We start from the raw sequence: 144179 nt of genomic DNA on the forward strand, positions 1-144179 counted from the left end.
CTGCTTCATCTGCATCATCCTCTTAATGCAGCATAATGTCCTCTCTCTCTCTCTCTCTCTCTCTCTCTCTCTCTCTCTCTATATATATATATATATATATATATATATATATATATATATATATATATATATATAATCACCTGCGTATATAAAAGCAGTTGAAGATTTAAAATATAAAAGCAGTTGAAGATTTAAAATATAAAAGCAGTTGAAGATTTGTAAAAACACCAGGTGACTTTTTTTGCAGTCTTCAACTCTCCAGTTTCACTGACTTTGTGCCCACTGTAGCTTCAGATTACTGTTCTTGGCTGACCTCAGTGTTGGATGTTTTATGCTTTCTGAGCAGCTTTTCTGCTCACCATGGTTGTTAAAGAGTGGTTATTTGAGTGACCATATCCTTCCTGTCAGCTCAAACCAGTCTGGCTGTTCACTGTCTGACCTCTCTAACTGACAAGGCATTTCTGCCCACAGAACTGCCACTCCATGTATGTATTTTGGTTTTTGCACTATTCTGTGTACACTCTTTGAAAATACCAGGAGATCAGCAGTTTCGGATATAGTCAAACCAGCTCGTGTGGCACCAACAACCATACCATGGTCAGAGTCAGCGAGATCACAATTTTTCTTTTTTTTCTAATGTTTGATGTAAACTTTAACTGACGCTCTTGACCTATATATGCATGATCTTATGCATTGCACTGCTGCCACATGATTGAATGTTTGGGTAATTGTGCAGGTGTACAGGTGTTCCAAATAAAGTGGTCGTTGAGAGTAATGCTATCTATCTTCTCTTTTCCTCATTCTCTCTCTCTCTCTCTCTCTCTGACAGGCATCACTCCTGCCTCCCCAGTGTCTCATTAGTGTAGCTAGTGGTATCCACATGTGTGTGGCAGGGAACCTACACAAATGCTATGTCCAGAGGCAAAGTTTGCCCACCATGGCAGTCTGCCCGAGGGCACAAACACAGTCGAGTGAAACAGACACCAAGCACTAGGTGAAATAATGAAATGCTATGTTTGCAGTGCAAACTGGGTAAAATTACACAGTTGTTATTAACAGCATCTGTGAAATGTGGGTGTATTCCAGTCAGAAATGTGCAATCTCTGATCTCATCTGATAAACAGTACATTTCAGTAAAATACTTTGCATCCAGCTGTACCTGCACAGTTTATGGAAATGCATTTGACTTTCTCCTCTTCAAGAAGTTTAGTGTCAGTGATGAAAATATAGTCCTTGGGAAAGAGCTGACAATGCAAACAAGATGCACGATGGAGAAAAAGATCAGAAGACTATTTTCTGTTTAGCCCTGAGGCAAGTGCAGCAGTGTGTTCACCTTCAGAGATTGATTATCTGCAGCTAGATACAGTAGCTCCACACAGAAACCCACCACCACAACAACAACAACAACACCAACGACATTTAAAACTAGGGTATGCTTATTGTCTTGTTTTCAAGCTTTTTAAAAGTAATGATAAGTCATAGGCATCAGGTAAGGTGAAGTGTTGTGTTTTCCTGGAAGCACTATCTCTTGGTCTGACGAGGAGACAGCAGCAGAATTAAACGACAAGCTGCCTTGACCTCCATAGGGGGTGTCTTAATGATGGAGAGACAGCGAAGCAGGATGACAATCTGTTAGCACCCTCACAGTCAAGATGAATAGCCCAATTTGTGCTGGCCAGCATCTTCAACATCAGCTCCACTGTCTCCCTGCAGCAGCTGCACCAATTTCTTGCCTATTTTGGGGCTTTGCCAAAAAATGACAGCATCACAATGGAAATCTGTGGTATTGTTTAACACATTCAAAATCAATACTTTTATTGTGTACCGTGGGACAAAATATTCTGCCTTCAGGAACATAGTGCAAAATATAAGACAAAACAGGGTTACACAGGGTGCAAATTAGTGTAAGACAAGAGCAATATACAAACCTACAGTTTGAGTACAAAATTAAAGGCACCCATATCAAGGAGGTTTTGTACCAATATAGAATATTGTTCTCTCTCCTTTCTCTGAGTGCTCTTGTGTAGGTTCATAGCTCACTTGTTTGATATGTAATTATATTTATGTATATAAAATATGCATAATCTGCTTCATATTTAAATCCTGACTTGCGACTGGGTTCTTCTTCTGGGAGGAGCGGAGGGATGAGGGACTTTCTGTGTGTGGGAGACAGAGCCTGGGGGTGTGGGTGCAATATCTTACTCATTTGATTAGCTGTGGGAGCTGGAAACAAAACGAAATAACATCCAGCAGATCTACCCATAGGGCAGCTTCTGCAGTGTGTGTCTGACAGTTGGATGCATGGGTGATGCAGCACACAAATTTGAGCATATTAATTATTTTCATCAAGAATTTCTATCATCACACTTTGTTTGTAGATGGCAGTTATGAAGTAGAACACAACTGGCACACAACTGGCACTAACATATTCCCTGTCTCTGATTTCCTCTGTAGTGCTAATATCACTATACCTCCTGACAGTTATGCTAGGATCGCTCTTTGGAAACATCATTAAGTCATTTAAGTAATTTTCTTGTCCCCGTTCTTTTCATGTAACACCTGAGAAAGCCTCCAGTATTACATTCTTTTCTCTTCGTGACTTCCCTTAAGTGACTATGTGTCCTTGCATTATATTCTCACGAGCCATAGGGCTGTTCCAATATACCATCCTGTGAGATGCTACCAAAATAGAAATAGCTTCAGGAGACCCATTTATGATATCAATCATGATATGGGGAAGTAAATCCAAGCAACATGTCTGTATCTCTTCAGTCACACTAGGGAACTATATGGTATAACTGATTTTTGATCCGACGTAATCCAAACTAATACTAGTATCCTGATAGCGATACTGATCATTTAATTGTATATAATCAGGTGTACATAAAAATATGAGGTCCATGTAATTTCTGACTCAGAACTGGTAAATATGGGCATCACAAATTATATTTAAGGACATTTCATTAGCATAGAATTAATTCAGATCTGCAGGCTTTTCAGGATCTGCTCCTGCTCCTACAGTGCTTCCTGCTTTCTGTTTAAATTCAAATTCAAATAACGTAATATTATTTCTACTGGTACCTGGATAATGCCTGCCTCTCTGAAAGACTTCTCTCAGGGAGTTCTGTGTTCAGTCTTACCGTCTCTGCCGTAACTCATAATCTTCTACGTGTCTGAGTTTCATATGTTCTAGCAGGTTTGTTATTGCCACAATATTGAGCTAACATTTTTTTTTTTTTTGCTCTTTTTTGTTGTGTGACTGTGAGCGAGAGTCTGTGACTGCACTGTTTCCTTGTGTTCTTGTGCATGAAAAAAAGGCTACACATTCAATCTAAGAAAGAAATAAAGACACAGCATTTATATTTTAATATCACGATCGATTCTTGAGAGGAAATATCAGGAAAGGAAGTATCAATATTTCACTATCAAGTCACCCATGCCTAGATGACAGTGAAAGTCAATACGATGCTGATGCTATAATCTACTGAAATACCTTTTTGACCTTGATCTTATACTTTCAAGTATACTCTGATCAAGGTTACTGCATTTTTGAGAGCTGTACTATGCTCATGCATATAATTAGCATCAGCACATACCAGCAGGAGCAGGAACAGGAAGATCGAGATCTGACCACATTGAACACTAGTCTCTGCAGGTGACTCATAATTATTGTGCCCATTTCAGAGATGCATGGGGTGTCCTTCATCTCTTTTAATTAAAAACTACCCCAGACATGAACAATAATGAGAGTAGCTTTAGCTGTCTGCTGGGTGTCGTCATACACATAAGGTAATGATTATTCCTTATTCCTCTCCATGAGTGAAGCATGCTATTAGATGTCTTGAGGTTGGTAATTCATGCTGTACCTCAGCTTGAATTACTTCAGCATGTGTTAAATGCTGCTGATCTCTCCTATCTGATTAATCTTCTAATTTCTCAGGAGAGACTTTCTGTTCATCTGCCCTGAACATCTCGTCAGTAGCTTTAACACACTATACCAACCGTTCATTAGCACTGAACATACTGCTTTAGCTTTTCATCAGCTCTTCGGCATTATAATAGCTGTTCAGCACATGGAATATTAGCTATTTATCAGCTAACATATTGAACTAGCGTTTCAGCAGCTCTAACACACTATATGTGCCATTCATGAGTCTTGAACATTATTATATTATAGTATTAACACTTCATCAGCTCTAACACACTAGTAGTTCATTAGCCTTGAACAGACTTCACTAGCTTTTCATCTTCTCCCAATACACTATACTAGCCATTCATTAGCCATGAATATACTGCTTTGGCTTTTCATCATCTCTAAATCAATACACTAGCTAATACTCGCTGTCAATTAGCCCAGACCATACTGCACTAGTACTTCATCAACTCTAATACACTGTACTAGCTGTTCATTATTCTTGAACACACTGCACTAATTCTTCATCGGTTCTAAAATGCTATAATATTTGACTTTTAGCTCTGAGCATACTGCAATAGCACTTCATCACCTCTACCACTGTATACTAGCTGTTTATTAGCCCTGAACATACTACACTAGCTTTTCATTAGCTATAATGCACTATACTAGCTGTTCATTATTCTTGAACATACTGCACTAGCACTAGGAAGTTAAAAGGTCACTGTTTAACTGTCAGTAAATGTTTAAAGTATCCAACAATATAACCAAATTCATTCTGTGACAGTAAAGGTCTTTGGATAGGACAGAAAGGAAGAGTCTTACTAATACAATTAAAAAAACGGCTCTAATCACATTACCCTCTTAGAAAAGGCTTCTTCAGTGGTTCTTTGATAGATAAGAGCTATTTTTTTCTAATGCATACACTTTCACTTAGATCTTGTGGTATCCTTGCACTACAGTGTATACTTGTTTATGCTGGTAATGCATAACCACAAATTCTTCCTTCTTAAAAAAGTAGCCCCGTCTACTTTTGAAAAGACAAATGATGCATATTTAAAATTTAATTTAATACGTCTATGACTGAAGAATTCATGAAAGGCTTTTACAAAAAAAATTTTATCATGTGTATGTTTACTGACCAAATTCTTGTCTGTGGTAATCTTATATATGCAGCGGATGTGTTAAGTAGAGTTTCTGTGTTAAAAAAAAATCTGACATATGAGGACAGGTGCTAGAAAAGCCCTGCACCTCTTATAAAACCTATACTGCATGACTAATTTAACACTTTTACTAATAGCATCAGTAAAACCAGTTTTTTCTTAAACCCAGTCAGTGAACTTGGCTTGAATATGGTGTTGGTTAGCATTTGTTGAAAGTCCCGCCTTTCTCTTTCATTCACTCTGTTCTAACCCTATGGCCTCTCAAAATCTCTCCATTTCCTGCATCATCTAATTAGGTAGTTCACCTGCTGTCTGTGGAATGGGGTTTCTCTCAGGTCTTTATATTTAAAGCACTAATGTCTGCACACAGAGCTGTGGTAAAGACTAAAATAGAAGATGGTGTACTAGGGGAGATGGATAGGGCAGGATGTTAGTTCGCATTTATGATGAGCTTAATAGTGAGATATTTTTCTGTTGCATTATTTGTTTATTTTCTCCCATTATTTTCACTATCCTCCTAGTTAAAGTGTATTTATATCCCTCAGCAAGCAGCAGATAGAATGTCCTGATGCGCTTGGAAGTACTTTGGCTTCAAGTCGTTATAGTTTAAGTTTTAACTTTGGGTATTTATAGTGTGTGGTTTTTTGAAACTGAGCTGTACTTTTTTGTTCAGGTTCCAGAGTGAGTGTGCAAAATTGTATCCATCTGTTAACAAAAAATCCTCATATGCAAACCTGTCAAAATAAAAATACTTGCATATCCCAATCATCTTTCTCACCCCAGTGGGTAAGCACAAATTCCACTATACACACTAAGCCTAAAACTAATTACCTCCACTAAGTCTAAAGCTCAGAGACGTGCGATGTTGCATCAAGCTCTTAAACTTACCTGAAAAAGCTAGTGGTAATTGAAGTGATTTTCCAAAAGCGATTAATCCTTTAGTTTAATTTAGGAATTGTCTTTTATCAGGAGTCACAGCTAATTGGATCACTGGCCCATAAAAGAGAGTCGTGTGAACATGACTCACAATTTAGCCAGTTCACCCCACATTCTGACCTTCTAAAGCCCTTAGCTGTGAAAAGACATGGAGGCTTATGGAACGGGTGACTCACCACACATATAAATGGCTTTTATCAGAATAATCTCCACTGTTCTGAGCGACAGCGTAATCAGAGAAGGCGTAGTAATTTTGTGCGTCGGCTGGATGATGGTAATTGTTCCACTTCAGCACCATGCATCTGATATCTGGACTTCCTTCTTAGGTTACCACAGCACTTTACCAATATTACATTTCATAGGACAGCACAGGCCTAAATATGCCCCTACTGGGTTACATTATTCTGAAGGTTTAACCTCTAGACTGGTTCCTGAACTTCCAATATAAGTCATCTCAGGACGTATGGGGAGTGAAAAATGACAAACATGTAGTAAACAGGGGGCTCAGCCACTTGACTGTAGGGGGTTGTGATTGGAACCTGAGAGTTTCCAAGGTTCCCTTGTTGAGCCTTTCTACAAAATATGGATTACATCACAAAGATGTTGAACATGAGCATGTCTTTCAATAATTTCTCAAACAGCTGATCTTGACACTACAGTGCTTTTTGATATCAAGCCCTAGTAACACACGTACTGCTAGTGCTAGTTATTTTCTGAAGTTTGCTGTAAGAAATACCATGACATAAGGAATACATCATGACAGACATGCTGCTATAAAAAATACTCAACAACAAGTTGGCATTTTGCATGACCTGTGTTTTATTCCTCTTATGACAATTCTTATTTATTAAAGAAAGACACTTCATACTTTTTATCAGTTTATGATATTTACATTTAATGTTTTTGAATGACCATTAATCAAGTTAGTTCCTGTTATCACATATTAACTGTTGTTCCCTCACCAGCCTGTCTTTTCTCTCTCTCTCTCTCTCTCTCTCTCTCTCTCTCTCTCTCTCTCTCGTAGTTAATGAGACAAAAAAAATGCAGATTGTTATTCATTTTGTCTGAAAACTTAAAAAAACAGCTTTGCATGTTTTTTTTTTATTTATCTGGAACCTGTGAAAAAGGTGTTACTATATAATACTATAATACTATAACTAATATGAAATTATAACATATTAGAATAAGTGCATTAATATAAACTTGTCTTGCAGCCAGCACTATTGCCAGAGCTACTGTTGTAGAAAATTAATCAACACCTTCTGACCAGTCAGAATGAAAGAGTTCAGTAGTGTGTAGTGGTATAAATTAAATTAACACGCATAACCAGGGCAGTGATAAGACAATGGGCTACCAGGGCTATAGCCCAGAGCCACCTCCCTGAGGAGACCACTACATAACTAACTAACATAAGCCATGATGTTAATGTCTTCCTAATAATAATGGATTAAGGAATACACAATTATCTGTACACGAAATATCTGTACACAAAATGGCAAAAAAAAAATTAGGTTCATTATATTGTAGTTATTAACGTTTGATGTGTTCCAAATGTCAGGAAGGAGGTTTGAGAGTGGGGCACAATCGAATCTGGATGATGCAACAGCCATTCACTGCCGGGAGCCAAGGGAGCAAAATTGGCCGTGTTCTCTGGTCGGAAGTGATGGCATACATTCTCTCCCCTGTCGATCACAGTGACACAAGCCAATCATGCGCATCTGTGAGTTCATGTATGCGGATGATGGCAGATAGCGTTTTCACAGTATGAGCAGCAGTTTGAACAGATGTGATTGGCTGGCTTCATATGTCTGAGGGAGTGCTAGCCTTCACCCTCCCTAGTTGGTAGCTGTCATAAGATAAGGGAGAACTGGATGGTAAGTGGGAATTGGCTGGTGACGAAATTAGGGAGAAACGTGGGGAGAATCGCCATCCAAAAAAAACATCTAACGTCACTGGCATATGATTTACTGAGAAGTATGCATTTCTGTTATCTGATTGGGGAGCTACAAGTAGTAACAAAATCCCCCGCCCCCGTCCTGCCATGTTTTAGCCTGCCCGTGTGGATTGACTGTGGTTGGTGTGTGTATACAGATAACATTCTCTTTTGATACTCTGATGTTTTGGTTGATGAGTAAGGTTCTTCTTTATAAATTTTGTCATCACACCCTAAATCTGAGCAATATGTTGGATGTTTAAATACTCACTGCATCAGTTTCACATAGTACTGTGATGTAGGATGTACTGTAGGCAGGATGTAGGCACAACACACTACTGCAGAGCAACTTCACTCTGGAATGCAAGTGTTAAAAATGGGCTTGAAATAGGAGTAGACCTCTTCTCTAATAACACATGATGTCATTACTCAGGTGCAAAGTAATTACAGAGTCCTGTTTGTAATTTGCTCTTATAAAATGAAGTTATTAGTTATGCAAGAGGTGGGGCACAAATTACTTGGCTCATTACATTTTGTTATTCCACATTAACAGGCGGTGCCCCCTAAAAGCATCCTAACTAGATTATTACATTTACCAGCTTGGTGCATCATTTAAATCATCGTCTAGATAACTGTGATGCATATTAGCAAGCCTTGTTGACGTGCCTGCTCTGTATTCCATTTGTAAACTCATTTATATTCCTCTGTGGCATACACAGAGTGGATATTCTTGTTTGTACTCCAATTAATTTTTCCTTATTTCATATTGCGTTTTAATAATAATAATAATCAGTTGACAATCTAGTTCTTAACACAGCCAGCATAGCACAATACCGAAGGCACATAAATAATTCTGTAAAGCATAAGTAAAGCAGTTCCCAAAGGGCCGTAATGCACGTGGTGTTCCCATCCCTGAGGGAGCTCAGTCACACTGCCGCTTCAAGGTTCACTGCTCATTTTAAAATGAAGTAAATACACATCTTAAAATAAGATTTCTTAGATCTGGCCGTGTGTGTGTGTGTGTGTGTATACACTTGCAAGTGCAACATAGACAAAGTGTTTATCATTGCTTCGTCATTCAGCATTAATTAGCATAATTAATCACCAAATTGTTATAAGACTTTAATCCTGATTGGTTGTTTAGTAAGTGTCCATAAAGTGGGTTTATGCTTTTGGTATGATTGATTCCTTCATGCTGCAAAGAAGTGTAAATTTACACAATACATTTCAGTTGGTGATCAAAATTTCCACTGAAATAATTGCAGTTATACTTTAGGAAGGATGGCACAGTAGTGCAGAGAATAGCACTACTGCCTTACAGCTCCAGGGTCCTGTGTATGATCCAACACTTGGGTTGCTGTCTTTGCAGAGTTCTCCCCATTTCACATATGGGTTTTCTTCGGGTTATCCGGATTTCTCCCAGTGCCCAAAAACATGCAGGTAGGCAGATTGACCCTAGGTGGGAATGAGTGTGTGAATGTGTATGTGAAATATGCCCTGAAATGGACTGGTGTCTCATCCAGGGTGAATTCTTCCACCTTGTGCATAGTGTTGCCACGATAGGCTCTGGATCCAACACGACCCTCACCAGGATAAAGTGGTTACTGATGAATGAATGAATGGATGGATGGATGGATGGATGGATGGATGGATGGATGAATGGATGGATGGCATTTTAGAAAGCTGTTTGTATTAGAATATGTTTTATTATGTATTTATTGAGTGTTTTTGTGTTGTCTTTAATCACAACTTAGTTATTTGTCCTGTGAAGGTACCTGGTCACTGAGCTTCTGACACTCAAAAGGAATTAAACTCAAAATTTTTATTTTGTTCATACCTTTTTGAACATTGGTGCAGATGGATTTGTAAGATGGCAGTAGAAATAACAATGATAATAGACTGAATTTCATATAATGCATTAGATATAATTGTAATTCTATTGTAACTAGTGATAATCATCTCCATGTTCTTCTTCTTGTTGTTGTTATTCCCTTTCCTCTTCTTCTTCTTCTTCTTCTTCTTCTTCTTATTATTAGTAGTAGTAGTAGCAGTAGTAGAAGTAGTAAACATGATAGTATGGTAAGTAATCCATTAAATTAGTCATGGTATTAGATGGATCATAAGTTGAGAGGAAATATATTTTTATATTTAAAAAAAAGTTCAGATGGTACTCACTGTTGGCACGTTTAGAAATGGAAGCATTCACTGTGCAAATTTATCTGTCGCTTCAGCTGTTGGCAGTGTGTTAGCACAAGGTGGATGGGTCATGATGATCTCAAACCAATCACCTTCACGCCTCACTAACTATTTGAGTTGGATCAAGCTGAATATTAACACTGAGTTTACTTTGAATGCCAGCTAAGCGTGTCTGCCAAGCTGGGGACAGCAGACATTAGCATCACAAAATATTTTCCCATCGCCTTTGCATGGGAAGTGTATTTGTGCAGTTTTTCACTTTTTCATAGAAGTCACTGTAATATCTTTAAGATAATGAGGCATGAAATTGACTCCCATTTTTGCATGACCTGTGTCTCCAGCTTCAATCCTTCATGTCCATAATGAATAACAGCAAAACAAAAAGCAGGCTACACTACACGAAATGGAAAAAAGCAGAGAATTCAAAAATGAAAAAAGTCGATGTATACTATAGCAGAGCACTTTAGCAGTAATCTAAATAGCCATGCATGTTATTTGGGAGCTTTAAGCAATAAGCTAAATGTCCAAAAGATGTGCCCGTATGTTACCTCATATAATCATATCAAACCCCTGAAATGAATCTCCCAGCACAGGCCTGGTCAAGATCAACTTCTCTCTTAATCCATTTATTATCTCAGCCACCAGATTCACAGGGATGAATGTACAGTCTTTTTTCCATGAGCTCATGGTCACTGTGAGGATAGGGACATAGACTGACCGGTAAACAGAGAGCTTTGCCCTCAAACTGAGCTCCTGCTTCAACACCACAGACTGGTACGGTGACTGTAACACTGCTGTCGCTGAGCTGATCCATTTGTCAATCTGATGGTCTCTTTTTCCATCACTTGTGAATAATCCCAAGATACTTAAACTCCTCTACCAGGGGCATGGACTGAATGAAGAGGTGAGAGGACTTTCAGTAGGTAGAGGAGTTTTTACTGGTCATGAGCAATCGGTAGTGACTGAAAGAATAAGGTCGCGAGTACAGGTGTTGGAAATGAGGTTCCTCAGCAGGGTTGCTGGGCTTATTCTCTGTAAAGAGCTCAACAATTCAGAGTAGAGCTGCTGCTCATCCTTATTGAGAAGAGCCAGTTCAGGTTGTTTGGACATCTTAAAAGAATGCTACCATGTCAGTTCCCACTAGAGCTATATTATCTGAATCCCACTAGACAGAGACCTCTCTGAAGAGATTCTATCTCACAGTTGGCTTGGGAATGTCTGGGGATACACCAGAAAGAGCTGGAATATGCATATGAAGTCTGGGCTGACCTTCTCTGCCTGTTGCAACCATGACCCCCTACCAGGAAAAGTGGAAAGAGAATGAATGAATGAATGAATGAATGAATGAATTGTGGACAATGTGATGGTCCAGATCAGCAGTCACAACACTGTATCTTTATTGGACAACTAAGAAGGAGCTTAAGGCCAAGTGTCTGTTAGATGATGAGCAAATGGAACAGAGACACTGTGTTATGGTTACCAGCCTTGTCAATCTTGACAAGACTGACTTAAAGCACACAGGCTATTTGTCTTGGTGCTATCAGTTAGCACTTATCACACAATGGAAGTCAAGCTGTAAAGGAAAGTTGATCTATGTCTCACCCTAAGTAGGCAGTGAACTTTTTCCAGTCACCTCTAACAGTGTACTGAGGGATCTCATTGACACTGCCACTAGCATTATAATGTGCACCAAAATACAACAGAACCTTAAAGTTTTTGATCCTGAACAAAGGATCAATAACTTTGTAGCACTCAGTTAGAAAGTGAGGTAGTAGTTTGTAACAAGATACTCGGAATGGGGAAGAAGGCTAAGCTAAGAAATGACACCTGGTGTTATAGAAGTACATTAGGATATATCTTACATTTTAGGTGTCTTAAAATGACATTTATCTGTATAAATGAGGCACACTGCTCATTATCACAGCAAGAACTTTTCACATTTCCTGCTTGTTTTATCCCAGTGGAGGCTGGGAAAGTTTTCCCAGCTGAAGTGGCACTGATGTCATCTCAAATCTGTCTTCATTTCTTAGGATGCTTGTTTAATAAAGCTCAGTGGGGTAGAAAGAAACAGCACACTAATATGTCGTATCATAAATCCAAATTAGGTAAAATGAGGCTCTCCCACTGAGAGAGCCACAATACAGATACACACGCAAGGTTGAGACATGTTGTAGGGTAGGGTCTGCCTTGTATAAGTGACATTAATCCGGCCAGTAATTTTTATTTGTTTGTTTAAAAGAGCTGCTCTTTTCATATAAATATTAGACTCCTATCACTTAGACCCCGTCCTTTTATGGGAATCATTCTAGCTGTCTTGTTTAAAGGTTATTCTTCTTATGTCCTTGGCCGTTTTGCCCAGAGTTTTCATAGCCTTGCAGAGGGGGAGAGTAATGAAAATCACTGGTAACCTAATAACAAGCCTCAATCCCTTGCACCAGAAAAGGGTTAGATTTTTTACATGGTTTCAAAACCATAACCAAGACAAGATTGGTAAATGAACATGAACGATACCAATTAAGCCTCAAATAACTTTATCTCATGATCTATTTCACTCATTAACCTTCCAGTTGGATGAGAGGGGACGTGAATGAAATAAGTGAATAAAAATAAGTGAACAAAACATCTTTATAACAAAATGATTCCCTCTCTCTCACACACACACACACACAATATGCAAAAAAAACAGCTTCCCCTCGAGAAAATAACAGCACTGTTCCTCTTCCTGTACATATTTAGCAAGTTTGGGCACTTGTCAATGGATCTTGGACCACTCCTTGTAGAACATTTCAAGCTCTTTTATATTCTCAGGTTTGAACATGTGGACTTCCTACTTCAGTTTATATTTAAGGTTTAAATCCAAAGACTGAGGTGGTCATTGCAAAACACTGATTTTGTGTTCCTACAACCATCTCTGTGTTGATTTGGCTGTATTTTTTGTGGTCATTAGCTTGATGAAATATTAATCTATTGCCAAGTTTTAACGGTGAATTTTTTATACAGTGAATATGGAAGCTTTTCCTTGTTTGCAGCCCTCATGTCCATGTCCATAGTGTGTATGGCCAAAAAGTTTATGTGTACCCATCGATAACACGCAAAGAAGCAACTAAACTATGCAGTTCTGAAACTGTGATCTTGGGTTCTTCTTTCCCTCCCTCAGCCTCTTCATCACAGTGCGGGAACAGTATGCTCACGCTCCCTCTTCTTGGCAAATATTCAACTTTTGAAACTTTTTTTTATAGCTCTGGTTGTGCTTGATTGTTTTTTATATCCACTGTGCAGGTGCATCTTGTGTAACTACCAATGGGAAAAGGTAAAAATAGGGTTCCTGTAGGCTGACGATAATAAATCAAGAAAAACAACTTTTAAAACAAATGGAAAAACAAATTTTAAAACAATTTCTTTGCATTTTAGATTTTACACCATATGTTTGTGAGAGAAATTTTATTATTATTATTATTATTATTATTACTAAGTTCTCATGAGAATAATTCTGGTTTGAGGTGAGTCATTTCAAAAGAGAATCAAGAGTCAAAATTGTGAATCAGCAAATTTTTTGAGGCACTGAAAGTGAAATGTCTATCATTATTGTATCCTTCCTGTGTGAAATTACCTTTGCTTTGGGCTACTGTCAGTCCTAAATTATTTTTGTACAAATTAATACACTCGTACATAATGTATGGCATTTTTAGACAACATGCAGTGTGTACATACCTCAGCCACCATCAATATTGAAGCTATTGAAAGCATTTAAAAATATATATATATGTACATTTATTAAAACTGACAGAACATCTGAAAGATTATTTAGTCTATTTGGAATTTTAATAGGCACTATAAGGAGACTGAGGTCTCTAGTGTCTTCCACAGCACTTCTAACTCTCCCACACAATGCTTTATTGTTCACCCTCTAATTACACCTGCTCAGGCAGGCATGGCCGAGTTAGGCTGTTCCAACTTGTTAATAAAAGTCTACCGTTTGTCTCTTGCCACACAGCTAGTGCAGCAGGGTCGAAATGGTTGCGGTAGAAACAGAAGATAGTGAGCACCTGTAAGGCCCCTAGAGAGGGAAGCCCAGGTTCTCTTCTCTGGGGAAGGAGTGAGACATCCTCGAGGGGTCATCAACCGCCCTGTTACGCTCAGCACAATGAGCTACTGTTTAATGCAAACACCAGCCTCTACTAATCAACCTGGCTTTACTCTCACTTAGCAAATCAAACAACAAAATAACAGATCAATATTGCAGAAGGAGAGTATGAGTGGACAAAGAATATGTTGTAAAATAAAGGTTTTTCAATAATAAGTCAATTAAAGCGCTATTATTCAGGTTTGTAGTAAAAGAAAGTTTTGATAAGTATTAAGACATGTAAAAGTACTCAAAAAAAAGCTGAAGGATCTACAGTCAGCTTGTACATGTGCTGTATATGACCTGACTTGACTTTTTCACAGGGAACTTGAATAATTATCAGAAATGTAATGTGAATATTTGGATATCAATTCCACTGAAAAATAATTATAAATAAATAAATTACAAAAGACCATCACCATATTTTTAGGACAGAACGAAGAGTCAAGCTTTAACAAGCTTTAGGACATTCTTCAAAGAATTAGCTGAAGGGCCTACTGTCAGCTTATACAGATGACCTTATTTGCCAGTTGTTAGTGAATGTGGCTCCAGGGACAAGCTTCAAAACAGCATTTCTATAAGCCATGAATGTCACTCATTTTTGGCATATGAAAGGAGGCAGTGATCCACAACAATGTAACACTATGGACAGAGCAGATTGTGTTACTCCTACAGTTTCACCAGCTTTGCAGGAGATTTGAGAGACTCCTGGCAACCAGTAAGAACACAAAACATGCAATAAAGAGGTCTGACTCACAGCATGAATAACCATAGATGTTTTTTTTCCCCAAGGCCAAAGTAATGCCAGAACTTCAGATCAGTCATTACATTTAAACTTGACATATGGTCCCAATCTACAACGTCCAAACAATCCAGCAGACAAAGAAGAACTCATCAAGTATTAATCATCACTAAGCACTGACAAAGAATGAATTGTTATCTTTAGTTAAAAGCGTCACATAAACATTTCAGTGCGCCACTAATGAGCATGGAGTAGGAGCAATTCAGGACCAAGATGTTTGTGTGTGTTCACCCCGTTATGTTTTCTGTACTATTCCTGACATACCTCCTTTGAGAACACTCTTTATGTAAATACATTATGCTTTGCTCCGTTTGTCTGAGTTTATCCTGGAGATTTTATTAAGTTGTAGTACACTTTTTTAAAACTTATTTGGTACAATTCACCTCCATACTACTGTAGCTCCTGTAAAGTATTCAGGCGGTCACCATTGTTACCTCTATACACTTATGAGATGACATAACTGGCCAAATATACTTCACCTAGAGGCTACATATAAGAAATTGCGAACTGAGCTGAAAATAAATTGTTATTTAAAGAGCACCCACCATATCCCTTCTTGATCGCAGCAAAATGTATTTCATTTTATTTAATTACAGATCCTTTACTGCTACGTTTTACTGTTCAGACATGTAGCCCAAATGTTCTATTTGTGTTATTTACTACTACAGGATTTGCATACACAATCTCAGTTTTTACAGACTATTAGGAGCATATAAATTGTGAATCTTCTTTTGGAATGGTGTGGTGTGGTTTAAATAAAATTACTGGCAGGACTGCAAATTTAAAATGCAAATTTTAAAGGTAAAATTAAAATCAGGGAAACTCCAGTCCAATAAATAATGTATAACTTATCCAATAAGCTTTACTTTTGTATGAGTATTTCAATTTAAAAAAAAAAAAAGTGGTGCATGTTTATAAAAATATATTCTGTGTCTGGATAGTGGCTGAAATATGAGCCGTGCATCAGCATGCATTACTAACACATCCACTTCAAGGGCTTAAACAAAAATGTGGAAATAAGATGAAAATTTCCTGCTTCCCCTTCAGTGATCAGTCAAACCCCTCAAGGACTGTTTTTCAAACACATTTTCTCTTACCCTGATGCCTAAACAAAAGCTGTTACAGAGATGCTGAAAATATATATAGGAACTGTAAATAAAACAGCAGTAAATGCTGGCTATTAAGTCTATTTCAGGAAGCAGCTCCAGTTCCATGGTGTCTACCTGCTCTGGTAACGGCCAAATGTTACTCAGGTACCACGTATTATAAAATGATATGTCTGTAGTTACATCACAGGCCTTCTATCTATAGACATTATTAATAATATACAGGGTACAATGCAGAATGAACCAATTACAAATACTACATAAAATGATAGCTATTTATAATATAACAACACATGATGGTGAATTAGAAGTGATGTTCATGTATGTGTACATATGTATCTGTTTCCGTGTGCATGTGTGTGTGTGTGTGTGTGTGTGTGTGTGTGTGAGAATATGCCTAATCCCCGTTCCTGTTCCAGCAGCTTTGGATTCCTCTCTGGAGTTCAAAGCACCGGAGGGGAGATGAGGGATCAACGCAAGACCTTTTTATTCAGCAGAACATATTCATAAGAAAAGTTAAGCCATGTCAATGGAACAAATGTGAATATAAAAATGGACAGCTGTGATAAGTATATGTGAGTATTATGATATTATAACCACTGGAAAAAGTACATAAACACATGCAAACATGGTAACTTATTATTCAAGGGAAAAAAGTCAAGCATTAATGAGATTTAAGACATGTATAATTCTTCATTTCAGTCATTTTGCAAGCAAGATAATATGCACAACTTGCATCCATTAGAGAGATCCTTGCATCATACTTCACACTGTCCCAAAGTATCATATGTAGATTTCTTTTAGAAGAAAGAAGCACTTATGTACCTTTATGAGTTCTTGATTCATGCAAGCGTTGAACAACATCTAAACAAGACACACCATAACATAGCATGCGGCGTGTACCGCAGCAGACGCCAATTAATCTATCTGGCATGGCAAACTGCATATTACAGTATAAGCTTGTGAAAACTATGCAAACGTAGAGCTGAGTCACTGTGCGTAATTGTGGGAAACTCTTTTCCCCATCTCCAGCCAAGCACCACACCTCCTTACACATCCGAGTTAAGACTGAGGTTGGCCAGGCGTGGATCCGAGTTGATCTCATACCTGTAATGGTAGCCCTCCATGTGGTCCCTGCATGCATCACGGATATTATACATCCATCTCTTGATGCCTTTTCTGTTCAGGTAAAGGACTAGCAGGAATATGACCCCAATGAGGGCCAGCACCATACCCAGAAAGACATACGAGGTCTCCAGGGTAACCTCCATGTTTCCAGAGTCGGTGCACTGCAGCTCTGAATGCTTCAACTGCAAGAGCTGACTGGTTCTCAGTTTTTCCGGCTGAGTGCAGGTCATGTGCTGCTTGTCCACAACAACATCTGAGCTCTGTAACCACATCACCATGTCCTCAATGTTGCAGTCACAAACCCACTGGTTTCCCAGCAGGTACAGCTGAAGCCCAGGTATCTGGTTGAACTCCTTTAACGTCCCATTAGACAGCTCTTTCAGAGCATTGTTCCGCAGGTCCAAACTAATAAGCGCGTTGTTTCGGAAAGTCACGTTCTTAATTGAAACTATTGAATTGTTTCTCAGGTCCAGGGTGGTGAGGTCCGACAAGCTGGTGAACATGTCGTCTGGAAGGACGACAAGGTCATTGTTTGCCAAGCTGAGATTGGAAAGTTTAGGAACAGCGTGCTTTAAAAGGTTACAAAAAACATCAGTATAGGAGAAATTATACAATGATCCGCTCAGGTTTAAGACCTGGAGCATATTGTGCTCTGGAAAAGCATCAGGGCTAAAATTCCAGATTTTGTTGTTGCTCAGGTCAAGCAGACGGAGCCTTGGCAAGCTGTCAAACACCCCAGGGGCCACTTGCTCTATTCGGTTTTCAGGCAGATAAAGCTCTGCCAGATAGTCCAGGCGAACAGGGAAGGACTCCTCGGTTAGATGGGATATATCGTTTCCAGTGAGGAGAAGGGTCGTTGTGTTGGCTGGAATTGGCTGTGGGATGGATGTTAAGTTCTGGCGATTGCACTCTACTGTTGTGCCTGTGCACACGCATTGGTGAGGGCATTCCAGAGACGCAGCAGCAGTGCCAAAGCACGTCAGGAAAAGCACCACGCACGGAGTGGAGACGCGCCGCCTGGCCTGCTTCTCCTTCAGTAGCAGCGCCCGCAGCGAGCCTGCTGCACGCATCTCTGCCCGCCTTTCCGCCGCCGTCGGGAAAAGTAGCGCTGCACTGCAACTGTACCGCGCGCACAAATTCACCCAAGTCTGAAACCTACACCTTCTGCGTTTACTCGGAATTCCGCTGAACTCTTTCTTTCATTCCTTCCACTTCTTCTCGGCACACTTTTGTCTTACGTAGTTGCAAACAGAAGCCAAAAAAAAAAAAAAAACCATGCAAATAGCACAGAGAGCTGTCCACACGGCTCTGAGGTTCACATAGCCGCCGGGAATCGTCTTCTGCGTGCGGCTCCAGCACTGACGCCGCTCATTCCTGCGTTCAGGCAAAAAAAAGTTCAATCTCACTCTCACTCTCACCTCCGCACATCTGTCGCCAATTCACCTCCAGGACGGAAGACGGCCAGGTTTCACACGCTCGGGAGCGGGGACGTGTATCCAGAAACTTTGGAGTTTTTCATTTCCTTGATGAATTCTGGGCTCTTTTCGGATTTTCATGTCAGCGCCTTGGACACATCGCAGACTCCTGTCGAGTTCAGATTCCAGCTCCGCTCCCGAGAGCCGCGTCCAAACCACTCAGTGGACTGTACCATTACAGCGCGGCGGGGGACGACGAGCACGCCGGCAACGCCACAAGAGCCATAAACAATGCAAAGCAGCTAGTGTGCAGGTGATGTGTCAGCGTACAGTATGTGGTTTCAGAGGTTAGCACCCTGTTCACCTTTTCATCTCTTCATTATTTACTTTTCCTTCCAAGTTAATGTTCCCAAAGAAAATCGTTTAACCCGTCTCTGTTGGCACAAATTATCGGAAAACATACGTCACTGCTCTGGACATGGGCCTCCCTGCTTTTCATTTTGGTGTGTATTTAGTTATATTGAATAATCTCCACTGCATTAACATTTCTCCAGCTTTTCTATATCACATAGGATGAATTCAGGTAAATTGGGACAGTTAAACTTCATTCATTTACTGATCAGGATAAGTGAAAGTCAAAACTTGAGCCCTTGCAGTGGAGCTGCTTCATAAATAAGAGTAACATGCTTTATGGATTCATGTATCATCATCATCATCATCATCATCATCATCATCATATAAGAGGGTGTAGTCAGCATCAAACAGAAAGTTTACTCCAGACATCCTCAGGGAGGTAAAATGACATATTTTCTTTGGTTAGTTTTTGTTCATTAGGTTATAAAGTAAGTTGTCGGGGTGGATTTAGTGATTTGGGGGCCCTAGGCAAAATAAAAGAATGGGGCCCTATTCAGTGTTTTAACATCAATATTTATACTTTTAGCATACGTTATTTAACAGTAATAATTAAAAATATAATATTTGCATATTTATGGGGCCCTTGGCTTCTGCGGGGCCCAAGGCATTTGCCTACCTTTGCCTAGTGCTAAGTCCGCCACTGACAGTTGTTATGACTAATATACAGTACTGTGCAAAAGTCTTAGGTACATGCAAAGACATTCTGTAAGGCAAAGATGCCTTCAAAAAATTATAACTGGTTACTATACACTATACAGTGAAGTAACCAGTAATAAATTAAACAAAATCAATATTTCATGTGATGACCAGTCTCAGGTACAGTTTCTGCAGTTTTATAAGGAAATGAGCTGTAAGTGTTACTGAGCATCTTGCAGAAGCAGCCACAGTTCTTCTGGAGACTTTGACTGTCACACTTGCTTCTTATTTGCATGCAAAACCCAGCAGCCTTCATTATGTTTTTTGCATGAAATGTGGTCTGTTACATAATATGTTGATTTCTTTACTGACATACAAACATTTTTCTGTAACATTTAAGTTTTTTGTTGGAAATACAAAATGTTCTTGTACTGACTCAATAATGCAGAAGTCACAAAATAAACATCTATAACAAACTTGTACTTTTTCATAGTACTGGATTACACATACTTATGATGCCTACTGTATATACATAAAATGTATACTGTAACAAAATAAGTTAGTTCAAATCATGTACATATGTTTATAATTTAATTATTTCCGAGATTATGGCAGACTTCAGGTTAATTTGGACAGTCTTATAATTGGAGAGAGGAAATTTGAAGGGATATAACTGATCAATGAATGGATGCACAAAACACCCTACAACTATAGTTGTCTGATGCACTGATGGATTTGATGTGCATTAAATTTTGTTTCTATGAAGCATCTTAATAAGTAGGTGAATAAGCTAGACTGGAAAATACAGACTGTTACTTAGGCCTACAGTGTGTTTTTTTTTTAAATCCTGCGTTATGTTACTGCTGCAAGAATTAATTAATAAAATTGTACTTATATTTTAGTGGAGATTTTTATATAATGTGTTCATACAGAATTTTAGGAAAGATGGTTATGAATGTGGATTATACTGAAGATTTTCTAACCGTGTTATTGTTGTTATTGCTGTAACAATAATCCATAGGCCAGCATCATAACATATGTATGTAGTCACTTTGACTTAGTGTGTGTTAGACTGTGTTCATACAATGTTAGTATACTGTAGGTTGATGGTGAATTTGCTACTGAAATTTGATTTATTGATCCCATGAATAAGCATGTTACAAATAAATAATATTTTACATGTGTCACTGAGGATGAAAAGTAACAGCCTAAACCAATGACATTGTGTGTCCCAAATTACCATTAACATGTCATTATATTGGTTTTCAGTCAGTGTTGACAAAAGGGTAAAAGATGCTTCTTCAGAATAGGATATAAACATTTTTCCATCAACACCCTGAGATTTAAAAAAATCAAGTGTTGGATGTTTTGTTTTATTAATGACCAGAAAGCTTAAAAAATGTGGAAATTCAAAAACTATCCCAATATATCTGAATTCACGTTACTGTGTAATTGTGTAACGTAAGCGAACATTTCAAAAACTGCAGAAACTTCATTAGCTGTGCAAGCGAAGTGCTGCAGGAGCTCACACCAGCTGATATTCAAAACTAGCAGAAGTTCTTATATCACCAATAGGATAGTATATATTTTAGCTACATTAATTATTAGTTACCTTTGCATGTAAAAATTACCCAGGAAATGCCCTTGTGCCATCATGCATTTCTCCTACATGCCTAACTAGAAGATGGATCTATGATAGCAAATATCTGCTGATTCTTTTCAGTTCCTGATCATATGCATCCAGGGGTTATGCAGTTTCAGTAGCAGGTAAATTAAGATTCTGAAGATTCATAAATTAAACATATTAAACACATTCTTGCTTCATTCATTAAATGATTAGACAAGCAAGCTCATAGTTTTTCCAAATGCAGTTGAGGGTTTTTTTTTTTTAACATGAGCGATTTAAACAGTTGATTTACTGCTATTACTCCCACACTCCTATTACATCCGGCATTCTGACTCATACTCATTTCTAACTCTGGCTCACTTACCCTGAGTGCCAGACTAATGTCAGTAGATCAGGGCTGGTATATATAAAGACGCTCAAAGTAAAAGTATGGTCCTAAGATTCAAAAAATTCTTAGACATCATTTTTAGAAATGTACTCAAATATTTAAGCCTAAGAAGAATAGAGTTTCAGAGGGATCTCAAACTGTTGTGAAGAGTAGTGAAATGTTGTAGCACTGAGACAGCAAGCTCGAAACATGTATGTATTGCAATTGATGCAGAGCTCATTACGACATTATGCTTTTTTAAATTATAGTATTCAGTACTCAGATATCTCCAGCAACACTTTAAGAAAAAAATGCAATAATGTCTGAGACACAGGGGACAATCAGGGAAGCTGTCCTGGGCTGTGGGGAGGGTGAGGTGCCCAGGAGGGTTTAGTAGTCCAATTTAATTCAGGATAGGACTTCTGAAATATGTCTGTTTGATAAAACAGTGACTGTCAAAGTCTAGTATATATCGTTTGCAACTCATCAGGTAAGTTTCTGTTTCCTTTATTTTGTAAAATGGTTCAGTCTGTTGAGTTGTCGAGTTGTCGAGCTTCCACACTCACTGAAACTTTTGTGGCTCATTACAGACATTTCTTCATATGGGGATCTCTGGCCGTCAGTCAGTCTACTTTAGTTTGTGCAAGTTTGCTAAGATATCTCATAAGTCAAGTGCACAAAAAAAGAAAAGAAAAAAGTGTTAATATATGTGTACACATAGAATATCACATTATATTAGAGTTACAGTTCAGTTACAGAGGGCCTTCTTAAATGGTTTGTCCTGTGCCAGGCAATATGCATGGCAGGCCTGGCACAACCATTAAGGACATTCATTAAGAAAGCATGATGAAATATTATTCAAGCTTCTTCACTAACCGCTTTATCTTGGTCAGGGTTGCGGTGGATCCAGAGCCTATCCTGGGAAATGCTCTGCTAGAGTGATTGATCACTTAAAGGACCATTTCAGCCAGCGAGTCCAACCCCATCTGTGGCAAAACCAATATTGATATAAGTTTTATGTATTTGTTTTAATACAGTCAATTGTTACACATGGAAATAACTGTCTGGGGCTTCTTTTTGATTTTTTAAATGCTGTGATCTACATCTAGGACACTGATAGGTCTTCTGGATACAAGGAAAAATGGTCAAATCCACCCTGTATGCTGGCCAACTAAGCTTTAGGTCCAACTGAGGTTTTTTTTAACATGAGAAATAATGTGTCTGAATTTTGTTTTGAAAATACTGGTGAACTTCATAAAAATATAGGGAAGCTGTAACTGGAAGAGGGTTTGTTATAGGTCTATTTGACTTATGAAATATCATAAGCATGATGTATAAGCATAAGCTTTGCATGTAGCCGACATCTTGTGCACTTCTAATGAAACATACTACAGAAGCTGGGCTCGGTTACCCGATTGACAGCTGTGCAACTGGCGTATTTCATGCCTGTGATGTACTCCTATGATTAACTCCTTCTCCTCACTACGTGTTTCTCAGAAATTTTTTTCACATTTTCACTCCCAGCGCTTACCTAGAATTTTTTTTTTTACTTTTATACATATTGGCTCCGTTCTTGCTTTACTGCTCAACAATTGTGTAGCCCTGTAACTGCTGTACATCTCTGTCAACACTCCTGTAGGTGGGCTCAATTTACACCCAGCTTGAGCCATGAATGATGTAAGTGCCAAGGCCACCCCAAGCCGTGCATATGGTATGAGGGACAAAAAAACAGCCATATTTTTAACCCCTTTTATATTATTGAAGTTTATATATTGCACATAATATTTTTTATATGATTGTGCTAATTTCTTTCAGCGTCACTCCAAAGGCACCTACTGAGAGAATAAATATTGACTGGAAAAAAATAGAAAAAAGTTGACTGGAAAAAAAAACAAATGTTTTAAATTGACTAACTACAGGCCACACTGAAAATACTCTTCAGACTGTGTAAGTGTGATGTGTAAGATGATATGGTTAAGGTTAAGCTTTGGTAAGTTTGCATAATCTGCAGCTTATGTTCAAGATGCAAAAGCTTTTTTTTTTTTTTTTTTAATCTGTGCAGCATTCTCCGCAATATTCTTCTTTTTTGAAATAGTAGTATTCGCTTGTGTTCATAGCCAACATATGTTATATTACCAGTGTTGTCTATGTCAGGGGTTCTCAAACGTTTTGCAGTCAGGGACCCCTTTAACTGTAAAAGAAATTCCACTGACCCCTGCAGCACAGATTTATTTTACAAACCTAATCCAACTTTTTAAACATCAGTCTCATTTTTAATTTAAATTTGTACAGTAGTATACTGCCTATTTATTGGTACCATAGGATTTTTTCATTCCTTTCCACTCAGAGAACACATTAGACCCAAGCTGACATGATTTGTATTTGAGATTATTGAGTTATTGAAACAAATTTCATTCAAGTGTCCAGTCAAACAGTCTAATACCTATAATAACTAATCCTATAGCAGCTTTGATAATGAGAGGTTGTGATTTCCACCACTGTGGAACACAAAAACAGCTGGCTCCCCAGACCCCACTTTGGGAACCACTGGTCTCTGTCCTTGTGTGCATTATCTTATTGTAATGTGTAATATCGATAAGCACAGCAAAAGAATCAAATTCCTTGTATACTCCAGTGCACTTGGGCCATAAAGCACCATTCTGACCCTGAAAGCAGAAGGGCTCCCCGTGCGCTCTGGCCTTCAAGTGATGACGTATGGGGGGCACCGGCGCGCGCTATCAGTGAGACACACATGGAAGGAGAGATTAGAGAGAGACTTTCTGTGCGTATCAACCTCCTGCAGGGCGTAGGTGTTACCTGGGAGCTGGAAATGTCCATATTCAATTCATCTAATCAGCGCGATAGAATATATTCCCCATACTAGGGCTAGGAGCTATTAAACAGCTCATAGCCATATGGCGAGCTGTCAAAGTGGAACCGACCAATAGGAATTGACGATACATGATTCCGGGAGCCAATCAGCGTTCGCCGTCTTCCCGGGTCGTACCTGGCTAGCTCGCCCTGGCTGAGTCTCTGCAGAATATCAGTAAAAGCAGGACAATTTCATTGAAGATGTGCCTCCAGGGTTTTCATGCCGAGTCCAGCTCAAACACTGCTTCCTGTTTCATCTAGCGGCAGGTGAGAAAAAGAAACAGAAACAGAAACAGCAGTCAGGTTTGTCTGTGTGAGGAGTTTGGTGACATCTTGTAAGCTAAGCTGGGTTTAGCTCGCTAGCTAACTACTCTGCACAAGTTTTATTTCAGCACTTCGGAGTTGCTACCTGGATTCATTAAAAAAAGAAGGAAAAAACATGAGCATGAAATACAAAATGTATAAGTCACACACTCATGGTCAGTTCCAGATTAGCAAAACCTGCTTGTCAACAAACTAGTGAGCTAATGTTGCTAATAATCAAGTGAACAAGCTGGTTAGCTTAAAATATGCTATTACTCTGATAGGTTGCAAGCCAAACTGTTAATGTTTGCTAACAACAATGCTGGTTGATATTAATAAGTAAGAATGTACAGCTAAAATTTGACACCTAAAAGTAGGTTTGCTAGCAAGATGCATGTAATTTGTAGTTTCTGAAGGTGTGTTGCTTTCTGGTGTGTGTTTTTTTGGCTCATAGCAGCTGACTTATTTGCTAAATATTATCAAACTCAGAAGTTCCCATAGAGAGAGAGAGAGAGAGAGAGAGAGAGAGAGAGAGAGAGAGGGGCATTTAGATATTGCAAAACTTCTGGCTGGCAAGTCTACAATAGAAAATAACTTGTGTCTAGTAGTCTGTATTTCATGTGTTCCTTATTCTCTGTGGAATATATTGAGTTATGTGTGGTCAGAAGGTTTAAACCATTATGTCTACACCTTCTATTGCTTACATGTTAGTTCATTTCACCTCATGGGATATAACTTCTTACACAATCATATCCTGAAACACAATGTCAGATGCTTTAACTTGAGGAAAGAAGTGTGGTGGGTTTATGAAATAGATAAACTTCATGAAGTTATGTGAGTTGTTTTAACACCACCAGAATGAAAATGATTCAACTCTTTCAGCTTCAGTTAAAACTGAAACTGCTCTTGGGTGTTGCTGTCTGAAATTTTCATGGTGCGATAACCTAAAGGAATGAAATGTTAAGGAAGGAATAAAGCACAATGTGCCATGCTGTTCTAGAAAAATAATCAACAGAGTGGTATGATGCTTCCTGACATGAAGAGAAAGTTGATTATTCTCCTATAACAGCATGTTCCAAAGTGCTTTTATTCCTCTTTACACCACTGCAGTTTGCCAATGATTTTTTTATTATTATTTTTTTTAATTTTATAAAAATTATAATTTTTTATAAATTTATCTGCTTAGTTACATTTAATGTTGTGGAATGTCTGTGGAAAAACTTAGTTCCTGTTATTACTTACATTATATCAGCTTTAAAAATTCGTTCCTTTTAGAAGTGAATAAGACAAAAATAAAAAGCATGGTGTGAGAACTTAGTCAAAAAATGTCATGAGTATTAATGTCACAGTTTTAACATGGACAAAATCTTTGGACAAAATCTTTTGTTGCACTTCTTTGTATATGTATAAAATAAACACAAAAAAGTAGTGCCTGAACGGAGTGCCTTCACGATGTACATATAGTTATCACAATAAAAATTTGATGTGTACAAACTGATTCCTTTGACCTTTATTATAAGTGCTCATTGTAGAGGGAGCGCCTGCGCAAGTTGCACTTGATCATTAGTAGGCCACATGACTATAAACCGTTGGTAAACCAAACCCGTGCTAAGATCATAATAACTTACCTAAAACACCCCGGAAGCATCGTTTAAAAGGACAAGCGCTTTTAAATAGTGTCTCAGCCTATATTTTATTGTTCTGCATTTCTAACTCGCTCAGTACTTGGTTTCAGAAGGAGAATATCGTAAAGAGTGCTTCAGGGAATGTCATTATACTGAAGAAAAAGGATTAAAAAACATTTCCGCAAAGGATATAACCGAATCGTTAGCACCATGTCAGTTCAGATGGGATGGATATTACCTGGGGTTATTTCTAACGGCCATTTTATAGAAGGTCCTGTACAGATGTTCCAGATGCGTGAACAGATAGTCTGTAAAGAAAAAAAATTACATGACGAATTCAGACAGGACTAAAATCCCAGACATACATCAGTAATAATTACACTCTCCAGCTCTCCATGTCAGACTAATCCAATCCGAGGAAAAAGATATTGAGAGCAACATTTCCAAAAAATCACTTGCATTCTCATTAATCATCATGTTGTCATTAGAAGGAAAAGAGAGTGGATGTGACGAAAGGAGACGCTGAGGCAAAAAAAAAAAAGAAGTGAAGTTTGTCATTTCAACCATATACAAGTACATAGTGAAACGAAACAACGTTTCAAGGTGCTACATAAAACAAACACAGAACAACACAGAACTACAAGGGACTACATAATTTATACATAAAGTGCACAAGTGCAAACATGTGCAGACAGTACAAGACAGTACAAGACAGTACAATGACTACTGGGACAGACAATGGGCGCAGTAAGTCCCAGTGCAGCGCCGGCCAGTGACAATAGTGACAATAGTGCAAAGAGTACAATACAAGTAGCTGAAATAGTGTAAACATAAGTGTAAACATAAGAGTAGCAGCCTATGTACAGTATAATATAATAAGTATTGTAGCAGCATAAGCATGTGCAAAAACTTGCAAAAAAATTGCAAAGAGGATGGAGGATGCTCAGTTGTGTGTGTCATATGTATGTGTGTGTGTTCAGTCCAGTTTCTGAGTATTGGGGAAAAAAAAAAAAGGTACAGAATGCATTTTAATAAATATTTTAAACAGTCAGCGTTAGAGTAACTGTTCGATGAGATACAGTTACTAACTGTAACTACTCTACTCTGCAAAGGAGTATTAGTAACGCCACGATCATCAACCTGGTGATGTAATGTTACGTGAGACGTTGATTTTTATTTTTTTCTTTATCGAGCGACTCTCTAATTAGAGAGCTAAATATACAGATAACACGCCCATGTTTATTAACCAGTTAATTTAAACTTAAACATAAAATCACATAAGCTGGAGAAGATAACAGTACCAACATCAGAGTGTGGACTAGCACTGAAGATAGCAAGATAACGTTGAAGAGCCTCTTGTTTGAAATTGATTATTTATAAAGTGACAAGTGTGACATTCAGACACTTTAAATGTTGGTAAAACTGAGAATTTTTTAAAAATTGCACTTGTGTTATAATAATAAATTAACGTGTTTGACAGCAGTGGTAGGAAACCAGCAAATTATGGAGGAAAGCTTACATAGTATTAATATGCTGGTAAAGCTAACACTAATCTGTCCCTTTTTTTTTTCCTGCACAGGTAACGTTTACAATTATGGAGGTTTAAAAAGGTAATGTGTTTTGGGGGGAAGGGGTCTTTCCCCTCAAACTGGATGGACTGTTCGATGGACTTTTCTGGTGGTGTCAGAATTTGTTGCCTTTTGCACACTAAGCTAAACTAGAGAACTATTACAAAGAAAGTATTTTTGCAAAACTGAGAATATATGTTTGTAAAATTTTGTACAGAAAAGAAATAGCCAAATATTTATCAGTTAATGATGCCACTGATGCTTCTTCCAGCACTGTGTTGTGTGGGTCACATTGTTGATATGGTGGACTGAGGCAAGGTTGACATTCACCCTGGGGTTGCTAGGGTGCGGTGGAAACCCAACACTTGCACAATTCTAGCACCCCAAAGTTTGGACAGAGCACTTTTTTTGGTGTTTGTTTTGTGCTTGCAAGTGTGTGACAAGTTTAGTTTTGTAATCAGGTTTTCAGTGCAGTTTCATTCAGGACTTTTGGCATAACTGATTGTTATTGGGCCTTAATAGCAGGTAAGACTGTGGTAGAATAGAGGAGATTTTTCTTCAGTGGGGGAAAAGAGTGCAGTAAGGTGTTGTGGGACAGGGAGTAAGATGAGTCTGGTAACCCCAGAATGCACACCAAAATGCCATTCGCCACGTCATGCGGAGGTGATTGTGGCTGCTCTGACGGGTGGCTCAGAAGGACAGCTAAAGACCTTCATGTCAGCTTACTGCCATAATGCTGCCACTCTGAAGGATGAGTTTGGCCGCACAGCACTCCACCTCGCTGCTTCACTGGGAAAACGAGCCTTGCTCGAGTGGCTTCTGGACAGCAAGAGTGCTGACCTGTTGTTGAAGGACAAGGAGTCGGGCTGGACGGCTCTGCACCGCAGTGCTTTCTATGGGCAAATTCACTGTCTCATGGCCCTCGTCAAGGTGAGCTTAGTTTGGAACTTGGGAGGAACTGAACTATCTGGATTTTATTTGATTAATTAAACAAAATGTCTGTTCATCAAAATTGTTTGTGCTTTGCATGTGAAGTACCCACATTAATGCCAAACTCCAAGAAAGTAGGAGTGGGTGATCTGATGATGACCTTATATGTAACAACATATTATTTTAAATTGTTATATAATTATAACGTTGATTGGCTTAGTTACTCACATTAACAAGTCATTTTTAAATAAAGCTTCAGCAAACTAAGCACAAGGATAAACTGTACATCATTAAAAAGAACTGTAGAGAATTTAAAAAAAGGTGGTGTGATGTTGCCCATCCCTACTTCTCCCTAAAGTAATCTGTTAAGGAAGGAATAAAGCACGATGTGTCATGCTGTTCTAGAAAAATAATCAATGACAGGGTGGTATGAGGCATCCTGACAGGAAGTGAAAGTTGATTATTTTACAATAACAGCATGTTCCAAAGTGCTTTTATTCCTCTTACACCACTGCAGTTTGCCAATAATTTATTTATTTATTTTAATTCAAGGATAGCTCATATTTTTTTTATCTGTTTATAGTTACATTTAATGTTGTGGAATGTCGGCGGAAAAACTTAGTTCCTGTTATCACTTACATTATATCGACTTTAAACAGTCGTTCCATCTTGAAGTGAATAACACCAAAAAAAAAAAAAATAGTATCCTCTGTTTTTAGATTTTCCAGTGATGGACTTTGAGAACCAGCTAGCACTGGAGACTCCTTCCATAACTGTTAAATATTGCAGGTCTTCTTACAGAAAGCTTCACTCTATGACTCATTATACATTTTCTTTGCTAGACTCTTTATTACTAGACTTACAAATCTCTGTGAATTAGCTGTTACTATAGAAACACATTAGAACAAGTTAATATAAGCATTAATATAGTTGAACATTAATATAATATAACATTAATATACATTAATAAATATTAATATAATAATATGAATTTGTGATTTGCCTTGCACCCAGTCAGAGCTGTACCAATGTCATAGCTGTACTGTTATAGAAAATTAATCAACTCCTTCTGACCAATCAGATTTGAGAATTTAACAGCGCTGTGGTATAAATCACAAGCTAATAATCACTGCATATTGTATCTTTGGCATGCAGCGTGGCGGTTCACTCTCTATTCCGGATAAGGAGGGACTCTCTGTTCTGGACCTAACTATGAAGGACCGCCCAGCTCACGTTGTGTTTCAGAGCAGTGGTAATTATAATTAAATCATATACAGCAAAAGTTCACTGATTGTACACCATTCTGGCATCTATTATTATAAAAAGAATTTACGTGCACGTAATCGTATAAAATAATTGCAATAATGATACAATCATAATTAATTCAGTAATGCATCACTCCATAATGTTAATACATCATACATTGTATCGTGTAACGTTAAAGATTTGGGTAAGCTTCTCTGCTCTCCTCCACCAGATCCCACTGAAGTGTACACCTGGGGTAACAATACCAACTTCAGCCTTGGACATGGAAACCAGGAGAGTAGACACAATCCTGAGATTGTGGATCTGTTTGCCAGAACTGGGGTTTATATTAAGCAGGTAATTTTTGAACAAGCTCATGAAGATGACATTTTAAATCCTTGCTAAGTCCTTTAATTTCCTCTTTAGCAAAATCAGGATCTTGATTCAATTATAAAGGACCGAGCATTTACTTTTAGACTTCACTGACATTGCTCCATTAAGTACAGTTGTTTAAAGTTGCATAGAAATGAGGAAAATGATGTACAAACAAATCTGCATCTGTTGTACGTAAAAACGAGCGGTGCAATTATTTGGTAGTGTTGACATGACTTCAACAGCCATGATGTTTTCACACACGTACCTTACTTGCCTTAACTTGACTTGCAAGCAACATGTAGACTTTGGTGTACAAGAGGAAGCACTTTCAGGAGTACTGAAGACATCTCACACACGACGCACGCTTCACTGCTCCACACTCGTGAAAACCTTTGTGTCCATGCAGTCACCTTGTTCGCTGATACTGTCGTGCATGCTCAGGTTGGCCACCCTTGTGTTGTTTAAAAGCCATAAAGATGGTGCCAGTTATGTGTAGAACATGGGGATAATTGTGCTTTAAACTTTTTCACAGATTAATCATTGGCTGCAAACAGCCTCCTCCTTGTTTTGTGGTTCTCATTGATCACTTGGTTTAAAGAATGCTGTACATTCTCACATCCTATTATGCTGGCTGCAGTGTGGTTCACATAACCTAGGCGTAAGACAATAGGATGCTTTTTGTAAAGACTATCCACATCAGCTTACTGCGACATCGCACAGTTTCCTAGTCTCCCCAAGCCCTTTCAAGCAGCTCAGCTGAACAGAAGCTTTCCTATTTCATCTGGGCTTGGTCAATAAATGTTGTATTACCGTAGGATATTGTATAACTCAACATGTTTAAAAGTCCAATTATTATTATCATGTGTGGGAATACTAGTCTTATGATCACTGGGTGCTGATTAATAAGGAAACTGTTGGTGGAATATTTGTACACATGCCTACTTACTGTTAAACTGCCTGTTAGTTTCTTAATATCCTGCATGAAGTGGTTCTGCAAATGTCTGAATGCAGTTCATTTCAAATAATTTCTGTTGGCACAAGTCCCTGACAAGGACATTCCTGTTGACATTAATTTAATAATGTTCAGTCTGTAGGGGATCATATTCCCTTAACTTTCATCAGCCCTCAGGTGCCCTATACATGTGACCAACCTCATTGTTCTCCAGGTGCATAGAGTTAAATATTAATTCATGATTAACATGCTCAAACTCAATAAGCCCAGCATGTGTGATGAGAGACTGTATGTGTGTAGGGGCACTTTTTCCCCATGCACAGGATGCTTTACGGAACATCTCATTCCTTGTTTGGGCTTTGAAGTGCATCTTGCATTAATGATGAGGTTGGCTTTGGTTCCCCTTCTCCACTGCACTCTGAACCGCAGCAGACAGAAGATGGAAATAAATGGGCATGAAAGAAAAGTCTAACATGCATACATATTGAATAGACCACAGCTGGAGCATAGTACTCTGCAAAGTATCTGTCTAGATCCCACTTAAGGGGTTATGGGCTCTTCCTAAAACTAAACACTCCAGCACTGTAATAGTGCAACATTCACATTGTTTTTCAGGTTGTGGCATGTATATAATTGTTCACGTAACCGATTTATATTATTCTGTTGCTTTTTAATGTGTAACTTGTGTGTTTGTGTTTTCCCAGGTGGTTGTGTGCAAGTTCCACTCTGTCTTTCTTTCTCAGAAGGGTAAAGTTTACACTTGTGGTCATGGACAGGGAGGACGTCTTGGACATGGAGATGAACAGACATATTTGGTGGGACTTGTTTGCTTAATTGTCTGTACTTTATTGTTATTCCCTTCGTTTTTTTAACCGCGTTTCTGTTTTAGGTTCCCCGTATAGTGGAGGGGCTGGTCTCCCATCACTGCTCACAGGTCGCTGCAGCCAGAGATCACACAGTGGTTCTGACTGAGGAGGGTTATGTTTACACTTTTGGTCTCAACACATACCACCAGCTGGGCGTGACGCCTCCTGCTTCCAGCCAAGTGCCCAAACAGGTGAGCAAACTGCATACCTGTTTCTGTGGTTAGCCTTGTGCCAGAATATAGTTTGCAAGGATGATGAATGTCCATGTCTGAGCTTTCATTTATTTTTGGATGCAGGTGACGTCTAAGTGTTTGAAAGGGAAGAATGTGGTTGGTGTTGCTGCTGGAAGGTTCCACACTGTTCTGTGGACGAGAGATGCAGTCTACACTGTGGGACTGAACGGAGGACAGCTGGGTAGGAAACAAATGAGAGAAATGACACACAGTAATTGTGTATTTGTATGATGTAAGACCATGGCAAGACCCAAAATGTTTAACCTTTGCAACACACTGTATATTTTTCAGTAAGTCTTCAAATTTAGTGTAAAAAGTTGTAATACTTTTTCAAATATTTAGCAAAATTAAGCATTAAGTTAATTGCTACAATATTCTTACTGAATATAATTGTATATTTGAAATACAATACAATAGAGCCTGTGATTCAGTAGGCTGTTCCCCATGTAATGTGCTCTGGTCTGAATTTGTGTGCACACACACACAGGCTATCTGCTGGACCCAAATGGAGAGAAGTGTGTGACTGTCCCCCGGCAAGTGTCTGCTCTACACCACAAGGATGTCACCATCGCCATGGCTGCAGCCAGTAATGGGGCTACTGTGTGTTTGACAGAGAAAGGGGATATCTATTTGCTCGCTGACTACCAGTGCAAGAAGTTGGCCTCCAAGTGAGTAATTTAGCAATGCTTCGAGGCCTCTGTCTCCTTGGACTAGAGACCTCAAGCCTGACAGGTGTATGTCTCACTAATACATCAGCAATGTGGTTAGTGAACTGATGTAATAAATCTGGACAGTTGTGGTCAGGCAGTGGCATCATATCCCCATCGTAATGTTCAGCTAGTCTTGTTGGTTTTGACAGATAATTATTAAACTTGATATTATGATGAAATTAATTAGTCATAATTCATTTTTTTCAGTCAAACATTACTCCTTTGTAGGTACTAAGATTTGTTTTCCTTTAGGCAGCTGAACATCAAGAAGGTTCTTGTAACTGGAGGCACTTTGGACCATCGGGTAGATCCGCACCTCCTAAACGAGAGTGGGGGAGAGAAGATCTCCATCTTGGCCCTGGATGAGATTGGCAGGGTGAGGGTTTTTTTTTTTTTTTTTTTTTTTTTTTTTTTTTTTTTTTGTACGAACTAGAAAGTGTGCTTAAATAAGAAACTTAAGTTATTATGTTCTCCCTTTCTCTCTCTCTCTCTCTCTCTCTCTCTCTCCCCCTCTATCTCTCTATCTCTCTGTGGTCTTGTTTTCTCTCAGGTGTTCTGCTGGCGCTCTGTGGGCACTTCGTTGAGACAGTGTAGGTGGGCCTATGGGCGACAGGTCTTCATGTCCGACATCGCCATTGGCAAGAGCAAAATGATGTTCATCACGCAGGATGGAGAGGGCTTTAGTGGCCAGTGGCTTGGTGAATACAAAAAGGGTATGGATAAAAAAGGTAAAACCTGAAAAGGCACTAAATTTGTACTTCTTACAAGTATGACATGACATGGCCTGTGAAATGATTTGATGTCAGTATGAATGTTGGAATTTGTCTGTTGGCAGAGGTGTGCAGTCATTCCGAGAGTGGAAGTGTGTACGAGCGCATTCGACTGGAAAGGCTACCCTACATCCATCGAGCTGTCAGCATTACCATGGACTCTAAGGGCCGTAACTTTGGGGTGCTCCAGTCTGATCCCAAAACCAGGTACATGAATCTAAAAAGGATACACATTCATACTCATTTTACATTACTTGAATATTACAGGAATAGTATCTTTAGGGATTTTCCACATTAAATTCTGTTTTAATACCACATTTTATTATGCTTGATTATGCTGTGGCTTATATCCTTATGTAATTATCCTTATTTAATTTAAATTTTTTGCTTATACACTCAGCTGTTAAACTGTCAAACTGAGTAAAAACACACCAGACTTTAAAATGTTGGTGGTGAAACATTGATGGCAAAGAACATATAGGTTCCTGCTATCTCAGGTTCCTCTAGGGATACTTATAAAATAGCAAAGACCTGATGTAATCAGAGTGAATCAACCAATAAAACTTTGTGTCTTCCAGAACAGAGAATATCAGATTGTCCAGAGCTATAAATTCAAGTGTGTTATTAAATTTGTGGTATTGAAACTTCTTACTTTGCTCTGGCCATGCAGTACATCAGCTGAGCAAGTGTTACAATTGACATTATGTTGCTTTTACAACTTGAGTTTTGCAGACTTTTTAATGCAATAACCTAGCATCACCTAAATATGCTGTTTAACCAAAATGCAATAATTGTGGCATCAAATATCAGTTTGAAAAGTTAAGTCACTATTACTGTGATTTCTATATAATTATACATCCCTCCTTAACGTGTTATGGTCAAATACATACTGCAGCATGGGTTATACGGGACATACAGTTTTACCTTGCAGCATATTAATGTGTATTTTAAAGGTAAAAGGAGTTTTTTTTTTTTCCCTCTCTGTAGCATGTATGAAGTGCCCACTGTTTCAGCCTCCTTGTTCACCCAGCACTTCCAGCAGCTCCTGGCTGAAGCCGATGAGACAGACAGCATTCATGATGTGACCCTTCAGGCCGGTGATCGTGTCTTTCCAGCTCACAAGTACATCCTGTCTATGCGTTCTGAATTTTTCCGCAAGCAGCTCCTGCCAGAGGCCGGCCAGGGAGACGAGGTGGATGGGGAGGTGAGGAGAAGTGTGGACGCTGTGGGCTGTGACCTTCTGGTGCTGGAAAAGATCTCGCCTGATATACTAGAGCAGGTACTGCACTTCATCTATACAGACTCGTGTGAGATGCTGGTACACGGAGCAAGGCCAACAATCTCACGCCTCAGCCATGGCCCCGAGCAGGAGCAGCAGCAGCTAATCTGCAGTCTGGAGGAGCTGAACGTCAGTGGACGCTCTGCTCTGGAGATCTACCGATCCCTGCCTGCCTCAGTTCCCTGCCAGGGAGAAAAGCCAAAGAGCAAAAGTGCCAAATCTGGGAAGAAGGACAAGAGCGGCAATGCTAATGACCCTAGCCACAATCCTGTAAAGATGCTGCAAGGAGTGGCCAAGAAACTGGGCTTGGGTAGTCTATCTGCAAGGTGGGATTTCTAAATCTTTGAATTTACTGTATTTTCTGTAAGAAGCAGGTTTCCTTGCCATAAAGCAGGTCCAAAGTATTACTTTGTATTTTTTGCATAATTGCATAAAATACAAAATTGCAACATGTGGATTTTATTAGTGTTTTTACAGTAGGCATTCAGGAAGATTATAGAAAGGTATGCTATTATTAATTTGGGACAAACATATCATTGAATATACCATAACTACACTAGTGAAACTAGTGAAAGCATTATAGTAGCAGCAGTGATGAGACAGAGTGATTAAAATAAAAACTGACAAGGATTCCATCTCAAGAAACCATATACACTGACCTACAAAAAACTAACTAGGCAATACCAATAGTAGTCTCTGACATGCTGTTTTATAGACTCTATAAACGCTACACGTAATAAAAGTGCCAAAGATATACTACTATTCAGAAAATATACTGCATTTTGGAAAATATACTGCATAATTTTGAATTTTTGAATTAAATTTGCATTTATATTTCTATTCCATATATTTCTATTCATTCCATTAGGCTTGATGGAGTAAAGTATGAAAATGGGCAAATCAGTGTGGTGCAAAAAAAGACTGGCAATAGACCAAGATTCTACTTAAAGAAATGGTGAGCGATGTCATGTAAAACGTAGTCTTTCTTTCATCATTACTTTCAGGTAGTATGTTTTTTTTGTTTGTTTGTTTAATTTACTGTTAATAAATAATGTTCTGCTATTACAGCCCCTACCTCTGTGATGTCACCTTGAGGTCTGAGGATGGGAAGGAGTTCCCTTGTCACAAATGCATTCTGTGTGCCCGACTAGGTGAGCTATGCTGACTTAATTTATTATAGTTGCTTGCGTCTATGCAATCTACATGCAGAAATGAGGGGAAAGTATGAAAGCAAATGTCTATAATATAAATGCAAAGTTTTAAGGAGGTGTACAGAAGGCCCTGTCTGTAAGAAATCAGACAGTCTAAATCAAATTGGATTTAATATGTAATAGTAACTATATGGTTAAAGGGCAGACAGTCTGTGTTCATTGAAAAGTATGTATGCGTGTATGTATGTATGTCCAGATCAGGTGAAGTGTGTACAAATTACAGCCTTTTTCATGAGCCTATAAGTAATTGGACAAACTGTCATATATCCTTTACAATCTATGACTGCCACAAATCTGTGAACCACACCATAAGTTCCCTATAGTGTCTTTACAGAGGTGCTAACATTTATGGTTTGGCCATAGGATTTATGATTTTTGACCCCTTGTTACAGCAGTGCAAGGGACACCTGGAACTATGTGTTTCTGCTTCTCTCAACTTAAGCAGCAATCAAACCAAACCCAGAGAAATGTAACCAGGAAAGCTAATTCACTGAAGGAGAAAGGACACAGGACCTGAAACAGTCATTTGCTTCTGGTAGCAGTTATTTTCACTTTGCACTGACTTTAGGTAAATTTTGACTTGTGAAATCACGAGCCACAGTGTCATGAGCCAGTAGAGAATAAGAGGATGGGAATGTGGACTCTTGCATACTATGTTTTTAATGGTAAAATACTGTTTTTTCTTTTTGCCTGCTAGGATTCGTTTAGCATTGTTGGTACCTCTGCTTCCATTGTGATGTTCATTCCTCCTTTTTTTCATAGCTTTTTGCAAAATAAGTGAAATGCGTGCTTAGTCAGGTTTGAATGGATGAGTGACTTGACTGTCAAGTCATGAGCTTCAATCTTTTTTTTGCTCTGTTGCTTTAGTGGCATGTTTTGAGTCATTGCCCTGCTGCAGGTGAAGGGCTATCCATTCACATATGACGCAGTTGGCTGGATCTGAGCAGATAAGCGTCTTTTGTGCAGTTCAGAATTCATCTTGGTCTTTCTGCCATTGGCAGGCACATCATTACTAAAAATACTTGACACTCAAATTTAGATCATGAGCTGTGCCTTCTTTGTTCCTTTTCTTCTTTTTCTTTTTTCCCTTCAGGCCCTTCAGTCTCTTCCCCTTTGATACCTGAGGTACCTAATCCTCACTTTTTTGTGCACAAGAATTGAGAGCTCTACGGCCTTTTTAAGCAAATTGTAACCTGGATTTTCTGTTCTGGTTTGCATGTTGTAAACACTCTGAGATCATGCAGGTGTTTTGTATCTTCTTCTTCGTGGAAGTCTTTGCTGGTTATTACTAAGCTCAGCACCACATTACAGTTTTATTTTTTAACTGTATGAAACAATTGATTTCCACACAACTAAACATAGGCTTTGTATCCAGTTTTATTCTGATTTTTCAACTTGTTTCAACAACTACAACAACTAATACCAGATGCAAATGCTACATCTTGAATGAATGCAGACCTTTTGCTGGCCCTCTAGGGCATGCAGCGAGACACAGACAACTGAGCAGATAACTGTCCATTTATGTCTGGTTTCTTGAAATGGGGGTCTATAGAGAGTTATGATGATGTTTAAGCGGGTTACAGTTGACATTCTACACTTGTCTCATGGTCAAATGCAATATGATGTATTTAAAAGCCAAAATGACCAAATCTGTGACTGTCCAATTAAAGTATTTACTGTAACACATTAAAATGACAAGGTAACAAGAATAAGCTGTTCTCAGCGTGTGACAGTGGAGTTAAATGTGTTTTGTGCATGTTGTACTTCTACTGAAATATTGTCTGTTATACACATTGTAGCTCAGCAAAAGTCATCCTGTTTGCTACTCTCATATTAAGTACTAAAAAATAACTCCCAAATGTATAACAATGTTTCTTTGTCCATAGAGCCATGAGAGATTACCTTTGTGTTATTCAATGCATCTAAAGTTTTGCAATTCCTTTGTCTTGCAGAGTATTTTAACAGTATGTTGGGAAATCCCTGGATTGAGGTATGAAAACAGTTAAGACAGATGACTAAGTTTGACTAAGAAGTACATCTGGTTCACTTCAGTTAGTTGTAGCAGATTTTAGGATTATCATGTGGATCTTTTCTGCCCCCTTCAGTCTACTAGCTGTACTGCACTGGAGATGCCGACTAGTGCCAAGGTCTTGCAGGTCATTCTGGAGTACATCTATACAGATGAGTCTCCCACTATCAGAGGTATTAGCCTGTACTGCTTTAAGGACTGATTTTAACCATCGTATTGGTCACATGTATAACAATGAGCTATATGTCTCTGTGTATGCTGCAGAGTCTCTGAGTGTGGAGTTTGCGTGCAGTGTCCTGGTGGTGGCTGATCAGCTGCTCATCACTCGGTTGAAGGAGATATGTGAAGTGGCAATCACTGAAAACTGTGAGCCTGCAATGTCTTCTTACCTCTCAAGCCTTTTTGTGTGTATATAATGTCAGGATTTCCATGCATCCCAGAAAGAAATTTATAGGCTAGCCTTCTAGGGATGAAATTGATAAAGTCCTGAGAAAATGTAAAGTGCGCTGTTAAGGCCACTGTGATTGCACATCTTAGAACATTTTCTCCTCAGCTGAAATGGCACACATTAAACTCATTTTAGGTAATGGGTCACGATACACTTAGTCCAATGACTTAAAGGATCTCCTGCTAACGTCTTGGTGCCTGATACCACAGCACACCTTCCGAGGTCTTGTGGAGTCCATGCCTCAATGGTTCAGAGCTGTTTTGGCAGCACAAGAGGGAGCTACGCAATATAAAGCAGGTGGTTTTCACCTACAAACGATAACCAGATGAACAGACTGCAATTAAAAAAAAAAAAAATTCTACTTACCGTCCTTAAGAATATTTTAATTTGGAACACGGGTTCAAAATGCATTTGGTGGTCAGGATTAGAACCGTTACCGAGCCCTGTGGGTCTCATATTTGACACCTCTGATCTAGATTCACCTCCCAGAGTCAGTCTACATATATTTATTTATCTTACTTGGTGAATCTCAATGCGACAGGATCTAAATTGCAAGGTTGACCTAGCAAGAGGCTAACATGGTTAGAATACCAACCAGATTTTGGTATTTATGGGCTTTTTTAGGTGTCAAATTATTAATGTTTTAATGTAATTCTTGAAATTCTCTATTATTTTAAACATAACCAGCCACTGGTCCCTAAGGGTGAGTAAGACTGTATACTTTACTTTTATCATTTTAGTCAAACTAGTGATATCTAGTCAAGAAATGGCTTGTATTAGGAATTGCATTCTTACCTTGAATGTTGTGAATGTGAACAGATGAAAATCACTATTTCAGGAGCAATTGCTGTCCTGTATACAAGACCTGGACAATGATTTCATAAAAATTCTGAACGCTGAATGTGCATCCCATCATTTACAGTAGTGATGCACAGATGTAGGAAACTGATGTATGTGTTGTATGTCTCTGTGCAGTGACTCTGAAGAATGCTGCAGAGCTGCTGGAGTTTGCCGTGATGTACAGTGCTGAGCAGCTTAAACTCTCCTGTCTGCAGTTTATTGGTCTCAACATGGCTGCCTTGCTGGAGTCCAAGTGAGTAATTATTCATCCTGTGAATTTTAAGTCAGTTAAAATAACTCAAAATGTTCTTTTTCCCCTTTCCATTACATTACTGGAAGGAAATAAACATTTTCAACCATGTAGTGGCTTTCAGATGTGTTTTTCTAACCCACTAGTTGTAAAAATGATTTGTTGAATGAACCTTGACTAAGCCAAGACTTGGCATACCCAGTGCTTATTTTAGACAGGCTTCCTGTCTTGTACTGTAAAAGAACATTAAACTTTTATTTGTCCCAGGGCCCTGGAGATCTTGAGTGATGACGTGTTACTGGAGCTGTCTGAAGCATATAGGAAAATGGTGAGTTTATATCAACAAGGGCCACTCTCAAGCCCTAGACTGTTCTTAAGCTCTTGTTTTTCGTTTTGATTTCCTCAGGTTCCAGCAATGCAGAGACGACATATCACTCCCTATCTCAGTGCCCCTGATCTGAGTGCCTATGAAGACATGAGCCTGGATTCAAGCACCAGCTTTGAACAGGAGCAGTCCTGCAAGTACGTCTGTCACAACTCACTGTGGTGTGAGACCAGACCTGGTCATGCAGTGTTGTGACCATGCTTTGATTTTTGTTCAGTGATAGTCTGTTGAAGAAACCCAAGGTAAAGGCTAAGAAGAAACCACGTCGCCGCTTGGATAGCTCAGGGGGGTACAACCTCTCTGATATCATCCAGAGTTCACCCACTGATGTCATTCATAGCCCACCCTCTGTAGGTGAGCCTGCATATAGCAATTAAACCAAATACTGAGGCATCCATAAACCAAACAATGATATTTACTACATAGAGTAATACTTCATGGTATACACACATACATATATGGACATATATGTATGTGTGGGAATAAATTTTCAATTTTCAATCATTCCCAGGTTTAGTAGACTCCCGGAAAGCTTGTTCAGTGGAATCTCTGCATGAGCTGATCACATCTGATTCTGAGGGCAGTTATGTTGGAGTGGGCAGCCCTCGAGACCTTCAGTCACCAGTCTTTCAGGACAGACCTTATGTACAAGTAATGCTACAACACCCTTACATATTTACCCATACAGTAATTGAAATTTACTATGATATTTATTCACTAGAGAAACCAAAAAAAAAAAAAAAAAGTATTTGCATGTTTAGGAGGAAAAGTCGGGCCATGTTGGCTGGAAGACTCCTCCCAGCACGCCAACCTGGAGGAAGGGATCTTTGCCTATTAAATGCTCCACACCTGAACCCATCCCCACAGTTAAGGCAAGGTGAGTTCCATTTATTACCATCAAACCTTATCAAGGATGGGCATGATTTCTTTTCCATATACCTTTGGGTCACTCAGTGTTAGTGTGGGACACATTTGTCATATAGTGAGGTATTTTACAACCTTTGCATGCTAGAAGGGATGCATTTTGTTTATTTAACATATCCTTTTGTGTTGTACATCCTTGAAAATGGTGAACAAGTTTGCAGTTGTGTTACTGTTATAAAGTCATAGGAAGAGGAAATAGCATTAATTTTAGAGTACAATGAAACCCACTGAATCGTTCGAGAGCTTAACTTCTACAACTAAAATGTAAAGTATTGAGATAGTTTGTCTAAATAAATGCAATACATCTGTTACCAACCATCTTTCATTGAACTGTGATTCTGACCTGTTCAGTCCGTCTCGCCCGGCACCTGTTCTGGATCTCAGGGCCATTATGGAGATGGAGGCCAACTCTCTGAACCTTGGAGCCACTCCGAAAAGCCCTGGCTCGTAAGGGTTGCTACTTCTGTACTATTCATGCTAAAACCACGATGAGTGTCAACAGTTTATAAGATTCTATCATTTTGAGTTCACTGAGTTGAAATTTTTCACAGTATCTCCTCCTCCTTCTCTTGTGTGATTTATAGGTCTGGAAACAGCAGTAAACCTTCAGTTATCCCCACTAAACTGTCTCAGAAGCAGAGGAAGATGATAGCCATGGCTACCAGAGAGGCCAGTGTTGATGGAGCATCTGCCAAATCTCCCCCTGGAGTCACTTCAGTTAAGCCTGCAAAGGGCTGGTGTGTATCTGCCAACTTTGTGCTTTATCTTTCCTTTTACAATCAGCTCTGACACAGTAAGACAATGTGGGACTGTATCTATGCATACTCAGGGCAACAGCGGTGCAGACTTCTCCTTCATCACTGTCTTTTCGCGATTTGTTAATGGAGGAGGAGCAGCGTGATAAATCATCAGCAACTGCTGCCATGGCTGCCGGGAGTCCAGCGAGTACTGTTGGCACGGCCACTTGTGCCAAAAGAGTGACCTTTAAGTGTGCCCAGCCTGGCAATGCTGGCAAACCTGCAGGGTGAGAGAGACAGCACTTCATTCAACTCTGCACACACAGAACATTTGTACATTTGGTGGACAAGAATCCCTACGATCAAGCATCACTTGTTAACTAGCTCTTGTGGTCACAGTACTGAGTCATGATCCCTGCCTTAGAGTCACTTGATTTCCTCCAGGTGGCACTCTTACATTTCCATATGAATTTGGTTGCGTTCTGCATTACCAGGCCTCGAGTAGCATCAGTAGGTTATCTGCTGTCACTTTGCTATGACATAATTCACCAATTCAAAGGGAGTTTCTATAATGCCAAGAGTGAAATTTTGTACTATGCTTTGATTTAATTGACAATAAATGTGTGGATTTTTTTAAGCAGACACCTGCATGCCCATTTTCACTCTTATTTATACATCTTGGAGGTCCATCTGCATGGGCTAGAATCTTTGTGTGGAGATAGCTAATACTCTGCATTTCCTCTGTAGACAGTGTTACTAAGAATCTCAAAGGAAATTTCTTTAGAATGCTGCCAGTAGTGATGTAATATAATTTTACAGATGAGCTGCTCTGGCAACCTGCTCTTTCACTTCCCTGCTGTGACAAGCAGTTAAGAGTCTGTAGCTATAGCACAAGTCTGGTTGCTTTTCCCTATTAGAATGTTTTGCCTGTGACTGTAATCTCCGTTGATGAGGTCAGACTTTAAGTCATCATCAATCTTCCACTCTGCTCAGCACATTGAGTATTTATGTACCCTTGGCAAAGACTGGCACAAAGGAGAGCACATAGGGGCTGGTTATAGGTGACTAGCTGCACTGTTTAACTTGTAGTTGAAGGGCTTTAACTCAAAATTTTCAAACTTTAAACACTGTTTTACTTGCAGTGGCAATCTGAGTTCTACAGATATGTTGTAGCTTATTTCTTCAAAGTAACAAATATTGTCTGGTTTGGAAAATCTCTAATAGAGTCCAATATTTGCAACATTTCCCCCTTCCTTTCCTATCCTTCTGTTGCTTTCATGCTCATTTGAGTGTGTGCGCACGTGTAAACAGCTTGTCATCTTAAAGGTTGTGTCAGTGTATTTATTTAATTATTATTTTTTCCTGGTAAATGGTAAACTAAATGATAACACTCCCTTTTTAATTAGGCCATGGGTGCTTGGACAGGTAAGCAGCCCACCGGCTGCTATTGCAGTCACTTTTGCATCCATCGTTGAAGAGGAGAAGCAGCAGGAAGCTGCACTCATCCGCAGTCGAGAGAAGCCACTGGCATTGATACAGGTAACTGTTTGAAAGGTGTAACTGCACGTTATGCTGGGAAGTTAGGATGAGTCAGCCAGAACTGCCTGGAGGAGCAGATGTTATTTTTGTGTGATTTCCCAGGACAACAGTGACACTGACGTGGTAGTATGTGTGACACTGGTGCAAGTGTATTAGATGTAGCTTCATTGCTAGGGTTTTTTTTTAACAGTGTGTATATTTAAAGGCCACTTTATTAGACACATGTATCTTGGTCGTCCACATTATAAATGTACAGTTAAATCCTATAACTCATTTTTTCTATGGGCAATTTGTTAATCACCAGTGTTATTTTCTGACCACAGGACTGCTGGCACACTTTTAGTTGGTGGATTTCCAACCCAGTAGTGAGACTGAGGTGTATAAAAACCCCAGCATCACTGCTATGCCTGGTACACCCGTGCCACTACCCTGTCAGTGTCACTGCTGTGCTACCACATAATTAATATCCGGTAGGCAGTGATCCAGTGGTGGCCCTGCTTTGTTGCTGGATAAAGCAGAGTAGAGTTGAGAACTTGTCTGTAGCAACAGATGGGCCACAGTTGGCAACTGTATACATTAATAAATAAATAAATAAATAAGATTAGCTGGCTACTTTGTGTGTGCTAACTCTACTAAATAGAGAGAAAACTGAAATTCAGAGAAAACTGAGTCTAGGTCCTGGTGTCATTACAATGAAATGTGTGAGGAAGCATCTGTAAGATGCTTTTCTCCCTCACCACTTTTGTTCTATCTGTGTTCTGTTGTAGATTGAGGAGCGAGCAATTCAGGACTTGCTGGTTCACTACAGAGCTTTCAACAACCCTGATGAGCTCATCACAGTGGAGAGATCCCCCCAAGGCCCTATCGCTGCTCCTACCTGGAACAAACATTCAAATTAGCACACCTACAACTATCTCTTAATTGTCGGCTATATACCTTTGTGTGTTCCAGTCAATGTTAAAGTATACCTCGGCTGTGTAACTGGATCCATAGGGTATTTTTTTTTTTTATTATTATTTCCTCCTTCTTTTGCTTTCATGTTAGGGATTTTTCAAGGCTTCATATTTTTGCTGTTATTTAGTGAATCTTAAAAGGGGTTTACAGTGAAGAAGGACTGAAAATCATAATAGTCACGGCCATGGAAATTTGGATTGTGAAGTTCGAGAAAGAAAAATTACACCCCCATATAGTCCCCTCCGTATGTCGCAGTTTACTATTTGGTTAGTAGAAATGAGGTGTTTTTTTTGTTGTTGTTTTCTTGCTTATGACTTACAGCAGTTAGCAGAAATGGACACTGCACTTGAAATCCAAGGTTGTTACAGACAGAGTAAATGTTAACTGAAGCCTTTCTAGAGTCTTTGTCTTTGGGGTTTTTTTGCAGTGATCATTATGGGGAAGTTTATTCTTGAAGTGGCATGCAAGAAATAAAGAATTCATGCACCAATAGTTTCCTTTATGAAATTCAGTAGACATCATTTACATTTGCTAATTATATGAGGGTTTTTTTTTTTTCCTTTCAATGCAACAATGCAACAATGCAACTGGGTCAAATTGGTCTACCATTTTGTAGTAGTTTGGTGTCGTTTCTCTGACATTCATCAGAGGTGTGTGTGTGTGTGTGTGTGTGTGTGTGTGTGTGTGCGCGTGCGCGTGTGCGCGTGCGCGTGTGCGCGCGTGCGTGCGTGCATGCGTGGTGTCCTGCAATGTACTGGTGTCCCATCCAGGGTGTATTCCAGCCTCATGTAGATTGTTCCCGGGATAGACTCTGGATCCACTGCAAACCTGAGCAGGAAAAAGTGGTTACTGAAAGTAAGTGAGTGGCAGGGCATAATTAGAAAATACTTGCTTGTCAAACATGTATTCTTCTTGACATTTTACAGACTTGTTTATGATGTAAGTGTGACTACTAATATACACTACATGACCAAAAACATGTTGACACTTGAGCATCATACCCGTATGTGGACCTTCCCCAAACTGTTGCCACAAAGTTGGAAGCACACAGTTGTATAGGTTATTGTATATGCTGTAGCTTTACAGTTTCCCTTCACTGGAATTAAGAGGCCCAAACTTGTTCGAGCATGACAATGCCCCTGTGCACAAAGCGAGGTCCATGAAGACATGGTTTGCCAAGTTTGATGTGGAAGAATTCAAATGGCCTAACCTCAACCCCACTGAACTCCTTTGGAATGAACTGTAATGCAGACTGTGCTCCAGGCCTCCTCACCCAACATCAGTGCCTGACCTCACTAATTTCCAAAACCTAGTGGAAAGCCTTCCCGGGAAACTGGATGTTATTATAACAGCACTGGGGGACTAAATCGGGAATGAGATGTTTAAAAAGCACATATGGCTATGATGGTCAGGTGTCCACAAACCTTTGGCTATATAGTGAATGAAGGCTATAAGTCTATGCTTTGGTTGACGTCTCTATACATTGTTGGTGAAGAAAAAGGACATCGAAATGGTTATTAATTAGAATGTCTTATAAACATAGTCAATGTGTCATTATTATAAGCCACTCATTCTTTATATCAGTCTTCATATCAGTATTAATACAATAGTTTCTCTGCACCTATTCCTAAAGAAAAGTTCAAAGTGATGTTATCTCCAATATGAGACCACTATCAATTATTTTTCATGGCATCACCCTTTCCTTTAACATATTCATTCGTGCACTCGTTTTGATTTCATATTGATGAATTTGATGCTCACATTCAATCAGGCAGATGATTCCTCTCTAAGATCTCTCGCTTTGCATCCTGAGGGTTCATTATGTCATTAAATAGGTGTGATTTTGAAAGCAGACTGGATGACATCTTCATTAAAAAAAAGTTCATTGTGATTAAGGATGGTAATAGGCTATAATTACTGACATGGTGCCATTTAGTCATTTGACATGAGTCCTGTGAAGTGAATAGCAATTACTCATTTGACACAGTTAGTTAGAGAGCAGATGTTCTATGGGGCTGGCAAAAAAACATTGGAAGGTCGCTAAGACATCTTGACATCCATGCACACCAAAGCGTATTTCTTCATTAGGAGAATTATGCCTTATGAATGAAACTGACTTTAGTGCCATGGGAACCTGACTTCAGGGAGTCGAAAGCGTGACTGTAAGTAGTGGGATATTTATGGCACTGAAGAAAAATAACTATTCTCCCATGCAGTGTTGGAGCTGCACTGGGTTTGTTGGGGTTTTTTCAATTTATTTTATTTTTTTTTAAATTTGCAACCCCAGTAACAACATTGCATTGCTGGAGACTCAACAGGTCTGTAACTCCGAAAGCCACATGTGCTGCCGATGGGTGGTTGTGGCCTAGCTGTACATTATACAAGAGAGACCTCAGAGAAGCCCAGAAATGTAAAATGCTAATGTGATTAACTGGTTTATATTGTACTTAGCACTGTTTAATCTAATGTTTTCTCAAAGAAAAGTATAAGGAAGTACTAAGAACCCTACAAGAACATATTTCTGTTTGAGATTACACAACATCCATTAAGTATTCAGTGGCAGTTACTGATCAGAAGGTCACTGGTTCAAGCCCCAGCACTGTTAAGCTGCTGCTGTTGGGCACTTGCGCAAGGCCCTTAACCACATCTGCTTCAGGGGCACCGTCATGGCTGACCCTGTACTCTAGGAAGCTATGATATGCAAAAACTGCATTTCATTGGCTCTGTACTCATACTCTGCACAATGACAATAAATTTGAATCTAATCTAATATTCCAAAGGTTCAGTGAAATTTATTTTAAACTTTGTTGCTGTGCAGCAATTTATAAGATGTCCACGGTAGAATATTCTTTGCAGAATATTTGTACTTAAATTGGGAGCTTTTTCTGCTCTTTACTAAAGAAGAAAGAAAAACACTCTGTAGGATACACAACAGTTAAAATTGTTGCATCATGGAATGTTGCCTAAATAAGTTGAGTAAATTTGGTTACCTAATCAGTGGTGTCAATGTTTTGTTCACAGTAATTGTTTTGGATATCTGGACTCTGAATTACATTTGGAAAATACAATGGCAATCAATCTATTGTATATCCAGCAGAGAGTAGAAATACCATGGTGTTTGCTTTGACAGTGTCTTCTTTCACTGATCAGAAGAGATAGACAGATGTATGAAAACATTCTTTACTAAGTGTGGTAAAAAGCTTTCCCACCTGTCACATGGAGAAGCCATCTGGAAGCCCTCCAGCCACCTAAGATATCTCAGGATCTGTGTGTTTATAGCAAGACTGTGAGAGAAAAAGAGGCAGAATATTCACTCAGTGCATTCCTATTTCACACCCAGCCTGCGCTGATGGCAACACCAGACACAGATCCTACATGCATTAAGGATCCTTCAACCATTTCACAGCTGATCTAGTCCAGTTCTAGATGTTCTGGTGTGTGAATTTAATATTCCTGGAATATAATAACGGACAAGGAAGCTGAGCCCAAGGCACTAATCTATACTAATGTAAATCTAGAGTCCTTAAGGGTTCCAGGTACAACCCCTTAGAAAATCAAGAATAACTGAGGAACATTTTATACTCTCATATACAGTGAGAAAAATAGATTAAAAAACTTTTAATGAACAAACATGTCACTGAGGTTACCTCAAGGTTTTTTTTTTTTTTTTTTTGGACCTTGGAAATTAAATGTAGCATACCTTCGACACTTATTTAAATGTCGAAGGTATGCTAACTGGACCATAAGGACCACTGTGCTATCTTTTAGGGTACATCAACTTTATTAAACAAAATGTGTAACTGCACAATACCCTTTTCCTGATTACATAGATAAGTGGCTCTCAAAGTGGGATCTGTAAAGCTTGTTTTTTTTTTTTGTATTATTTAATTTCATTGGTGGAAATCACAACCCATTATTATAAAACTATTACATTTATTAATTTATCATTATTAGCTGGTTTGACTGGCCCTTTTAACTGAAACAACAAGTCGGCTTAAATCTATAATAAAGGGGTAATAAATGTGTACTGAAGGAGTCCATGGAATTTAAAGGGGTTGGCTACAAAATGATTGAGAAGTAGCAAATAATTATCTAACATTGTGGTGTACTTTTCTCTGCAAGCCACTCACTTCACTTTTCTATGCTGGTTAACAAAGTCAGGAAGTGTCAAAATGGCCAAGCAAACGGACAAATTGATGAGAGAGGAAGTAACACAGGCCAGATACAGTTTATCAGTGTATTGTCAACCATGCTAAGAAGGACTTTTGAATTTGGATTTCATTTCAATTTTATGTTACAGCAGACAGTAAAATAAGCGAGAGTGATAGGCATTAAGCCCAGACTTTCTTTCCTGCAGTCCTGAAAAGTTCGTTCTAGCTGATTAGTCTCTCTCCCTCTATAGCTAAGAACTCAACCAGGCCAACCTTCTTAATCTTATTTGGCTGTCATGGAGCCATTAAGCATGGATTATGAGCGTGCTCTTCATTAGCCCCCAGCTTTTAAGGCTACAGGTTGGAGAAGATCCTCGTCATGCTCGCTGTACCGTGTGACGTCAGTGATCTCCTTTACCTGTGGCGTAGTAAACTCTTGTGCTGCGTGCCGATGGGTACATTCTGGCGCATTGCCAGCGAGCACTCAGTGTGGGGAGTGTTGCTCAGGACAGGGGCTTAAACACTGCTGCTAGGAAGGACTAGGGTAGGAGTAGATAAGTGAGTTTGCCAATATATTGCTTATTGTCCAAACTATTAAAAGAGGACATATTTTTCCTTAAAGGTAATAATCTGACAAAGTAATTCATGAATAAGTTTATTTCTCAGTTGCTTGGGTATTAATTATTCCACACGTCTGAAGGTCTTTCTAATGGATTAAAAAGGTGGGAGTCTTTTACTGAGGATGGAGAGCAGATCTGCTCTGCACATCATCAGCTAAAGCTCTTTAGCAGCAGTATGCTCTGCATGAAGCTAGGTGCCTGAAAAATAAACCATAAACCTAGCATAATCAGATTGCTCAAATGTCCCAGAGGAGTACAAATTCCTCAATATATCAACTGTCCTGAGGAAAGAGCACATATAATGATGTCATGATCCAAGTCTGTGTACAAGTATTTTATTTAAACATCAGCTCAGGAAATTTTCCATTTTATTATATTTATTTGTAAATCTCCTCAAAATCCTCCTTACATTCTTGAAAATTTCCCCCCAAAAATCTACAAATATGGATGAGGCATTAAACAAGTTTTTAGACCCTAAGACCTAATTTTTGTCATTTTTATCTTCTAGAACATTTTTGTTTGGGTTGGCATTTTGCATCCTGCACTTATCATACTGCCCTTTCACACTGCGTCAGAGTTTCATCACCGATACACACTGGGTTACCAACATACCTGAAACTCGTGTGGCAGATAACCAAATAATGACTAATCTTTTAAATAAAAAACATCCCAGATGATATTTTTGGAAAATTTTGTACACCCAGACGTGTGTCATTTACACATTTTAATCATTATCATGAATTTACCTTTGGGTACAATAAGACTATATAAGTGAATTTCCCTGTTTCTAGCTTTTCCCCAACAATCATAAAGTAGCAAATGGTGGCAGAGGAGGTCTCAGGAATGCATTTGTTTAATTCTTGCTAATTTTCTGACTCTCTGAGCCCTCTGAGACTCAGCCTAAGGCCGCAACACACATATATATATAGTGACACAGTGGCTTATTGGTGGCTTAGTGGTTAACATGGAGTTTCCATGTTCTCATGTTCTCTCCGCTTCAGCGGTTTCCTCTGGTTTCCTTCCCCTGTCCAAATATATACCCTGTAGGCTGATTGGCATCTCTAAATTGCCCATAGTGAGTGAATTGGTGTGTGTGCGATTGTCCTCTGGGATTGTCTCCCCGCGACCCTGTGTAGGATGTGCAGTACAATAAATGGATATAATGCATCTATAAAATGAACAGTTTATAGTATTACTATTATTAGTGACCTAAACAATTAGATTCATGTATTGCAATGAAGTTTTGAAACCAAATGATTAATCAAGAATTTATATGTGAGATGAGCAGGTTCATCTATGAATGTTAATTATTGTTGATAAATTACATAGAATTAAATTATGCATAGTATTTTAGCACAGTTTGGAGATTTCTCTACTTTAACACATCTTAAATATCTCATCAGTTAAGGATCAGGTTTAGTAGGTATGTTGGAGCAGGGAAATCTCCAACCTATGCTAGACTCCAGCCCTACAGGAGAAGATATAAGGTTAGGTGTACAGGCCCTCCTGTCTAGGCTAAGACTGTGTTAGAGTAAATGGGATAACCTGGATTTAAAGCGATGCAGGTCTTGTGTCTTAATGGATCCTGACAGCTGCCGCACCCTGACACTGCAGTGTAGCTCTGACTCCTTCATTGGGCCTAGAGAGCACCTGCGTAGCAGCTTATCTCCCGCCGTCACTTTCTGACGTACATGTCTAAGAGTGTACTTGTCAAGAGATGTCAGATGCTCTTTAATGCAATGTGGGGTGGACATTTTTAGAGAGAAACAAATTTTTAAAACTCCTTGAACTCCAGAAATACTGACAGATTTCCTCAGGTTCTGCTTTATTGCTGTAGGGGAGTCTAATCGTGTCGTTAACAGCGTTTAGTAAAACTTGAAATAACTCCACTGACACTGTATCATTGCTGACTAGAGAAGCTTAAATGTGGCTTTTGGTTCAGAGCACAACAGAGCAAAACTAAAAAAAAAAAAAGAATAGTTTCAATGAATAATATGGGTTTGGTAGGACCCTAGAAAAGTAAATATTTTTTACTAAATTTCATAAGATGCATGTTTAATGAAACTTTTATACAGGGCTAAGTTTAAACTTCTGAGACTCTTTACCCCAGCCTACTCCTTAAGACACTACTTCAAGGGCTCATGTCTAGCTCTGAGCACTCTGAATCATTCAACCTTGCAACACACCTGCTATTACACTACTAAGGTTTGGACACATCTGCTCTTACTATTTTAGAATAATAATAAAGACATTAACACTATGAAATAACAGATTTAATTTTGTACTGAACAATAGAAGTGCTAAACAAATGAAAACTATGCTAAATTTTAACAATATTAGTTCTTAGTTATTTTTTTAACATTATTAGTTAACAGTTAGTTAAAATTATTAATTTAACAGTATAGCTTTGCATGCTCTTGGAATTTTCTCAGCCAGCTTCCTGAAGATTTTCTTAATCACTGCTTTTTTTGAGTTCTAAAACTATTTGTTTGGAGAAACAGTTTGATTTTTAGTAAAAGCTCCTTATTTAAAATATACTTTCAGAATTTGAGGATTCAGAAATGAATATTCACTTCACTATTTACATTTGTCTTGGAAACAAATTTCAACCATAACCCTTTTCTCTTTTTTTAATCAAAATGTTTTAAAGACACACATACACACACACACACACAATATGGCCAAAAGTTTGTGGACACCTGTCCATCTCACCCATATGTGTTCCTTCTCCAAACAAAGTATGCTGTAACTTGCAAATATGCAATTTCCCTTCACTGGAACTAAGAGGCCCAAACTAAGAGTTCTCTGTGCACAAAGTGAGCTCCATGAAGACATGGTGTGTGAAGGTTGGAGTAGAAGAACTCGAGTGTCCTGCACAGAGCCCTGACCTCAACCCCACTGAACACCTTTGGGATGAACTGGAACACTGACTGTGCCCCAGACCTCCTCACCAACATCAGTACCTGACCTCACTAATGCTCTTGTGGCTGAATGAACACAAATCCCTACAGCCACGCTCCAAAATCTAGTGGAAAGCCTTCCCAGAAGAGTGGCGCTTATTATAACAGCAAAGGGACTAAATCTGGAATGGGATGTTCAACAAGCACATATGGTCAGATGTCCTCATACTTTTGGCCATGTGTGTGTGTGTGTGTGTGTGTGTGTGTGTGTGTGTGTGTGGTGTGTGTATATATATATATATATATATATATATATATATATATATATATATATATATATATATATATATATATATATATATACATTTTAATTAAATTTTAGAAAACATATTACAGTTTTTGATTATAATTGGGTTTAGGTTAGCTTCCTTCTAAACTACATGAACGTGCTCTTAACATGCGCCTGCTTTCCAGTTCTCCTGTAGATGGCAGTATAGAAACACCAAACTAAATGCACTAGAATTGTTCAGAGAAATATAAATTTTATATACTATAGACTGACATTATACACTTATGTGTTCAGTTTTAAAAACTGTTTTAAGCTTATTATTATAAGCACACCCTGAATTCCTTTAAGCAAAGTGCTGTATATAGGTTATATGTTGCATAAACTACACACACATGCTCATGTGTATATTATATGCTTAGGTAATTATCATGGCTTTTTAAATGCAATGCAGGTAATCCAAATCATACATGTTTTGCCTTTTTTATATACTGAAGTCAATCATTTTAATCTACTGAAGGTAATAATTGTACAACAGACTACAGTTCTTTCGCAAGATTGCAGACAACTGGCTATTTTTCAGAACAATTTCAGGAAGTAGGCTTATACTACACTGCTGTGCGTCCTCAGCTGACCATTAACCCTGATGCACTGGTGTGATTGACAGAGCTCATTAGCAGCAGGACACTAGTGGTGAACAGAGCTGTCACTCAGAAGCCCAGCACTGAAGTCAGTAAGGAGATTGCAGAGCTCATTTGGCGCACCAGATGCTGAACTTGTAGGACACACTGGAACAGCAGAGAAGCCTAGCTGATTAAGCATTTAGATGTATGTGGCACTTTAATAGACAGCAATAATGATAGGATTACTGATTATTCTGGGGGAAAATAATCTGGCATGCCAAGTGTAGCTGAGGCACTGTAAAGATTGTTAGAAACCTGATTTCTTGGGGAAAAAAAACCCCACACATGCACATGCTCGCCTCCTGAGCGCTGCTCGCCCTGAAGCCTGTGCCAAGTGCCAATAGAATATTCATGTAAATGAGAGGCGTGCCCTGCAGCCATGGCGGAACTTTACAGCGCGTCCTGCTGTACAAACACTCAGCTGAGAGCCAGCAGCAGGACTGCACCAACACGCTAGAACACACCGGATTAAAAGCCCTTCAAACCAGCGGATACAAAGCAGGACAGGACCGAGAATAACCGAAACCTGCCGAAGAGTCGAGCAAGTTCTCTCTGGAAAGCCAAGCTGAAAGATACAGGAAAATAGACATGCAACTAAATCAGGGCAGATCAGTGTAAAGAGTCGGAGGATAATCGGGGTTGTGCTTATTCTCATGAAGGCAGGTTCTTCATTACATTAGCACACTATTAAACAAGTTCGGGAGTTCTCCAAGCTGAGCACTACTGCGCTCTCTCTCTCTCTCTCTCTCTCTCTGCGCGCTCTCTCTCTCTCTCTCTCTCTCTCTGTGCGCTCTCTCTCGCGCGCGCTCCTGGTCCGCGGTGATGGCTGAGGAGGACGGAGGCATGGGGAGTCCGGCGGAGTGCAGCGCTCCGAGCAGCAGCAGCAGCTTCAGCGTACTCAGCTGGGAGCAGGTGCAGAGGCTGGACAACATACTGACCGAGACCATCCCGATCCACGGCCGGGGCAACTTCCCCACGCTGGAGATGCAGCCGCGGCAGATCGTGAAGGCGGTGCGGAGTCGCCTGGAGCAAAGCGAGATCCGAGTGCGCGACGTGCGCCTCAACGGCTCAGCGGCCAGCCACGTGCTGCACGAAGACAGCGGGCTCGGATACAAGGACCTGGACCTGATCTTCTGCGCAGAGCTTAAGGGCGAGCGCGAGTTCCAAACAGTCAAGGACATAGTGCTGGACTGTCTGCTGGACTTCCTACCCGAAGGAGTCAACAAGGAGAAAATTACACCCTTGACCTTAAAGGTAAGTATTCGTATTAATAATAAGATAAATAATAATAATTATTATTATTATATAATTTTTTTTTGGATTATTTGGATATTATTAACCATAGTTTATAATAAATTAATGATGAAAGTTGTTGCAAATTATTCATAGCAACTTAAGTTGTATGTGCTGTGTTAAGCTTAGGTGAGCAACTAAAAATTTTAAAGAAACAACTTTACTAGTAGGTAAACTCCTGGTTTTGGATTGCTAAGCGGATTGTGTTAAACCAGTGTAAAGCTGATCCTGCATTCTCAGCTCCTTTGGTCTTCCACACTGAGAGCTGAGCTGTATTCTCCAGTAAAATGTAGTACAAAAAGCACCCAGGAGTGAAATTTCTGTGAAGGTTCAAAGCTGCTGAAGTTGCTATAAAGAAAATTCATGTAACTTCTGAGATTAGACATTTTCATTAATTCATAATACATATCTGTCATTTAGTATCTTTTTTTCTGTCTCACAGGAAGCTTATGTTCAGAAGATGGTGAAAGTATGCAATGACTCAGACCGCTGGAGCCTCATCTCACTCTCTAACAACAGAGGCAAGAATGTGGAGCTCAAGTTTGTTGACTCATTGCGACGGCAGTTTGAGTTCAGCGTGGACTCATTTCAGATCAAGCTAGACTCTCTGCTTCTGTTTTATGAATGTTCTGAGAACCCAATGGCCAAAACATTCCATCCAAGCATCATTGGCGAGAGCGTGTATGGAGACTTCAGCATGGCCCTGGAGCACCTGCGCAACAAGCTGATCTGCACGAGGAACCCGGAGGAGATCCGTGGTGGCGGACTGCTCAAGTACTGCCATCTACTGGTGAGGGGCTTCCGAGCAGACTCTGAGAGTGAGATGAAGTCTCTGCAACGCTACATGTGCTCACGCTTCTTCATTGACTTCCCTGACATCAACGAGCAGCAGCGCAAACTGGAATCCTACCTCCAGAACCATTTTGTGGGCTTGGAGGATCGCAAATATGACTATCTGATGACGCTGCATGGGGTGGTAAATGAAAGCACGGTGTGCCTGATGGGACATGAGAGGCGGCAGACATTAGGGCTCATCGCCATGCTGGCTGTTCGTGTGCTGGCTGAGCAGAACGTCATACCCAATGTGGCAAACGTCACCTGCTACTACCAGCCTGCCCCTTATGTAGCTGATGCCAACTTCAGCAATTACTATATTGCCCAGGTGCAGCCAGTGTTTGCTTGCCAGCAGCACACATACTCGACCTGGTTACCCTGCAACTGAGCGTGTGGTGAATTTGAGAATAAGAGAGAGGGAAAAAAAGGTTGTGTTTTCATACAGAAGCTGAATCAGATTTGCAAATTTGTCCAGAGCATTTCAGAGAAGCCCGAGCAAAATGATTGTGCTTTCCCACTCTGAATTAAAAGCCCCATGATTTCCAGAGTGCATATTAAAGCAAAATTTGCAATACAAGGGGTAAAAGAGTCAGCTGACAGTATTCCTGTTCTGATTGTAATTTCAAAAAGCTTTGCTAACAGATGTCAGGAGGGTTCAGTGTGGCCCTACCATGCCCATCTCTGGAAGGATCTTTAGAGCTTCTTCTGTAGCAATCTAACAGTCCTAGAGAATGCAACCATAGGACAATTGTTAAACACCTGGCATCATACTGGCTGACATGGACCAAAGACTGGCTTCATTAGTGCTGTTTTGTGGAAAGCTCCATGCTAACCATGTGGGTGCAGCAGCCTTTCTTCATGTGGTCTGTATGCAAAGGTACAGAGGACAAAAAAAGAGCTAGAGTCTTCTTTAAGCTCTTACTTTTGATCTGACACAAAAAAAGGTGAGCGGAACACTTATTTAAAATGGCAAAAATAAATCTTAGAAAAAGGTCATATTCTTGATAAGAGTTTACAAAACCAAAGATTTTATGATTGTCTCTTTTTATTGCCCAAATCTGAAGGTAGATCCGTCTATATTTGTATATGTGAAACATTCATTCTAAGTGCCTAATGCAGAATGGTAAGAACATTCTGCTCTTGTGAATAAACTAACCAAGTCCATGATCTTCATAAACAAGAGGACTCAAAGATTGTGAATGTATGGCCGATTAGTGTGTAATTTTGGTAGAAGGTCAATATGGAATCAGCATTGCAGATGAGAATTCAATTCATAGAAGAGAGATTAAGACAGAATATCTTGATATTTGTGGTGCTCTATTTTTGAAACACTGCGTCAAAACTGAAGAAAATTAGTTAGCCAAATTATCTATCTCTTAATTTATTGTTGCTAGAAATGAGCAGGAGTCAAACTCAAATGACTCCCTTAACACATGTGTTACTGTATGTATCATAATTAACAAGGTTAGATTTTTCTGATTTTTCATTGCTTAAGCTGTGTAAGTTTGGCGAAATGCAGTCTTGCCGCATGACCTGAGGTTGTACATTTTGGTTCTCGCTGACTATCGCTCTTGGCTTATAACAGACAAATGGACAAAAACCCTGTGTCAGGTGAGAGAGGAAAGTCAAAGGCATGGTGCACTAGAACACAAAGAGCCATGTTATTTAACAGAGCGAGGGGAGTGTGTTTCCCCACTGCCATGAGGGAACATATTTGTTGAGGCACTTCTGAAGGTGGGACAGTATTTGATGTAACACCCTAGCAGGGAATTCCTCAGTCACCGCTGAAGCTCTATGACTAAAACTGACTGTGTTCACGCTTCCTCGCTCGGATTCACCGTTCTGTGTGCTCAGTGTTAGCCCAGCATTCAGCTCCTGCAAGCAGAGCGTAACCCGTTCTTGATTAATAGCGACAAGAGGAAGCATGTCTGGACGTCTGAGATATGTAAACTTGCGATGGAGAAGGCAGGGAATGAGAGAATGTGTGAAAGAGTGCATGGGAGAGCTGAGGAGGCGCAGGAGAGGGAGTGAGAGCTGGGGAGATGGGTGCAGCTGGTGAAGGGGTTCATCTCCTTCTGCATATAGTTTTTAATCAGAACCGCCTGTTACGGCTCTAAATGATGTCGCTCTGAACCACAGAGATTTAAAGAGACATAAACAGGAACAATGTTGACCCAATATACATAAATATAGTATATTTAAGTGTAGCACAAAAAAAAAATACTTTATTTGTCACCAGCATTTGAAAACTGAGTGATAACCAGTGATGTATATCCATTAAATACTGCTTTCAAAAAAGGGCAAGGAAACATTTGACAAAATTTATTTGGGGTAAATAAGGCAGCAATTTTTGATGATTTGAGATTTGTCCTTGTTTTCTCCATTCTGCCAGATCTGGATTTGTCAGGTTAGTTGTGTATAGCAGCACAGTGCAGTGATGCTGAGAGGAGCCTCTGCATAGACTATGATGTGTGTCTTCTGTTAAATCAAGCAGAATCTTAAACGTTCTATATTTTTTTCTATCCTGCTATTTTGTATGCTCATGTTCTGATTTGTCATTTTTGTGATTCACATGCATCCTAGTTGACTGTTGAGTAACATTTTTGTCACATTTGTCGCTGGAGTCCTGTGGATGATGCACATAGCAGGAATTTACACAAGCCCCATGAATGCTATAAGAGTTTAGTGTTGCTTAGATGGCAAAAAAAAAAAAAAATTAAAAAAAAATAAAAGACCAAGCAAACAAACAAAAATTTTGAAACACGTAGCAGACCATCCCCTTTTGCACAGTGTTCTTAACCGCTTCAAAATGTTCAGAAATGAGACATTCTGTTTTCTGTGTTTTTATCATACTTGTTTTGAATAAATGTATTATACACCATAATTGTCAATCTGCTTTTAAATGTGTGATCAAGCTGCTAAATGTTTGATTTTTTTTTTAATCGCTCTTTTGCAAATATTGTTGATGTGTCCAATGGGTTGAACATTTAAAGGATTTTTTTTCTCAATAAAAGATGAAAAACACAAGTAATCTCATTCCTTCCTTTTCATTGCTTGAACTACAGTGTCCTTGCCCTGTCACAAGGAAAAATGCCTCTAGCCAGAGAAGATTTATTTGCCTTGTACTGAAAAGCCTCAAATTTAATATGCTCTTCCTGTTACTGGAAGTGAAACAGTTTAAACCATCTGCACGTGAGGAATCTAATTAGCTCTGCCTTTCATCATATACCCTAATCAGGAGAAGAAATCTGTATATATATAAGTGTAAGAGATAAAGATCAGAAAGATCAAAATAAAAATCAGACAAAAACATAATTTTCAGACAAAAACAAAGGCTGCTGGGTTTTGCTGCAAAAATAAGAAGCAAGTGTGACAGTCAAACTCTCCAGAAGAACAGTGGCTGGTTCTGCAAGACGCTCAGTAAAACTTACAGCTCATTTCCTTATAAAACTGCACAAATTTTACCTGACTACTTTTTTTTTTTTAAAGCAAAGGGTCGTCACACCAAATGTTTTTCTTTCATTTATTACTGTTCACTGCTCTTTACAGTATTTTTTAATGTAGAAACATTTAATTCCATTATTTTTAAAGGCATCTTTGCTCTACAGCATTTCTTTGCATGTGTCTAAGGCTTTTGTGCAGTACTGCGTACACACACAAACACACACACACACACAAATGTATGAATTTACAGGGCATAATAATACATTTAGTCCTACCCTTTTTTTAAATGTAGGAAGTCTGTGTAAAAAATATTATGACTTCTCCAAATACTAATTATTCTATCATTCTTAGCAGAAAAAGGAAAACCCTGGTCTGGAATTGCTAGGCTGCTAGGCCACAGTATGGTCCAGACCAGAGAGAGAGAGAGCGAGAGAGAGAGAGAGAGAGAGAGAGAGAGAGAGAGAACTGGTGTGTTACTACTGCTGCCTGACGGGTGAATGGGAGGGATTTGCATCCACAGCTTTTGAGCTCTGAATATCTTTTCAGTTTTTGAGCCTGCTCATCAAATTCTCCCAGGAAGGACGCAAACCTAAGCCATTCTTCACTGCACAACTTATAAGAGCTGCAATCAGTGGGCTAACAGCACCAGTGTGATACTGCAGTTACACAGAAAAGTAACAAAGTGTTACAAACAAACAGGATGATGAACAAGTTATTTAACCCTCTACGAACCACATTATGAAAAAAAATTAACTGATGTGTTTTACAGTTCTATACGTCCAGGATTTGACCTCTGACCTAGGAAAATGTCATTTATACATGACAGTGGACCCTAATGAGTAATATTTTTCATCAAAGGGGCATTTTCAAAGGCCCATTACTTACATGAAAATTTTAAAATATTTTCTGTATTTCAGTTTGCATTCAGTATTTATTTTGAAATCTTGAATGAAGAAAAAATATTCTTGACACTCATTTGTTCAATAAACCATAAAGTTGCCACTGAAAGAACATTGAATATTTATTTCATTGCAAGATTTATGCCACTTTAACAAAACAAACTATCCACACTCTAGACCAAAACTCTAAAACCTCTCAAATCTGACTAAAAATCGTGTATACACTTTTTTAAAAAACATTTACCTAAAAATACATAAAAATACCTAGATCAGTCATGTTTACTGGAACTGAAATTATGCTAACATGCACTTCATATACTGTATATTCCCTAATGGCCCATTGTCATTTATGGCTGAGAAGATTTATTCATCATGTAAGGCATTTTATTCATCTTAAAAATCTTTAAGAAGCAGCAATTATTTTTACAAATTGACTTCATGGTATTTAAGTATTTTAAAACATGCTTACCATGGTGTGATTTGATGATGTGTTGCAAAAACTAGCAGTTATTGGTTAGGTTGCCATGGTAATCAAGAATTTACTTGAAGAAAAAAGTTTGGATTGGATAAAAGAGAGTTCATGTAACATTATAAAAGTTAAAAGCAAATGATGGGATGATTTTAAAAAGATAAACCTGCCTGCTTTTCTTTACAGCAGCAGTGCCAAAACATTTTGAGAGGGGCAAGTTCAAAGAAGAGCCATTAACTAAATATATTTGCTGGGTAATGTTAGCTAAGGTATAATGTATACTATTATACAGGGTATTATACTGTTTGCTAACATATAATTATATAGCATTATATTCAGTAAACTGTAGATAAAATTTGATTCTAAGGCTCTGGTACACAAAATGTGACACTTATGAGCTTGTACTTGGAGTGTAGCCAACAAATGGTATGCTTAGTCAAAGGCTATAAAACAATGTACTCAAAATAGTATGTTCGTTTATAGACTGTGGGTTTAGACTATTTAACTGAAACTGTACATGTACAGTTTAAAATCCTGGGCAGTGAGAAATTGAGTAACAGGCCTAAGAGTTCTCTAATTTTCAGTGTACAGACACGAGCACACTTCTAAGAGACAGTTTAAACTATTATTTGTTGAAGATAGGACCACTGAAAACACTGTTTGTATTTAACAGTGGTGATGTGATAGGGAAGCATAGAGAATGGGGGATCTGTGTAGCAGTATCCCTGAAGCATCTCTTTGACAGTGCCTTGCATAAATATTCATCCCCCCTTATTTACCTTAACAGCATCATGAAGATCAAGGAGCTATCAAAACAAGTCTAGGACAAAGTTCTAGAAAAGTATCAGTCAGGATTTGGTTGCATCCGAGATCACCATGACATGCACGACTCAGTGACCAGTGACCGGGAAAGAGAGCATTCGAGAAGCAACAAAGAGACCAAACATAACTCTCAACACAATGCTACCACCACCATGCTTCACTGTGCGGAGGATGGTGAGCAGCGTTGGGTTTTTGCCTAACATTTTGCCAAGGACGAAAAGTTACATTTTGGTTTTCAGAGAACCATTTCAAAGCTACAGAGGTGAAAACACATGTAACCACAACATTTACACTTTTATTCCTGAATAATTTTACAGACTATTATGGGCTATTTTGTGTAGAATTCTGCCATATAATCTCAATTAAGTCCATTTCAGTTCAAGGATGTTACACTACACAATGTGGAAAAGTTCAATGGTGGTGAATATTGTAAATTACTCTTTAAGAAAAACACATCAACAAGGACTGAGTATAAGCACAGGGCTGGTGGAACCTGCAGTCATCTGTGGCAAGACTAATAATCAGCAGTGCAAAGTCAGGAATCAGAATTACCATCCGATAGTTGTTAGTCTGTAGGCCTTAATTTAAAGATATTGTTGCATGTGCTAGGAAAAAACTCCTGTAGTAATACAAAAAACATGTACAGCCCTGTGTTTACCTGGGTTAATTGGTGGTATACAAAATAATGCCCCTGCACATGCATAACCTCAAGTCAAGACTCTTGTCCTTTCTACCTGAATGTAATAGACAAGGAATGCTCCGTCAAAGGCAACTACATACACACTTCTGGACAGAAATGATTGTGAAAGAGGTGGGGAAGAGATGTCAAGCTGGAACAAGCAACCCTGAACAGAGAGGGAGGTCTACAACATTACTTATGATCTAATTACAGTGCTCACAGCACTGTACCATCATATGATTCAAGGTTTATTTTTGCTCATGATATATTACATTAATAATGTGCTATTAAATTAATATATGGAACAATCTTACTTTGATCATGACAAATTACTGTCATGCAAAGATTCACGACATGCACTTCACTTTTCTAAAGCTTTGCAGTCAATTACTTTTAGCCAGCAAGCTTTGGTGCATTTACTGGAGGCTGTGGGCAAGTGGGAGATGCAGGGTTCAGATTTATACAGGCAGATCATCTCTATAATATAAGAGCATCCTCTCATTTGAGTTAAGAAAAATGTGAGAAAATGGGTACTGTGTGGTTGGAGAGCAAAGAAAATATAGTTAGCTAGTTAGTTAGTAATTGATTGTCGAAGGAGATTAAAAAAAAGAAACCAGTACGTTCTGACATCATATCTGAAAGGATGAATATAAAGTTGCTTGAGATGCTCAGGATTTAAAAAAAAACCAAAACATTGATATGACAGAATATTTAGGAAAGATGTGAAGAACAACAACTGATGAAGGAAACATTTAAATATTTCCCTGAGGTCATTATGGTTACAAGTAGTGTTCGATTCTGTCATAAGAAAGGAATTTACACTGCAGTCCTTGACTACACATTGCTACCACATGGTAAAACCATCTTAAACGCAGCGAGTGCTAATGCTGTAGTGTCCTATCCCCTGTCATGAAGCGTCTCTCCCTCTTGCAAGTGCTCTCTATTGTCTAGGTGAAAGATGGGAATCACTCTTTTAAGCCTCTATGTTCTCGTAAAGTAAAGTAAAGTAAAGTAAAGTAATGATGCCTACAGCGTCAACAGGGATGCCTCCACTGCCAACATGTCTAGTCCTTCTTGTTACTAATTTGTATGTGTCAAATACTGTTAAAAATATACTTCAAACAGGATGGAAGCTATTGAAGAAAAACGATTTGACGAAACGATTGATCTTGCTGCGACCTTGACCCTGCTTGGATCAATACCCAAATCTAGTCAGTTCATCTGAAGGTTACAATGATAATTCCATGTAAATCCTACTATCATTCAACCACTCGTTCTTGAGATATCAAGCATTTTGGGCGGACGGACGCACAGACCGTGCTTCCCCCAAAGGGACAATTGAAAAACCTTTAAGGGTTTTAGATCCTTTCTTTTAAGAGTGTAGCTTCCACAATCTGCTACAATAATTACAATAATTACACTATGCTATTCCCCACTTGTCTTCCACACACAATGAATGAAATGCCTGATTTACTACTACTATACAACGAAAAGGACCTGGATGAATGAAAAGCATCACAGTCACCCACAACATCAAAATTGTTTATGTATGTAAGAACAAATCAACAGCAGGGCGAGTGCTGCAAGAGCCAGGCTGCATCCTCCTCGTAAACAGCCTATCATCTTATTATACATTTCACATTAAAATTTACTGAGGACCACTGCCATTTTAACAAATATAAACAGGTTTTGTCCTCGTAACAACCCCTGTAACAGAGTGGCATGTGCTGCTCTCAGAAGCCATCTGTCAGCAGACACACTCAATAAGCAATAAATGTCCTCTTCAGTGATGTGACATTTCTGTAAAGCCTAGCTGTATTGTGTCTCTGACATCAGCAGTTGTCCAGGGCAACCAGTCATTTAGCCAAGGCTAAATTCAAAACATTTTAATCCACATTTTGACTGACCTGTTTCGGGTGACACATGACATGAATGAATTACTTGCTATTACTTGAGTCCTGTGAGTGATGCTGCAAATAGTTCACCACCCACTGAACTCCGCTGTGCCTCATTGTAATCATAAACAGCTGATATTTGATCTTTTTTTTTTCAGCTACAACCAGAGAAAGCTAAGTGTAAGGCAGCATTACAGGCAACACAGAAAGACTCCAGCCAGCTGCTCAGCTTATTTTCAAAGTCAGCCACAGAGAAAACATTGGAAGGCCCATACTGGAGAACACCATTTTCTCTCTAATTGCTTAAGAGGTAATGGTATTGGCCGAGACGTATCCTGTACGTACCCACAAAGCCATCAAGTGCCTTTTCTGCTATGCTTAATGTGTTTTCCAACCATGGACAGCTTTGCAAAAAGCTAATTCAAGAGAGCTCTAGTCTCCTTTCAATCTATGTGAAGCATTTTTTCCAGATTAACAGAATCAGCCAGAGACTAGAGAGGGGGTGACATGGCCTTATAGAGTCCTGTCTCAGCTGTAAGACTCCAGGAGCCACCTCTGTAAAAATTACAGTATGACTCATAGTATGTGAACACAAACTAGCAGCTTAAAAAGACAGAAGCAACAACCAGAACTCACATAGAGTATAAAACTACACACCACAATAACAAATTCTGAAAGGCATAAAAGTCCATATGTTTCTTTTTCTTTCTAAAAAAAGGTATATGCTAATTATGGATAAAATTAGACCTGCCATCCTTATATTTGTATATCTTAATCATGGGGGAAATATCTCACCATCCATACAACTGCAGTTCTACACAAAAGATGCTCAGAGGTACCACCCACACCCGTAACACTCAGACCCGCATCTACCTCTGTCTCAGCAGATTTGTGCTCATCTTCACTAAGACAATTTTGTCAGATTGTGAATGTTTTAAACTGGATTGTCTGTCTGCATGTGGATAAAAACATTTCCCCCTTTTTCTTTATTCAAGAATTTTCATGGATATTTCCCATGTTTCTGATTAAGAATCTTACATAACAAAGCTTTGAAAATGACTGCTGAGGGTCTGTGCATATGCATGGTTTGTGCCCAATATGTATATGCCTAATATATATATATGTATATAAATACTGTATATATGCTGTATATATGTGTTTGTGTGTGTGTGTGTGTGTTTGTTTATGAGGTGGGAGACCGACGAGGTGAAGATGATCTCTTTGTCTGAAGGGATTAGGCTCATTGGAGTTAGCAGGTCTAGGTTAGCAGATATAATAATTACAAGACACCAGAAAAGAAGGAGAGAGATATTGAGGCAGAGAGAAAACAAGAGAAATTGGAAAAGAGAAAGAGCATGATAGTGACAGTAAGAGAGCCATGGTGCAATTTCACAGAGCCATGACATAGTCATTTCAGAGCATTTATACTCTTTCAAGTTCAAGTTGGAGAAAACCTGATCAAAATTGGTCTATTTTCTCAACTGTTTTTTTATTTCTGAGGCCTTCCATCCAGGCCATAGTTTTTGCCCTACTCCATTTTTTTCATGACATGATATCAACGACTTTAGAACATTATCTGACTCATGGGGTGGAGAAGTGTCTGGCAAGAGAGCTCTAATAACTGAGCGGACTACCTCAGAGAGGAAGTTTGTCAGATGTTTAAGATATTGTAATTTGTAATAGCGTGACATGTTCACTTTATTATTAGCAGTTTACAGTAACACAGTGCCACAACAACCAGCATTGTGACACCAGACTAAAGCTATTCTAAAATTACTTTTTTGAGGTAATTTTGCTTTTTGTGAAAAGGAAATATATTGTTTCTTTGTGGCTCAAAAGAAGAAAACAACCTGTACTTAACTACCATAATGCATCTCAATTCTCTGAATCATTTTCACACTCAGTTCTGACTAGTCATTGGAACTAAGTATGCAATCAACCCACAAACTGTTGAGTAATTCATACATATTTTCTTGTAATATGTCTACAAATGAATTTTTATTTTCTATACTCACATGTATGAAGGTAATAAAAAAAATTATGGCCTAAAGGTGTGGGGAAAAAAATCTGTTTGTTCGAGGAAAAAAAATCTAACTCACCAGGTATACAATGCTGATTTACAAATTACAGAGGACACATTTGTAGAAATCAGAAGAGAAGAGAAGAGAAGAGAAGAAGAGAAGAAAAGAAAAGAAAAGAAAAGAGAAGAGAAGAGAAGAGAAGAGAAGAGAAGAGGTTTTGCAGCTCTAGTAAGGACAGAATTGATAGTGGCAAGACAAAGAAAAGGCATTAATGAGGACATTTCTTAATGGCTGAGGCAGACCAAGGTACAGGATAGAGCCATCACCTGGATTCAGATCCAGGCCACACTAAATATCATTAAAGTGTAGCAAGTGTGTGTGTGTGTGCATGCACGTACTGGTAGCAGGGCAATGAGTCGCTGGAAAGAAGTTCAAAGATTAAGCAGGGTGTGACCATTTACTATGGGAATTTGCAACAATAAACACAACATGATGCTCACGTCATCATCGACAAACAGAAAACAGAAACCAAACAAGCAAGGCCCTAACTGCGTGTGTAATAAGATATTTGTGGTCATTGACTATACACTTGAGTAAACCAACATTTTCACATAGCTGTGAAAAATTCATCATCAGCTGATTGTAAATTCTTATTTAACTCTTGTATGTTTTGATATGACATACGGCAAATGTCCCTCTGGCATCATCTAAGACAGTGGTTCTCGAACTTTTTGTAGTCTGGGACCCCTTTAACTGTAAAATAAATTCCATGGACCTACTCCATACAGATTTATTTAATGAACAAGACTTATAAAACAATATTTTGTCTATTTATTACAGCTTTATTTAGAGCTATTTATTCCTCAACTTTCCACCGACAGTACACAATAGATCCAAGGTGACATTACTTATAGGCCTACCTATTTTTAATCCCATTCAAAGCAAGTGACCAGTCAAACAGGTTAATAACTGTAAAAACTCAATAATAAATACAGCTTAATAATAAACACATTTTAAATACAGTAGATAAAGTGGGTTGTGGTTTCTATCACTGTAAAAAAAAAAATTTAAAAAATCACAAGCCACCTTGCTATATTTCACAGACAACACTTTCAGAAGACACACAGACCATTAAAAAGATACAAATTTATTTCTTCTTCTTTCAGTTTTTACTGTTATCAGTGATTTACATCTAATTTTAATGCACTTGCACTAATTATAGTTATATAATTCAATTCAATTCCATTTAATTAATATAGTACTTTTAACAGTGGATCTTGTCATGAAGCAGCTTTACAAATAGTATAATATAACTGTGTATTGCATGGGAGATAATTGTTTGACCTATGTCACAGTGAAGTCTGCTGGACAGTTCTTTTTGCTTCTGTGACTTGTTATTTGTCCCAAAGGTTGGGCTAATTGTTAAGACTTCTCTGTACAATGACTACATACAGATTGTGTTCCTTTGTTAACCAACAAGCTATTGTAAATGCGTTTTGTAATCAGCCTTTTGTTCCTTTTTGGGAGTGTCTGGAGTTGGTTTGATGCCATGATTATGTGTACTTAACAGATTGCAAAAGTAATCTTTACCTAAAATGTATATGAGAGGAAAACCTTTTGTTACTCACTGGGATGTTTAGACATACCACAGGAGAACTTATAAAAAAGTAAATTATAGTATAGTCCAAAGAAACTAGATAGTGACAGTTTCTGTTGTTCTGCTGGCTCTGTGCTTGTTGTGGGTTTTAAATAAAATATTACATATTAGTATTACACACTAACTTGTAAAATTTCATTGGTCCATTTCAATTGGTTCATTCATTATGAAAAATTTACACAATGTAAAGATCACCTGGCATGTTCAAATCATTAGAGATACAGACCAATCAGCCATAACATTACAACCACTCACAGGTAAAGTGTATAACATTGATTATCTCATTACAATGGCACCTGTCAAGTGTAAAGATCTGAGCAACTTTGACAAGGTTCAAATTGTGATGGCAACTTGACAACTGGGTCAGAGTATCTCCAAAATGGCAGGTCTTGTGGGGTGTTCCTGGTGGTTAGTACCTATCAGGATGCACTATGGGAAGAAGGCAAGCCGGTGAAGGCAGTGTGATGCTCTGGCCAATGTTCTGCTGGGAAACCTTGGGTCCTGGCATTCATGTGGATGTTATTTTTTACATGTACCACCTATCTAAGCATTGTTACAAGTATATCCCTTTGTGGCAACGGTATTACCTAATGGCAGTGGCCTCTTTCAGCAGGATAATGCACCCTGCCACACTGCAAATGTTGTTCAGGAATGGTTTGAGGAACATCGAGCATCTGTGGGATGTGCTGGACAAACAAGTCCAATCCACGGAGTCCCCGTCTCACAACTTACAGGATCTGCTGCTAACGTCTTGGTGTCAGATGCCACAGCACACCTTCAGAGGTCTTGTGGAGTCCATGGCTCAATGAGTCAGAGCTGTTTTGGCCACGCAAGGGGGGGACCTACTGTTATGGCTGATCAGTGATCAATATATATGAATCTACTTCCTCACATGTCAAACTATATTTTGCCACCTCCTTATTAATGCTTCCATAGTAATTGGCTCTGCCTTCCCCTTCCTGGAGGAGTCTAAGCAGACTAATGTGGATTAGTAGCCAGGTACACTGACCCAGTCCTTCAGGCTAAGCCCCCAGAGGAGAACCAGGAGTGCCATCCACCGGTCAGCACTTGCCACAGAAACTCACTGAACTTTGAGACATCTATTTGTGTCAAATAGATGTGTCAAGCTATATTCATGTCCCCAGTCATGTTCATGTCTCTGTGGCCAATCTTTTAATTTAGTGATGATTTACTAGTAATAAAGCGAAATAGAACCTGAAAGCAAATAGCTTGATATAGAAACACGGACAAAGAATATCCACAGCAGTGTCAAAAATCTTCAAACTTTAAAAACAATATTTTATGTCCTTTTTATCACTTCTTAGCCATAATTCACAAACACACTGATCAAAAGTGTGAGAATTTGAAGTTTGGTGCATAACATCTTTTGCTTTACTCACACACATGCACGCACACATGCACGCACACACACAAATATTTCCTCAACACTAGGTGGAAGAAGCCATGTCTATACTCCTGGCTAGAAGAGAAAATGAGAAAGAGAAGGTCTGCTTTTTTTTCCAGGCTACTCTATTAGATGATCTCCATCTTTAGTCCAGAAAAGAGACAGATTTAATAGTATGAAAGAACTCACCACAAGTCATTTTGCAACAGACACATTCAGTAACAAAAGCCTTGTGTGGCAACATTATCATTTCTTAGGCATGCTGTTGTGCTTACAGAGCTGTGACTATGACTCATCCATAGTAGATCCTTAAACTAGAAAACTAGAAAACAGCTTGCATAAGTTGGAGGATCAATCAAACCCATTATATGATCTCTCTTAAAATTTACTGTGATGTAGTAATGAAATGATCTTTTGAGCAGATCATTTTTGTTACATATTAAGATCCATTTTAACCCCATTCACAACACCTAGCTCTACATTTTGTACATTTCCAGAAACAAATGCTTAAACACAGCTGCATCTAAGCCACTGAAAATATGCAAGCCCATTTCTTATAAACAAGCAGAATCTGTCTGAATAAAGAGCAAGATGCTATGTGAGCACAGTGCAAACATATTTGCTTGGCTGTCTGTTTGGAGCTTTCAGAGTGGACGGTGGTAAGGAGGGACTCCTGGGCTAACTGAAACCAGATGCTGTAGCTGATAAAAGAGCAGGTCGTTTCAGATGAGACCATTAAATGGCTGCTTCTTTCATTAGCTGCAGTCACACGGTGCCCTGCTCACTTTTTAAAGAGCTCTTAACTCTGGTTTCATCAGCAAAGCAGTAGCCACTAACATGACCAACATGCAATTTGAATTTTGCAGCTATCATACCCAGACTAATACGTCACAGTCATTGCATGGTATATTCCCTAATGATGCCAAATGAGCAGTTTAAAATCTAATGTGTAGTAGCAAGCAAAGAGTAGATTAAACTGGCATGTGTTTGGATGCCGCATATTTCCCCAGGTGGCCTGATCCTACCCTGTAAAACTTTAGTAGCTAAGTTTACTCTGGAGAGTGTAGGAAACCCAACTTCTCAAAATAGTTTATATGTTGGACCGACCTTTTAGTTCATTCATTCATTTATCTACATTATCCTGGTCAGTGTCTCAGTGGATCCAGAGCCTATCCCAAAAACACAGGGCATGAGACGGGAATACACCCTGCATAGGACACCAGTCAATCGCAGAGTACCATGCACATATTCATTCACACATAGTGTACTCAATCCACCTCCCGGAATGTTTTTGGGAGGTGGGAGGAAACCCGGACAGACAAGCTACGCTACCCGCTGCTCCACTGTGCAGCTGTTAGTTAATATATAAATAAATTAGTAAGGGGGAAATCAAACAGCTTTAGGCAATTTTATTGATTTCCTTAACACATGAGTAAATTTCCTACACATTTGTGTTCTGCCATGGATGGATTGACTTTTTTTGCTGCCAGAAATGTCACGGATGAAAAGCAGGTGCAAGTGATCAACGAAAGCAAAGAGTGACCAATAAAACATCAGGCCAGAGGTTGAAAAAGCTTTATGTATTTTTCCAGATACCTATGGTACATCAAAGCCTCTACTGTCTGCCTAATGGTAAATGCAATCACAAATAACTAGCTTTGAATTTCAAGAAACTGTAAAGCAAATGGTTAGTGCTCATACAGTGTTTAATCTCTGTGCATCCCATGACTCTGTGAAGTGCTCCAGAATGCTGGATGCTCTTCTATGCGTTGTTTTATCACCAGGTCTAGGAGCAGCTGCACGCAGGCAGCTGTGAAACAGCATGAACACAGTCTGGCTCTGTTCACACACTGCCCCACTGCGGGACAGTTCAGATGGGGCAGACCATAGATGGTCTGTGTTTGCAGTTAAAGGCAGAAAGGGTATAAAAAATACATAAGGGACCTCTTTCATTGAAGATTCCTAAATATGCAGGTGAATTTCCTCAGATAAACAGATAAACTTACTAGAAGTTTCTGCTATGTTTATCAAAGGTGTATGTCTTTAGGGGTCTAAAAAATCAGAACAGATTCATGTGAGAGTAATGTGAATTCAGCAACTGAATTAATTCAGCAATCCCGTGTCATATGAACAAATATATTCTTGCTCATAATATGGTGTAGAAATATTTCCTTGAAATGTCTGGTGTACTTCAGGATTTCACTTTGTTACCACAAGTATCATCTAATATGCAGTAAAAATCTAAATTATAATAACATACTCAAGCAAATACACCTTAGAATTTATAATAATGTGAACTATAGTTGCACTTTACCCTAATTTACATATTAGTTTTCTCACTCGCAAAACTTTGGCATCCATATTTTTTTATATTATTAAAAAGATCTGGGCAAATGACATGAAAGCAGGATTTGATCATAATTGAGTTTTTCAGTTAGTAATATATTCTTGATATCTCTAAAAACCTAATAAAATAATATTTTATTCTTCCAAAATAACATTGAAGTGTTATTTAGGCAACTTTCTAACCTTGCCTTGGCTGTCTACCTGCAAAGATCCCCTCAGGTAATTAACAAATGCAGCGATAAACAGAGTCTGTATAAAGATGGCAGAAATGACAAAAGAAGAATGCATGCAAATTGTGTACAGTTTTAAAATATTTAAACAACTAATGAAAAGACATTAAAAACAAGAAATTTAGTTAACAGAACTCACTAAAATTAATTGGCAATTATTTCCCCACCAATGTTAGATCAGTGTAGTGAAGATGACAATGATGAGGCTCATGTTTAAATGCTGTGAGTGACTTTTACATCAGGTGATGAGAGAGAGAGACTGATGTGGATGATGTTGATATTCAAAGTGATAACATTGATTTCCCATTGTAAACTCATAATTAAATCAAAATTTGGCAGTAATGTTGTTTTTCCATAAGTATATTAGGGTACAGATGTAGAGGTAGATGGGGCTTCTTTCAGTGGTACTTGAAAGAATGAAACAATGAACAATGAAAGTACAATGAAATCTTTAAACACAATTTTCTCCCCTTTCACTTTTGAGGGTAACCAGATTTTAAATTCTAAAACTTTACAGTACAAAACATGCAAAAGGGATGTACACATTTCAGTTCAGAAAAAAACTGTAGTTTTTAAAATTACGTAGACGGTAGAAAATGTTGGAATGTTGTGAACGGTTTTCCCAGGGTGCCACACAGCATATTTATGCTCAGAAACACAATAATCTTGAATAGACTTGAACGTCCACATCAGAGCTAGAAAATTATTCATGAATTTACAGCTGTTTCACAACATGTACTAACAGTATAAACATACATTTCATGAATAAAATGCAGCCCGGATACTAACGGTAGGAGTATAAACAGATTTGTGTAAATAAAGAAACCATAGCCTTGAGTAAATATCAGACTTAATATAAGGGACTTACAGTACCTGTTACAGTATCTGAGCAAAATATCTGAAATAACATTTATTTATAACAGAATACAAATTTTCACTGAGCAATCTGTCTTTCATTCAGCAGCCTGGCTTCCTGCATGTGTATATGTGTGTGCATGGCTGTTTTTGCTTGCTCAATTTAAAGTTCTAGTGTAATCACTATCCATATACGCAGTACAATATTTCACCACCAGACAGATGTTTTCTTTTCTCCTGCCCTCCCTTGCAGTCAGACTAGTGTGTAATTCCTCCCATGGGAACAGCTGGACTGGTTTACAAATAAAATCGCTGAAGTCAGAGAAGCAGCCGTCAAGAGGCAGTGCATCTGGCTCAGCACAATACATGAACAACATTCATATATATTATTTATTTCTATATACTATATATATTTATGTATACTACTGAATCAAAGACTATGATATTCCTTAGTGGAAAATTGCTGTTTTAATCGCTCTACCTAAGAAATGCATTAGTACACAAGTTAAAATCTTTCCTCATATTAAAAAATTCTATAATTCTCATAATAATTTACATCTACACACATTATATATATGTACACAGGAACACACACACACACACACACATCTATAGTAAATAATCTATAGTTATATCTAAGCCGCAGATCTCCTTGTGGTTCAGGGCAAGATCCATATTAAAACAATTTTCTGCATAACTTCCTGCGCTGGATGGCCAAGAAGCTTGACATGTTGCTGGCATTACTGTCTGGAGAGAGGATTGACAGAATGCTTAAATCTGTGCAAAGTGCTCCCCAGTGGGCTGATAAGGGCCTGACTGGGATTTTACCCAAATGCTGAAATAAAAGCAACAGAGTTTAGCCTGGATTACTGTCTCACTATGACCTCACTACCATGTTTCAGTACAATCTGGAGGGGAAGTCAGCTCTGGATAACCTGAGGGTTAGGACTGTAAGAGATTATGCCCCAGATTGATTCTGAGGCACAATGACAGATTACACTGTAAAACCAGACAATGTGATAATGTGAACAGTAAGCCTGTAAAACACTTTCAAAGAAAGCTCTATGATGAGATTTAGTTGGACTTTATCAAAATACTGGGGAAAAAATTAAATTAGACATTTAAAAAAATTCAAACATATATACAACAAAGGGCATGGGCTTGCACTTTTGCTACTTGGCAAAAGCATTTAAAATGGCTTTCAATGTTTTACTGACACTTAGCACCAATCTTTGGCATGCTATCCCTACCTAGGTGCTCATTTAAGTTTCAATTACACAGAGTAGAGGCTAATGAAGCTTCATTGGCAGTTTTAGGGTGAAAGCATGAGTCGCAGCCTTCATTACAATCTTCCTGTATGCATCTCTTTCCAACCTCAGCCTGCTGGAGTGCAACCAGAACCACAGAGCCACAGCTATACTTAACTAAGGGGTGATAATAATAATTATCACTTTATCATCATCATAAGCTTGCAGATGGAATGTAGAGAGGCACACACCTGCGGACAGGTAAGTATAACTCAGCAGATGACAGATGCCTTCATAAAAATAATAGGCAGTTAGGGATGACTAGGCATCAAGGAAAAGCATTTATTTCCAACTTTCCTCCAGTTTTACAGTTTTACACAACCAGATGTGTATCCAGTGTGGTAATAAACATTAACACACACACAGTACCCATAGTATATTGATGTGATGATAAATGTACTGAATGTAATACCATTCAACTATATATGCTTTGCACCTCAAGTCTATCAAATCTGCATGAAAGCAGGATGAAAGTGGGAGACAAGATGAGACAGATTACACAGAAAAAAGAATCAAAGAAGTTATTTCTCTTCTGTTAAATGTTCGGCCTGATCAAGGAGACAAGCACAAAACAGCCAATTTACCACATTTTTATAGCACCTTTGAAATTCAGGCATATAAACCCCTTTCTCTATAGTGAGCCGAAATGCTGGCATGACCTCAGCTATCAGCCAAGTAATCCCCGAAAGCATCAACAGAAAACACGTCAATGTTTGTAACTAAGTGCTTAATGTAATCTTGGAGGAGAACAGTGCAAGCAACGAGGCGATGATCCCACAGCTGAAACAATAAGGACGTTGATGCTATGCAGCACCATGCTGACACTAGACTTGCTTTGCCCTTTTCCCTCCTCCTTGCTTTTTGTATCTCCATGTGTTGTTGGGCTTCAGACAAGTGAGGAAATTAATTCTGTTTCTCATTAGGCATGGCTGGCTTGACCTGCTGCTGATCTCAGCCAAATGATCAAACCAGTGCAGAACAAGACCAGTGCTCCCTATCGGTCGAGTTGTCCTACTGCCTAATAGTCAGCCAACAAAGCAGGCAGGTACAAAGCTGCTGGAATGCCTGTAGATATCACCAGCATAAAAACTATAAATAAATTAAAGTCGCACAATGAACTACTCTTTTCTGTCTGTAAGTTTTTAACAAGTCTCACAAATGAATATTTCTGATTATTTGTGCTGCAGGATTTTGTGTGGATCGTATTTTTTTTTTTTTTCAATTATAGCGTGTTATGCAATATTTTCCCACATAATGTTACCACAAGTGAGGAAAACCATACACAGAACAAACCTGTTCATAAATGGCAAACATAATTACACTGAGCCAAATATGCCAATACCTAAGGAGATGGCTATGTCTGGCAAGGAGCCTGAGGAAACTTAGGCTCCACATTAACACAGAGGAGGAGGTCAAGGTCTTGCAACAGAGGTACTGCAGTTACCCAACTCAAGCAACCCTAAAATCTCTGGGGCAGGAGTAGCAGTGAAGACCAGCAGGAAGTGGAGAGCAGAGGCTGCAGTACCAGAGAAAATCATGGCTTTGCCATGAAGTTCTGGTGGGAGCAGTCACCAGAGGAAGAGCTGGGCTAGGTACCTTTGCAATTTCCAGTTCGCAGTGAGCCTCGCCCATCTCAGCAATCTTTGAACAGCCCTCAGATGCTGCATGTGCTGCTGCCAATCATTGCTGTAGATAATAATGTCATCCAGATGGGCAGCGACATAAGCAACATGTGGACGGAGGATTCTGTCTATGAGTCACTGGAAAGTCATGGGGGCCCCAAACAACCCAAATGGAAGGGTCACGAATTGGTGTAACCCAAATGGGGTGGAAAAGGCCATTTTTTTCACAAGATATTGGAGTCAAGGGGATCTGCCAATATCCCTTTATCAAATCCAGTATCCAATAAAAACGAGCCGCACCTAACCAATTGAGCAGTTCATCGATGCGAGGCACTGGGTATGTGTCGAATTTAGACACCATGTTGACTTTTCTAAAGTCCACACAAAACCTGACCGAACCATCTGCTATTCCCATATGGAGCATGACCTTGAGCTCCCCTAAACTACCTGTTTTTTATACTCAGGTAGACGATAGGGGCGGCTGTGTACCACCACCCCTGGGAGTGTCTCTATGCAGTGCTCTATGAGGTTAGTGCAACCAGGTAGAGGCGAGAACACGTCGGAAAATTCCGCCTGCAACTTGGCAACATCCGTGATTTGGGACGGAGATAGGTGGTCTCCATAATGGACCGGGATGGATTGAGCCCGCCATTTTTAGATTCACCTCTGGTCCTAGCTCCTCCCTGTCTAGAACAACTGTTGCCAAAGCCACAGGAACCACCTCCCTCCATGGTTTGAGGAGGTTAATGTGGTAAACCTGCCGCACCATGCCTCTATCCTTTTGCCCTACCGTAGAGCCAACATTCTCAACCAGCCATCAAAGGGCTCAACCGACCTCAAAGGGTCCTTGCACTTGGCGAGTAATTTGGAGCTTGTTGTGGGTAGCAAAACAAGCACTATCTCCCAGTGTGAACTCCTGTAGTACCCCTGTTATACAGCCGGGATTCTTGCACCTGATGCAAATTCTCCTGCATTATGTGACTCAAGGTGTGGAGTTTTGCTCTCAGGTCAAGAACATACTGAATTTCGCTTTTACTGTCAGAAGGTCCCTCCTCCCAATTTTCCGGAATGACAAACCCCGAGGCTTTCGCCCGTACAATAATTCGAACAGTGAAAAACCTGTGGAGGCTTGCGGGACCTCTCATACTGCAAATAACAGGGGATCTAACCATTTATCCCAATTCTGCGCATTGTCGTGAATAAACTTACGAATGATATTTTTAAGCATCTGATTAAACCATTCGACCAGCCCATCTACCTGTGCATGGTAAATGCTGGTGCGAATTGATTTAATCCCCAACAATTCATAAAGTTCATGTAGTTTTCATGACATGAAAGACTTGCCCTGGTCAGTCAGGATCTCTTTCGGGATCCTGACTTGGGAAATTACATGGAAGAATGCCTCCGTAACATTATGTGTGGAGATATTGCGGAGAGGCACTGCTTCCAGGTATCGCGTTGTGTAGTCCACCAGAACCAACACAAAGCTATGCCATAGTACATTTCGATCTAATGGCCTGAAGAGGTCCATACCAATTCGTTCTAACAGAAGTGGGCGCAATGGTGCTTTTGGGGTGGCCGGCGGATTCACCAGCTGACATTCGCAAAATGCTGAGCACCGCGAATGCCCAACCAATAGAAGAGGGCCGTGAGATGGTTCAGTATTTTATCTTGTCCCAAGTGCCCCGTCATCCGTGAGCCGTGTGGAATAACAATTCCCAATGGCTCTTCGGAACCAAATATTGGGTAATTTCTTCCTGGGTTTGAGTGTCCTGTGTCACTCGATATAACCTATCCTTAATAATCAGAAAATAGGGGTGGGTTAGCGCAACATTAGGCTGAATCTGTTAACCATTGATTACTCTCACCTGGTCAAAGGCATGCCTCAGAGTCTTGTTGCCTTGACTGCTCCAAGGGGAAATCCCTGAGGAAAATCTCCACCAAGAGAGAAGGTGCGGAGCTCTACCCACTCCCTGCGTCCCCCTGACATGGACATCAAAGGGCCTGATGCTGTGACTGGTTGGCGAGGGATGTGATGATCTCAGCCAATGGTGTGGACTCCATGACAGCATATCTTCCTTAATCCCAGGTTTCAGCACCAGTGTTACACTTTCCCAGTTTCGGGTATGAAATGAGGAAGTTGGAGGCAGGGTTGGAACAACTCGAAGGCTCTTTATTTGTTATCTTTCACTCGCTTTTCAGCAGTTTTTTACACACTTCTCGGTGCTGGTTAACTCTCTCTTCCGAGGCACTCGTCTCTCCCCTTTCTATCCTCGCCATGGCTCACTGCAACACAGAACACTCGTTAGTACAATTCCCAGCAGGTGTGCAATCCTTACCACTCAGATGTCCAAACAGCTGAGTTACTGGCAATCTTCAAATGACCTATCTCTTCCTGAAGTACTTAAATTAGCACTTTAAAAAATTGTGTTGTCTGTATGCTTCTCTTACTATATTACCTCCCCAACAGAGTTTTTAGACTGATCGTATTTTTAGTCAGTGACCTGGTGAACCAGTATCAGGATGTATTTATTGATAGAGACTTCAAAGCACTTCTGTAAGTTGTTCTGGATAAGGGCGTCTGCCAAATGCCATAAATGTAAATGTAAATGTAAAGCCTCAAGGTGGATCTGGCTCAAGAGACTGGATCTGTGGGAGTCTGCTGCTAGGGGACAAGCTGAGGCTTGATCAACCTCAGCAGGGTAGCCTGGGCAAAGGTGTCTGATGTTCAAAGACATGAAATACCCAAGGACCGCAGGTTACATCACTGATGATGTCCCCTGGCTAGCATCAGATGTTGTTTCACTACAACTGTAGAAAATAACTGAATTACAAAAAATTTGAACAAAAAAAAAATGTTTAAACTATACAATGTGATATACTGCATGCATTATTCTTTTTACTTTCCAAAAGGGTGCCAATAAATCTGCATGGCACTATAGAAAATATATAAAAGCTGGCCAACTTGATGGGTAGCAGGTGATTTGAATCAGTTCACTCCTATTTTTATTTGTATAGCATATTTAACAGCAGAAATCTGGATGTTGATTTAGATTTAGATACCAAATGAGCCAGCCAGAGCTGCCAATGGCAAGGAAAAACTTCTTGAGATGACATAAGAAGAAACCTTGACAGGACCTGGACTCAAAAGGGAACCCATCCTTTATGATTACAGCAGCAGTTCGTAGGTACAAGATTACAGTATCCAAGTGAGACTGCCCATGATATGTGGGTGTTAGAGCTTTCCCATTGATTAGCAATTTATTAGATTTATTGAAAGGCTAATAAAATAATATATCTGATGATTTATGATAAATGCTTTCCTCCATTGACTTCTGCTTTTAAAAAGTGCACTTTTATTTATGATACCTGAAATCATATCTTCAACATCCTTAAAAGCTTTCGACAGGAGAGACAAATATGCATTGGAATAATAACTGTAATTATACATGTGTATCTATCAGATTAAATTTATGTTATGCAGGGCAAAGCAAATTGCCCATGAGAGAATTCCAACTTACTCTGACTGTGGCCACCCCTATTGCCTTTGAGCAAATATAGCTGAACTCTCATGAGAGAATTTTTTTTTTTAACTTAATCCTTTCCTCTAGGTCTTGTCTCTAGGAAAAATGTGCTTTGGCAGCCTGCAGTGTGTGTGTGTGTACTGATGATTAGTGCTGACACAATAATGTCTGCATAAGTAACCAATTACATGTATTAATATAGTGAAAGATAGTGACACTATCACACATGTCTACCAGGTTTATTCAAAGATGGTGCATTAGGCAGCTGCCCAACTCCCACTTCTCTCTGGAATAAGATTGTGCATGCTATGTGCATGTATTTTTATGTGTATGTACTAGTATGTGTGCATGTATGTATTTATTTTTTATCCCTACATGCAACATCTTGCCTTGAGAAAATTGCGCATGCATAGCTCCAGCAATTACATCAATGTTATTCAACACTGTGAATTAGAGAGCATGCTTGCTGGCTGTCAGTGGCTTCAGGAAGGGAGTGGTCAGGGGTTAAAAAGCCGCTGCTCACATGGACTACACAGTCCAAGGTTACCAAGTCCACTGGTTTCTGCAAAATGCAAAAGCTGTGAAGATGAAAAAATAGTTTGGGTTGGGTTTTTTTTAGCTTAGGTATGTGACATGCAGAGACACAGAAGTCAGTTTGGTAAGGTGCAAATATATTAAGGTACTGAATTAGGTCGTATTTTTTGGACAAAAGCCTACAGCTGAACTCAATAACACATTTGTTCCTTCTCATGGATATGCGTTGGATATTATCTATTGTACTCTAGCTACTGAAGTAATAGTGAACTTTTTAAGGCCAGGAGTGAATTCTTCTCATTCACTCTAACCACTTTCCAGTGCTGGCTGTTTGAAACCATCCACCACACTGGAACCCTTGGAACCTAAACCGCACCGAACTGCCATGCGCATTTTATGGAGAATTGAATTTTATGAAGAACTGAAAACATTTTAAATATGTTTAAACATTTTCACATGAAATAACTTTCCTGTTTGGATCTGTATCCTTATCCTTATGAGACGAAGAGATAACATGAGATAACTTCCTTGATGTCTGGGGGACTTTTATGTGCAATGAAATGAGATCTACGGAATATCATATGCAAAACATTAACTTGGCATATGTTTCCAGTGACACAGTGACAGTCAATTTCTGAGTGTTTCATAAGAGAGAAATTCCATTGTCAGATTATGGGGAGAGAACATATGCTTCCAATGACACACATGTGAAGAGAAGCTAACTGGTGGCACTATCTACTGTAACCACATCTCTACAGTGTCTACAGTGCCATTTTACTTGTCACTCATTCTGAGAGGTTTTCTACATATTTAGCATTTTTATATTAGCAGTACTTCACAAGGTACCAGCCCAACCTCATGTCCAGGATTGCTCAGAAGTAAGTTTTGGGAAACTAACCCTAAAATACTTTGCCAGTTGTTTGTAAAGCCCGTAAAAAGCCCAATATAGAAAAAACTTGGCTCACTGGTTAACAGTGAAATGGGTGTGTCAGTGTACTGTCTGGTTTTATTTTGACTTGTTCATAATCCTCCCACCACATGTAAATGAAATTTGTCAACACTACACAGCAACAGTATAGCGTTTACCAAGTGAAGATATGCCTGCTTCTGCATTCAGGAATTCAATACGACATATTTGCATGGCTGGGTAAGATTCCTGCTCTGTGAAGCAGTCCATGTAGTTAGAGCCAAGTTGGAATTTGTCCTGTTGGATCTTGTAATGTATCAAAACTCATGCCTAATATTCCACATCAACATTTTCGTTCTGCATGACAATATGCAAAAACTAGGCAATAGTCAAGATCAGGCAAGGTCAAAGTCAAGAAATGTATGTGAATGAATGCTGTAATGTGCAGGTACAGGAGTAAAATGCAGGATGCATGCACTGACATAGCATGTTTAACAGGCATTAATCCCTATTAATGATTTGTTTTTGTTATAACAGGTAGGGTTCAAAACACAGGTTGGCAAGCAGAAAGTGGATTATCTATGTATTAGAAATGGGCCAAACTGGTATACACATGCACGGTATAAACACAAAACACACAATTACACATAGAAACATAGAAGGCCTAAATGCTCAAACATGTGAAGGGTAATAATTATCAGGTAGAAACAATCAGGGAAGGAACCAAACAAAGGAGTTAAAGTTGTGATCAAAGTGAAAAGCAAAGCAAGTGTCTTCAGGGTCTGCTAGGTCAAAAGCACAAGAATTAGGGTGGACAAGACAAACTTTCTTGCTCACCAAAAAGACTACCAAAAAAAGAGACCTGTGCCCATGGGTGAGGCTTAATGTAGGGTACAGAGTGGGCTTTAGGACAAAGGAAGACATAGATACAAAGATAAAATAGGACCATAGACTGGAACTAATCATCAAGAGAGAATAACTATAGAGATAGGAACAATGTTTGAAAAACAGTAGGGACAGAAGGAAAAGTGACAGGCACAGTGTGAGAGATCGGGACTGAAACACACATTAACAGGAGCATTATAAAGGACAGAGACAGAGTGAGTTAACAAGGACAGTAAGCTATGACTAAATGAAGAGAGTGATCAAAAGGGGACTGACTGGTATGCAGAGTGTAGGGACGGAATATGGGTGGATGTGATAACTGCAGAGCGAAAATTCTTCTGCCTCATTCTGCACAAGTGTGTGAAATATGCCACCTATCTTCATCATAAGAGAAATGTCTCCCATATTCTCTCTCTCTCCCTCTCTCATACTCTGTCACTGTGTTGAGTGTCTGTGGATAATAGAAGGGTATCAGATCTATTCTCTTTCAGTTGTATGACTACTCTGAGGGTCTCCACTTAAAGTTTAAAGTGATTTAGTTTTGAAGTCATTTTGTCCTTAACAACAGAATGCTAAAAGACTGTATCAATTTAAGACTCAAGTTAAATTTTACAGTAAATAGTGATAATTTGCATGGCATGAAAGTGCCAGTGGCAGTTTTGAGCAGGTCAAAAAGGTATGAAAATGCATGGGGATTCCAGAGAGCCCAGGTTTGAATGTTTTGTAAACTGGGATTTAGAGTGATCATTTGTCAGAGAGATTCTAAAAAAGCACTGGGATCCTTGGACATCAGTAGACCAACCAGCCTTGAATGGTTTCTCTATAATCAACACTCATCCACCCTCCTGTCATCTGGCAGAAGGAACCAGAATACCTTTCCACCAATACCAGACACTGTGACAGCTTCTCCACTGTGGTAGTCAGTCTACTCAACACACTGCTGCTTCTGAACACCCTCCTGGACTAATCAAGACTCTTCCCAATACCCATCTTAGAGCAACCATCACTGAACACCTACGCTTTAAAATTATTCATGGACCTCAGAGGTCCATGAGACACTTTTTACCTTTGATCTTGATGCTACTATACCCTTTTTTCTATCCTAGGACAGCCCTACTGGGACAGTTTTCTTAGTGCATTGCTGCTATTGGGACAACTTTTCCAGCCAAATTGCTTGATTGTGCAATGACAGATTTACACGCAACTGTTTGCACTGGGTTTTCAGTCATATGCTGTTATGACAATACAACTACACAGCTATGTTCACAAAAACAGAATGACGGATTTCACTTGCAAGATAAAGGATTCTTACTTAGATAACAAGAAGACAAACTGAGCCGTCAGACTGACTGATGAAAAAGTTTAAGCAGATAGGCCTTTCACAATAACACAAACATTTAAAAAAGAACCTGAAAACTCCTGCTTGGTAAGCAATATACATACAAATAAATGGTTGATGTTACAGCCTCATATCACATTTCATTTGTAGTTTTATGAGGCTTGTTAACCTTAATGATGATGAATGCGTATATGATTTAGTACAGTTTAGACGAAGAGGTTGAGAGACAGATCCATTTAAATCCACAAATTTAAATTGATAATGAAATTTAAATCCACAAAGTATCATATGTTTTTTAAATTTTAAATAAATTGCTTATCAAATTCCTTATTTACAAAAAATTTAAATTGGCTTTTTTATTATTGGAAACATAGAATTATCATTAGATTCTCCATAGAGGAGAAAGTTGGTACCAAGATGTTCCTCTAAGTTTTATTTTACATAAAATTATTGAACAAACAATAAACACAAATACCAATTGATATTTGTTTCAGCCCTTCTCATTTACAAGCCACATTTAAGCTTATTTAACTAATTATTTGCAGATTAATTCACATACATAATTAAGTATTAAAATATTATTTTTTTACAGCCATAATACAATCATTCTAATATTGTTCTGTTTTTCTGTCAAGTAAACATGCACTGTCCTTTGTATATATATATATATATATATATATATATATATATATATATATATATATACTGTGCTACTGTATTGTTGTGTGCTGCAGCATCGTCGTGAAGAAACAAAATTTCTTTCCAAAGTATATAAATTATATGGAAGAATGACAATTAAACCCATCTGACTGCTAATTACTATGCCAGTCTCTTTTCTGGGCATTCTGCAGAGTAAAAATGTGATTTATGCAAGGTGAAAAGGTGACCTAGCACCTCTGTACTTGAAAGTGCATCCCCCAGAGTTCCCAATTTATAAAAATTGACCCATAAGGAGATAAAAGGAAGCACAATAATCAAAGAAAAGAGAAGTTATTTCCAGAAATTTAAGGGTAAATGTGGTTAAAATAAGAGGTACCGACACACATGACCATGATCTTTTAAGGTAACACTGGTACTACACAAACTAACAGACGATCAGTATCTCCAAAAATAACATACAGGAGATGACATCAGCAGTGAAATGTAGAACAGCTTCAGAACAGACGTGTATAGTCAGAGGACAGAATAAGGCACAATACGTGGTTAGCAAAAGAGTCAGCTGCTTCTGAACCAACAAATATTTATAAGTTGTGCTGATCTCACACAGTACACTGGCCTGTCATTTTTCTTCAGAAACGCTAGGTCCTCTCTCACATGCCCGTGGCATTCCTAGAGTTCATGGGCTGTGTGACACACTATGAACTTGGGTGACATTTCGTACAATGATAAACAAAGGTTTGACAGTAGCAGTTAAAGTAGGACCTCCTGCTGCTAAGTAACACATGCAGATGCTTTACATAAACACCCCTTTGTTTGATCTTTTATGGGCTGCTGATGATTCGTGAGATCTGAGATCTGTGGCGTACGTTATGCAGTTTATATGCTTATGCTTCATTTAAGACTCACAGTGACAGCTTGCTTGATTGACTGCCAAAATTTCATTATATTTTTCACATACCTGATATTTTGACAAACTTAGACCTGTTTTATCCAAATGCAATAGTAGTACAAACTATATGGATTGCAGATCCATGATGTCAGATCAAATATTGTTCACAAGTGAGGCATATACCAAGGTATGAACCAAGGTTAAAGTGTAATTTAACTGTCATTCTCTCTTTCCTGTCTGTCTTTTCTGGAAGTTGTTTAAGCAGAGCATCATTCAATGAGTCACTCGATCAGTACTCAGCTGGTCCCACTACACAGTGAGCTCTGTAGTTCTCCTGGTAAACAGACATGTAAGTTTGTCAAGATTTGGTCATTTTGTATCTCTTTTCCATCTGTTTTTGGTTTTGTGGTGTAGCAATCCTTCATTCTAGTGTTGCAATGAAGGTCCATTTAGAGTTCTTCTTACAAAAGTGTCCATAAATTAAAGACCATTAAGGCAGTCTAAAGTTAAAAGACAAGAAATCTGTGTAACATCTGAAAACCTCCAGACTTCAGATCATTTATTAAAGCTGATGAGTAAAAGACAAAGGGACTGCTTAAAACACCTTAATTGAGCCTTTGAATCAATCTAAACACCGCTGCAAGCCAAGTTTATCAGAGTGCTGGCTTTTCAACTGCATCTGAACTTTATTGTTTATAAATCAGCTTGGTAAATACTTATTAGAATTTACACTCACACTGGAAACACAGAAACAGTCCCAGAAGTTTAGAATGTGTTAGTCTTCCCTTTTGTAACTGAGATGATTTCAAATTCCAGGACCACCTGCCAGAATGTCCTCAGTGCTGTCACTGAAAGATCCTCAGTGGTACACCAGAACCAGATGGGTTGCACAGTTGCCCAGTGTAGCATCTGCATGGTATCAGTGTCCTCTAAATCATCTGGCTGTGTGTAATATCCACAGCATCTGATCAGTATGCTTAAACAACATCCAGCATGGTCAAACTGAGCCAAGTTTCTGAACATGTGTTTGGTTTCTTTTTTTTTCTCAAAGTATGAGTAGCCCAACACTTGATGGACCGAGAGAACTTATTGATGTTTGCCAGATTTTAAATGCCTCTGAGCATTATACATCAGAGGAGGAACACTATTCCATCACCTTATAACCATGTTGCCACCATGCATAAACAGGACCAGCAAGCCAAAGAGATGTCTTAACAAACGGAAACTGCCAACAATGACAGAGATCAAAAATATGAAACTTCAAACATAATTACCTGCAAATCTGAGATAATCAATGGTTATGGCACATAAATAGTTCTAGTACGCATTTCATGAAAAGCCCAGGCTGTTGCCGGGTGACTGACGCGTTATTTTAGCCTAAAGAATTTGTGGCACCTGTAATGCTGAATTCTGAGACGGCACTGTAATCTTACCACTGATTCTGTGGGCTGACACAGTGATGCAGTGGTCAACCAAAACTAACCACTGGAGACAGAGCGCTAGTTCAGACAGACCAACTTTTTCTACTCATTTCCTTCATATGAAGTGCTCTGTGGGGTACTGGAAAATTACATCAAGTCTAAGGCATAGCACGGAAAGTGTTTTCAGACACATACAGATGATATATCATATGATTTCAGGCTGTACTTTTATCACTACTCAAATACTTGAGTCAGAGCTGAAATACATGATTATTATAATAGATTTTATTCCCTATTCAGTTATTTTGATCAGTTACATAATGGCATAATGTACTCTTGGGAGTTTCTAAGAATATCCCTAAGATGTGGAAAAGTGCATGGGGAGATTCCTCCCCATTAAATTTCTGGGTTTTTTTTGTTTTTTTTTATTAGTAAAATATGAAAGAGATTGCAAATTTTATTACCCATAAACCTGAAAGCTCAAAACTAACATTGTTGTTGATCAGTGGTTTTCGTATGTGTTTGGTCAGAAAAGGACAAATAGGGGCTTATGTGCTTAGAAAATGCAACTAAAAGCAGCAACACTGCTACACTAAAATACGTGTTACAAAAACAGTGTCAGCACCTGTAGCTAACTATTCCTTAATAGCCATGTCGTCAGTTCACTATTTAGACAACAGAGGTTAAATACATCAAACTCTGTGAAAACCTTTCCCTTTGTCAATAAGTTGCCTTCAGGTAAATACTTTAAATAAATATTGTAACAGAGGGCCTGTTAGAGACACTGTAATGGTTAATGTTTAGAAAACTGAAATTGCTGAAATATTGTCAGTTTTTTTTTTTACAATCATTTCTGATACAGTTTTTTGAGTTTTTAGTACTATTCACTGACATTCTGCCAAGTTCTTCAGTCAAGTAGCGTAGCATGGTAATTCTGGCTTTTAAATATTTTTTGCTGTTGCTTTTTTGAAATTTATGAGCTGTCATTTTAAACTATATACATCAGCCTTGTGACTTATGAACTTATGAATTATTTTGTAATTGTCTGGGACTGTCATATGGTAAATGCAGTCGTATGTAAAGGTTTAAATTTAACATTAGTGTTGTGTTAACAGCACTTTTGTGGAAGTTTCTTTTGGTCCTATGAAAGCAACTATGTCTATCATTTCATCAGTGTAAATTTTCCTATAATCAAAAATAAGTTTTAGTGTAAGATCGCATATGCCTCTACTTTTAGGTAGACTGCCATACAATACGTAATCAAATATTTAATGTGACACATAATCAGATATTTGATGTGCTGTCAGAACTGACTCCCACAGATGTCAGAATGGATTCAGAGCTGTAACACCAAGAATAGTACACTATATGACCAAAAGTATGTATATGCCTACCCATCACACCCACATGTGGGTCTTCCCCAAACTGTTGCCACAAAGTTGGAAACACCCCAATGTATAGGAAGTCTTGGTATGCTGGAGAATTACAATTTCCTTTGACTAGAAGGTTAAACAGGCTTTAGTGAAGGGTTTTGGGAGCAGAGATGTGTGGGGAGAGGTGTGGCTCAGAGCAGCCGCCAAGGCCAGGGCTCAAACTCAGGTCAGCAAAGGGAGGATCGGACATTCTGTCTGTGCGCAACGGAGCAGTGAAAGCCTCTGAGTGACCTGCCAGGCTTGTCCAGATGGGCCCGAACTTAGGTTGGGCTTGACCCCTCGGTAGAGCGACGCCCATAGAGAGGCCAGAGGGGGAAGCAATGACCACGGTGAGGCCAGAGTGGGGACCGATGACCACAGCGAGGCCGGAGGGGGCAGTGACAATGACAGCAAAGCAAGGAGGCAGAGCAAAGTCCTCAGCCAAGCAAGGAGGCAGAGCGATGTCCAAAGTGGGGCAGGGAGAGTGGGAGAAGGCTCCACCCAGGATGGGAGTCACCTCCTCAAAAAACTCCCTGAGGGGGCACATGGCATCGGGCCCAGCCGAGAGTTGGTCCAGAAGGGCCTGCATGTGCCAAGGCATGGCTGCTGCATCCATGTTTAAGGCTGAGGACTAGGAGACATCTGGGTGAGCTTGGCCAAGATGAGGTTTAGCTGCTGACTGATGAACGAGAGTTGTCCTGACATGGCCTTTGGCGAGGCCCTGGAGCTGTTGGTCCTGCTGTCCGAAAAGCGCACTGTGGCTAGAGAGGGCCAAATGCAGGGGAACTAATTCTTCTGGGTCCATGTTTGGCCAGAACATTCTGTTATAGCCTATGAGAGTTTTGGATCCAAAAGCAGAATGCAGACTCCAGGACTAAAGGTTGAAATGGGTTTTATTGAAAGATAAATGGAAGTAGAGGTGAGGCTTGGAGCAGCCGCCAAGGCCGGGGCTCAAACTCAGATTGGTAGAGTGAGGGTCAGATGCTCTTCCCACACCCCACAGGGAGAGGAAAAGAGATAGAGTGCAAATGTGGCTTAGCATAATGTTGAGACCAAGGCTTGAACTCCGGTCAGCAACGTGGGAGTAGTTGCTCAGTCTGAGGGTCACAGAGGAGACAAAGCAGGGCTGGGTATAGCAGAGTGCAGGCAAGCAGGTAGACAGAGAGATGAACCCAGAAAAGCACAGGAAAAACAGGATTATAAGGGCAAAAGGGCAAAAACGAGGGCAAAAATGAGGAAGCACCACAGAGTAAACCGCCTAACCGTCGATACCGCACTGGAAGACCGGACGATCTGGCGATGAGTGACTGAAGAACCGGGGTTTTTATGTGCTGCAGTCTGATGAGGAGATAAGGAACAGGTGCATTCACTGAAGCAATCAGGAAGAGGCGCGAAGTGGAGCACCATGCCCAGGGACACACGTGAACACATGCAAACAGGGAGCAAGAGACAAAGACAAACACAGGAAACACGAGAGAGAGGGGAATATAGGAAACACAAGGGAACGGGGAAACAAAGTGGAGCTTTGATCCGGACCCTGGAACTGGAACACCGATTGCACCCCAGGCCTCCTCACCCAACATCAGTGCCTGACATCATTAATGCTCTTGTGGCTGAATGAGCTCAAATTCCCACAGCCAGGCTCCAAAATCTAATGGAAAGCCTTCCCAGAAGAGTGGAGGTTATTATAACAGCAACGTGGGGTGTAAAAATGGGATGTTCAAAAAGCACTTATGGGTCTGATGGTTAGGTGTCCACAAACTTTTGGCCATATAGTGTATATTGCACAGATGCAACCAAAGTAATGGGTAACAATGAGAGGATGGTTAAAGAAGATCAGACCTAAAAAAAAACACTGAAATACTACTATGTTTTACATTTTACTGCAGTTATGGACCAAAAATTAAATATATAGCGTAGTCTCTTGGTTGCAGGATCAGTACTCTTTATTATGATTGTAGGCTACCACATATGTAAGTCTTTTTATCAGGTTTATAATGGGTAAACCTGTGAATTGCATAATGAATCACATAGATTCAATTACTACTTAATGTAATTCCCTGCATTTAATTCTCTGCAAGTTAATGCCCTTGCTAATTATGAGCTTTTCTCTCATGGATGTGGCCTTCAGCCCCTTTAGATGTGTTACAGGATGAAGTGAGAGAAAAATCAACTCATGTCACACTGTGTTCTGTCCTGTTCTGAACTACACCATTCTCCAAGCTCTAGTCATTGGAAATTACTGTATGTACCTTGCATCATGTCATACTGTCCCCATCCTTGAACAAATCCTGAATACCAGAAAGGAAAAATGGGTAAGAATATCCAGACGAAAGGTCCTTCTGTCTGTCATTTTAATGTGGGCAATTCACTCAGGATGCTCAAGGTTGACTTCTGCCTCTCAGTTGCATATTAACTGCACATAACTGAGTTCAATTCGTCATCGCGATTTGTTGAAGGTAACTAAAGCAGGCTTGTTCTTCCAAGGCTTTTGTAAACTTTGTAAGCAAAAGATTGTGTGTAACTGTATCTTTACAAATTTTAGCTGAATACCAGTTTTCTAGAGCTTTCAATGTAAGCACATGTGTTTAAATAGCAAGATAAAACATCACTTTTCCACCTTCCATGCATTTCATGCAAATGTTATGCACACTACCAAAGGTACTTGACTAAAGGACTATAATCCAAAATTTTCCAAATATTGTTTTACTACAATTTATAGGAGTGTAAGAGACATACTATAAAGAAATACAAGAAATACTACAATTGAATAAGTTTAGTTCATAGCTAAACACAGTCAAAAATGCATATGGGAATAACACATCTTTGTGCTTACTGCCAAATGACAGTGATGGCCAAGTAACTAACAATGAACTTTATTATATTCTACATGATCTGGCTCTCTAATGCTGAAAGAGGCAGGCGCTGCTTTGGTTTGCCACCGAATCCAAGTGCACGACCGCTTGAAACAAGATGTGTCTAATTGAAAGCACATTGAATTTAGGCAAGTACAGTCACATGTTATCACTTGCCTTTGAAGCCCAGCTGTGGTCCAGGTTCAGGCAAGATGAATTGAGGACCATTCGTGGAAAGCTTTTGTTAATTCAAATGCAGAGCCGCACAAGGAAGGTGGAAGGAATGTGCCTAGCAGAGGAAAATATTTAATTATACCACAGTTCATATGTAATGGGACAGTGACACAAACCACTTTGTTGTTTTTTTTGCTCTGTACTCTAGAGTACTGGATTAAATTTTTTTTTTAAATGATCATGAGGTTAATATACAGACCTCAAGCTTTTTTTTAAAGTATGTACATCTATATCATCTCAATAATGGAGCTATATCCATATACAATATATACATGTAGCTCCATTATTCAGATGATGTCTCTCAATATGAGGACCAAAGAAGCAGTAAATGCCAATAATGCAGGATATTATGATCCTTAAAATTTTGAATAAGTCTATTAGAGATAAAGACAACAAAGTAGGTTCCAACATTTGTTGAAGTGCCCCTGGAATCAAAATTGCTGTTTCAGAGCTTTTTGTCCCTGTCCCTTAGTGTTATGGACACCAGTATAATAGTATATCTGAAAAAAGAAAAAAATACAAAAAATAGTTTTGTAGATATTCTCATTTTAAACTTTTAATTCGTCACTTCTGGAAAAATTATCAAAAATTTTAATGATTCATAACTCGTCACAACTTCACGATAGTCCAATTTAATGCTCTTTAGAACCACGTGCCCCACCCACGCAGGTGTGTTTTGCTTTGCAGTAGTAGCTTGTTAGCAGTAAAAATGGTCTGTCAGTGTGTTTGGGCTGTGTGTCTCCCCGCACTTTTCTAACTATCGCTTGGTAAAGGAAAAAAAATTTTTTTGTTGTTTTCGAAAAAAGGAGTTTATTTGTTTTGAAGAAGGTCAAAGTCAAGTCAAGTAGGTTTTTACTGTCATTCCTCTATATAGCTTGTATACATTGGAATGAAATGTCCTTTCTCCGGGACCATGGTGCAACACATAACAGTACGCAAGACTACATAAAGTGCAAATACACAACAGTGTGAGACGAGTACAGGACAAAAAAAAATACACCAAACAATAAATACACAATGCGATAAATACACAAGCATGGGCTATAAACTGTAAATTATTTGGTAGTGTAGCAGCAATAGGTATATCTGTAGCAGCAAAAAGTATAGCATTCCATAAAGTGTCTGATGCTTTTTAAAGTGTGGTGTGCAGTGGTATTGAGTCATACTGGGTTAAATGTTTGCCCAGGGGAGCGTTGGGAGACAGCAGGGTGTTGAGCAATCTGACTGCCTCAGGGAAGAATGTGTCACAGGGTCTGCTGGTGGTAGCACTGATGCTCCTGTACCTTCTGTCAGATGGCAGGAGGATGAAGAGTCCACTGCAGCAGTTGTTGTACAAGGTGTTGATGGTGGGTAGAGAGACCCTGATGATCTTTTCAACTGTTCTCACAATTCCTCCATTGTAGGGTCTTGCAGTCGGAGACTGGGAAGTTCCTGTACCACACGGTGAGATAGCTGGTCAGGACGCTCTCTATTGTCCCTCTGTAGAAGGTTGTGAGGATGGGCTCTCTTCAGTCTCTGCAGGAAGTGGAGGGGCTGGTGAGCCTTCGTGGCTAGGCAGGTGGCGTTGAGAGTCCAGGAGAGGTCCTCTGTCATGTGCGCACCAAGAAACTTGGAGCTTTTGACTCTCTCCACAGTTGTTCCATTGATGCGCAGTGGTGAGCTGTCTACTCAGGTCCTCCTAATGTCGACAATTATCTCTTTAGTCTTATCAACATCAAGAGATAGATTGTTGTCTCTACACCATTCTGCGAGCTGGTTCACCTCGTCCATGTATGCTGACTCATCATGTTGCTGATGAGGCCCACAACTGTAGTGTCATCAGCAAACATGATGTTATTTGAACTGTACTTTGCAGAACTGTCATGAGTCATTAGGGTAAACAGGAGTGGACAGAGAACACAGCCCTGGGGAGTGCTGGTGCGCAGTGTGGTGGTGCTAGAGGTGGTATTGCTGATTATGACAGACCCAGCAGGCTCAGCTTTCATATAAGTTGTGGTGTGATGATTGTGTTAAATGCCTAACTGAAGTCTATGAACAGCATCCTTACAGTTGTCCTTTTTGTTCAGGTGAGTCAAAAAAGGTGGATGGTAGCAGATATGGTGTCCTCTGTTAAGCAGTTAGGATGGTAGGCATACTGAAATTTGTCCAGTGTGGTGGAAAACTGCTTTTTTGTGTTTCATGACTAGCCATTCGAAGCACTTCATGATGACAGGTGTGAGTGCAACAGGCTGGTAGTCACTCAGATGATTTCTTCAGCAGAGGGATGATGGTGGTGGTTGTCTTGAAGCACACAGTGATGACTGCTTGGCTCAGGGAAAAGTTATCAAAGATATCTGTAAGGACATCTGCAAGCTGATTAGCATGATCCCTGAGCAAACCAGCCAGGTATGTTGTCAAGACCAGCAGCTTTCCGTGGTTTAACGCTGGACAGAGTCTTCCTGACGTCTACCGCAGCTGGGGTGGTCTTCACCGCTGACATGAAGTTCTTTGCTTCAAACCATGCATAGAAATTGTTCAGTGTGTCTGGGAACAAGGCATCACCATCACAGACAAGTGGAAAAGGAGGAAGGTTTTCTGGAAAAATGCAAACCACTGGTAAAACCAAACAAAAAAACAAGGTTATAATTTGTGGGGGAAAAAACATAAGAGTTCTGGTACAATAACAGGTATCTGTAATAGCGTGTACTAAATGTGCAGAAGGAAACATGGAACAAAATTGGAACTACTCTTTATCCATAGCCTGAGGCTTCAAAATTTGCATAGTGTGTACTTCTGCACATTAGTAAAACCAGCTCTGGAGTTTTTCATGTCCAAAAAGGAAAATGTGGAGTCAATCACCTGATCCGAACACCAATAAACATTTCACTTTTTGAAGAAATGTGAAGACTGAAGGCGAAAACATGCAGAGATTTGGAATTTCTGCATTACATGCCTGGCAGAGCATCAACATGTGAACATACAGTTACTTAACGACTAGAGTGTAACCGATATCAGATCATAATATAAAAATATATAATAACCTCAAAGTTAGTGGTTTTATCATAACTGCTATTCTTTCCTTGGAATGCACAATCTGGAGGTAGGAGCTCTGAGGTCACATGCTGGGGACACTTAGGAGAATACAGAGCATTAAGAAAGAGCCTTAAGAAAACTGACCTGTTTATGCAATGGGCAACCTGTTCATTAGATTTATTCCATCACTTTCCTGAACAGAACTGCTTACAGCAGAAGTAGGCAACCTCTGTAAGGGGGAAAATATGTCAGCAATCTCAGCAACAGGGTGGGGCTTGTATCTGCTGCCTAAAGGTTCCATATGACCATGAAATCAGTGTGCATATTTTCTTAAATTATCTAAGCATATGCTTTCAATCATTTTGAGGTGGGTGCCCAGGGTGAACACTTCATGATTTGACATTTCATGAGTACAATTGATCTTTTATTCACAATATTCAGCGGCACTTGAATAATGCACCTAAGCTATACAGAAACTTGTAAGGGACCTAATGGAGCAATCACCTTTGAGTTGAGCGAAATCAGCACTTGACTGAGAATGAGCAAATGTGAACCCACAATTTCTGGTTTCAAACAGCTCCATAAAAATCATAAAGTGGGGAATATCTTGGCCTCTCCCTCCCAGTTCAAGCACTTTTTTTCTACTACTAAGCCTAGAAGAAGAGATTGCAGGGGAGACAGGGACCACCTCCCACGCCACAGGTGAAAGGTTTTTGCAGGCAGTTACTGCAGAAGGCCAAGTCATGGTTGCTGTAGGCTAATTCATGCTTGCTCAGGCAGTAACTGTTTTATGGTGACATTCTGGAGCAAGTCTAAGCTTATTAAAACTTAATTACAAAGCCTGTGAACAAAATATGGACTTGAACCAACCATCTGTATAAGGTACAGGTGTAAGTCCAAGGGAACAGAAAGGTAACATCCTCAGACCCTCACCCACAGCCTTCCGTCTTTTCCTTATGGAACTTAAAAACAGTAATAGAAAAATCTAACATCATTCACCTTATGGTGCCAGACAGGCCTGCTCTGACAAGCATATACGCTCACCAGCCACATTGTTAGGCACACCTGTACACCTGTTGGGTTTTGCGATTATCCAATCACCAATCATGTGGCAGCAGCGCAATGTATAAAATCGTGCAGAAACAAGTCAAGAGCTTCAGTTACTATTCACATCAAACATCAGACTTAGGAAAAACTATGATCTCAGTGATTTTGAAAGTGGCATAGTTGGTACCAGTCTCTGGAGACAGCAGTTCTGCCTGCAGAAAGGCCTTGATGATAGAGGTCAGATGAGAATTGCCAGAGTGGTTTGAGCTGACAGAAAGGCTACAGTAACTCCAATAACTATGTTTTACAGCTGTGGAGTGCAGGAAGACATCTCAGAATGTGCAGCACATTGAACCTTGAGGCAGATAGGCTTTGGCCACTCTCATCAACAAGACATTTCTGCCCACAGAACTGCCACTCACTGGATTTTTTTTGCATTTTTCGGACCATTCTCTGTATACTCTAGTGACGTTGTACATGGAATCCCCATGAAATCAGAAGTTTTTGAAATACTCAGTACTCATTCTGATGTTTGATGTAAATATTAACTGAAGCTCTTAACCTATATCTGCATGATTTTTTGCACTGTGTTGCTGCCACATGATTGGCTGATTGCATAATTGCATGAATGAACGAGTGTACAGGTGTTCCTAACAGAGTGGCTGGTGAGTATGTGTTATTCTCCTTAATCAATGGATGCATCTTTTCCACTAATGGATGAAATGAAACATATTACGTGTAGGTTTAAACGTTAATTGGAATTGCAGAACGACAGAAAGAATTCCCACTTCCAGAACAATGACACTGACACTGATTTACAGTAAACTCCAGACAGACATCGTTGCAATAATGTTGGTAACAAAGCCTATGGATTATCTATAAGACGAATGATGTTTATAAATGATTATATACAATATATATATATATAATAATACATTAATAATAAGTTTATACAAAAGTAAATGGCTTTAAAAATCACATTCTGAGTTTCATTACAGAAGCTTATGACAGCCAAGGTTGGAATCAGCTCTAACAGCCTTCAGAACATGACTTTCACACAAGTGAAGACTTTTTACTGTAATTGTTGTTATAATTGAATATTCTGAGGTTTTGTAAAATGCAATTACATACATTTTACCACGGTTTGGAGTTACCACATAAAACTCATAAATCTGTGCTCAGTAAAGTCATAATGTATAACAAATATAACATTATTTACTCACAGTAGATGTTAGCATTATGGCAATAACTTCATCTTGCCCATGGTATTTTGAAGTACACTATATGGCCAAAACTATGTGGACACCTCACCAACACACTGATATGTGCTTGTTGCCCATTCTTTTCCAAAACCATGGACATATGGAGTTGGTTCCCCTTTGCATCTATAACAGCCTCCATTCTTCTGGGAAGGCTTTCAACTAGATTTTCGAGTGTGTCAGTGGGAATTTGTGCCCATTCAGTCAAAAAGATCATTTGTGAGGTCAGGCACTGATGCTGTACAAGACGGCCTGGCTCACAGTTGACATTTCAATTCATCCCAAATGTGTTCAGTGGGGTTGACGTGAGGGCTCTGTGCAGGGCGTTGGACATTCTCCACACCAAACTCACCAAAACATATCTTTATGGACTCACTTTGTACACAAGGCCACAGTCTTGCTGGAACAGGAAGGAGCCTTTCCCAAACTGTTGCCAAAAGATGGAAGCATACAAATGTCTTTGTATGCTGTAGCATTAACATTACCCTTCACTAGAACTAAAGAGCCTAACCCCAGACCATTATCCCTCCTCCACCAAACTTAACTGTTGGCACTATGCATTCCAGTAGGTAGTGTTCTCCTGGCATCCATCAAAGCCAGATTCATCTGACTGCCAAATAGTGAAGCATGATTCATCACTCCAGAGAACACCTTTCATCTGCTCCAGAGTCCAGTGGCTGTGTGCTTTACACCACTCCAGCCAACACTTGCCATTGCGCATAGTGATCTTAGGCTTGTGTGCAGCTGCTTGGTCATAGAAACTCATTTCATGAAGCTCCTGACTTCTGTGGCAAGGACAGTCCTTGTGCTGATATTGCTTCCAGACTTAGTTAGGAAGTCTGGAGTGAGTGATGTAACAGAGGTTAGGCAATTTTTACGAGCTATGCACTTCAGCATGCTCTGTGCGTGGTCTACTGCTTTGTGGCTGAGCAGTTGTTGCCCGTAGATGCTTCAATTTCACAATAATAGTACATACAGTTGACTGGGGCAGATCTAGCAGGACAGAAATTTCATAAAATCGCATGTAACAAAGGTGGCATCTTATGATAGCAACTTGTTTGAAGTCACTGAGCTATTCAGTATGACCCATTTTACTCATTCTATGGAAGGAATATATGGCATATACCACTCTGCTTAGAGGAGGACAGCCACAATCCACAGGTAGGAAGGGCATTAGTCAACCTTTTGACCTATACTTGGCAGAAACCCAACACTGATTATCACCCTGAAAACACTTTTCTCAAAGTATGGCGGTGGTAGCATCATGCTGTCGGGAAGCTTTTCATCAGCAAAGACTGGACAGAGTTGAGAGATAGATGGATGATGTCATATACAGGGCAATCCAATTAAGAATTTGAGGCAAGACTTGGATATTGTTGTTCACTAATGGTCTCCACCCAATCTGACAGCTTGACCAAGAATAATAGGCAAAAATATCAGGATCCAGATGGGCAAACGTGATAAAAACATATTCCAGAAGACTTGCAGCTGTGATTGTAAGCAAAGGTGGTTAACCCAGGTGATGAATATAGTCTAATTAATGGCCAATAATAGCAATAACAACAACAACTACACTGTAGATAATCAATAATGGCAATTACTGAAGCAGGAGTCAATAAAACTGACTTTTTTTAAAGCACAGGGGAGATGGTTTGAGAGCATGTTGCCTTAAAATTCTCAGATGGAACTCATTGTAAGGATCAACATTCTTTAATACAAACTGTGTTCTTACGTTTGCATTGTTTCCATACAATGGTATCTAAAGCCTTTCTATTTTGGATTCCATTCTCAATTCCTCTTGTTTTATGGGGCATGTCAGTGAGTGCCATCTGAGAATCAGTCAGAGCCACCTTATTGTGATCTAATGTAATTTAATGCTTATTACATATGATTCATAAAAAATCAAGGCTGAAATATTGTACACTGTTTTCCATACCAAAGAACAATCTGACGGATTTGTGAGGACCTAAGAATGAGCAAGTGAAAGATGAAAGCCAAACCATGTAACTTCTGTGGCAAGGCCAGAAAGGTACATGTTAAAAAGCTCAATGTTGTATCAACACCTACTGTACTGTATTAATGCTTAGGTGTTCAGTCAACATTGGGAAGTTTGCTCTGTAGTTCTGGGGAAGAACAGAGAGAGGTGAGCATTTAACACAGAAGGATAGCCACATAGCTTCAGTATGTTAATAATAATCAGCAATGGAATTTTTGGCATGCTGAAATAATGCAAATCCATACCACAGTCCTGAGAGTGGTAGATGCCCACCCCTCTAATGCTGCTCCTCATCCAATCTCCATCTCCACTCAATGCACAACACAGTGCATGGTTTGCCATTTATAGCCTTAAACTACAAAGGGAAATGCATGACGGAAAGGACACAAATAATATTTTCAGGTGGTAAACATAAACATTAACAATATAATAACCTTACAATAAAGATCACATTAATGTCCAGAGGTATAAATAAATCCCCCTGAAAAGTACCATATCAAGTCTCGTATCAAGATCTGTCTATGCAAGTGCATTATTTTCACATGAACATGCCATGTGTTCTCGGTCCATTCCCAAGACATCTTGCCCTTCCTACTGCATAAAAAAAATATTCAATAGACTTTCTAGTGATTAATGTAACCCTATAGAGGTTTATATTCTCTGGAGAGGAAATAACTCCTCCAGACACTTTTGTATCCTAAACAACAAACTGCAATTTTTTTATATATGATGTGATTATTAACACTCACATGTGCTTTATGTTTTCATAAAAAATAGCTTGTTCTTTATTCACAGTACTATCCTGAAAAAAAGGAGGGAAAGAATAGTCTATATGAGCTATAGTGAAGGACACTATGATCTATGGGCAGAGAAAATACAATTTGTTCTGCTTTCTGCTATGTCTGAATCTATGTCTGAAGAGAAGCTGTGTGCACTGAACAAATGGCAAAACAATATGGTACAGGTTAAATAACTGTTACCTAAAAGGGACTTTCCTAGGTCCTTGGGAGTAAATCTTCTTTGTTTCATAAAGATCACATAAAAGAATGACAACGACAAAGCAGTTACTGAAGATGGATGAATACTAGATAGTATTACAGTATTGTCTTTTTTATGCTGCAGGATTTGAGCCCTCTCCTTGCTAGAGAATTACAAGTGTCCTGTTAGTGAATGACTATTTTTCAAGCATTTAATGCTTGGGCACTTCACGTTTCAACAAATACATGCTTAAAAGTAGATAAAATATTGCTCATGACACTGTAGTAATTAAAGTACTTTCTCTAACAATCCTTATCAAATTTGATTATTCGTTAAACACATCAGTATGCATCCATGTTAAAAGCATAGTAACAAATCCAGAGTACTGGATGTTTCTGGATGATGCTAATATCTTACAACTACTTAATTTGGGAATGAAACAACATGCATGTTTGCATGACTTTGATTTCCACTAATCGCAACACAAGTTGGAGATGACAGAACTGTTTAATTGACTCTTACACTTAAGTCACTCCACTGAAATCCACAGTGGTAGACAACACTAGAGAGCTTGTTGACCCAAGCTAACTTCATTGTATTGAGTACTGCCTCAGTAAAAATAATGCTTGTTTTAGTTTAACCCTTGTGCAGCCGTCAGGTCAAATTGACCCATTTATTATATGTCATAAAAAATATATAGAATAAATAATCTTTTCCACCTGAAACTTGGTGGACTTGGTTTATTTACTGTAAGGAACATGTGCAACAAAATTACACATTTACACATTTATATCCATTATAAGGTCCTTAGGTCAATATGACCTGAGGGCAATAAATGGTTGAAAATAGTACTTGAAAACAGATGGGTCATGGTAAATATGAAATTAAAGCACGACTTTATGTGAAATACAGAAGGTAAGGCACTTGTGACTCCTTATATCCAGAGAAGAGAACAAGTCCCAAGGTTCTGATCATCTGCAGTGAGAGGGATTAAGAAGAAGGCTCCTTTTACCCCAAGCTGCATGTACCAAATCAGGTACAGTCGTACACTCCATCTGCCCTCCCTGCACTCTGCCACCAGGTCTGAGTATTTTGCCTTCTTCCTATTGTGTACTGCTTCTATCCCATCCTCCCATGGCACTGCTCAACCAGGATCACCGTTTTTGCAGCTCTGCCCCACAGCTACATTTCTGGCCAGAGTGGAGTACTGCAGATTTCTCCCGGGAAGCACAGCTGCCTGCCAAGATCCACCTCTATCCAACCCTCCCCTCCTAATGTCAGAAGCTTTGGTGTTGACCTCCTGCTTTGGACATCTGGTGCTTGTCTGATGAATTAGATTTCCTGCTTCTGGGCTCTTTTTGCTTGCCTGGACCCTCCTGCACTCAACCACCTCCACTAGCTTCCTGAGCACCTGGTTGTGTCACCATCTAAATCGACCCTGTGCCAATGCAGTCTTGCACCCTGACAGAATCTGCTGGATTCTGAAGTGGCAGAATTCGGGGGAAAAGCTGGGTGTCGTCTTTCACCATGATAAGAAAGCTGACACAAACCTGTAGTAGTTTCCAAATATCTTCCCAGTTGACCACTCGACTCACAAGTCCCTCCCATGTTGTACAGCACCCTTGCTGCTCCTGTGCCACCACCTCCACTCTGTATTCCTCCTTTCCTCCTACTCCATTCTAGTCAATTCTGTGATTATGAGGGCCTACCTCTCTTTCCTTTGCTTTGGACTATAGGCTCACCCCATCCAAGGCTAGTCCGGTCCTTCTGGACTCTGCCCACCTCTTCCTGGTGTTGCAGTCTTCTCACAGCCCTGTGAGTCCCTCAGCTCCATAAACAGCTTTGCCGTCCCCTGGTACTCTGGCCTTTTGGCAGCAGGTGTCAATGTAACCATTCACCATTAGGTAGGTAATGCCATTACAGTGAAGGAGATTTTTCCCTCAATGTTCATCAGTGCTGTGCTCTTGAATTGGCTGATGTTCTTGGATTCTGTACTTTGGGAATATATATCACCATAGCTCTTTGCCACTTTGATGGAATGCTCTTCTTGGTCCAAGCTCTTGCATGAGGTTCCATAGCAGCTTAAGCACCGTTAGGCTGTTCTTATATTGCATGCTATGCCATTTGGCCATGGAGGTGATGTTGATCTTGCCCTTATAAGCCCTTTAAAGCCAGTGTCAATGATGCTAATATGCAGATTACAGCATCATATACCTTAGCTAAGTTTCAAATAGCGGTTAGCTAGCTAGCTTGGACGATAAGGTTATTTATCTTACAACAATGTTTACCCAATTATGTTATTGGGAAACTTTTTTCACATTTTAAAAATGATTTTTGCACATCTAATGTAATGTGATATCATAGCAATGTGAGATCATAACACATCAACCAGGTGGAGGGTGGTCTATCTGGCCCTCAAGTTCCTCTTACAAATTCTCATTGCTGGGCGCAACTCACCTACTGGGACCGTACAATGGTGCAGCAGATACAGTGTCAGGCATTCTCTTACCTAACAAGTTTAGGATATTGACAGTGGTTAAACAGGCAGTTTGTTACAGAAACAGAATCAGATGAGTCTTTATCTGAGATGCATTTTGGGCATCCTTTAGATATATCCACAAATATTTATGAATCCACATAAAATGTGAAGATGGTTTGGCTCTGTGTGGTATTAGTCCACTCTCTGTGGTCATAGCAGATGTTTTTAGGGTCAATAAGCAAACATCCCAGCATGGCAACATAACTCAGAGTTCCTGCTGTTAGCTATGACTAAGTCTCACACTATGAGTCTAATAGTCTACTATAGCTGCTGATATATGCACAGCTACAGAAGTTTCAGATTTAAATGTCCTAACATGCCCAAGGTCACTCCACAGTCCTCTGGACATTATGTCACCTTTCACCTCAAAACTCCTGATGATTTTTGATTGAGAAAAATGGGAAGACTACATAGAACTTGGAATGTTTTTTCTCATCACTAGACTTGCCACTCCAACCCCATAAAGCCTCACAAATAAGACAACATACATTCAACAGGGCTATGTGCATTCCAATGTGCCAACAAGAACCCCAGTGTACACAAGTGTTTACAACTATTAAAACTAAAGTATTACAGCCTCTCAACTTCACATTAGCTGCCACCATCCTGCTGAAAACGTACTATAAAGAGAGTGAATTAAATGTGATATATTTAGTTAAAATGCAACAGAGTAAACAGATGTTCAACTACATGATTTTCTATTTCTTTTCCTTATATATGCTGAGGCTGTTTTCATCAGCATCAGACTGTCCCATCACCAATAGAGAAAAAATTGGAGGATGTTTCACCTGTGAAAAAACACCAGGGAAGGCCTGTTAAAAGCTGAACATAAGCAAACACATTCTCTATTACTAATGAGAGAGCGAAGCTGAAAACTGCCTTAATGAAGTGTTCATTCCTGTCCACTGGCCAACAATGTCTGGCATATCAAGTTCTATAAAAGTGCCTGTTCATTACAGAGAACAGTAACTGAATGCTATTCTGGAACATCTGTGGAAAATGGCTGGCTAGAAGTAGATATCAGAAAGTGGCAATAGATGGAACATCAGGGATGAGCAACTATCACTGTTTCTTCTGCTTCTAAACACACAGTCATTAGTGGAGTTTACACATCAGAAAGGGCTTGGTAGTTTTGCTAGAACCAATATTACCACGTACTTTGCCACATCACATTATAAATAAATCCCATAAAAGGACATAGAATGAGGCAGTATAATAAAGCACTGTATATTGGGCCTCCACTGCTGAATAGATGGTGGAGGGATAAAGAGGACAGCATGACTGAGAGATGCTGTTGAGAAAGAGCAAACAAAGCATGCACTACAAAATGAAACGGGGACCAGCTGTATTTAGTGACCTGTCAAACATGGTTTTCAAAGATGAAATAGTGCTTTCAGAGCTGGAAACACTTTGGTGCTAGTGGATAAACGGCTGCAGTAAAACAAAGAAATACAAATATACCCCAAAAGATGGAGCAGGAAATAGAGATATAGGGGACATTTAGAGATACAGACCAAGATTGAAGCTGTTGGTAATAGAAAAGCAGAACTGAGATGTTTTAAAATGAAACTCTCAGATTTATTGTTGGCCTGAAAACCTCACTGCTGCAGACCACCTCTGGACAATCTGGCATCTGCTTCCCTTTTCTCACTCATCACGGCAAGCTCATCCTCATCATTCTCGCTTTCTCCACCCAGACCCTGGCCAGTGCTCTGACATGTTTAATCCTGCCTATTCAGGAACTCTAAAAGAACATGCACTAACAGACGCTCAGAGGTTCTCTACACTAACAGCTGCACACATTCAACACAGCCTTTCTCTTGGAAGCATGGGTATTCTTTGAGTAAGTCCTCCAGAGACAAGACACAACCCCATTGCCTTAAATGTTTATGAATACACTCTGTGGTCTGACCTGAAAAATGGCTCTGAATGGAAGATGGAAGAGCTCAGGCTATGTATGTATGTGGGAGTGTAAGGTGACAGGCCTTCAAGGCTTGATTTAGCAATGTTTTTTTTTTTTTTTTAACATCTGTATAGAGGTCTTAGATGGAACTTCTATGATTTACTTTAAGAACCAGTTCAATAAATTAATACCTTAGAGCAAGAATATAGTACTATAGTAAAGTATTATATACCATACTAATATAGTACAATAATAAAATATTATACAATTATTGTCTACTATACTATACAATAAAATACTATACAAATAAATCACATGTTTAAATTGCAATTTAGTCATATTCAGTTGAGAGATAAAACTTGCCCGGAGAAGGATACTTGTTAAACAGGATAGTTAAGTGTAGTTACACAAGATATTAAGGTAATGTTAATTAAAATGAATAATCCACCCAACTACAGTGCAGGTGATATTTCCCCACTTTGCAATTTATTCATGTAACCACAGACTGCGAGCAGAGACATCAAACGAAGGTAGCGTTTAGCTTTTAAACAGCCTTCATAAGTGCCAAGGGAAATGTCTGGTGGGACTCACCCACACTTCCTGTGCAGGCTTGCCTCAACAGAAAGCAACATAAACCCCAAACAGCTATCAAAATTTAGATATCGCTTCCACACATCTCAGCACCAGAGCAGGGCGATACCACCATAAGAGAGTACAACCCATACTGCATCAGACTTATTCCACCTATGAACTGCTAAAGCAGGGATATTGCAGAAAGAACTAATGATTTTTCGCTGCAGTTGCATATTTGTCAAATAAGCAAAAAGTAATATCACTGCAAAGACATATTATGCAACAGTCTCCTTAGGTATAACCTGTATTACTTCATAACTTCATAACAATGTAACTGCAGTGGATATAAAAAGTCTCCAAACTACGGTTGACATTGCAGGTTTCTGTAATATAAAAATATGAAACCAAGATAAATCATGTCAGATCTTGTTACACCTCTAATGTGATATAGCAACAAAAAAATTTCATGTGAAAAACAAAGACAAATGTTTTAGGGGAAAAAAAGAATAAACTGTTTGCACAAGTGTGTACACCCTTTTATAATGTGGCATGTGACTGTGCTCAGAATTAACATTAACAAACATATGTTCAAAAGTAAATATCACACACCTGTCATCAATTAAGTGCTTCTGATTAACCCCAAAAAAGACCAGCTGTTTGTGTAGGTTTCTCCTGACACACTCCATTTTTCATCCTGCTGCTGAAGCCATGGTCCACAAAGAGCTTACAAAGCATATGGGATCTCACTGTGGAAAGGTATAGGTCAGGAGAGGGGTACAAAAGAATTTCCTAAACACTAGACGTACCATGGAATACTTCGAAGGCCATCATCAACAAGTGGAGAAAATGGGGCAACACAGTGACATTACCAAGAACAGGACGTCCCTCCAAAATTGACAAAAGGACCAGATGAAAACATATGATGGAGGCTGCCAAGAGATCCATGGCAACATTAAAGGAGCTGCAGGTATATCTGGCAAGTACTGGTCACTTCTTGTCATGTGACAACAAGCTCTTGTATTGTTCACATGTCTGGGCTAGAGGGGTAGGGTGGCTACACTGAAGCCTTTTTTCTCACAAAAAACATCCATGCCCACCTAAATGTTGCCAAAACCTGAAGGAAGATGAGTTAAGGTCTGATGAGAACAAGGTAGAACTTTCTGGGTGTAATTTTAAAAGATACGTTTAGTGCAAAAACAAGACAACTTATCATCCGAAGAACACCCTACCCACGGTGAAGCATGATGGTGGTAGCATCACGCATTGGGGCCACTTCTCTTCAGCTGGGACTGGGGCTCTAGTCAAGATAGATGGATAGCTCAAAATACAAATTTATTTTGGCACAAAAATAGATGCAGGTCTGGTTACACAGATAAAGCTGAAGAAGAAAAAAAAATTACTTGAAGCATGGTAACAAACCAAATTGCGCAAATCCAAGTCAACAAAAGAATGCCTTCAGAAGATGATGATCAGTGTTTTGGAATGGCCCAGTCAGAGCCCAGATGTAAAGCCTATTGAAAATCTGTGGAATGATTTGAAGTGGCTTATGCACAGGAGCTCCCCTCACAATTGATAGATCTGGAGAATTTTTGCAAAGAAAGGTGGAATAAAATTGCCGAATCACGGTGTGCCAAATTGGTAGACTCTTACCCAAAAAGACTGAATGCTGTATTACAAGCAAAAGGTGATTGGTGAAGTTTTAGTTAAGGGGTGTGCACACTTATGCCACCAGGTTATTGTAGGTTTTTTGTTTCTTTTCTTTTTTTCCCCCCTAAAAGATTTCTATTTGTTTTTCATTTGAATTTTGTTGGTTTCTATATCACATTAAAGGTGAAAAATATCGGACATGATTTATCTTGGTTTTAATTTTTATATCACAAAAACCTGCAAGTTTAATAGTGGTGTGTAGACTTTTTATATCCACTGTATTTTCAGAGAATTGCTCATGCATACTGACCGACTGTAGGATACTCACTTGTACTGTAAAAAGAGCTTTCCACAGGCATTGTCTCCTTCATTGTCCCCTCTTAGCCTTAAATACAGAGTTTCCCAAAAGCCGCACAGAACTCTAAATATGTATTTTTGCTGTTCTAATTACAGACTGCCTCTCCCTGTTGGGCATCAGAGCTCAACAGCAGGAAGAGCTAAATATAAGGAAACAAAACAAATGAAAATTATGAAAAAGGTCCTATAACAGAGAGGATAAAGCAAAGCAGAAGCAAAAGCAAGATAAAAAGGAAAAGTGCTTTAAACTTTTGTACCTTATATATTTACGGCCTTTGTGTTTAAAACATGGCTTTATTTGTTATATATATGCTCTGAGTACTACATCTGAAAGAGATCTCCAATTCCATTTTAATGTCATTCTCACACACACCAGCATGGCTGGACACAAACAATCTCATTAACGGTGCACTATCACAGACAGTCTATCACCTATTTTCTTTTGAAACACTAACTAGATGAACTGTCTGTTCATTTGCTATCATAGGAGCCATAAATCTGCCTTATTACCACTCAAGTGTGCGCTACTTTGTTGTGGCTCACGAGGCTCCAGTGCTTTATGTGAGTGCAATCAAAACAACATTTCATGCTCTTGTTCCAGTTTCAAAAGGCTTACGACCTTATTTCATGCTACAGAAACTTGTAATTATCATTAAAAAAGTACTTGTTTTTGGCAATGTCTAGAAGAGTGGGACTGGTTCTGGGTCCACCATGACCCTGACCAGGATAAAGCGGCTACTGAAGATGAATGAATTGTCACCTTGCACTTGCATTGAATCTTTTGCACTACTGTCATATGATTCACTTTTTTGTTAGTACTGGGTGCTAGTCGGTGCTGCACTGTAACACACCATGCCCATTGTCTTGTTCTGATTGTCTTGTTCTGCATTTTATGTAAATATATGTAATGTCTCCTGTAATTCTGTGTTTTGTTTTATGTAGCACCTTGGTCCTGGAGGAACGTTGTTTCATTTCAGTGTGTACTAACTAGCTGTATATGGTTGAAATGACAATAAAGCCACTTGACTTGACTTGACTGAATTTCTAGCATAAATTCCACCTTACTCCACCTTGTTGAATAAGCAAAGTAATGTTAGAGACAGTGACTAACTGTACCCTTTGAATAGTTTAAACAGAATTCTTTATTGCAGAGTTGTTTGTTCATAAATATTTACAGCAAGGGGTTGTGTCTTGTTTCTGGAGGAGTCACTCAAAGAATACCCATGCTTCCAGAAGGAAGGCTGTGTTGAACGTGTGCAGCTGTTAGTGTAGAGAACCTCAGAGCCACTGAGAGATCGATAGTGCATGTTCTCCACATGTATCAATATGTATAACAGACGGGCTGCGAAACAGCACAGCTCAAATCAATATTCTTCAGAAACACCAAGCTCCTACTGTGCCCATATGCCTGGGCTTGTCCTGATTCCATCTCTTCAATGTTTGTGAATGTGAGTCAGTAGTCAAAGAAAGAAGCAAGCTCATCACACCATTCCCTCAATGACCTCAAATGATTCATCTCTTCACCCAGATTCCTTAGTGTTGGCTCCTTCAGCACAACTGCAACCAGTTTTCACAGAGGGGCTGCTCAAACAGGGCTTAAGTACTCAGTACAAAGTTTACAAAAGCATTAAAAATGGGAGTGATACAAAGGTAGGTTGGGTAAAAAAAAAAAAGCACTGGCTCATGCCTGGACTAATAAAGTCTAAGAAAACACATCTGCTTGAGTGATAAGTGCATGTAATAGTGTGGATTTGATGCAGTATAAAAACTACAACAGATCAGCAGCAACATACAATCCCCTCCGAAAGTATTGGAATGGCAAGGCCAATTCTTTTGTTTTTTCTATACACTCAAGACATTTGAGTTTGAGATCAAAAGATGAATATGAAACGAGAGATCAGAATTTCACCTTTCATTTCCTTATATTTACACCTAGATGTGTTAAACAACTTAGAGCACGGTACCTTTTGTTTGAACCTACCCATTTTTAAAGTGATCAAAAATATTGGAGCATGCGATTGACAGGTGTTTCTTGTTTAACAACTCTGAAAACTGTATTTGCTGTTAAAATGGATAAACCCAATTGAAGACCAGAGAGTGTTTATGGGAGAAAAGCAAGCCATTCTGAAGCTGAGAAAAGAAGGAATATCAATCAGAGCCATTGCACAAGCATTGGGAATAGCCAATACAACAATTTAGAATGTTGAAAAAGAAGGAAACCACTTTTGTACTAACAACCAGAAATCAATCAGGTCAGCCAAGGAAACAACAGCAGTTGATGACAGAAACATTGTGAGAGCTGTTAAAAAAAAAAAGAAAAAACAGTCGGTGACAATACCAGCAACCCCCACAGGGCAGGGGTAAAGGTATCACAATCCACTGTTTTAAGAAGACTTTGAGAGCAGAAATATAGAGGCCATACCACATGATGCAAACCACTCATCAGCAGTAAGAACCAGAAGGCCAGATTGGAAGTTGCAAAGAAATACACAGGGGAGCTACAAATGTTCTGGCTAAGATTAGGAAAGGAATGGAAAGGTCAAAGTGTGCAGAAAGAAAGGATCTGCTCATGTTCCAAACATACAATCTCATTGGTCAAGCACAGTGGAGGTAGTGTGATGGCTTGGGCTTGCATGGATGAAACAGGCTCTGGAACAGAGTAATCTTTACTGATGATGTAACTCATGATGGTAGCAGCAGAATGAATTCAGAAGTATACAGAAATATTTCATCTGCCAATTTAGAGAGAAATGCATCCAATCTATTTGGGATGTATTTCAACATGCAGTAAGACAATGACCCAAAACATACTGCCAGCACAAAAAGGATTTCTTCAGGGGAAAAAAGTGGATGTTTTAGACTGGTCAAGTCAATCACCAGTCAGTCACCAATTGAGCATGCATTTCTCCTCTTGAAGAGGAGACAGAAGGGAGAAACCCCCAAAACAAACAACAACTGAAAAAAGCTGCAATAAAAGCATCACAAAAGAAGAATGCAACAGTTTGGTGATGTCAGTGGGTGGCCAGATTGATGCAGCTATTGCAAGCAAGGGATATGCAATCAAATATTAAGAGTTATTTACTTTAATTTACTTGAAGACTATCTGTTCTTATACTTTTGGTCACCTAAAAATTGGGTGGTCTGCCACCAAAGGTGCCATAAGTTGTTTAACACATCTAGATGTAAATACCAGGAAATAAAAGCTGAAATTCTGATCTGGTCCAGCCTGCAGGAACTGATTTATGTCTCTGTAGGGGGGGAAGCATGGTTGAGTGCTGGTTTGTAAATGGAGTGGTAAGGACCTATGCCAGTGGGGGATTTTGCTAATGAGTGTTCTCTGTTTCAGTGAGAGGCAGTAAGGATAAAAGGGGGAGATACAAGAGCCACAAGAGAGAGAGAGAGCTGAGCAGCATGCAGCCATGTGTGTGTGTACATATACAGAGACATAAAATCTCTGAAAAGCGAAGGAAAATAAAAAGGAAAAATAAAGAGCCCCCTTTTGAGTTGTCCCAAGCCTGCCTCCCCTCTCCACATTTCTGGTCAAGCCCGAAAGAGAGTCACAGTGGTGCCAAAACCCATGAAATTGAGGAAGATCCACCATCATGGAGTCCTTGCCACTCGCAGAGATCATCAAGACCCTCACCGGCATCCATCAGACGCAACATCAGGGCCTCCTCAAGCTGCGCACAGAGCAGGAGCAGAGCTTCCAGGCCCTTTTGAGGCCCAGACAGAGGATCGGTAGGTGCTATGGAGCCTGGTCCAGTTGGCGGGTACTCCAGCAGCGACGGTGACCGGAAGAGCTTTGAGCATGCCACGGAAATAAGGGGCTGGCCAGATTCACAGTGGGTTGTCCACTTGTTGCCATTACTGTCAGGGAAGCCCAGCTCATGGTTACCAGTCACGAACCTGCTGGAATACCAGGCTTGCAATGGTTTTGGCCGCACCCCTGAACAGCACCGTCAACACTTCCGCTCGCTGACGCTCAGTGAGCTCGGCCATTCAGATTTGTGCAACAGCTCCGAGATACCTGTCGAAGGTGGATGCTGGCAGAGGAGCATGGCGCCAAAGACGCAGTCAACCTAGTGGTGCTGGGGCAGTCCGTTACTGTAATGGTACTGAATTAATCTGACTAAAGTAGCTAAAGTTTGGCAGCTACTAATCATCTTACTCATTAGCTACAGATAAAAAAAGATGCCAAAACAAAGTTTGCAAGGCATAAACAATTTAAACTGCTGATTTTACCTGAGTTGAAAGCAAACTAAAATTGGAATAGTTAAATGGATTGATTGCTAGTAACCTAGCTATTGTTTTTAGTAAGTTAGCCACAGCTCATTTTAATTTTATCGCATTTTACATATATTTCAGTGTTTTGGTGTTAGTGTTGTTTTGTACTCAACAATAAGGGTATATAATTTAAAGTGGACCATTTGCAGACACTACAATATTACTATAATATAAGTTAGCTCAAGTGTGCAACAACTTGCTTGGATTATAATTCACATCATTTCTAAAATTTAAAATAGAGTATATAGCTAGGTTTCATTTCTTTTCCCAATTTATATCATAGCAGAGTAAATATATTTAAAATTTAAACAACTGGAACTCAGCAGCTCTACTTTCCCACTTCAGTTTGTCTCTTCAGCTGAATTGGCACCTAGGTCAAACCCGAAAGAATGTCACAGCCTCATATTCGTCATTTGAGCTCAAGACCAAATGTCTTCAGTGTATAGCAAAAACAAAAGAATTGGCCTTGCCATTCCAATATTTTGGAGGGGACTGAAAAAGAAACTTTACCTAAATGCTTAGGTATCTGGGTGCACTTTTAACCTTTCACTCTTCACACAAGCTGACATCAGCCTGTCTCTGAATACCAGCTTTCTTTAATTAATTCAATGCTTGTCATATGTGATTAATTATCAAAAGCTGGCTAAAGAGCAGAAGATGAAATTCCATCACGTTCGAGTCTCAGTCGAAAGGATCTGTGACTGAAATTTGTCAAGTGTTCTGATAATTATTGCTACATTTATATGTGTGCAACAACAATGCAGATGCTTTGCAAACTGAGTAAAAACCTTTTTTTTTTTTTTAACATTTTTACTAATATTCAAGACACCTTTGACACTTGTCATGGAAGTAATGATGGTAGGATACTGCATAATTCTACAGTATTCCTTCTCTACAGATCAGTGTCTTGGGCACAAAGACTCAACCTATTTTCTTAAGGTCTGTTGTTATTAAAACTGCACTACTCTCTCTCTCTCTCTCTCTCTCTCTCTCTCTCTTTCTGTCAAGCTACACATGCTACCTCTGAGATATCGGTGATCCTGACCCCTTCTGCTCTCCAGCCTTGCCTGATCCATCCTGATGCTCTACTTCTGGTTGGAGTTCTCATCACTTGGAAACCACTCGCTGCTGCTGCCCCATATGGACAGCCTAAAGATGCATGAGATTATGTAGATGGTACCACTTTGGACTGCAATTAATACAAACAGTTTTGCTACAATGGCATAGGACTATAATTGCTATGATAGCTTTAGGACTGCAATTTACATGAACAGTTTTGCACTCAAGTCTCCATCAGTGAACAGTTGATAACTTCAGCAAAATAGACTTCACATGAAAAGTATAATGAGTTTACTGGTTGCACAATTGCACTTTTTGACCATGTAGTACACAGTTATAGAAGCGAATTATTTATAATCTCACTATCCGGTATCACCCAGATGAGGACGGGTTCCCTTTTGAGTCTGGTTCCTCTCAAGGTTTCTTCCTCATATCGTCTCAGGGAGTTTTTCCTTGAATCCGTCGCTGATATTACTGATTACTACCATCTATAAATAAAATTTACATATATATATATATATATATATATATATACATATTAGAGAGAGAGAAACTTTTCATTATTTTCAAAGCAGATTTGTTTCCCAGATTTTCATGTGCCTAAGCCAGGGGTTCCCAAACTTTATGGGGAAATGACCTCAAATGGACATTATGAATTTTCTACAACCCCAAGCCTTGACCACGCTATATTTTTTAAAAATTCAGAAATTACTGTAACATTTGAGCATTTTTATTATGTTAGTGTTATGTGTAACATAATGTTAAGTGTAACATAAATGGCTAAAAATTAAAGGAAAATTCCTTGCACTGACTAACCATTCTAGTGCGAAGTGCTGTAAGAAAATTTTCCAAGCTGGGGTGGTGTGATGCCACCCGTGGCAAAGCAGAGGAGTCTGATTTACATTTGAACATGAATTTGTGTATGCTTTCAGAAGCAGGACCATTGTTCCCTCGCCCAGTAATTTGTGTAGAAATCTGAAGGATTAAAAGCAACACCCACTGTAGTTTGCACATCAAATATCCCTCTCCGTCAGGTTTCCAAGTCACACTATAATTTTTTTTTTTCAATTTCATGTACAGCGATGTTAAATATACTGACTAGCTCTGTCTCTCATTAAAACTTTCCTCCGTCATCGTGATTAGTGTCACGAGCTGCGTCTCAGATTGAAAACACTGACTTTACAATCAAAAGTATTTACTAATCTAGTAAATCCAGAATCGTTTCACTAGGTTTGATGGCTGCAAGAAAGGCTTTTAAAATTCAAACACTAAGTGTATGAGAAAACTGGTTGGTGTTCATACTCACTAATGTTCTAAGAGAGTACATAAATATGCCATTTGAGACACAACCCTAGTTTGTGTAGCTGAGGTAGATGACCAGGGAAATCTGTCCGAGTTTTTTGCTGAATTCCTACGCTTAGTGCAGTGTCTGGATAGTGAAAACGATTAAATTAGCACGTTCACTATTGAGTTAATTATGGCTTAAGTAAATGGCTTAAATTTCAATAAGCCCTAGGGAACCCCTAGCCTAAGCCTTTTGGGCACTACTGAATATTAATGTTCCCGTTCTAATAGAGACTAACATCATCGCAAGACCCTTTCATTGATTATTTTCCTCTAAATGTATGCCCTAATGTATTTTTTCCTTACATATCAGACTGCACAAAACTCTCTGGTTTGAATGGCCAATAGCCAGCATGCATTCACTTTGCTCTCAGGAACTAGAAGCATGACATGTCTGGTTTTCTATCAGACTCAATCGTGAAGCATTACATGAAACGTTTCTCAAACTACAGATGGAAATTATTTTTGTTGCGTACTCATAATCAGCGCCACTGATGTCAGGTGTGACAGAGCTGCCCTCTCTCCAACAGGACAGCATTTTTACATAAACAATCACTCTGTCCATCTGTCAAGCCAAATTACCTACACTGAGAAGGGTTTTTTTTTTTTACTACCTCTTAGCAACTGTTAGTTAGCACTAGAGCCTGTTTCACACAAAGATGTGATTCAGCAAGCTGCAGTTAAGAGGAGAGAAACAGCAGTTCACATAACCTTTTGGTGAAATCTCCCAAATCTTATGTTGTGTTAAGGCAATGGCACATTAGCAGTAATTATGTACTTCAGAACAGGAAATCCAAACCAGGACTACCAGAAATCTATGTGTTCAACAATGGTGGGTCTGTAGTACATCATAGCTTGCTGGTCCTCAGAATGATGGATTTTGTTTTCTTTCGGCTAACCCATTTTTAGGCGAATAAATGTGCCTAATATGGGACTTTATTTGCATGCGCCATAAAAATTGAATAAAAGGAGAAAGAGAAATTAAAGAGCACATGACTTTTAGGTAAATGTTTCTGTAATGGATGTTAAGAAGAACAAGAAAAAAAAACATTTAGTCATTATGACAATTACCAGCATTTAAGCATTCAGGAGAGAGAATAAATGTAACCATGATAAAATCATTTGTACATCAGTGAAACAACGCACATTCAAATACTCATTATTAAATCCAAGTCAGGTTTTTTTTTTTTTTTTTTGCATACAGCTTTTAACAGTAGACATTGTCACAAATCAGCTTTACAGAAATCTGGATGTAGATTTAGAACCCTAACAAGCAAGCCAGAGGCGACAGGGGCAAGGAAAAACTCTGTGATGACATGAGGAAGAGACTTTGAGAGGAACCAAACTCGAAAGGGAACCCATCCTGTTCTGGGTGACAATGTATAGTGGGATTATAAATTGTTACAGTATACAGTTCTATACTCTTATTTAAGGAAATCTCTATTTTAAGACAGATGGCAAGGTGGTGCAGTGGGTAGCGCTGCCACCTCACAGCTCTAGGGTCCCTGGTTTGATCCTGACCACAATCCCAACTGGGTTACTTTCTGTGCAAAAGAAAAAAAAAAACATGCTGGTAAGTGGAATGGCTATGATAAATTGCCCCTAGTTATGAATGAGTGTGTATGGTGCCCTGTGATAGACTGGGGTCTCATCCAGGGTGTATTCCCACCTCATGGCTGGTGTTCCCAGCATACACTCCTGCTCCACCTGCTCTGACCAGGATAAAGCATTTACTGGAAGCGAGTGATGTCTCGTCAGTTTTTTTTTTTTTTTTGTTTTTTTTTGTACTTCCTCAGAGTCATAAATTGAGGAATTATTCCTTACAAAATTCTGGTTTTAATACCAGGTTTGTAGTCCAAAATGTATATATATTTTTTCCTGCCGGACAGCTGTTCTACAGGTGTATGGCATAGTGTTGAAAGGACTTTGACGCACTTCCTGTGCCTTTAAGAATATGTAGATGTTTTCAAATAATGAGGATTGCGTGTACAAAAAAGACCCAAAACCAGGTCACAAAGATGGAATTGTTTTTGATTATTATTCTCTTTCAGCCACAGAGATGTAGGGCTTCACTGTGGAGGATTTTTAAAAGGAGGCTCCACCCAGAGGACGTGGTGAGGACTGAGACACTTCAAAGAGGAAGATCTAAACCAAGTTGAGATGCGCCAGAAGCCCCAGCAGCTCCTGTGAATCCATCCTATTGTAAATCTGAGTATTTGTTACAATAGTTTTTCCAACAAGGGCATTTATGGACAAGAGCTAAGAAAATATGCTGTCATTGTTCATTTACCACAGGTGAGTATTAAAAAAAATAATAAAAGCGAAGATGTTTTCAATGATTTACAGCCATGTATCAACCATGTATATATTTCCTAATTAAATATACAATTGAATTGAATTGTTTAACGAGTGAGGTTTACCAGAATGTTATTAGACATAAGAACATCATTTAACAATAAATTCATTTACAGTACAACAATCTTATTTTCATTAAAACCATTTTCATTCTCCACAAGCATTGTTAATTTCTACTACATTTAATTCAGCAAGCCTATTAAGCACTTTGAAATGAAGTACAAAAGAATCTCTCACAGTAAAACTAATGAGGAAATGTTTTGCTTGGCACTGGTGCTGAATGTGGCATTCTGAGATGCTGAACAAATTGATAGTGCTGTAATAACATCTCAAGCATAGGACACCTCTGCTACCTCTTCCGAGGGAGGGCCTTGCTTTGCACTGTGGTCAGTGCCTGCTTTCACTCCAACCAAAATGACAGGTGCTATTTTATCTTTGCATTCTGTCCATAATTTGCGGTCAGACGCCTCTCTGGTGCTTTGATGAGGTTGCTAGATACTTGGTGATTAGTGGCATTGTCTCAGCAGTTTAACCTTTTCTGTTCTTTTTTGGGTGGTTTGTCTGTTTATTTGCTTTTTGTGTTTGATCCCAAAGCCACAACCTCCCACTGAAACAAACCAAAAGCAGCTACATGATGTGCAGGATCATAAATTAGGCAACCACAGACAAGTTGCTATAGATGCTGGGATACAAGACAGTGCTATATATGATAAAAGCCTTACAAGTGGAGATTAAAATTTCCATATGATCTTTCATGAGTTTGGATAACAGTATGCTGGATAAGGTGTTCATATCAATAAGCTATGATGCTCCTCTGAGGATAGGCCAGAAGCAACAACTGTGCACCGCATGCAGATCTAAATCTGCACACACCTCCATAGATACCATGCATATCAATGTAATACCGGGCACGTGATATGATTCTTGGCTTCAGATGTATTATGCTGATCCTGATTTGCATACAAGAACACACGGTTTTTGGCATCTTTGGAGTCGAGTCCAAAGATGCTCCTTTCAAAACATGCAAGACCAAATAGAAATACGCTTACAATGGAAATGGTAACAGAATTGACTGGCAATCAATAGTAAATCTACAGGGTGGACCAATTTATCTGTAACTTCTGATAAACCATCTGTAACACTGGCAGAAAATGATGAGTGTCAACCAGTGGGGTGCCTATAATGCCTGGATTGTAATAGGCTTCGCTCAGACATTCTTAAGGCTCATGATTTCAAACTGATTCAATGCTATCAATGTGACAATTTTGAAGGTCAGCATTTAAGAAAACAGGCAGCTAAAATCTAGTTATACTTCCAGCCTTTTAGATACACCTGATCTAAACAGTTAAGTTGGTCTAATAACAGGGGCAGATTTAGTGGTTTGGGGGCCCAAGGCAAAATATAGGAATGGGGCCCTATTCAATTGCACACATTTATCTCGATATTCCATTACAGCATGAGGCGGGGTTGGAGAGGGGGCTTGCACTGATGCTGCTGAAATAACAGTGATATGAATCATTTCAGTGTTTTAACATCAATATTTAAATTTTCATGCATTTAGCATTAATGATTAAAAATATACACAATTTATATTTTTAGGGGGCTCTTGGCTTCTAGGGGCCCAAGGCAGTTGCCTACCTTTGCCTAGTGCTAAGTCCGCCCCTGTCTAATAAGCAGTTAGGCTGATCAAGAAGGTTTTAAAGCAACCAAACATTAATACTGGTGGAATAAATAATGGGGAAGTTTCTGTTATAGTCTCACCTTAAGGTTTCCTTGAGATAAGAATGAAATGGAATGGCTTAGAGCCAAGAACTCAGCTTAACTAGTGTGTTTTGACAAACCAATTTGCCTCGCACAATAAGAGAACAAAGAAAAGACTGTACAACAGCATGATTAATGTTTTTAATTTGTTCGGAAACCAAACACCCAGAATTCAATGTGACAGAGAGGCTAAGCAGAGGTAATCAAAATGTAACAGCAAAAACGGAAACACTCAGCCAACAAATATAATTCAAGAGCACACACTAGTTATCTGCATGTTAGTGTTCATGAATATTGTTCCACATGGTTGACCGCTGAAGTTCTGGAGTTACAGTCCAAGTTTATCCATCCTCATGAGTTGTCTGTTAGTCAACAAGGGTAGCAACCACATCTGTGATGAGTTCATCATTTCCAGATTCTAGAGAGGGAACGCATAATAGGAAGAATTTCATGTTGACGTGTCTAATTCTGGAGAAGAAAAGAAGATGGAAAGGAGGAAAAATGTGCTGATACAAGCAAAAAAATCAACATTTAAGCAGTAGACAGCAGAGGCTTAACAACCAGCACTAAGCACAATAAAATCTACTAGGGGGTACAGCAAGAAAGAGATACACACAATGAAATGAAAATCCTTCACACACTTAATTTCTACTTAGTCTTAATCAGCTGAGATGGATGGTTTACATGACTTCTTCCCCCATCTTGGCTTTTATGAATAGTACTCAAAATGACAATTAAGGTGGATTAAAATAGTCTGAGGGAGATGTGAGCAGCGGTCTTATTCATTTCAGTAAGTATTACTCATCAGGTTCTCCAAGAAAAATGTTTAGTAATACAGTATAACAACTGACACTGTAATAATAAAAAAATAATAATAATAAATTTTAAAAAAAACAGTTTTCAAACTTTTTTTGTCTTTACACCTCACCTAGTAGTTGATCATTCGTTTGACAGCCTCAAAACATTTCCATTTGTCCGGAATATAGAAGGGTTCGAAAATGTGAGGGAAAGGTGTATCATATCCACAAACCCTTGTGATGGGCGCCTCCAGGTTTAGGAAACATTCCTCCTGCAAACAGAACCAGAACATAATTGAGTCATAACTACATGGATGGTGTGTTTGTTGAGGGAAGGAATATTCCACATGTCCTTTACGGGCTGCATACACTTAATGAGTTGAGAACAATGCCTCTTTTTCCTTGATGCACAAGAAATGAAATAAAGAAAAACAAGCTTACGCTACAGCCATGTTTTCCTTCTTATGTTCTTCATAAGTTATTGGCAGAGAGTTTAAAAACCCAGGCCACTCTTGTGTCACTGTCTTATATCCCACCTCACATTGGGGGAAGATTCAGCCAGCACTCTCCATGGGGAAGCCAGGAAAACCGAAGCCAAACTGAAAAAATCCCCACGCTTTCTTTAATCAAAGCCACCCAGTCACTGCTATTCCAGGCAGTGCACAAAGTCCATATAAAATATCATCATTCTCTCTAATTTTCTGATTCCCCTTACAGAGGCAGAAATAACTGGTGAGAGATGTGACATGAGCAGAGCATGACATAATACACAATGCTTCAGTCCAATAAGTCAAATGCAGTACATGGGAATGGTCATGTTTTTCCCCAGTTCGCACTCACTAGAGTTCAGTTATCCATATTGCACAACAGTCACCACTCGTAACATGCTCAGATACACATGAAGCCATCCACTGCATATTTTCAAACTGTTTCTCACTATAATGGATTAAATGTCCTTTAAAACTTTTTTTTTCACTTCTTTGTCACTATGGGTTATTTTGTGTATATTGTCATCACTATACACAAAATAACCCATAGTGACAAAGAAGTGAAAAAAAAAAAGTTTTCAGAAATTTTCTTAATTTTTTTTTAAATTAACATCTAAATTAAATCTCATTTAAATAAGTATTCAGACCCTTTATTCTGTAACCATTTGTACTGTAAAAGTAGCAGTTACAGCTTCCAGTCTTCATGTACAAGTCTCTACAAGCTCTGCACACCTGGATTTGGGCAGTTTCCCCCATTCTTACTGGCAGATCCTCTCAAGCTCAATCAGACTGAATGTGGAGCATCTGTGAATTGCCATCTTCAAGTCTCTCCACGGATATTCTATTGAGTCCAAGTCTGAGCTTTGGCTGGGCCACTCTTGGACATTCAGAGACTTGTCATGAAGTCACTCCCGTGTTGTCTTGGCTCCATGCTTCAGGTCATTGTCATGGTGAATGGTGAACCTTCAGCCCAGTCTGAGGTGGTATGCACTCTGGAGCAGGATTTCTTCAAGGACCTTTCTGTATTTGGCTGCATTTAACTTCCACTGAATTCTAACCAGTCTTCTTGTCCCTGCTGCTGAGAAGTGTCCCCAGAGCATGCTCCTGCCACCACCACAGGCATGGTATTAGCCAGGTGATGAGCAGTGCCTGCTTTTACCAGATGTCGTTTGCAGAGTTCAGCCCAAAGAGTTGAAATATTATCTCATCAGACCAGAGAATATTTTTTTTTTCTTTTAAGAGTCTTTTAAGTGCCTGTCATAAGCTTTTTACTCAGGAGTGGTTTCCATCTAACCACTCTACTATAAAGGCCTGATTAATGGAGTATTTCTGAAATGGTTGTTCTTCAGGCAAGTTCTCGCATCTTTTCAGAGGACCTCTGAAGCTCTGTCAGAGTGACCATTGGGTTTTTAGTCACCTCCCTGACCAAGGCCCTTCTAGCCTGGTTACAGAGTTTGGTTGCAAAGCTTTAAGAAGTGTCATGGTGGTTCCAACTCTTCTCCCATTTCACAGTGATGGAGTACACTGTGTTTCTGGGAACATTTAAAGCTTTAGAAATGTTTTTACACCCTTGGCCAGATCTATGTCTTGACATAATTTGAACAGAGGTCTATAGAGAGTTCCTTGGATTTCATGGTTTAGTTTTTGGTCTGACATACAGTACTGTGCAAAAGTCTTAGGCACATGCAAAGAAATGCTATAAAGCAAAGACGCCTTCAAAAATAATGAAATTAATTCTGCACTAAAAAATACTATAAAGAGCAGGGAACAGTAATAAATAAAACAAAGTCAAAGTGTGACGACCCTTTGCTTTAAAAAAAAAAAAAATTTAGTACAATTTGTGCAGTTTTATAAGGAATTTAGCTGGCACGTTTTACTGAGCATCTTGCAGAACCAGCCACAGTTCTTCTGGATACTTTTACTGTTGCACAACCCAGCAGCCTTCTTTATGCTTTTTGTCTGAGAAGTGCTCTCTTATTTAGTATGCTGCTTTCTGTACTGACATACAAACATTTTTCTACAACATTTAATTTTATGCTGGCAAACTAATGCTTGGAAATCTAAAATGTTTTTGTACTGATTGATAATGTATAAGTCATAAAATAAAAATCTATAACAAAGTTTGTACTTAAAAAAAAAAAAAAAAAAAAAAAAAAAAAAAAAAAAAAAAGAAAAAAAAAAAAAAACTTACTTACAATACTTTGTACTGTACACTGAATTGTAGAATTTTATACACACGCCTTTCTAACTCATGTCCAGAAAATAGGAAGTATACCTGGGCCATAAAGGTGGTGGAGGCATAAAAAGGTGGAGGAAAGGACACCATATCAAAATGTCATTCACAGGACTTGAGCTAGCATCACAGAGTTTTGGAATTATAGTAAGTGGAGAGGATGTATGTTCTGAAGAAAGAAGCAGAAAATAACTATGCACACGTAGGGAAAGGCTCCTTTTATTCACCCCTGATATGTGCTACTGACTTGCATGTTGTGTGCAGTACTTCTTTTCCTGCACATCAAACAATGGGGATATAGCCTCCCTCAACGCTGTCTGCTTAATTATGAGTGGTTAGGCCTGATGGATGTGGGGGAATTTAGCTAACATATTTCCCATTTCTTTTGATGCTCTACTTTACCGTTTCAGTCTACATTACCATTCAGTCAAAGACAATTAAGTGACATATCAAGGCTTTAAATAAACTTTCTGGGAAACCTGACTTTCACAGAATGCTGTCATTAGTCAAAAAAGCTATTGGTCACCTGACACCTGACATACGTCAGAGCAATTTATGTGTTATCAAGCTTGTAATCTAAGTCATTATCACACTGTACTTTCAGCCTTTAAAATAATAAATGATGTCTGTAGGAACACAGACTGCCAGCAGTATAATCTGAAAGACATCGTTAGTGTTGATAACTACTGATAACACCATGATCGATTGCAATATTTTGCCTTTACCGTCTTTCTTAGTTCTGATGCTGATGTGAAACTGTAATGATAAGTTTTCTTTTTTGTAGCTTTACATCATTAGGATCAAAGCTATTCGCCAACAATATAACAATAAATTTAAATTAAAACTAGAAATAGCATTTTTTCTTGATAAAAAATATTGCAAAAATGATTGCCACCCCTAAAGTATATCTGAAATTAAAGGAAAAAATAAATAAGATATTATTATTTTAATATTCACAGTCTGGTTGGGGTTTCCATGTTATTAAAAAAAAAAAAAACTGTTAGGCACCACTTCCATAACAACAAGCTAGCAACAAGTGTTGAAGAAATGAAGCCCTGAGAGCAAACTGCATCACCTGAACTTTGTTGAGCTTCACTGAAACTACAAATTCCACTTGTCGTGGTCAGATGAGATCAAATTAAAACTTGCTGACTGGGCACCAACAGACTAAACCCCCAATGCCACTGTAAAAGTATGGTGTTTAATCAATGATGTGCTGTTTAGCCATTGGTGGTCCAGAGGTGCTTGTTAAGACTGAGAGCATTATTAATTCTGAATATTGGCAGTGTATTAGTGAATGATGGCTTGCTGCTAGAGGTCTCGCGTCCAACAAGAACAGTCTAAAGGAACACAAGTACACGAATGTACATTAATCAAGCAATAAGAGGTTTAAATTTGTGATGTGACTATTAATATAGTGGTGAAGAAGATTCACTTCTTTGTAAGAACTCAAAATAGCCGTTCTCCATCTCTTGCCTGGGGGCCTGCATTTCCGCAATACCAGCCCAGTAGCTAGAGGTCCTCTCCTGAAGATTGAAGGCAGATGTAATTTTATGTAATTTAGCCTCAAAGCAGATGAGCCTACCTGCCAAGCCAGTATATGTCTGGACAACAGCTTCGCCTCAGCACTTTCATTGACTAGAGCACTTTTTCTATAATAAAAAAGAAGAAATCTCTTTAAATACACTTACTGGAAGGGCACAAGAAGTGTACAGTCTGGTCACAAGCCACCGCATCTAGACAGTGAGCTTCAGCAGAGCTGCAGTTTTACTACAATCAGTGTTTATCTATGAGAAGTGCATGATTACATGATTACTTTAAATGTCAGTGTAAAAATAAGACAACATGGCAGACTGACTCCAGAAAGAGTTTTGCTTTGGGGCATTACTTAAAAATATATTTTAGAGCCCAAACACTGCATTCATAAATTTGGTCTATGCTACTGTCCAAAAAACAAAACAAAAAAAAAAACCACTATGTCAGCAACAGCCACAGATCGGAGATTATTGAAAGTGTAGAGTGATGCGGAAATGCCAGTATTACCAACTAAACACTGCCAGAAAAGAGAACTGTCTCCTAGTGGAACCCAAAGTCAGATGAGGATAGCCACATTCTGGCACTCACTGTGTATCTGGTGTTTTCTTATTCCTGAATAAGATTTAGCACTTAGCGACTCCATGCTTGCTGAGTGCAAAACACATTCAGTCAGATGGAGTTTAGGCTGCAATATTTCATGATGATTTGGTGCTGCTGAATAAAGGCTGACTGAAGACTTATGAAACAAAGCCGGTCATTAAAACGAGTGAGAAATGTTCGCACATGCAGAATAAAAATTATAATTCACTTCAGATGTGCATGTATCTAATCAAACCAAACAGGGGTATAACACAATGACACTATCTGTGTTAATGAAAGGGATTTAAAAAATTCATTAATTTAGTTTTTTAAATTAAGTATGACACTAATATGAAATTTACCACTATGCCCTGAAACTGAAAAACAACAACCGCCAAAAAAAAAAAAAAAAAAACCCACAGGAGTCAAAATGCCAGGACTGTCAGCATGGTGTGTGAATTCTGGCTCTGACAAGTTCCCCAACATCAACCTCATACAAGTTCATAATTGGTCTCAACTAGAGATGGTGAGTGGGACTGTTTTTTTTTTTTAATCACACTCATGCCATTAATATTTTTGTTTTTACCTGCCTGTGATATTTTGTAATAAATTTAGTTGGTTCTTTTTTCCAAAATGTAAAGAAACTAGTATCCTCATCTAAACCACCGTGACCCTGAACAGGCAGTTATTAAGGAAGAATGAATGTGTACTGTAAATGTACGTTGTCTTTCTTTGTACATATGATCACTCAGTCACTTACTTTCAATTTTTTTTTATAAAAGTAAAAACCTCCTGCTTGCGTAACTTTCTTTTTGGCGATCCCAGTCCTGATGCACACCTCTAGTCCCAATCAGATTCCCTGTGAACCTTTCTGGCAAGCTTTCTTGCCAGAAAAAAAAAAAAGGGTCACCATCTACTCATATCTGTACTTCTATCCATTTAGATTATCTGTTCATTCCACCTAATGTATTCATAATTAGTTAATACCAACTATACTAAATCTTATAACAATTAATACTGTTAAAAACTCCCAATCCTTAATTGCTGAATATCACAAGCAGCTGATCATATATCATCCACAAATATGGAACAAAAAATTGAATAAAATAACTGGATTAGAAGACTATAGCAACACAAAACCCTTATGTTCTGTGAGAACACTTCATTACCTTCATTACAAAACCATGATTTTAATTGCACCCAGAATTAGAGTCAATGATCATCAACAACCAAAAACAATCAAGATTGCTCTTTGAGGAGGTTGTAAGTTCTGAGAACACCAATGTTTGGTGTAGTTGATTGCTTCAACGTGCAGGACGAAAACCATAAATGAGCTGTTGTGTTTGCTGAGAATCATGAGACTCAGTAGGTCAGTATCATAGATCTCAAAGCAAATAAGTGAGTACTTTTTAATATTTAATCAGACGATGTTCCTTTATGCATTTTTAGGTAACCCACTTCTGATAACTGATCAGCGCTTTCCAGCCACTAATCCCAACGAAGGCAAAGAAATGGATAGCACTATCAAACTACATTCAATCTTAAATTTCACTGCTGTTTGCACAGTGCTCTATTTAATCTGTCTAATGGAGACTTCACAACTCCATAAGTGCTGGATTTTATCTTCATTATGTCCTAAAACGCACAAAAAACGTTTAGCACGTAAGAAGTGATCTGTATTGAGGAGATGGGTATCTTTCTTGGGAAGACGTCTTCGCAATATTTCCATAAAGAGATTCTTCCTATACTAACACCGCAAGACATATAACATCTTATTTTAGTTTACAAATCTGCCCTACCTCCTCAACACACACATGCAGGGTGTGAGAAGGGTTACTCACTTTGATGTGCTGCTCATCACCACAACTCAGCATTAAGAGCTCTCACAGTTTAAGGCTTAATTCCTATTGATTCAAATTACAAGCCACTGGCATCAACTGAAGACCACTTGGTCAGGCGAATGGGCTCTTGTAAAATGTGGTAGGTCTTCTCTGAAGTCAGTGTGGAGCTATGTGTACTTTTTAGGAGCAGCTGGTTATGGCAAGAGCATAAAGAAAATACTGCATGTGGTTCAAGTTTAATGTTTAACCCAGAGCTGGTGGAGCCATTCTAGGAGGTAAACACATCCTGGCAAAAAGCATCAGCTAGGCTATTTATGTAGTTCACTGATATGAACATCTATGGAAAGTCAGAGTATTAGTGTTAGATCATATACTACATACCTGAGATGGTCGCGGCTTTTTGACGTTTGCATTCTTCTGACGGCATGGCCACATTTCAGGCCAATTTAACCAAATGTGGAAGAGCTTCCACAAAGGTCAATGCTTGTACATGCATTTTTGGAATCTCTAGAATAATTTCTAGTCCACACCTTTGCTATTAACAAATTCCTATAAAGGAAGCATGTAGTGTGCACTAAACAAACAATGACTGAAACTTTGTTGAACAAGAAACAGGTGAGTGACAAGAAGAGCCAGAGTAGAGAAGTGTTTTAAGAGAACTGTCAGAAAGACACTTTTCACCATCCCTCTCTGGCTACCCCAAAAGCCCATTCAGACAATCACGTGAGCCGAGCCTTTCCTTCTTCCTCATACACACATGCACACACCTCATAATGCCAAACAATGACACATGACACAGCTCCAGTCAGGACAGGATGCTTTCATCCCCTCACACAATTCCAACTGCTTTCATGAGCAAAAGAGAGAAACAATAATCCAACTATTCCACTGAGGTGTCCAGGAACGGCTAGATCGACCTAAAAATCCCTTTGTTCCAGCCATGAATCCAGAAATAACAGGACACAGCACTCCTCTCCCATTCTCAGGGAGTCACTGTAAGACTCGCTGATGGGAGTGGTAAGGGAATGTCAGTCTCTTGAAAGACCAGATACCTCATTCCAGTTTCTTTCACTTTGGTGCATTTAGGAACCAGGAACTAGAAATAGTTTAAGAATTATAGCATTAAGCCCTCTATAGTATGAGAAAATGAATACTGGCAAGTTGCAGGCAAGTATAACTGTTAGTAATCTTGCAAACCAGACTTCTAACATTTACCAGACAGTCTTGTACATTTTGTTAATAAATGTGGCCAGAACCAAGCTACTTTTATAGAAAGAGGTAATGTAACTGACATGGAAGAGTAGTTCCCTGGCAGATTAACTCATAACTCTTTAATAACTTTTCAAAATGGTGCTCCATCAGTCCAGTCACAATAAGTTGCTCTGAAAAGCTAATTGTTATCCAGTGTTCAAAAGCTGTTTTCCCATTGAAAACTGGTGCACAGGGATCAGACTGCATCCTTTAAGATCCTGAATCTTGTGGCCAGAAAAGTGTTTAATAAGCTTTCAGACACTCCATGGCCCACAGGCAGAGATTCTGAGGCTGAGACTAGCTTGTATTCATGTGGTGCTTAGGCGGCCAAACCATAAACCCAGGTGCCTCAGAGAAGCAGATTATAATTCCAGGGTATCACTTTTTTTTATTCATTATTGCCTGGCACATGACACATGACTCAGTGGCCTGCTGACAAGGCAATTCCAGGCATTTTTTTTTTTAAATGTGAAGCACCTCATGGGCCTGGATCATCACTCATTCACTTACATTTAACAGGCTGAACATTTTCCACAAGGGGAGCTATTGGTAATTTAGTAGCTTTTAGCCCAATTTCCACCTCAGGGCCAAGTTTACAGCTACCACGTGGCATTGGTCTATGGTGGATGGGTTCGTTACATTTTCTTTTTCCATGTTTCCAGTGTTCAATCAAGACTATGAAGTATCAGGGGAAAAAAACCCAAACAAAACAAAAATTTACAGTAACAAGACTGTGCTATTGTACTGGGTAGGTCAATGACTGATTCTCCTGTTCAGAACAGATCTGTGGAATATGTTTTTGGAAACAAATACAATGAAAAGTACAAGGCGTTTTAAATTAAATTTTAAATTTAAATTAGTTTTAAAAAGGTCAAACAGTGCAAAACAAGATGCGATGAAAATGATATTACCCTGGTCTCATACCCAACAATGCAACAAAGCAGTCAAAAGTCTTTCATTTTCAATGAGAGCTGGGGATCTACAGCAACAGGAGGCTGAACAACCGTTAGTGATGCAAAGTGGGTAAGGAGACTTATGCAAAAACTATGGGCAAAAACTTGATGGAAAAGAGAAGCAAAGTGATGTTGCAATTACCAATAGGAGAAAGGTATGGTGTTATGCTTCTTTTCCTCCCTACTGTGAAACGGCTCACGGTCTGGTGCAAGAACAGCAAACCGTCACTAAAAGTCGACAGAGGAAAAGAGATGAATGCTGACTTCAGGAAGTCTTGCGCTGATCGCTGCCCCCGTGCATTAATGGCTCAACAGCAGAGAGGGTGATGAGCACCGAGATCCTTGGTGTTCACATTGCAGAAGACCTCACCTGGACAACCAACACCAGCTCCCTGGCCAAGAGAGTCCAACAGCACCTGCATTTCCTCCGGCGTCTGAAGAAGGCGATTATACCCCCACCCATCCTCACCATGTTCTACAGGGGCACCATAGAGAGTGTCCTGACTAGCTGCGTCACTGTCTGGTTTGGGAATTGCAACATCTCCAGTCACAAGACCCTACAGAGGAGAATGCAGACAGCTGACCACATCATCAGCACACATCTGCCCCCTGTTCAGGAAATTTCCACCCACGCAGCATCTGTAAGGCCTCCAGCATTGTGGACAATCCCTCCCATCCCATGTTTAAATGTTCTTTTTTTGTGATAGAAGTATTTATACTCTACTGATCCTCTGTGTACTCACACCCACTGTTTCCCATACCCCGTCCCTGCATGCTTCTTGTTCCTGTTGCACTTTATTGATGCCCTGTCAGCACTGTGTATGTCACGCATGCATCTTGCACCTTGGGTCCAGGAGAAACGTTATTTCATCTCATTGTGCACTGCACATTGTATATGTGATGACAACAAAGATCTGCTTGACTTGATTTGACCCAGATACCTGTTCTTAACCAGTGAAACGCATCATGCTTCTACAAAGGCATGAAGTGTGTGATTTAGAATAATAGAATGGTGCATCAAATGTGCAATTTATACACAAGTTTACTTCCAGAATTTATATTTTAGCAGAAATATTTTTGATTAGTTGTCAAAGTATGCAAGGCGTATTATTTTTAGTGGGAAGACATTTCATTTGTGATCAGGTAGGTGTTTTTACATATGTTCTCTAGCTAACAATTTCATTTGTGTGGCCATATCTGCCAGGTACTACCAGTGAAACCATAACACCCGACAGTAAACTAAAGATAAAATTGAGATCAGCGTATAGCAATTTGAATAACATGAGGCAAAAAATAAATAAATAAATAAATAAATAAATCAAAATAGCAGTAGCTCCATATACAATGAGAAGGTGAGTAGGTAGGCTATAAATGTAACCGGTCATACTCCATGTGAAGTTTACACAAGTTACTACCCTAATGCTGTTTTATGATCATAGCATAGCGACCATGGGGTGGGCGATGTGACAAAAATATCATCCAACAATTCTTAAAGACATTTCACCAATACACAATATTTATCACAATATATAGGTTTACTAACAATTTCCCAGCAATACACGTGTTATTTAATGCCTCAGAAGTATATTGTGTCTGCACCACTTTTTAAAAGTGTAGTCGTATATAATTTCCCACAGCAGAAACTGATTCAAACAGCTTTTAAGAATATGACTTGAGTCATATTCACTGTGTTAATTTCACTGGGTGGTGGCGCCTGTAATAAAATGTCTGCTCTGTGATAAAACGCTCAGATCCGAACAGCATTAAATTAACGCAGCGCAAGCACGTTCTACCGAGTTTCTTCTCCTGCGAATCTGTATGTTTGTCTCACACACGGTGGTATGATCACATTACTGCATCATGAATCTATTTATAGAAAACTATAAACATATTGTGGCATATGTGAATATAAAGTGTGGCTTTATACAGGCTCTAACTGTCATTATAATGGTCAACTTCATCGTCCTGCAGGATTGTGCACTAAACTTTCTGTTTTATTCTCACAGGCTCTCAGTGAGAACCCAGTGTAGGTGAAGAAACCATATAAACTAACAAGATTTTAAAGCATTCAGCATTCCATGATTGCTAGAAGTGTTTAAAAAGATGCGTGGATTTAAATGCTGTTTAAAATCTTTTCACTGAGACATGTATGAGACAGATAACTAAAAACACTTTATAGTAACCCTTTGCCTGGGGTCTCATTGATCGTGCTAGGTTTTCTTTTCTTTTTTGGTCCTCAGTGCTTTTCATAACCCATGTGAAAGACACTTTTACTCCATTATTAATGCTGCTGCATCCACCTTGTTAAGGGTCAAGGATACCCAAATCACACTCTTGTATAACATCTTGTATAAAAATCTCAAAAGCCAAAACACACATGCATGACTTTTATTTCTGGACTCTTCGTCAGCATTTAATATCATCCAGTGACAACATTTTTTCTAGAAAATTCTAGATTATGAGGGTTAATGGCATTTTGTCAGAGCTGTGTTCCTCTTCCCCTTGCTCTCATAAAAGCTGTGAATTTCCAGATATTACTGATGACACACTGACCATAAGATAAATGGTGGTTAGTTAGATGGTGTGATTAGATCTTCTTCCAACTCAATACATCCAAGTCAAAAGATATGGTCATTGATTTCAGAAGGAAATCATCTCACCTCATCTCACCTCACCCACAGACCAAAATCAAGGAATCGTGTGTAATCATGGGTACAATCCACGTTTCCATAAAAGACAAGAAGATGAAGTAAGTAAAAGACTTATGTGCTAGTGCAGGAAACATGAAGGCATCAACATGCATTTATCCATAGTAGACTCATTATGTAAAAGTAAGTATAACTCTGCCCAAGTTGGGCTAGCTAATGAATCTGTGATAACCTCTGTTGTTGTTGTTAAACCAAGAAAGCTTATTGAATATGTGTGAGGCATCATCCAGGTAAAAGCGTTATTTTTAGTGCCTTCTGCCTCATTCTATATGTATACAAGGCAACTCCATCTGGCTCATCACCTCCCACAACACAAACAGCCCTTAACCCAGTTAGCACATGCATACACTCAACACACAGTTACACACACACTCCCGTTCAATCAGTCAGGGTAAACAGCAGCTCATGAATGCCTGAAAAAAATGATCAAGCACGACCTCGCTAAAGCCTGAGACACTTCATCAAGCACCATAAACTTCTATAGTATTAATAGCACCATACAATTACAACTAAATCAGTAAATACTATAAAGCTCCTATGTCTCTCAACTGCCTTGTCAAATATCAGAGAAAGAATGAGATTATGGTGGTCATTGAAACGGCACATTTATGAGAATAATGTAACTGAGAAGACATAGTTAGATAGATTATGTTCAGAAAGAGAAAAGATGGTTCAAAAATCCCTTAAATCTTTCACCAAGAACCATTAAAAAGAAAAATGAAAAAAAAAGAAAAAGAGAGAAGACTCTTCAAGTCTACGCAAGCTAAAATAGCATCAAAGAATTTAAAAGTTACACATGAGTGAAAAGCAGGACTCAGTCTGTGGTTTGCAGGTCATATAAATAAACTCTACGACACAAAATCATTCTTATTACAGAAGTGGATATACAACAGCAATGGGAACAGACAGATGTTTCATTCTGTGAGCTATGATAGTAACCACAGCCTTGATGATACCCTAGCACATGATAATTTACTAGCGTATTTTAGTTAACTGGACTCTTCTATCCTGTGTAGGGAATAAGGCAGGCAATCTGAATGCATTAATGCATGAATTAATCAGTAGTTACTTGGTGTGTTTTTGTGAGATGATTAGTCTGAGGTAATTAACTCTAAGCAATCTGAACAAATAGGAAAAAAATCCTCTAGCTTCCCGAGGACACTGTCTAATTCCCAGGCAAATAAGATATTTAAGCTGCAAGTGTGTCTGGTATTTACCTGAACCGTTGTGGAGATCTCAGCAGCAAAGCCTCCAGTCACTGGAGCCTCATGACTGATCAGCAGCCGCCCCGTCTTTACCACCGACTATAAGAGAACAAATAGACATGCGAGACTTTACTTACTTATACCAATTAATGAGTCATGCTCATGAATCAATCAAACTGGTGAGCATTCCTGTCAATCCAACTGCTTAGATGCTCTGGTAGAAAAATCATATTAAAATCAGATAATAGAAATTTTGTTTAAAGTGCTTGAATTCAATTCATTAAACATGGAACAAATGGACAAAAACAAACAAAAGGTTTTTGACAAGGACCTGTCCTATATGGAAGTCATTTCCTTTTGATATCTTGTGGCACATCGATTTAATTCTATTTCGGGTTTTAGAATAAACCAAGTTAGCATTATCAAATAGGCTTGTCAATCAGACTGCCAGCAGCTGAATTCCAATTTGAATTAAATCACAATCGATTTTTTTTAGACTTAATAATTTGAAGATCATTTAAATGCATAAGCTTAAATTAATACAATAAAGGAACAACAATAAGGAAACAATAAGGAAAACCTTTCACGTGTCTCATCCTTGTGCCGAGCTTTCTCTCTGCTAAATCTAGTGAGGACTCGGACACAAACAGTTACAAGCTCAGACCTGCAGGTTTCTATGACAACCTCAGGCTCTGTGGAGGGCACCCACAATGCCTTATAATGACCATATGTCTCAGTGTTTAAATACAGATCGCAAACTCACTCAAACACACAGCGCTGCTCTTAGCCTGTTAAAAATAAACATGAGGCCGCAGCTCTGAGCCCTTGACAATGCAGCCACAGGATTAGTCAGAGCTGGAGATGTAGGAAAAGGGTCACGCTGCCACCAGTGCAACACAGCATCTGTCACTTTACACTCAGGAAGACAGAAGGTCAAACACACCTCTGTGAGCAGGTGCTGCCTTCTCAGAAAGCCTTAATCCTCAAAACAGGCAAGGTTTCAGAGATTTTTTTTTAAATTGCATTGATTAAAATCAGAACACAATCTTTTCGTTAGAAGGCTGTCATGTGACTCACACTCCAGACAAGCCACATCAGTTTGCACACAAACAGGGGTGGAGAAAAAAACTAGGCAACACACCCCAAGTTTATTTGATAAGAAGCTAAGCTACTTCTCCATGCTGTGTCCACTAAGGATAATGATGTGATGGGAATGTAAAGTGAGGCCTGCATGCTGGTACAGTCTGATGAACACAGTGATCAAGGACGGCAGGCATCTCATCTCACTCGACTGAAGCCCCACATTACTGCAGGAGGAAAAGGCTCCACCCGCAACATACCACAGTTTACAAGGCTCTCCTGTCTCACATATACTTTAATGCCTTTCTCCCAGCTCTCCACCTTGCCACCGTATCTCCACCTATACTGCTTTTGATTCTAACCATTTCTCACATAATTAATCTATATGATTGGTTAAGGGGAAAAACTTTCATTATACTGAACCTGTACTGCCTAATGATGATAGTTTTGCATCAGTTATTGCCACTCAAAAGCTTTTACTCATTGTTGTCATTCTGGGTAAAGTATTCCTTTAGAGTTTAACAAAGGCTATGTTAAATATATACACACACACACACACACACACTCACTGAGCACTTTATTATGAACACTATACTAATACTGTGTAGGTCTCTCAAAACAGCCTAAATCCTTCCTGCTATGATTTCCACAAGATATTGGAAACATTCCTTTGAGATTCTTTGACATGATTGCATGCAATTCCTGCAGATTTTTTCAGGTGCACTTGCATGCCGCAAATCTCCTGTTCTGCCACATCCCAAAAGTGATCTACAGGACTCAGATCCTGTGACTGGGAAGGCCAATGAAGGACATTGAACTTGTTGTCATGTTCATGAAACCAGTTTGAGACGGCTTTTGCTTTGTGACATGGCGCATTATCTTGCTGGAATTAGCCATCAGAAGATGAGTAAATTGTGGTCAGCAACAATACTCAAAAAGGCTACAGCATTTAATCGATGTTTGATTGGTATTAACAGGTCCAAAGTGTGCCAGGAAAACATTCCCCACACCATTACACTACCTCCACCAGCCTGGACTGTTGACATAAGGCAGGCTGTGTCCATGGATTAATGCTGTTGATGCCAAATTCTGACCGTACCCTCTGTGTGCCTCAGCAGAAATCGAGATTTCAGTACCTCCATTTTCACAGGCTCAAAAGCAATTTACTGATAAGCAGTTTCATGGCCAGGTGTGGCCTGTTTTCTCACTATTTCATAACAAATTAAGGAGATAAAAGGTCTGGAGTGGATTTCAAGTGTTGAATTTGCATTTGGTAGCTGTTCATGGGAACTCTCACTATGCAGCCCAAAGGTGTGTCGATGCAAGTGAAAGAGCCCATTAGGCTGAAAAAACAAAACAGAACTATCGGAGAGATAGCAGAAACTTTAGGAGTGGCTAAATCAACAATATGGTACATTCTTAAAAAGAAGGAATCCACTGGTGAGCTCAGCAACACCAAAAGGCCTGAAAAACCACGGAAGACAACGAAAGTGGATAATCGCAGAATTCTTTCCTTGGTGAAAAAAAAACCCTTCACAACATCTAGCCATTTCAAGAACACTCTCGAGGAGATAGGCATATTATTGTTAATGTCTACATTTAAGAGATGCCTTCGTAAATGTAAATACAGGCAGTTTACCTCAAGATAAAAAAAAAACAAAAAAAAACACTGATAACACTCAAGAACAGAAAGGCCAGTTCTGATGCAAGATTAACTTGTACCAGAATGATGAGAAGAGAAGAGAAGAGTATGGAGAAGAAAAGGAAGGGCTAGTGATCCAAAGCAAACCACATCATCTGTCAAGCATGTGGAGGCAGTGTTATGGCATGGGCATGTATGGCTGGGTCACTGGTGTTTATTGATGATGTGACTTCTGATAGAAGGAGCAGGATGAATTCCGAAGTGTATAGAGCTATACTTTCTCCCCAGATTCAGTCAAATGCTGCAAAACTGGGCAGCACTTCACAGTACTAATGGATAATGTCCAAAAACGTAGCATGAAAGCAACCCAAGAGCTTGGAAATGGAATGTTCTTAAATGGCCGAGTCACTTGACCTCAACCCAATTGAGCATGCTTTTCAATTACTGAAGACAAAACTGAAGGCAGAAAGACCCACAAACAAGCAGCAACTGAAGGCGGCTGCAGTAAAGGCCTGGCAAAGCTTCTCATGGGAGGAAACTCAGCATTTTTTGATGTCCATGGGTTCCAGACTTCACTGACTGCAAAGGATTTGCATCCAAGTATTTAAAAAAAATCCTAATATTTATGATTGTTAGTTTGTCCAATTACTTTGAGCCTGTGAAAATGGAGGGATTAAAAAATGGCTGTAATTCCTAAACGTTTAATGCAATATTTTTGTTAAACTCCTTGAATTAAAGCTGAAAGTCTACACATTTCAGTCATATATGTATATCTATCTATCTATCTATTTATACACAGAAACATACAGGATATTACACAAACACACACATTATATATTATATAACCTCTTATTCACAAAAGTATTCAGACCATTCGCTGTGGCCCGAAAATTAATTTCTGGGCAGAACAGCAAGCACTATGTCTGGCAAAAACAAGGTCTGTACATCACCTATATGGCTAATATCATCCCTACAGTAAACATGGTGGGTGATTCTCAGTGGCTGGAACAGGGAGACTATTAAGAATTGAGGGACAGCTGAACGAAGCTAAATATAGCAACATCCTTTAAAGAAGAAAACCTCCTCTAGAGCGCACACAAACTCAGATTGGTGCAACAGTTCACCCTTCAACATGACAATGAGCCTAAGCATATAGCCAAAACAACACTGGAGTGGCTTTGGGGCAAGTCTCTGAATGTTTCTGCGTGGCCCAGCCAAAGCCCAGACCAAATCTGTGTAGAGACCTGAAGATGGCAGTTCACAGATGCTTACTACCCAATCTGATGGAGTTTGAGAGGATCAGCCATGAGGAATGGGATAAACTGCCCAAACCCAGGTGTGCAAAGCTTGTAGAGATGTATCAAAAAAGATCTGTAACTGTAATTGCTGCCAAAGGGGCTTCTACAAAGTATTGAATAAAGGGACTGATTACTTTTGTGAATGTTTTTGATTTTTAATTAATTTTCAAAAATCTCACTTCATCATTACGGGTGATTAAGTGTAGATTGAGGGGAAATTATATCCATTGATGGCAATTATATCCATTCAAAATCAAATCCAATATCAAAACACAAACAGAAACAAAACACAATAAAGTGTGCAACAAGTAAAGAGGTTTTACTTTCTGAATCCACTATGTATGTATGTATGTATGTATGTATGTGTGTAGGTATATATAAATTTGTATAAAAAGACAGCTAGTCACAGCTAGTTTCAGCTCCATGCTGCGCTACAATGGCCCCGTAGTCTGATTGCTTACGTGTGAAATAGATGAAATACACTACAGAATGATGGAGCCAGTGAGGATAATGAGAGCAGACATGCCATGTGTCTCCAGTGCCGTTGCTGAGAGAGCACACTGAGCAGCTGCGGTATGCAGTGGTTTCTCACGAAGGTTGGTTGTGAGCAGATGTGGAGAGCTGCAGCACTGATCTGGGGCCAATCTTTAGCAATGCAACTTCTCCACTGCAGAAGTAAACCCTCTTTGTGTCATTTAAATTTAATCAGCCTTTCTATGTAAACAATGTTTTGCATTTGTGGTACAGACAGTCATTTGGATGAATTACAGACAGGGTGAGAAAAAGTATCGTCTGGAAAATTTACTCACAAACTGCTAGCTAAATTCAGTTACTCAGTATAAAGTGTCAATAATAATAATAATAATAATAATAATAATAATCTCATTAAGGTTAACTCATTCATTCATATTCAGCAACCACTTTATCAAGGTGTCAGGGTTGCAGTGAATCCGGAGTCTATCTGGCAAATATTAGGCAAGAGCCAATTAGATTAACTGCAGACAAAATCTTTTGAAATTATGTTGTGCTTCTGCTTCAATAGGAAAGCTTGAGAAAAATGTGCAGTTTTTCTTTAATGTAAAGCTTAAAATATTTTATTATATGTACATTTCAGAGAATTAATTTATTTTTCTATTGTTCTGTTATACTGGAGTTATAAGAATTATAGAAAAAAGATAAACTTAACCCTGTGATATTTTACACAAATATACAGTATGAAGTGTGAAGGAGTGTGTGAATGTGTGTGCACGGTGCTCTGCAATGGACTGGCATCCCATCCTGAGTGAATTCTGCCGCCTTGCACTCAGTGTTTCCCGGATTCTCTGGATCCGCCGTGACCCTTACAAGCATGAAGTGGTTTCCGAAGATGATGATATACAGGATCTTATATTCTGTTGCACTCAGATAGCTGGGGGTAAATAAGCCAATAGGCTGCAAACAAAAACTGCACAAGTGACAGATTCCAAGCACTGTCACCACTTATAGTTCCTATCTATGGTAAAACTTGGGAGTGGTCACTTGTATCCTTTACAAGAGCCTATTTCCAACAGTGCAATCACTGAAAATACTCCCTCTTCTGCTTCATCTTTCACTTCATCTTGTGCAATGCTCTGTAAAACAGTGCAGGCAGTGATGCCTTTTTTAAAATGCATCCTCAGAGCCAGGTTGAAAATGTGGGCAGTGTCCTTTTCGTTTAATAAAAAGGGCATTGAGTCTTAAATTAAGAAGTGCTGTAGGGTCAAGAAGTGGTGTCATCAGCCATGGACTGTCACTACTATCTGTGTTCATCAGCCTCAAATGTTCTTCCATTGGCACCCTTGGAAATATGAACTGGAAATCATGAATGCTCCCTGAACAGTTAGCAACAGTATGGGTGATTTTGCAGTCCGGTGTGCAGATGTTTTATATATTGACTGAACAGTAGCACTTATGGTTGATGTACACATGCACATGGGTTGCTGAATCCTGACTTGTATGACCCTACACAGGCGAGAAACCAGGAGGAAAAAAACTTGACTTCTACATGTGATACAGTTACGTATATGGAAAACGTGAGTCATAATAGAAAAAAGATTCGACATATAAAATGCAGCAGTAACAAGTGCCTGCTTTACAGGTAACAATGTCAAATTTCTTATGGTTAGTGGCTGAAGATTATTCTCTAATAGTTCTCCAATAACGCTGCTAAGATTAATATATGAAGCTTCTGTTCTGCTAGCTCTTCCTCCAGTTTTGTCTGCCCCTAAAACCTTCCTAGGGACATGTTCTTTATCCTTTCATCTCAATCATATATTCATATTCATATATTGGGCCAAATTTGTCTTTTAAGGTGTCTTTTTTCTGTTTTATTTAGGATTCCTGAACATTTGTTTTCCACTGTCCACTTTCTCTTAAGTATTTCCCATACACGATTTAATGCAGCTCACCCAAGGTAAACAGATGTTTATGTGAAAAGCAAAGGCAAATATTCCTTTAAGATATTTTATGCAGGCAGCCTCTGTCGTGGAGCAAAGTCTCCATTGTGATAATGACCTGTGCAGATGGAGAAAGTCTAGGGGTTGGAAGCTGGGCCAATCGGTCCCCCACATGGTGATCTACTATGAAGATGCTCAGCCAAATCCACAGGCACATGGAAGCTAGGAACGCAAAGCACCCTGCAGGTTCCACCATTTGCAGTCTGATATCATCTGCTACCACAGTCCACTCCCCTTTCTACACACTACTGTGCTAATGTCAAAAAAACCTCTTGAGGTTTATGAACTGCCAGGGTTCTGGGAGTGATCCTCTAGGCTCTGATGGCTCTGATACATAGTTTTATACTGACATAGCTAAAGTGATGGCTGGGTGTGTTAGTTAGATTAGGAGTCTATACGCTAATTAAAGTACAGCATCTCAATGTGAAGGAGAGGGGGGTTTGGTGCACAAATACAAAGTTTTAATGGTGACTAAATGTTAGGTTATACCACAAACAGGATGTTATTATTTATTATAAGAAGATGACTAAGGAACTGACAAATACAATCAGCCAGTCAGGTGGGTATGAAGGAACTGAAAAACATGAAGCAAAATTATTTTCTGTTATTTATGAGCCATATATTCATACATATAGTATCTCCCCAGTTTGGGGGGTAATAAGTAATGGAGCAAATGGCCATAATGGAAATGCAATGGAATTGCCCTTATTTAGTACTTTGCAAATCTGTTGCAATCCATGACTTCTCGTCTTCAACCCGTGGCCATCACAAGACTCTGGGCAGCTTCCCCATCTCCCTATGCCTGTGACGTAGACATATTGCAGTTTGCGGAGTGGTTGATTAACTTCAGTTTTTTTCTTCAATAAATGGAACTCAGTTCAACTAGGGGTATGGCTGGGAGATTATTAGTATTTTTTTTTTTGGCCCTGAAAAACTTTACTAGTATGCTTCACGTTACTGTCTTGCTGCATGTGAAGCACATTCTATTCAGTTTTCAGGCTTTTGGCTGAATCTGTGCGGTTAAGATTCTTCAGTAGAATTAAGAATTTATCCTGCCGCTGCCGACAGCAGTCACATCATAAATAAAGATAAGTGAGACAGTTCCAGTGGCAGCTATCTTTGTCCATGCCACCCTGATGATGAGGTGGTAAGCTTCGGATAATGATCAGTTCCTTGTTTTCTCCACACTTTCCTCTTTCCAGCTCTGTGGTACCGGCTTGTCTTCATCTCATTGGTCCACATGACTTCATAGCAAACTGTAACCTGACCTTTCTGTGGCTCACCAGAGGCTTCTATCTTGTGGTGAACCATCTTAGGTCATGCTGGTATATTCTTTCTCTTTATAGCCCTGACACATATGCCTATATCCTGGATATGGCTCTTGCTCTGTTGAACAATTTCCCTTCATGAACAAACGCATCTTTCGGCAATGCATTACTGCGGCCCTCCGGGGTTGTTTGCTACTGCTAATATACAGTCAATACTTGCTTCTGATCCATATGTCAGTCAGTTGTTTCTGACATGGCAAATGTTTTGGCTACATCTGTAATTGACCCATTCTTATCTTTCTGCCTCATGGTCTGCTCTACTTGCATTGATCATACATGTATGATCCTCATTTTCAGAGACGTCTTGGGAAATCAAGACCCAACTGAAGCAGCCAAATGTTCAATTAAAATATAGAAATAAAGAGTTTTTCTATGGAGATGGGATCCTTATCCATTTTCCCCTTTGTGTCACTGATGGAGTGTGAGCAGTTTTATGGTTAATCTTGACTGACAACTAGGAATCTATGTGTGGTGGGCCCCTGGATCATCTCAGCCCAAAGCAACCCAAACACATTCCTTAGATTCCTTTTGACATAAAGAATCCAGAACTGTATTTACAATATTGTGGGACAGAAATCAACCCTTGCTAGCCATCAACACTTGACTGACAGAATCAGGTCAAGATCCAGCTGAAAGTTTTGTTTTGCTTTCTAATACTACTGCTGTGATGTAGAAAATTGGGTTTTTTAAAAAAAATTACCATGGATCATGAACTGCATAGTTGGACTGTACACAAGGTACGATTCAGCCCATCTACCAAACACTTTGCTGCTATTCTTGTCACTAAATATGCTTCTTGCTCTTTTCATCATTGGAATGTTTTATCCTGAAATGTTGAAATAAAAAAAAAAAAAAACTAAATAAAACCACCTGCTTAGCCTTAATCTTTAAAACTGTACTGATATTAATACAGTATAATGCAGTACATACAGTATTAGTATTAATACAGACAGTATTAGTTTGCTTTGGACAGATGCACAAAATCTGCATCTATGTCTCGCTTATAAATGTGTGCGAGTGTGTGTGTGTGTGTGGTTTGAGACACAGGATAGTGATTGCTTAATTAAAGCAATAAGTAGCTGTAGGATCACATTGCAACCTAGGATCACAACTGTCAAATCTATTGCTTAGTTTGTTGAGTTATGCCTTATCTTCAGTAAGAAACAGATAGCCCACAGCCTGAGATAAAACTGGGAAGAATATATAGTCTTCACACTGAGGAAAATTTTGACTCACTAGAGATCAGATGTCTGAAACATATATCCTCCTCACTCTGACTGAAATTACACTCAAATTGTGTTGTAAGTAATCACGGCCAATCACGGCCAATGCTTCAGACATTGAGTTTATAGAAACATGTGCTGAGCATTATGAGCAGCATTTCTCTCTCCACTGCCCAACACTCCATATTTGCATCTGGTCTGTGTGCATAGTCTTATGAAGAGTGCAGTGTTTACTGCAAAAGCACCATCAGCAGCCAGTGCTGACAGCCAACAGCTTATTTACTTCTGGACTCTTGACACCACTGCTGTCCAACTTACTCACTTTTGTGACAGTCTGACCCAAGTGACTCTCGATGATAAATACAGAGAGGAGGGTTTTTTTTGGACTCCTGCTCACACACTTTTCTCCCTCTCTCTCACACACACACACACACACACAATTCTGGTTGCCTATGATTTTATAAAGAGATTGCAGCAGGGAATTCTAAACATATGAATTGTGGGCAGTTCTTTATATCTGTTGATGCTGCAATTTGAGTAGAGTTCTGAGAAGCAGGGATTAGGGTGTGGTGTAGTAGGCATGTTTTTTTTATACTCCTGAGAAGTGGCCTCTCAAGCAGGGAGGACTTGGGCACAACATCATGATGTAAATTGACCATAGCCACTGTGAGACAGTCACCAGTACTAATATATGAGATATAAGCAGTGCACAGTAGCTATACACCCAGAGACTGCATGCTACTCAAAATAGACCACAGCAGTAAATGCACACATACAGAGGAATGACAAATTAAAGGAAAAAACAACAATGTGTGTTAGTAAGATGCTAGGCTACCACAAGCTGCCAAAACTTCAAAGCTGTGCATAGTGCGCATATATACAGGTTTTACGTTAACCACCAGGTGATTTGGGGAAAAAAAAAAAAAAACATTTTAGTTAAGAAAAGTTTACATGCTCCCTTTAATCCTTCCTATTCTCAGAAAACCATGTTATGTGCAGCAAATAATAAGAAAGTGTAAACTTTTCTAGTGTCTACATATGAACTAAAACAGACAATAACAGCTTTTTTCTCAAAATGTCTAGTGGTTACTGCAGAACCCTGGATATACGCAGAGTCCAGTTTCAACTGCAATGGGCTTGACCGTGCTGGTTTAATGCATCAGCGCTGACTGGCGCAGAGGAGCAAACAGCATTTTTAATCACTTTCTAAACATTGTTACCATTACAATTATTTGTATAGTGTTAGATTTGGCACTTTGTTGAGGCCTGTTTGACCGTTGTTTTTTTTTTTTTTTTTGTGGCTAAAAAATGCCTCTTTTGGCTGGAAAAACTGCAATTTCTGTCTATTTTCTGACCAATTTTTGGTGGCATCCCTATTAAATGTAGGTAACTGATGTTAACTATATAGTTGCCTAAGGTTAGCTAAGTCAAACATACATCAATAGATTCAATTTCACAGCAATGAACTCAAAACCTTCTACATTTACCTTGACAGACAGCGAGGCTGTATCTTTCAAGTGAGAAAATCACTTCCAGGGGCTCATCACTGGCACAAATGTCGACTGACTCTTCTGCCATTTTTATTTGGCGGAAAAAAGAAGCCTGCTCTTTTTGCGTATTTTTAAGCAGTGTACTCCAAAGTTAAAAAGCAGAGTTTCTATGCATAATGCGTAAAAGTTGGCAGGTCTTCCTTCTTTAACAATGGATCACTGGTCCATGTTTGTGGTGAACCCAGTCACCTACTATGCAGATGTCTGTGGAATACGGAATGCAAAAATATTTCAACAATGAAACAGACCGGCTCAAAAGGATTTAAGAAGACGTATGAGTATGAGGGGACACTGAGGACACATCAGCCTGATTTAGAGAGAGAGGGAGGAAAGAGAATGGAGAATAGCAGAAGGTCAGTGCGAGGGGTCAGCAGGGTTAATGAGGGGTTAATGTCCTCTGTGCCCTCCTCCACTGTGCGAGAGGCAGTAGTGGCTTCCCTTTACTGCTCACTGGGCTACAGGGCTGTGATTAGACCAGGCCGCTTGCACAAGGGGAATGTCATGTTTACAGCCATTCCCACACACACCCAACATAATGAGAGTCACTCTCTGCCTACGCTTGCCACAGCACTATGCCAGGAGAGGCAGCAGACGCTCACTGGCTCAGTATGTGTACGTGTACACACAAACACACGTTAACTCAAAAACCACAGCCTGAACAGCACCAGGTCAGAACAGGGACAATGCTTTGTTCATTACTTAAGACAAAACGTACTAGAACTGCTAGAGCTCTGATCATGTAATAAGGTTTATAATAAGCCCTAAGCAAGTTAGGGCTGGGCAGTGCAGTATCGTCATCATCCTGACTACAAGCACTGAACTTGACCAGAGCTTCAGGGCCTTGTCCACAGTACCATTAATCAAAACCATGACAGGAAGTGAACGCTGAAAAGTCCTGCCGCCTGCACGGAGTCGGCTTGGCCACAGAACATTGTCTACGAGTGTCCTGTGTGTCTTTAATTGAAGAGCCACCGCACGGTCATAACTCACACGGCACTATGTGATCTCCATGACAAATACAGTCCCGGTGCGGCCCAACTTCTTATGCAGCCCTTTCAAGTGGGAGGGCTTGCTTAGCGCTGAGAGTGAGAGATGGAATAAATCAAAGCAGAGTAAGCACAGGCTTGCTCTCACCATCATGCATACACACGCAAACACACCCAAACAGATGCACATTTCCAGCCCTGGGGCAAGAGATAGACCTAGATGCTAAGAAGCATGCTTGACAGAGGAGATCTCAGACAGACACAACTCCAAACACCCCATAAGGTCCCACTGAAGTCAGTTCAAGGCAGTTAAGACTGACGTGCTCTACCTTTAGTACTAACACCACATCACATCCCACCAGTTTAAAGACATGAGAGGGAAAGGAAGCCTTTAAATATAAACTACAAAGATTTCCCCTGTCCATTGCAGAAGCAACAATGGGAAGTTTCCCTGCTTGCTTTTCTTCCCCTAGAGTCAGGCCACAATGGTATTCAACCCCTATTTCAAATTTTAAGATGTGGTCAGTGATTCTTAAGTCTGAACACTTTTTGTAATAGTTGGCAAAGTTCTCTTCACATTCTGGCAGCTTCAATAAAATATCTGCTCAGAGGAAACATTCGGGTCTCTATGGCGCCCCAGGTCCTGTAAATCGTAGAAAAAAACAAATGATCTGAACAGGAAGCTGTCTCTATTCACTTTTATTTGTCAGTTCAGAAAATCCTCCGCATCCTACACCAGCGCTCAGGCATTCTAACCGAGGCAGGTGTTTCAGTTGCGTAACAGCTAGCTTCAGTTACCCTCCAAAAACTATCAACAACTATTCAATACTGAATTTCACATATGCTAGGGGTTGCATAGACTAGTCGACTATTTTTTCATTATTCGCTGCTGTAAGGAGCTGCTGGCTAGCTGGGGCGGTGAAAAAAAAAAAAAAAGTGAGGCAGACAGTACAGCGATTAAGCCAATTCTACAGTCAACTGCACAAAACTACACTGGGAAAAAGTCTTTTTTTAAATGTATTTTCTTTTGCTTTAATGGACCATTAACACTTGCATGTAGTGGAGTGGTGCACATGAGACTGTTGTCTTTTAAATAAAATTTAAGTAAAATCCTTGTTCTGGGGCAGAGTGAATTTTGCTGTGACCAGCACTGTGTGAAAGAGCGCTTTCTGTGCCGTGGTGCCAGAGTGGCGCATGCCAGCTCAAAAAGGGCCGAATCAGACTCCTTTTCTGGACCCTACAGAGGCTGGAGATAAATATGCCAGAAAAACCCCCAGATGCTGCTGTAGACATCGGATCCTGCATCCATCTTTAAGCCAAAAGGAGCTTCTGATCTATGATGTGTGCTCTTAATTTTAAAATCAATGATTTCAGCCGAGTTGTCAGCTTGCCCACATGAGCGTGAAAAAAAAATTTGTATTGTCTGAGCACCTGTTATTATATTTCCTCCCCAAAGTTTTTGGATTGATGGTATTCCTAGTTTGTGACCTAGTGAGCCAGTATCAAAATGTATTTACTGACAGAAATTTCAAAGCACTTTTGTAAGTCGCTCTGGATAAGGGCTTCTGCCAAATGCCAGAAATTTAAATGTAAATGGGTGCATTTTATGAATTGGTACATCCTTAAATAGTGTAAGATTATACAAAGATTTATTACATTGCCCATTTATTACACAGATTTATTTACTTTCATCATTAACAGCGCAGCCTAAAAAAGGCACTGAAATTGGAAATGTAGCCTGTGTATGGCTGTTAACTGAAGTGAAGTCTGACTCATTCTGTGCTGCATTAATAAAACACCCAAAAAATAACAACGTCCTGAAACAGTTGTTGCTTAACTACGGAAAAGATGACTAGTTGACTATGTTTTTGAATTACGTTGAATTATGTTTTGGAACCATTACTGAAATAGCATGCGATGAGCTTGTACATTTAACAGGTTATGAGAAAGTTTCCTAACTACTAGTCAATACCTGAGAATTCAACACTTTTACCCACTGCCTCATACATTGCTTCGGTCAGTTGTTTTGGGGTAAATTTCTGTGGCATCTGTCACTACGAGTGCACACACAGTAGAGGAAAAGGAGGATAATTTATAGTGACTACTCAAATGTGCAGTTTCTTTCTGCCTTTTTCTCTCAGTGATTTACAGCATTCTGGGAAATATCAGCTAACAACTGGATCTGCTTTGTCTCTCAGGGGCAAACGAGGGCAGTATAAGAGAAGTATAGAACACACACGTGTCTGAAATGTCCGATCCTTGCTTTGCACACTCGTCAGATGCTACCTCCAGAGGGTTTGAATGGTGGCCATGAAGGATACTTTTAGCTCTGGGCTCTGATGTATGACCTGGAGCACAGTTCAGTCAGCCCATGATTACACCAGTGCACATCCAAGACAGCAGGACCAACACAGGACGCACTCTATTCACCATAGCTAAAATGGAGCCTCTCTTCATGTCCCCTCTCCAAAATGAGACAGAAACATCCCCCATGCATAATAGACATTATATAGCTTTTCATTAAGCTTGCAGTGAAGCACTAATGGATCACGTCACCACCAAAATAATAGACTCCAGGCTTTCCACAAGGACCCTGCTATCTGCCTCAACGGTGACCTCGATGATCTCAATCTGTCCAAAACACTGTCCAAAACTCCAACCGCCATGAGTGGAAAACAGCGAAAGAAGCAGTTCATTTACTCAACAGCCACACATTATAGTGTCCAGATTTTGCCTGTCACTCTTGAGCCTGCACGCACACGCATGCGTATAAACTTGATGTGAAGACTTTACGATTTATAACGACGTTGATTTATGTTGTTCTGCTCTTGTTGGCTTTGGTAACAGTTCATGGCTCAAGGAAAGAACGGCTCCCAAGAAATGGCTCGATCACTGAGCGTGTGTGTGCATTTCAAATGTGCACATGTTGGAGTAACTGACAGCAATAAATCTCATAATAGAGTAGCACACAATAGGTGGGCACAGAAGTCAGTGAGGCCTTGAAAAAAAACA

At 39.3% G+C, this 144179-nt stretch overlaps 4 protein-coding genes and 2 long non-coding RNA genes across 8 annotated transcripts in view; 2 read left to right on the forward strand and 4 right to left on the reverse strand.

Annotated features, from left to right (window-relative positions):
- Window positions 1-16642: 16642 nt before the first annotated feature.
- Window positions 16643-18911, reverse strand: tpbgb (trophoblast glycoprotein b). The gene has a single exon (XM_026913366.3). The coding sequence runs from the start codon at window positions 18368-18370 to the stop codon at window positions 17222-17224; it is 1149 nt and encodes a 382-aa protein (XP_026769167.2). The 5' UTR covers window positions 18371-18911; the 3' UTR covers window positions 16643-17221.
- A 3278-nt stretch (window positions 18912-22189) lies between these two features.
- Window positions 22190-24685, reverse strand: LOC117596928 (uncharacterized). Its single transcript, XR_004577911.2, has 3 exons — window positions 24577-24685; window positions 22636-22745; window positions 22190-22419 (listed from the first exon to the last, which is right to left on the reverse strand). It is a non-coding gene; the product is annotated as an uncharacterized LOC117596928 (long non-coding RNA).
- Window positions 24587-45295, forward strand: ibtk (inhibitor of Bruton agammaglobulinemia tyrosine kinase). 2 transcript variants are annotated; one of them, XM_053235098.1, is made up of 28 exons: window positions 24587-24897; window positions 28138-29056; window positions 30212-30308; window positions 30534-30658; window positions 32333-32443; window positions 32518-32685; window positions 32791-32908; window positions 33215-33395; window positions 33690-33813; window positions 33988-34150; window positions 34273-34414; window positions 35195-35812; window positions 36355-36441; window positions 36555-36637; window positions 38650-38687; window positions 38803-38899; window positions 38991-39092; window positions 40150-40267; window positions 40532-40592; window positions 40671-40786; window positions 40867-41003; window positions 41161-41300; window positions 41411-41526; window positions 41925-42020; window positions 42158-42310; window positions 42403-42597; window positions 43717-43849; window positions 44617-45295. In XM_053235098.1, exons 2-28 carry the CDS (start codon window positions 28733-28735, stop codon window positions 44746-44748), a joined length of 3975 nt encoding a protein of 1324 aa, XP_053091073.1. In that variant the 5' UTR covers window positions 24587-24897; window positions 28138-28732; the 3' UTR covers window positions 44749-45295. The 2 variants fall into 2 exon arrangements, with proteins under 2 accessions (XP_053091073.1, XP_034159096.2); XM_034303205.2 differs by having other exon boundaries at window positions 24589-24897; window positions 33988-34165.
- An 8083-nt stretch (window positions 45296-53378) lies between these two features.
- tent5aa (terminal nucleotidyltransferase 5Aa) lies at window positions 53379-58302 on the forward strand. The gene is made up of 2 exons (XM_053237370.1): window positions 53379-54697; window positions 55179-58302. The coding sequence occupies exons 1-2, from the start codon at window positions 54266-54268 to the stop codon at window positions 55956-55958; spliced, it is 1212 nt and encodes a 403-aa protein (XP_053093345.1). The 5' UTR covers window positions 53379-54265; the 3' UTR covers window positions 55959-58302.
- Window positions 58303-116122: 57820 nt separating this feature from the next.
- The window catches only part of bckdhb (branched chain keto acid dehydrogenase E1 subunit beta), a 50835-nt gene continuing 22778 nt past the window's right edge, over window positions 116123-144179 (reverse strand). The window contains exons 9-11 of one of the 2 annotated variants that reach the window (XM_026914389.3): window positions 129599-129685; window positions 116924-117064; window positions 116123-116413 (exon numbers count right to left, since the gene is read on the reverse strand). In XM_026914389.3, coding sequence (XP_026770190.3) covers window positions 116924-117064; window positions 129599-129685 — 228 coding nt within the window. In that variant the 3' untranslated portion in view covers window positions 116123-116413. Of the gene's footprint in view, window positions 116464-116923; window positions 117065-129598; window positions 129686-144179 lie in introns of both variants that reach the window. The other variant, XM_026914388.3, reaches the window with a different exon arrangement.
- On the reverse strand, window positions 121122-129592 carry LOC128318059 (uncharacterized). The gene is made up of 2 exons (XR_008301522.1): window positions 127122-129592; window positions 121122-126590 (listed from the first exon to the last, which is right to left on the reverse strand). It is a non-coding gene; the product is annotated as an uncharacterized LOC128318059 (long non-coding RNA).

Source organism: Pangasianodon hypophthalmus, chromosome 1 (genome assembly GCF_027358585.1).
Source record: "Pangasianodon hypophthalmus isolate fPanHyp1 chromosome 1, fPanHyp1.pri, whole genome shotgun sequence".
In the NCBI taxonomy this organism is placed as follows: domain Eukaryota; kingdom Metazoa; phylum Chordata; class Actinopteri; order Siluriformes; family Pangasiidae; genus Pangasianodon; species Pangasianodon hypophthalmus.

Coding starts and splice junctions, on each gene's coding strand:
- ibtk (XM_034303205.2), top strand. CDS start 28,733: ATGAGTCTGGTAACCCCAGAATGCACACCAAAATGCCATTCGCCACGT. Junction 36,638..38,649: donor CATTCTGTGTGCCCGACTAG/GTGAGCTATGCT, acceptor TTTGTCTTGCAG/AGTATTTTAACAGTATGTTG. Junction 40,593..40,670: donor CTGAAGCATATAGGAAAATG/GTGAGTTTATAT, acceptor TGATTTCCTCAG/GTTCCAGCAATGCAGAGACG.
- tpbgb (XM_026913366.3), bottom strand. CDS start 18,370: ATGCGTGCAGCAGGCTCGCTGCGGGCGCTGCTACTGAAGGAGAAGCAG.
- tent5aa (XM_053237370.1), top strand. CDS start 54,266: ATGGCTGAGGAGGACGGAGGCATGGGGAGTCCGGCGGAGTGCAGCGCT. Junction 54,698..55,178: donor TTACACCCTTGACCTTAAAG/GTAAGTATTCGT, acceptor TCTGTCTCACAG/GAAGCTTATGTTCAGAAGAT.